Source organism: Paroedura picta, chromosome 4 (assembly GCF_049243985.1).
Source record: "Paroedura picta isolate Pp20150507F chromosome 4, Ppicta_v3.0, whole genome shotgun sequence".
NCBI classification, from domain to species: Eukaryota; Metazoa; Chordata; class Lepidosauria; order Squamata; family Gekkonidae; genus Paroedura; species Paroedura picta.
The window spans coordinates 11412445-11539972 of NC_135372.1; the positions used below are offsets into that span (position 1 = coordinate 11412445).

General features: G+C 51.5%; 5 protein-coding genes across 9 annotated transcripts; 2 read left to right on the top strand and 3 right to left on the bottom strand.

Moving 5' to 3' along the window:
• The first annotated feature begins 4611 nt into the window (after positions 1 to 4611).
• On the top strand, positions 4612 to 11418 carry DDA1 (DET1 and DDB1 associated 1). Of its 2 annotated transcripts, none has more exons than XM_077331894.1 (5): positions 4612 to 4727; positions 6585 to 6665; positions 7090 to 7141; positions 9811 to 9872; positions 10501 to 11418. In XM_077331894.1, exons 1-5 carry the CDS (start codon positions 4725 to 4727, stop codon positions 10609 to 10611), a joined length of 309 nt encoding a protein of 102 aa, XP_077188009.1. In that variant the 5' UTR covers positions 4612 to 4724; the 3' UTR covers positions 10612 to 11418. The 2 variants fall into 2 exon arrangements, with proteins under 2 accessions (XP_077188009.1, XP_077188008.1); XM_077331893.1 differs by lacking the exon at positions 4612 to 4727 and adding an exon at positions 5328 to 6187.
• A 1894-nt stretch (positions 11419 to 13312) lies between these two features.
• Positions 13313 to 67735, bottom strand: ANO8 (anoctamin 8). Of its 2 annotated transcripts, none has more exons than XM_077331890.1 (17): positions 67369 to 67735; positions 52917 to 53027; positions 46584 to 46716; positions 45883 to 46021; positions 45227 to 45323; positions 44082 to 44198; positions 41004 to 41131; positions 35675 to 35869; positions 35327 to 35479; positions 34000 to 34126; positions 32275 to 32330; positions 30984 to 31058; positions 24657 to 25418; positions 22534 to 22725; positions 21344 to 21475; positions 18435 to 18545; positions 13313 to 17129 (listed from the first exon to the last, which is right to left on the bottom strand). In XM_077331890.1, the coding sequence occupies exons 1-17, from the start codon at positions 67463 to 67465 to the stop codon at positions 16452 to 16454; spliced, it is 3303 nt and encodes a 1100-aa protein (XP_077188005.1). In that variant the 5' UTR covers positions 67466 to 67735; the 3' UTR covers positions 13313 to 16451. The 2 variants fall into 2 exon arrangements, with proteins under 2 accessions (XP_077188005.1, XP_077188006.1); XM_077331891.1 differs by having other exon boundaries at positions 35675 to 35836; positions 67369 to 67734.
• A 9110-nt stretch (positions 67736 to 76845) lies between these two features.
• On the top strand, positions 76846 to 93022 carry GTPBP3 (GTP binding protein 3, mitochondrial). Of its 2 annotated transcripts, XM_077331900.1 has the most exons (9): positions 76846 to 76968; positions 78354 to 78580; positions 78920 to 79006; positions 79490 to 79692; positions 82857 to 82929; positions 83483 to 83626; positions 86276 to 86441; positions 87922 to 88212; positions 89698 to 93022. In XM_077331900.1, the coding sequence occupies exons 1-9, from the start codon at positions 76910 to 76912 to the stop codon at positions 89927 to 89929; spliced, it is 1482 nt and encodes a 493-aa protein (XP_077188015.1). In that variant the 5' UTR covers positions 76846 to 76909; the 3' UTR covers positions 89930 to 93022. The 2 variants fall into 2 exon arrangements, with proteins under 2 accessions (XP_077188015.1, XP_077188016.1); XM_077331901.1 differs by lacking the exon at positions 78920 to 79006.
• A 4042-nt stretch (positions 93023 to 97064) lies between these two features.
• On the bottom strand, positions 97065 to 109257 carry PLVAP (plasmalemma vesicle associated protein). 2 transcript variants are annotated; one of them, XM_077331902.1, is made up of 6 exons: positions 108826 to 109255; positions 107319 to 107415; positions 104775 to 105391; positions 99809 to 100070; positions 98351 to 98441; positions 97065 to 97589 (listed from the first exon to the last, which is right to left on the bottom strand). In XM_077331902.1, exons 1-6 carry the CDS (start codon positions 109183 to 109185, stop codon positions 97583 to 97585), a joined length of 1434 nt encoding a protein of 477 aa, XP_077188017.1. In that variant the 5' UTR covers positions 109186 to 109255; the 3' UTR covers positions 97065 to 97582. The 2 variants fall into 2 exon arrangements, with proteins under 2 accessions (XP_077188017.1, XP_077188018.1); XM_077331903.1 differs by lacking the exon at positions 98351 to 98441 and having other exon boundaries at positions 108826 to 109257.
• A 5871-nt stretch (positions 109258 to 115128) lies between these two features.
• Positions 115129 to 121795, bottom strand: LOC143836712 (maestro heat-like repeat-containing protein family member 7). The gene is made up of 10 exons (XM_077336255.1): positions 121728 to 121795; positions 121229 to 121334; positions 120874 to 120969; positions 120250 to 120354; positions 119810 to 119942; positions 119453 to 119532; positions 118930 to 119088; positions 118724 to 118820; positions 118114 to 118474; positions 115129 to 117751 (listed from the first exon to the last, which is right to left on the bottom strand). The coding sequence occupies exons 1-9, from the start codon at positions 121793 to 121795 to the stop codon at positions 118467 to 118469; spliced, it is 852 nt and encodes a 283-aa protein (XP_077192370.1). The 3' UTR covers positions 115129 to 117751; positions 118114 to 118466.
• Positions 121796 to 127528: the final 5733 nt, after the last annotated feature.

Here is a 127528-nt window from a genome sequence, read left to right on the forward strand (position 1 = left end):
GTTGGACTAGGATATGGGAGACCCCACTGTATCATGAAGCTTGCTGGGTGACAGTAGGCAGTCACAGACACTCAGCCTAGCCTGCCTCAGAGGGTTGTTGTGAGGATAGAATGGAGGAGAGGAGAATGATATAGGTTGCTCTGGGTGTCCTCAGTGGAGAATGGCATGGTACAAATTACATTTTAAAAAGAATTTGAACCTTACAAACTTTTATTTCACTCTGTTTTTTATAAACAGCCTGACTGTTTGCAGAAAGATCCACATGGAAGTCTGGTTAGGGGGTAGCTGATAATGTTTTGCCCTGATTCTGAAGGATTCTGTGTGTAAAATTAAAAGGCACATAATCATAGAGTTGGAAAGGGCCATACAGGCCATCTAGTCCAACCCCCTGCTCAACGCAGGATCAGCCCTAAGCATCCTAAAGCATCCAAGAAAAGTGTGTATCCAACCTTTGCTTGAAGACTTCCAGTGAGGGGGAGCTCACCACCTCCTTAGGCAGCCCCTTCCACTGCTGAACTACTCTGACTGTGAAATTTCCCCCCCTGATATCTAGCCTATATTGTTGTAGTTTAAACCCATTACTGCATGTCCTTTGCAGCCAGTGGGAACAGCATCCTGCCCTCCTCCAAGTGACAACGTTTCAAATACTTAAGGAGGGCTATCATGTCCCCTCTCAACCTCCTTTTCTCTAGGCTGAACATTCCCAAGTCCTTCAACCTACCTTCATAGGGCTTGGTCCCTTGGCCCCAGATCATCCTCGTGGCTCTCCTTTGTACCCTTTCAATTTTATCTACGTCCTTCTTGAAGTGAGACCTCCAGAACTGCACACAGTACTCCAGGTATGGTCTGACCAGTGCCGTATACAGTGGGACTATGGCATCTTGTGATTTTTATGTGATGCCCCTATTGATGCAGCCCAAAATGGCATTTGCCTTTTTTACCGCTGCATCACACTGCCTGCTCATGTTTAGTTTACAATCCACAAGTACCCCAAGGTCTCGTTCACACACAGTGCTACCTAGAAGCGTATCCCCCATCCAGTAGGCATGCTTTTCATTTTTCTGACCCAGATGCAGAACTTTACACTTATCTTTATTAAATTGCATCTTGTTCTCATTTGCCCATTTTTCCACTGTGTTCAGATCTCGTTGAACTCTATCTTCTGGAGCAGTGGTCCCCAACCTTTTTCAGGCTGGGGACCGGCGGCAGCAGGGAGGGCGATTGCCGAAATGCGCATGTGCGGCACTTTCATGCATGCACATTTTGGCTGCGCATGCGCGGCCTGGGCGTGCATGCATATGCACGGTCCTGCTTCCCTCTCCCCCCCCCCCCACAGTAAGAAGCTTGCCGGGCCGCAAGCTTGCGGCCTGGGAAGTGTCTTACTGTGGGGGGTGGGGGGAGCTGCGGACCGGTGCCAGGGCCTCCGTGGCCCGGCACTGGGCCACAGCCTGGTGGTTGGGGACCACCATTCTGGAGTATTTGCCAGTCCTCCCAATTTGATGTTATCTGCAAACCTGATGAGTAGTCCCTTCACTCCCTCATCTAGATCATTAATAAATATGTTAAAAAGTACCGGGCTGAGCCCTGAGGTACCCCACTGCTCACCTCCCTCCAGTCTGATGAAACACCATTGACAACAACTCTGAGTGTGGTTCTCTAACCAATTCCCTATCCACCTAACTATCTGAGAAATGTCCAAGATTTGCTTTAATCCATCAGAGAAGCTCTAGATGGGTGGCCAAAGTGTGGCTCTCCAAATATCCATGGACTACAATTCCTATGGGCCCCTCCCAGCATACATCTACACTTTTTTACAGAGGCAAATTATCTTATTAGCAGCTGTGGGTCCATAAAGAAATTCGTGCTTTCCTGTGTGAAATAGCTGGGCTAGAATTTATCAGCAAGTTGTTTTTGTCTATACTTAACTGTGACAAAACATTCCCCACTACCAGTGATGTGAAGGCCTGGAAAACAACTGGGGGGAATACCTTTTGTTCCTCAAGATCTTTAAAAAAATTTCCAACAGAAAAATTGAGAATTATGGGGAAAACTGATGGAGAAAAAACTATGCAATGCTTTCTCTTTTAGAATGAGTGAAATACTTTTAAACCAAAGATGGGTATGCTGTAGGCATAGTTGTTAAATCCAGGAGGCGTTTCTGCACCCAGAAGGAAACATAATCTTAATGAGGACTTTCATTGCTTTCCTGACTTGCTTACTTTCTGTTGCCCTTTTGGCATGACTTGTGGTTAACCTTTTCACCTTTCCATCCACTGTGACACACATACCATAGACTGAGCAACAGGGGGCTTATTGCCTTCAAGTGGGGGGGGGGACACAATATTTTTTCTCCAATCAGTTTTTCTGAAGTAAAAATTAGAAATTTTAGAAGTACTGGGGGCGGGGGGGGGGGAACCACTTATGAAATATTTTCTCTTTTAGAATAAATTAAATGCTTTTAAAGACATATAAAGCTTTTCAGTCCAAGATGCATTTCTGTACCCAAAAGAATTCTAATCTTCATGAGGGAAGTATGCAGAGCTTTTATTTTTGAACAGATGTATACTTTCTGTTCTCTTTTTTGACCTGATGTGGTTGACCTTCTCTCCCTCAAACCTCTGTGATACATTTACTCACAGAATGCGTTAAAATTAATTGTCTGAATCTTGCTCTTACCTGCCCTGACACTGGGAAAGGCAGGCTATAAAATTAAATTATTATTTAAAAGTAGCTCATTACTGTACCTTGCAGGAAAGAGAAAAAAAGTCAGGCAGAAACGACATCAATGCTTCGGAGGAAAATGATTTTTTGAGAATGTAGCTGTTTCTAATAGCAAAAATTAAGGCACATGTGCTAAGACATCACAGTGACTCAGCCTGCAGTTCTTTCTCAGATACTGGGTATATTTGCAATTTGGCTTGTACAAAATTAAGAAATAAAGTCCATAAATATGTCAAATGTGAGAGAATTATGACTGGCCCAAGATCAACCAGCTGGCTGTATGTGGAGGAGTGGGGAATCATCTGGCTTGCCAGATCAGAATCTGATCTTAACCACTACCCCAGTTGGCTGTAAGTGGTCCCCCCCAATTCCCTAGACATAGCTTTAACTGGGAGAAGATTGGCTTACATTTGTAGTTAGTCTGTGGAAGAGTGCTTACACTCGTACGCTCACACCTTGAATAAATCTTTGTTGGTGCTACTGAAGTCTGATTTTATTGTTGTAGTTATAGTTACTGAGTTAGCTGTAGAAATAGTGTTTAGGAGAGGGGAGACATATCTTATGGCTATGTCTGATCATCTTCCAACTCATGGTCTGCATAGCTGGATCAAAGTTATTCCTGAAGTAAATCAAGCAATAATTGTAGTTTACATGTCCTTTTCCCTTGTCTGACATGGACGTTCCTGTAATTGGGTCCATTGGGCCTTTGATTTCAGGTCAATCCGCAGTCTGGTTTGCAAACCACAAGAAAGGTGATACAACAAGAAAGGTCACCAGGATCCAATTGTAGCTAGGCTCCAATCTTGCCTTGAAGGGTAGAGTCACTACTTTGTTGCTTTCCATAAAGATAAGATTCAAGTGGGTAGCCATGTTGGTCTGAAGTTGCACAACAAAATTTGAGTCCAGCGGAACCTTTAAGACCATTGAAGACTTTTATATATAATCACCAAGGATCGGACACGACTGAACGGATAACATCACCATCATTTCACAACTGGAAAAGTGTCAGTCATTAATCACTAACCTTGACGTTTTTATTCCCCCAACGTTTGTGTGAACAACAACTGAACCCACGGGACAGATTGGCTTTTCTAGCAAAGAATGATCATACTTCATATTTGGATTTAAAGGTAAAGGTAAAGGTATCCCCTGTGCAAGCACCGAGTCATGTCTGACCCTTGGGGTGACGCCCTCTAGCGTTTTCATGGCAGACTCAATACGGGGTGTTTTGCCAGTGCCTTCCCCAGTCATTACCGTTTACCCCCCAGCAAGCAAGCTGGTACTCATTTTACCGACCTCGGAAGGATGGAAGGCTGAGTCAACCTTGAGCCGGCTACTGGGATTGAACTCCCAGCCTCATGGGCAAAGCTTTCAGACGGCTGCCTTACCACTCTGCGCCACAAGAGGCTCTTTTTGGATTTATGAACCTGTTTATGAAATTTATTTGGATTTATGAACCTGTTTACTCATTTGCTACTAATTTACACTCTCCTTATATCCGTACTCTTACGATCCCGGTTCCATTGCCTGAGAAAGTATGCGCACGAAAGCTCATGCCTTGAATACATCTTTGTTGGTCTTAAAGGTGCCTGACTGGACTCAATAATAATAAAGGTCATTTCCTCCTCCCTATTATTTCGTGCGCAGCAACTGCAGAGTCGCCTCGCACGGGCCAAAGTGACCGTAAGAACTACACTTCCCATGATGCCGCAGCGGAGGGTCTATTTCCCCCCCCCCCCGCGCGCGCCCTTCCCGGCGTCCTCTTCCTTCCTGCGTCTCCTTTTCCTGTTCCGCTGCTGCCTGAGCACAGAAGGCCGATTGGAAGGGACGGGAGCGTTTCCCGGAGCGGCGGCTCTCTCGGCCAATGGGGAGCTCGCTTTCCTCCACGACAGGCCAATGGGAGGCCGGAGGGGGGCGCGGCCCGGCAGCCAGACCGAAGGAGGAGGGGGCAGCGGCAGGAGGAGGGGATGCGAAGTTGTTGAGGAGGCGCCTGGGGGGGGACGATGGTAGGTGGGCGCCCCCCAAATAGAGGGTACGCGGGCGCCAGGGCTTCGGCATGCCCCCCCGCGGCGGAGGGTGGGGGTCGTGGAGGCAAGACAGGCCGCAGGGGGGGGGTCTTGGTAGGGGGGGGTCTTGGTAGGGGGCCGCCTCTGCTGTGCTGCCCCCTCCCCCACTGTCAGAAGCCGTGCCAGGCGTTGGCCCTCATAGTTTGTAGGGCGGGGGCTGGTGACGGCTGCGGGGGGAGGGATGTCAGTGTGGCCTATGGGGTGGGGGGGGGCAGTGATGCAAAAGGGTCCAGCAAGTTGCTTTCTGCTAGGTGGCGGGTTGAGCATGCAGGTGAACCCTGCAAGTTGGCTGAATGATAGGTGGATTGGGGTGGGGGGGGGGTCTTGGGAGGAAAGCTGCAGGGGGATTGGGGGGGGGGCTCTTGAGAGTGCCTGTTTCAGAGGCCGGCTTTGCTTCTGGGGTGTGCGGAAGAGGGCTTGCAGGATGTGGGGGCTGCTGGCTGCAAGGTGGAAGCTTGTTTTCTGGGCTCCACTTTTTGAGACAGGGGTCTACATGGAAAGGTTTCCACCAAAGGGAAGGTGTGTAGTCTTGGTTTGTTGTGGTTCTCTCCATCTGCATCCTCTTTATTACTTCCTTTGCCTGCCTGTTACTTTTGATGGCCTCCTGTTTGGCTCAAGTGGTAATTACTTCACGTTTTATTCAATTGTGAGAGGTGCTTGGCTAAAAGCCTCTCGTATGATTGGCAAATATGCGCTTAATTTATCGGGAAGAAGTAGGCAGGGATGGAGGGAGTTGCTAACAGGTTCACAGTAGGTATTAATATTTTTAAACTGACGTTTTTTAGAATAGTACTAGAATCGATTTCTAAAACACAAACATTAAACACCAAATAGTTCAAACACAGACTGTAAGTGGGAACCTGAACTCCCATTGAATTCCCATTGTAAGGTTCATGACATTTGATGAATACAGTTCATTCAAAAATTGAAATCAGTTAAACCAATTTAAAATACCAGCAATTAGTTGATGTTCCTCTTATGGGGATGTTCCTCTTCTGGGGATAACCACTTGCAGCAGGGGGAGGCCCTTTATGTTGGTGGATTCATTTGTCCGTACAGGCATCAACCACATGCCTGGTGGAAGAGTTCTGTCTTACTACTTCCATTAGGGCCCTGATGTTCTCTGGGAGCTCATTCCACCAGGCAGGGGCCAGGACCGACAAAGCCCTGGCCCTGGTCGAGGCTAGTTGGTCTTCTTTAGTGCCGGGGACTACCAGACGGTTTGTAGAGGTCTTGAACCAAGAGCCTGCCTTAGCTGTGTTTGCAGCGTTGTATCCAGCACAGTCCTGCCTCAGAGGGATATCGTAGAGATTACTGGGACTGTACCGCCAAGCGCTTTGAATTGTCTTGCATTCGGCAGCGGCTTCATGATGTTACTGGCTGGAGCCCTCTCTTTTGAGGTGAGCGCCCTCAGTACAGAGCCACATGAACATTTCTCTGATGCTTATGTCACCAGAAGCTGCTGTTTGAGGCAAACAGTGGTGGAAGTTGTAGTGGGGATGGAGATCCTGACAGGAAAAAGTCATGGGCAGTGTGAACTTGATTTCCCCCAAAACTTCAAATTACTGGCTTACTTGCTTAACTTCTGCCCCCCCTCTCTGCTGCATTTGGAGGAACTTCACTTACAAGCCCTTCCTAATGGTTGCTTGATGCTCCACTTAGCTGACCCCAGTGGTTTGTATGGTTTCCTGGGACCATCACCTCTGGCTCAGCCTTCTCTGCCCCAGGGAACTTGACACGTGGCCATCTACAAGCACATATGTCACTTGTATTTTTTTTTTAAATAATTTTTCCTAGGCGGACTTTCTGAAAGGCTTGCCAGTTTACAACAAAAGCAACTTCAGCCGATTCCATGCAGATTCTGTGTGTAAAGCATCAGTAAGTATCTGTTCTGGGCTATATTTTACCTTAGGACCTGAAGATAACTGGAGAAAGACAAGCTGCTGCCTCCTCTTCCTCCCCCCTCCTTATTACTTCATTGTTGCATTTTTTGTTTGTTTTAGGTGCTTTTTAAGTGGTATCTGGTGCTTTTTAAGTGGTGTCTTACCAGGGCTTGTGCTGTTGAGGTGATGAGGTCTACAGTCCGATCCCAGACCATCCCAGTAATTGGGAACTTGCATGGAAAGGCATCTGTGCATTGCAGTTTTATGGGAGTGGATTGGGTTTGCTTCTTTGGAAGGATGGTTTTGGCATTCCTTTTTGTCTCCCCAATAACCTGACACAGTTTGTGTGTTGTCTCTTTCCACTAAAATGAAACTTTGCTCTCTCCCTTCATGCATATCACTTTTCTTAAATTTCACAGAATAGAAGACCGTCAGTGTATCTTCCCACGCGGGAATATCCATCCGAACAAAGTAAGTTTTTCTCCCCTGCTTCTTAGCTTTGTTGAGCTGAACAATCAGCAGATAACTTTCTTTGTGTTCAGCAGACAGCGGTTACGTTTGTTTACACAGAAATGTAAAGGAGTGTTGGCAGCTTTGAGGCCACCCCAATTGCCTGCGTTCCCCAGACTGTCTGTGTGACTCAGAAAGCTCACAACGAGAGGTACACCTTTTGCTGCCTCCCACAGATTGGTGCCTCTGAACATGGAGGCTCTCTTTAGTCATTATAGCTAATAATTTATTTTTTAAGAAATCATTTATAACCCGCTTTTCTTCTCCACATGGACCCAAAGTGGCTTACATCCTCTTCCTCCTTTCCTCTTCGTAAACGCCTGTGTGGTGGTTTATGTTGACTGGACCAATGTTACCCAACAAGCCTCCATAGCAGAGTAGTGACTTGAACGGGGTCTCCCACATCCCAGTCGGATGCTCCACCTCAGTGGCTGTCCGAGAGTCCTCTTCCATGAATTTTCTACTCTCATGTGCATTAAACTTGATGGGATGCCCCTTTTGCAAGCTAGCAAGCTTTAAAGCGCTTCCCCCAGAGTGTTTGTTCAACTTTTTCTATGCCTGAGAGACCGACCCTCGTGTCAGTAGAAGTGAGTGAGCCAGCTAAGTGAAAGTGGTTGGGACTCCTAAGAGAGACTCCATAGGGTTCTTCAGCATGTCCAGAAAGAAAGATTCTACAAAAGGTTACAGAAGTAATTGCTAATCCACATCCAAGTAGTGCCTAGCGATTGGTTGCTTGCTTGCAAAGTGCACGAATGCACAAAGCCATATGTGGAATCAGACTCCTGGTCCACGGAGGTCAGTCTCTCCAGGTCTCAGGCAGAGAAAGGGCTTTCCCTGCTGCCTGTAGCCTTTTAACTGGAGATGCTAGGGGCTGAACCTGGGATCCTCTACATCAGGGATAGTCAACCTGTGGTCCTCCAGATGTCCATGGACTACAATTCCCAGGAGCCCCTGCCAGCATTTGCTGGCAGGGGCTCCTGGGAATTGTAGTCCATGGACATCTGGAGGACCACAGGTTGACTACCCCTGCTCTACATGCTTTGCCCCTGAGTTGTGTCCTCTTCCCAAGCCCTGTGAAGGATCAGACCAAGGCTCACCACTTCTGCTAGTAAAGGTAAAGGTATCCCCTGTGCAAGCACCGAGTCATGTCTGACCCTTGGAGTGACGCCCTCTAGCGTTTTCGTGGCAGACTCAATACGGGGTGGTTTGCCAGTGCCTTCCCCAGTCATGACCGTTTACCCCCCAGCAAGCTGGGTACTCATTTTACCGACCTCGGAAGGATGGAAGGCTGAGTCAACGTTGAGCCAGCTGCTGGGATCAAACTCCCAACCTCATGGGCAGACAGCTTCAGACAGCATATCGCTGCCTTACCACTCTGCGCCACAAGAGGCTCACCACTTCTGCTACTCTTTGGTACAAACTAGGCCCCCTCTACCAGGAAACTGGCAGCCAAATTACCTGTGGGCCCCCACCTGCACCCGCTCCAAAGGGATATCAATCCACCCACCTTGTTTTCCTCCCTGCAGTCTGTCAGCGTGATGGGGTATAAGTTTGCATATGTGTAATTCCTTCATAGACTCCCACGATGGCTAGAAACACAGCACCCTGCTGCTGCGGCTGATGAAAGGAATAAATTTTCTTGGCCTAGTGGTGTTGTGTGTTGCCAGTAAAGAAGCAGGAAGTCATTGCCCCCTTCATTGAAGTCAGTGCCGGGGTTTAGCCGAGGGCCGGGTGGCTTCTCTCAGCAAAGCACTTTCAGGCTATAGAGAGCTGACAGGCCTTGGAAGTACATAGAACAGTGGTATATAGGGTGGGACTGGACTGTCTGTCCCCAGGATTCAAGGGGTGTGTGTTGGGGGCTCAGGTGTGAGTGGCTTCTGGTTCCCACCTTGGATGGTACAAGGAATCCTGGTGACTCCCCCCTTCTGAACAGGGATCTCTTGGAAGGAGCTTCAATTGGCTGCAGCTGAGAGGGGCCCCCAGTTTGCCCACCCCTGCTCTAGGGAGCTGCCTTATGCACAGCCAGATCCCTGGATAGCCTAGGCAAGCCCAGTCCCATCAGACCTTGGAAGCTAAGCCAGGTTGATCGTGACTAGCAGTTGGATGGGTGTCTTCCAAGGAAAGGCAGGGGTCATGAGAAGGAGGCAGGCAAGGGCAAACCTCCTCTGCACATCCCTTGCCTGGCTGCCGGATCTGGCTACAGGACATGGCCCTCCTCTGGCTGACAGTGGCTCTCCAGGGTCTCAGGAACAGAGGGGCAGCATCTATAGCCCAAGACCCTTTAGCAGGACTGGGCTGTGGTTCCAGGGGATTTCTGCCCATAGGTGTCTAGTTCAAAGGTAAGATGTCCAAGGCCTCCTTCCCGAGTCCCTGGGGAGTAGTGGCCAGTCAGACTCCAGGTACCTTCTGCCTCTCTCCTTGACTTGGCAAAAAGCAGCTTGTGACCCTGTGTGTTTTCTTGTGTGCTGGGTGGGGGGATCTCACTCCTCCCAGTGCACAGGCCCAAGGACGCTGGGAGACACAGCTGGGTGCTTGCAGTGTGTTCTGGGAAACCCTGACTGCCTGCAACTGCCATCCTGATGTTTTCTTGTTTTAAGTGTTCTCATGAGTTCTGTTTCTTCCTTTGGCAGTCATTGTGACAGAAAAAACGAACATACTTTTGCGTTACCTACATCAGCAGTGGGACAAAAAGGTATGGATTCAAGGCCACGTGTGTGTTTAGCTACCAGTTGTGTATATCAAAAGGAGATGGGATGGGGGAGATGACAAAACAGATGCCCATTCCGAAGCAGCTTGCCTCTCTAGGAGCTGGAGTTTCCGTGTACTCAGCACTGGGGGAGAGTCATAGAGCTGGAAGGGGGCAGACAAGACCACCTAGTCCCACTCCCTGCTCAAGGCAGGATCAACCTAAAGTAGGGGTGGCCAAGCTGTGGCCGCCAGCAGCATGGCAGGGGCTCTTGGGAGTTGTAGCCCATGGACATCTGGAGAGCCAGTTTGGCCACCCCCAGTCTAAAGCTTCCTTGATAAGGATCTGGCCAGCCACTGCTTGAAGACCTTCAGTGTGTGTGTGTGTGTGTGGGGGGGGGCACTACTTCATTAGGCAGCCCATTCCACTGCTGAGATACTCTGACTGTAAAAAAAAGATCTTCTAATGTCCGGCTGGTACCTTTCTGCCTTAAAACCCATTATTGTGAGTCCTACTCTCTGTTGGCAACAGGAACATTGCTCTGCCCCCAAATAATTCAGCTCTCCAGCCCATACCTGTTTTCCTTTCTCAGCAAAACTAAGTCTTTAATACGTTTTTTTTTTCTCCTTATCAGAATGCAGCAAAAAAAAGAGACCCAGAGCAAGTGGAAATAGAGGGTGAAAATTCTGCCCCACCCCGCAAAATAGCCCGGACAGACAGCCAAGATATGAATGAGGACACTTAAAGCTCTTGCTCTACTTCTGCACTGTTGATGCAGGCGCTTCCTGTGTGGTTTTTTTTTTGGTCTTTCACTGTGTAAAAAAAAAAGGCAAATGAAATAATTCCACCTGCCCCCACCCCAACCTATATAGCCCCAAACCACTTTTGATTTCTGAAGAGCCAATGTATTTATTTTTGTTTGTGTGCGGGAGGGGAGGGGAAGGTCTCTTCTTCCAGTTTTGTAGTATTATTTATGTTCTCTCCTCCCCCCACGCTTGTGGAGTAAGTCAGGATAAAATGATGTTTAAACTGTGATCATTGCCTTTAAAAAGAATAAATTCCACTTTTTGTGGCTTGTTCCCCCAAGTTCAACTAGCTGGGTGCAGGAGAGGGAGCCCAATTCCAGCCAGTGCCATCCCCCCGCCCCCGCCACCAGTCTTTCCTGGGGTTGTGTCAACTTTGCCCACTGTACAATTAGTAATATGTGTTGAAAATTTATTTTCTCGAGGGTGCTAAAAGCTCCCCCCATTCCTGTATCTACCATCAAAATCAAATCTACCTTGTACTGCAGTTAATTGTGAGGGTCCCTCTCTCTCTGAGTGATCCTATCAGCCATGACTTAATACTTTGTTAATAACCGTCGCATTCACCTTCTTTGGTCTCTCCCCCCACTCCCCACTGGGGACTTTGTTTGCACGCCGGCCGTATAACTCCGAGGAAAGCACACCTCTGCTCTCTCTCTCTCTCTCTCTTTCTCTCTCTCTCTCCACTCTTTGAACGGACCAGTTCTGTGCAACTTCTCCAGTAGAATAAAAAATGGGTATTTCTCATCTCTTGCCGTGTATTGGTGAAAAGTCTGTGATGTGAATAATTGGGAAGGGGGCTGAATTACAATCAGTGATCCCTTTAACTCAATTAATGCAGGGTGGGTGTGTGTGTGCCAGGGGCAGACAGGGTGGAGGTCCCTAAAGTGATCCCTCTTGTAGAGAAAGTAAGGGAACTTTGTGGCATCTGTTGAAGGCGTTTCAGAAGAAGAGTTGGTGCTTATATGCCGCTTTTCTCAACTCGGAGTCTCAAAGCGCCTTCCCTTCCTCTCCCCACAACACACCCCTGAGGGGTAGGTGGGGCTGAGAGAGCTCTGACAGGAGTGCGTGGCCAGAACAGCACTATCAGGCTGGGAGGAGTCCCAGGTCTCCCAGCTGGCTTTGTGTGGGGAAGGAGCAGGGAATCAAGCCCAGCTGGCCAGATGAGAAGCAGCTGCTCTGAGCCACTACACCATGCTGGCTCTCAGGGCTGACAGCCCTTCCCATTGAACCTTTGGGGCTGGAGGCAACACAGCCCTGGGCGGACACTTGTGGCTTTTCACTAGCATGGGGGGGAGGGAATGGTCCTGGTGGGTTCCTTGCGTGATTTGGGGAGACTGTTTTCCTTCAGATGCTCCCATCACCCTCCTCCAGAAGGCTAGGACTAGGGAGACTGGAACATCTGCAGAAGGCAAAGGGCTGCTTCAGAAGGTAGCCCCCCATGTTCAGAGGGTCTGGTTATCAGGTACCAAGGGACAAGCCAAATGCTTATTTGCTATCAGTTGGGAATAGCACACCAGAACATTGGGTCCAATCCAGTGGGCCCAACAAAGTAGCTTTAATCCTTAATGCAGTCTCCAGAGTCAGGAGTAGTTTGTCTCAGAATAGCAACTGCTGGAGGAGTGTTCTTGACCATGCCCTGCTTAACCTGCTCTGGTTCGGCCTCACTTGGAGTGTTCAGTTTGGGGTACCCCAGTTTAAGAGGGATGTAGACAAACTGGAGGGTGTCCAGAGGAGGGCAACAAAGATGGTGAGGGGTTTGGAGACCAAGACCTATGAGGAAAGGTTGGGGGAGCTTGGTCTGTTTAGCCTGGAGAGGAGATGACTGAGAGGGGATCTGATAACCATCTTCAAGTATTTAAAAGGGTGCCATATGGAGGATGGAGCAGAGTTGTTCTCTCTTGCCCCAGAGGGACAGACCAGATCCAATAGGATGAAATTAGTTCAAAAGAAATTCTGTCTCAACATCCGGAAGAAGTTCCTGACAGTTAGAGTGGTTCCTCAGTGGAACAGGCTTCCTCGGGAGGTGGTGGGTTTTCCATCTTTGGAAATTTTTAAACAGAGGCTGGATAGCCATCTGACGGAGAGACTGATTCTGTGAAGGCAAAGGGGTGGCAGGTTACAGTGGATGAGCGATGGGGTTGTGAGTGTCCTACATAGTGCAGAGGGTTGGACTAGTTGGCCAACTCTATGATTCTGAGTCTGATTCTAGGTGCCCTGGAAGCCTCCAGCTTGCCTGAACAATGAGGCTACTTTGGTAGCTTCAAAGTTAAGGCTCGGAGGGAGTGTGGCTTGGAGCAGTGGGGTTTCCCCACTGGCAGTGTTGGACTGAGAGCAGTACCTGTTAATTCTTATCCATCCCTCCCAATTTCTCAGGTGCATAACATTTTTAGAAGATTTTATTCGACTAAAAGGAGCTCTTAGGGGAAGAAGTACCCCCCCTTCCTTGTCCAGCACTCTGGGCTTCCGGGCCTGCTGGCTTAGCTCTTTGGTCTCTGATGGGCCCTTCAGAGGTTGCCCCATACCACAGCAACACAGGCCAGGTGCATCCTGCCCCATGCCCAGGTGTTTTTGTTTGGGGGGGGGAGCTACTGTGTCCATCCACCTTCCACCTGGGGAAAAGAAAAGCCTCATTCCTTCCCCTTTTGTTGAAATATAGTTTTTATTGCATTTCTGCCAGTTTTACAAAAATATGACAAAAATAACTTAAAGAAAAAGTCCTGCTACTTCCCCCTTCTGTTTCCTTATTCAAGGCAAAATAAATAAATGCAGCAAATAAATAAAGTTAAAAAATAACATTCCCGCCCCTTCCCAAAAAGGAATTTCCTCTCTTGTACGGTCGCCATTGCTCCGAGGAGTGAGACCACAAACAGACGGCATTGCCTTCAGTGGTGGAGGGCACCAGGAGGCTGCCCCCATCCCCCTGGACTCCGCAGAGTTGTCCTGTGTTTGACTGCTGGAGGAGGCACCTCTTCATTTTACATGGACCTCCTTCCTTCCCCTGCCGGCTTGCAGCCCCTGCTCTGCCTTCCTTTGGCATGCCTCATGTCTCCTGGACTTCCCAGATGACAGAGCAACCTCATGGGTGGCTGCTTGGGACCAGGGTGGTGGTGGTATTGGGGAGCCCACTCTTACACAGAGTTTTGTCCTCCGGGCATGGGGGGGGCTGGAAAAGAATAGTTCCTCCATCACACCATCTCTGCACGGCTAAAGGCCAGGCATCCACTGGAGGAACTACCCCTTTCCTGAGCCTGGCAGTTGAGTTCACTGCTGCTGCTGCTGCTTTTTTGCACCCGTGTTTCTACCACCACCAAGCACTGGAGGAACCCATGGGGAGTCGAGGCCTGCAGCCAGCCGTCAGAGCTGTGTTATTGCTGTCGCGAAATGGCTTGGATGTGACACGAAAGGATGTCAGACGTGGAAGAACATGATAAGCAAAACACTAACTGGTCCACCCGTTAAGATCCGGGCCAGGAGGGCCGTGGCTTCTGCCAGGGCTTTAGGATGGTTGAGCAGCTTGGGTGAAACGGCTTTTTGGCCTTTGGGGAGGCTTGGACAAAAGCCAACGCAAAGAGGATCCCAGTACCCCCCAGTTTCCCACCACCCACCTCCCAGTCATGGCTTGGGGGAGTCACCTGTGAAGGAAAGCAGGGCGGGGGCACCTCCCTTCATTTTTACAGGGACCTCCTTCCTTCCCCTGCCGGCTTGCAGCCCCTTAAAACACAAACGCAGCCCCACAAGGCCGTTTTTTGCGAGAGGTCAGAACCTGAGATGCGCCTGTCAAATTGTGCCTCTGAAATGGAGGGTGTTCCATCAAGGACCCTCCCGCTACAGCACCCGCTGATCTGCAAAATTAAGTAAAAACTTTCCCTTTTTAAACTTGGACCCTGCAAGAGAGACGGGTACAGTGAAAGTCGCAGGAAGATGAAGAGGGGACTTTTTGAGCAATAACCCAATTGGGGAAGACGGCGAGGGTAGCATGAAACCACACAAAGCCTGCCAGCCATGCTCCCTCCCCCTCCCCCATTTCCAAGGGGTTAAAATCTGCTACAGCTAACTGGGCCCCCCCACCCCACCCCAGCTACCATAACTATTTCCCAGTTTGCAACAAACGGACTGGTAGAGATCCCTCCCTACACACCCGGAAACCAATTCTGAATATTTCCTTGAAGTCAAAGCATATCTCCCCCCCCCACATTACCAAACCACAGGATCAAACCCCTATCCTTGGCATAAAAGTCAAGGGGGTCCTTATTGCGCAAGAACAACAGAACACAGATTATTTAAATGGCCCCCGGCCCCCCCAATCGCTTGGGAGGGCCGGCCTCCTTGTAGGTTTTCCCTGCCAGTGAAAGTTTCCAACAATTGATCAATTCATGGAGTAGATCTTTGTTGCCAAATCTGCTGATGCCTGCCTGTCTCTGTCCCCCCCCCCCCCCCCACACAGCCTGCTTTTTCAAATGCCAAGGCAGTGGCTCCCAGCCATCAGCAGGAAAGGCAAAAGAAATTTCAGTTTTGTTTATAGTGCAAAAAAATGCCAACCATGCACAAACTTCGGCTCAAAAATGTCTCTCTTTCCCAAAACGACTTGGGCCCATGGCGATCCTGTCCTGCAGGGCTGTTGTTCAAGCAAAAAAGGGGGCAGGCAGTATGCTAGAGGAATTCTCCAGGAAGGGAGATGAGAGAGTTGTGGGCTAGGAATCTTTCTCAAAGGCAGGTTGGCAGGCATTGCATCCGGAAAGCCCTCCAGGCTTCCCCGTGACCAGGCTTGTTTTGGGTGTAAAATACAGTAGCTCTGGGCAAATCTGCCCCCCCCTGATTCCTGCTGCTGAGCCTGAAATGCAAAAAGGGCTGCTAGGGTATATCTATGCAAATTCTAAATCGGGAAAATTTCAGATGTTGCTCCTGCACGTTTTAAGAATGTGGTGCTGTTGAGGGCGCCCTGCCGAAGCATTTGTGAGTCCTCATTGGCTAAGTGGGATCGTTTTGAACTGCACGAAATTCAGCAGCGTCCATAACTTGTACTGCTGGACAGAGACGGGTACCTATGGGTGGGTGGGTTAAATGAGAATATCAATATTTGGAAGTAAATCTGAGCTCTGACTTCCTCTCAAGTGGTTCTAAGGTGGAAGGCATTCTAAATGTGTATGTGCGGGGAGTGTGTCTGCAACAGCTTCCCTAAACTGGGCTCTCATAATGGCTCCAAACCTCACAAAAGGATATTTCTCCCCCCACCCCCCAATTTTTTTCTGTCCTCAACAGATGAGCTCCATTTGTCCGCTCTGCTGCAGATTCCCAAAAGCTAGTCCAGAAGGGGATTCTGGCCAGGCCCTAGTGGCAGGTCTCCGCCCCAGGCACACAAAGAGGGAGGACGCACAACCAAACTGCTAAAGCCCTTCAGACTGAGCCTGTTGACTCAGGTCTGAGGAGCGAAGAGGGACTCCTAACGGGCAGTTCCTTGCGTGTCCCCAGCCCTTCAGGTGAGCTGCAGGCAGAGACAGGTGATCACCTACAGTGGCGTGCTGAAGTCACAGCCCCCCCCTCCCCTCCCGCTTACCCACTTTGGCCCTTCCTTCTCCTCCTTCTCCTTTCTCAGCCGGAAGCCTGGCCCTCTCAGTGGCTCTCCAAAACCAAGTGACCTGGACTTTGCCAAATCCACGTGGAGTTCTGCTCCCAGCTTCAAGATTGAGGGTGCCCCAGTTTTGCCTGAAGAACCAGCCACCTGCTCCTCCTCCCCCCTCCCCCCATCACAGCGGCTTCCCTTCCTGCCCCCAGCCGCGGGTTAGAGTTTATGGCTCGGGCCCTCCTCCGCCGCCATCGTTCGGATATCGGCTTCGTCTGCCGTCTCCTCGGCCATCATCCCGTTGAGGTGGGACCTGCCTGTGGCCGGGAGCCTCTCGCCAGGGTCCGCCGCGTGGCCGGCCCTCGGGGCCTGCGGCAGTGGGGGGGCTCCGTTCCCCCCCTCTGACTTGCTGAAATTGAAGAGTTTGCTCGGGTTGAAAGGCTTGGTGGGGGACTGCCCCTTCTCCGTGCTGGCCTCCCGCTTTGTCTCCGGGGACTTGAGGAACTTGAAGCTCAGGAAGCCGGGCAGCTTGTTGTCCGTGCTGGTGGGGGACTGTGGGGAGCGGGCCGTCCCCGGGGCTGTTGCTCCGGCGCCCCCTGACAAAAACTTGCCCTGCAGCGGGATGATCTGCTTGAGCTTCATCACATTGTTGGTGGCCAGGAGGGAGCTGGGGCGTTTGGGCTTCTCCGAGCTGTGGCCTGAACCGCTGGCGGCCTTGCCTTTGGGCTGGCTCTTCTCATGGGCCGGCTCCGGCCCTCCCCCGTCGGCCTTGCCTTCCTCCCGGCCGCTCTCCCGCTCCTTCCGGGCGTGGTACTCAGCGTGGCGCTGGCGCTCCTCCTCTTCCCGCTTGCGGCGCTGCTGCTGCTGGAAATGGTGCTGGGCCTGCCGCTCGTGTTTCTGTGGGGGGGGGGGTTAGAAATCCCATGGCTGGCTGGAAGGGGCCCCATTCCCGCCCACCCCGGGTGGCACAGGGGAGACCTGCCCCAGGTCACCCAGCCACCTTTCACGGCCCAATTCCACACTGAGTCCACTTCAGTCTATCTTTGGATAGAGTAAAAAGGCAGCCCCAGTTAATCTGGTAGTTGATTCATTTCCATGCTGCCTCCCCCCCCCCCCCCCAGCGGCTTCCGTCATTCTCCTTTCCACAATCCTGAGAGGAGGGCCATGGTCGTCCATGGCCAGTTTCAGGTTGGGAAATGCCTGGATGTGGGGGTGGGGGGTAAAGCCTGGAGAGACAGGATTGGGGAAGGGGATATTTCAGCAGGGTATAATATAACGCCAGAGAGTCTACCCTCCCAAGGCTGATCCTGCCCCTCCCCAAATTGCACCCTACCCAGGCCCAACCTCCCAAATATCCAGGCATTTCCCGTCCTGATACTGGCCATGGTGATACTGAACAGGTGACCCTGGGCCAACCTCACCCACCTCTCAGGGTTGTGGAGAGGAGAACGACGGAAGCCAGTGGGGAGAATGGCAGCATGGAAATCTGTGGGGGAGCTGCAACCCACTTTTGGATCCAAACTAAATTCTGAGCTGCACTGGATGAATTAATCAACGAAAGCTCCTATGATTAAAACACCTTACGTAAGGTTGGAGACCTAATTATTACTATTACCCCTTTATTACTAATTATTACTACTACCCCTTTATGACAAAAGGAGGCAAGATCACTAGGACTGGAAGATACTGTCCAAAGAACTCTTCTGAGCTTCTGTCAGAAGTGGGATGTGAACCACAACTTTCTAATTTACAGATCTAATACTACAAATCATTTTCCTGTATTAATGCACCCATGCCCCTAGTTTATTCTTCCTTCCCTGCACACAGTAAAGAAAGATGCAGCTTATTTCTCTTTCTGGTGGATGAAATTTTAGCCCCCTCCCCTGGTTTACTGACTGGCAGCTGCAGGGCAGGTTTGTCTCTGGCTCTTCTCTGTCGTCTGCAAATCAGGTGTAATTCTGGGGGACCTCCAGTTGGGGTCTGGAGGTCCCCCAGAATTACACTTGATTGGCAGACGACAGAGATCAGTCCTCCTGAAGAAAACGGATGCTTTCGAGAGGGCAGACTTTATGGAATTACATCCCTGCTGGTGTCTGTCCCCCCACCAAATCCTTCTCTCCCCAGTCAGTACCCCCAAAATCTTTCCCAAAATCTTTCCCAACCCAGAGGGCAGAGTGTGCTCTAGAGGAAGGGGACACTGACCTTGAAGGCTTCACGACGCTGATATTCAAGTTTTGCCATTTCCTCCGCCACCCAGGCTGGGATGTCTGGAATCGCTACTTGGATGACATATTTGAGCAAGAAGGCAAAATGCTGAGGGGAAGAAAAGGGAAAGGGGCAAATGCATCAAATTGCTCTTATGCACACGCAGCCCCCCCCCCCCCAACCCTCCATCTCTTCAGCCGGTGTGGCGTTGGGGTGAAGAGTTACAGCTTCTAATCTGGAGAACCGGGTTTGATTCCCCACTCATCCTCTTTTCAGTGATCCTGGACCGGTCACAGTTCTCTCAGAGCTCTTTCAGCCTCTCATTCCTCACAGGGCAAGCCACTTTGAGGCTTCTTTGGGTAGTGAAAAGCGAGGTACAAACAACCAGCTTTTCTTCTCGTTTCCTTCTTCTGCATGCTTTGCTTCACAAGCACTATTTACGCACCGGGAACGTCACTGCCCCAGCTCCCGTGCAGGAGAAAAAATTGGGGGCAGATGAGGTGCACTAGGCCAAATTCTCCCCAGTGTGGGTGCAGGAAGAGGTGGGGCAACCAGCCATAACTAAAACTGCAGCCTGCAGCCTGGCATGAAACCTCCAGTGCATAAACGGTCAAAGAGGGTCAAACTGGGAGGGGGGCAGCCTCCAAAAGCAGAGTGCCCCCCCACGGCTACTGTGACCAAGGGAGGGCTTCACTTTTCACACACCCCACACGCGGCATTTCCCAAGACTGCATTGTGGGAGGGCAGGGCATGACTAGGGCAACCTTTTCCCCCCAATGGGGCTTTAAGTTCCGCAGGGCCTGCCAAACAGAGCTCTTCAGCCAGGCATTTGAGATCCGACAGAAGCAACACCCCCCAGGGGGCCCCCAGAACCCCTTCCCTCACACAGATGTGCCCTTGGAGCAAACAAAAGGGCAACCCTGCACTGACCAGCCGGTGGGATTCAGTCAGTGGTTAACGTGGCTGTTAATGTTTTAATGAAGTAAAATCACTTTCGCCAAACTCTACTGTTACTACTGTTATGCTGCTTTTATTATTGGGCCATGTTTTTACCTGTATCGTCGTCTCCCAATTTTCTGTAAACCACCCTGAGCCATGAGGGGAGGACAGTATACAAATATAATAAATATAAGTGGATGAGGAGGACAGTTTAGGTCAGCATGAAAAGGGGGAGATTTGCAAGTCTTCCCCACAATTATGGCCCCTATAGGGCGCCCTCATGGCTGCTTTGTGAGGTACAGGCCCCTTCCAGACTACACCGTGGCCAGACTGAGATGCCTGGATTCCACGGAGAAAACATAGAAGAAGAGTTGGTTCTTATATGCCGCTTTTCCCTACCCGAAGGAGGCTCAAAGCGGCTTACAGTCGCCTTCCCTCCCTCTCCCCACAACAGACACCCTGTGGGGTGGGTGAGGCTGAGAGAGCCCTGATATCACTGAAGAGGAAGATTTTGTTCTTATATGCCACTTTTCTCTACCCAAAGGAGGCTCAAAGCGGCTTACAGTCGCCTTCCAATTCCTCTACCCACAACAGACACCCTGTGAGGTGGGGGAGGCTGAGAGAGCCCCGATATCACTGAAGAAGAAGAGTTTGTTCTTATATGCCACTTTTCTCTACCCAAAGGAGGCTCAAAGCGGCTTACAGTTGCCTTCCCTTTCCATTCCCCACAACAGACACCCTGTGAGGTGGGGGAGGCTGAGAGAGCCCTGATATCACTGCTCGGTCAGAACAGCTTTCTCAGTGCCGTGATGAGCCCAAGGTCACCCAGCTGGTTGCATGTGGGGGAGCGCAGAATCGAACCCGGCATGCCAGATTAGAAGTCCGCACTCCTAACCACTACACCAAACTGGCTCTATTGCTTTAACACTATAGCGCTCAATTTGGAACATATGGGGGTTGATGGGGGATAGTGTGTGGTGGAAAGGGGTACCCTTATAATCATCTTCAGAGGCCCTGCTTTGAGGCCTCTGAGATTAGGCAAATGGCATCCAAGGAGAGGGCTTTCGCAGTGGCATCCCCAAAGCTTTGGAACTCTGCCCAGATTTGTCTGTTCGCTTTTTGTTGCTGGATGGAGCCATGTTGCTGTAGTGGTTAAGAGCAGGCCTTCTAATCTGGTGAGTTGGGTTTGATTCCCCATTCTTCCCTCACATGCAGCCAGCTGGGTGAGCTTGGGCCAGTCGCAGCCCTGATAGTGCTGTTCTCACAAAGGATCAGGGCTCTCTCAGCCTCACCTACCTCACAGGATGCCTGTTGTGGGAAGAGGAAGGGATGGAGATTGTAACTTGCTTTGAGACTCCGGGTAGAGAAAAGCGTGGTATAAAAACCAACTCTTCTTCTTTATTTTATTTTGAGTTCTGTCAGTGATCCCCTTCTTCCTGAACAACGTTTTAATGGCTGTTTTTACATCTTTGTACATATTTTAGCTCTATTTTGAATTTGTTTGAATGACATAGGGTTTTTTCTTGGTGGCGGGGCTGATTTTAATGGTTTTAAAATGTGACTATCATGCATGTTTTAAGGCAGGGGTAGTCAAATTGCGGCCCTCCAGATGTCCATGGACTACAATTCCCAGGAGCCCCCAGGGGGCTCCTGGGAATTGTAGTCCATGGACATCTGGAGGGCCGCAGTTTGACTACCCCTGTTTTAAGGTGTTCAGCACCTTGGTCCCTGTGAGGGCAGAATGATTCAATCAATGTGACCTTTCCTACCAGATTTCTATGACCAAAATGGGGATTTGAACCCGGGTCTCCCAGAGCTTAGACAAACACACTGGCCCCTAAACCCCTGCTGGCTGTCTTGAGACGGAAGGCCCCCCGCACTGATCTCCAAGAGCTTCAACCTGTCCCAACTGCAGTAGCCAAGACGAGGAGGAGGGAGGGAGGGAGGGCCCTTAAACAAGCAGTCACCTCTAGCACCACCACGGAGATGATTGCCCCCTCGGGACTCAGCCATGGGAAGAGGCGCTGCAGTTGCCCGCATTGACCGATCAGGTAGAAGTTCACCACGATTGCCAGGACCCCCATGGCCTCCATTACTTTCTGCAGGGAGAAAAGAGCTCTCAGTTTTGTCCAGCATCCCCAGAAGAGCGTGCTCCTAGACCTCACTGTTTCTGCATAGAGGATGCAAAGCCCCACGTCACGCACAGCCTGAAGAGCGACTGGAGGTCAGAAGCCCCTAGTTGGAATGCGTGGCCATGGTTCCTCCAGCAGATGGTTCTTGCAAAAATAAAAATAAAACCCCAAAGAGGAAAAAGCTACAGTTCCCAAGAGGCCGCGACCATGAACAGTTCCACAGTCCAGTCGGCAGTTAACAGGAAAGGAGATGAGCCCCATTTGCAGGTCAGCAGATCAGAGCTGTTTGGATGCCCCTAATGTCACTCAAACACAAAGGAAGCAGCTCAGTTGTGGGGGACTGAATTTGGCTCCTGAGTTTCTCACCCTGCCTGGGCTTCCTTCTGTGACAGGGCTGGAGCACATTCCCTGTGAGGAAGGTTCTGGCCATTTTGATTTAGGAAAACAGCTAAGTGGCCTCTAAAACGATGGACAACGGCCGATGAACGTTTTTTCTCCTTCCCTCATCAAACTTAGCCTTGAGAACCACCCAATACTGGATGGGCAACAGAGCCAGGGAAAACACTTCTTCCACATAATTAGCTTGTGAAACTCCCTGCCACAAGACCTGGCTATGGCCATGAACCTGGCTATGCTGCTCCCATCGGGTTTTCATGGCAAGAGATGGCTGGGGTGGTTTGCCCCTGCCTGCCTCTGCATAGTAACCCTGGATTTCCTTGGCAGCCTCCCATCCGAATGCTAAGCAGGACCAGGCCTGCTTGGCTTCTGAGTCCTGACAAGACCGGGCTAGCCTGGTCCATCCACTCAGGGCAGCTGCTCACTTAGATGGATGCTCACCAACTAGGACCTCCAGTGGTGGGCTGTTCCCATCAGGCCAGCTGCTTTGCTGAATGTTGGACTAGATGCACCCAGGTCCGCTACGTCCAGGCTCACCTTCTGCTTAGGTTCTTATTTTCCTTTGGCTAAGTGAAGGCAACCTGGACTGGGGCGGGGCGGAATGACAACATTGGTGTAACTCTCCTGACCTGCCACTCTCCAATGCTTTCCACCCGCTGCCCAAAAGGGCGTTGTAGCCCCGTGCAGAGCTTGAAGGCGTCACTGCGGATCTCGATGACGTTGTTGATTAAGGCGCACATGGCGGCCAGCGGGAAGGCCGAGGAGAAGAGAACCACGTAGCCAAACTGGATGAACATCTCCTGGTAGTCCTGGAATGTGTCCTATGGGGAGAGGGAGGGGTTGCAGGTAAGCAGAGAATCAGGATGTCGGTGAAAAGCCCCTCGCCTGAAACCTTCCTCTCTTCCTGGCTCTGAACGTACCTGGGTTTAGCAGAGATGGTTTGCTTACAGAACTCAAGGCCACAAGACACAGTTGTAAGCTTCTTAAATGGATGTTTAAAAACTTGTTCCAGGCAAATTCATGAAGGTGGATCGGTCTAGTCTTCCTGGCTAGTAGTCCTGACAGCTAATGGAACTCCCAGGATCAGTGGCAGGCAATGGGGATAAATCAGGCTTTGCTGGTGGAACTTCCCAGGGAATGCTTGGCTGGCCACTGATGGACACAGGATCCTAGCTGGGGCCACCTGCTCTCCGTTCTGGGGAAGCCTTGCTATCTCTCTCGCCATCCCATTCACGGCCACTCAGCCAGCTTAAGCCATTTTGCAAGCTGGGGCTGAAACAAGAGGGTAGCCGGGCTGATCTGCAGCAGAACGGGAGCTGTAGATCCTGGGGAAAGCCTCTGCACGGGGCCTTACGAGTTTCCCCCTTATCCAAAAGTTCCCCCTTATCCAAAAGTTCAACTGTACAGTAGCCATCACCATGCCCTTGGCAGCCAGGTAAGCTTCTAAAAAATTACCCTAAAAAATCAGTCTTTAAGGTACAGCAGGATTTGATTCGAGCTGAAGAAAGGTAAAGGAAGGATACTCAGAAATTTTCTCTAATTGTTCTCAATTCAGTGTTTAAATGTATGTCCTTATTAAGGGCTTCTGAGTGCAGCAATAGGTGGAAAATTGCTGACTCAGTACATCAATAGGTGGCAAAAGTCAACAGCATAAAAGTCTAAGAGGCTGGAAGAAAAAGGATAAGGAAATTTCAGACTTTGCCACTGGGGGGAGGGGGTCCTAAGGTTGCCAACTTCCAGGTGGGATAAGACAAGAAATGAGGAAACCATGTATGGAGGTTATCCAAAACAGGCCACATTTAACACTGTGTGAAGGCCATATCATATTGTTTAGGAGCCATTATCTTTAAGGCAAAAAGAGCCTCTTGTGGCGCAGAGTGGTAAGGCAGCCGTCTGAAAGCTTTGCCCATGAGGCTGGGAGTTCAATCCCAGCAGCTGGCTCAAGGTTGACTCAGCCTTCCATCCTTCTGGGGTCGGTAAAATGAGTACCCAGCTTGCTGGGGGGTAAACGGTAATGACTGGGGAAGGCACTGGCAAACCACCCCGTATTGAGTCTGCCATGAAAACGCTGGAGGGCGTCACCCCAAGGGTCAGACATGACCCAGTGCTTGCACAGGGGATACCTTTACCTTTACCTTTAAGATACAAGTTTGAACGTAATAAAACATTAATATGGTTGCTGAAACGCTCCAAATCTTACAAAGAATGATTCGACACGAAAGCAATCTTTGCTGTAGCCTCAATTGTGAAAAATGCCCAGATATGAAATCACAAGATGGAAACGCTGGATAAATATGTTGCCTCTTTAGTACTTCCTCAATTGTCAACATGGTTATTTCAACCAAAGTCCTTCAAATTCTCCTGTTGGGATTAAATTCTTAATTCTAAAACTGGAAGAATCCTTTGCTCTTTCACAGGCTAGCAATATCTCCATTATTTTTAACCAAAACCCTTCAAGCTTTCCACACTGGAATGAAGGCCTGAATTTTAAGCCAGCAAAAATCCTTTCCCCTCTCACTAGTCCATCTAGCTATTTCTTCTTGTAGTGTCTATTAAAGATAACTTCCACATGGGGCCCAGAGAGAGGCCAGAATTACAAGTGAACTGAATACCACAAAGATTAGTTCCCCTGGGGATAATGGCAGACAATTGGTGGGCTTTAGGGACCTCCTCTCTTCTAGACTTCCGCCCCAGCCCACCTCCACCTGTCTCTAGGCTCCACCCTCCAAGAGTTCCCCTATTTGCATCTGACCTCGTATTTCTTCATGCAGCTCTCCACTTCAGCCTGGGCCAGTTGCGTGGTGTAGTTCTCCTCTGGCGGGTCAATCCACGAGGTCCTGGTGGGCTTCCGCTCCTCCTCCTCCTCGTCTTCCTCCTCCTCACCTTCCTCTGGGTTCTTGGCGCCTCGAGGCCTCCGGGCTCGCATGACAACTACAGGTTCTTTAGCCTCTGGTGGACCCTTCACGGGGCTCCCCGATGCCCCATCGCACTCCTCATCATCTTCGCACAGTTCGAACACGGAGGCCGGGTCCATCCCCTTTTCCACCATGGTGGGGCTCCCTTCTTCCAGGAAGCTGACCTCCTCCAGGCCCCTGAGTTCCCCAGACTTCCGGTCGGCCTTCTCAATGAAGCTCACCTTCTTGAGCTTCAGCCCACAGTCCAGGATGCTCTCATCTTCCGAATCAGACTCCTTTTTGTCCTCTTCGTCCTCTTCTTCGGGAACCCCGCACCCGCCGTTCAGGCATTTCTTCTCCCCCTTGGGGACCCCGTCTGCTGCCTCGGGGGGCTCTGGCCCATGTCCCGCCTGCGGGTGGCCTCGTCGGGGCTGAGGGTCGGCCCCTGGAGGTCTAGCCAAGTTGTACTTCTGGGTGAGCAGCCGGAAAACAGTGTGGACGATGTCACGGAGGTTTTGGACACTGAAGTCCCCCCGCTTGAATTTGCTGTAGAGGTGCGGCTGAGAGACCTCCTTGATATTCTGTAGGAACTGGCGGGTGATGAGCAGGGTGGCCAGCATCTGCAGGAAGGGCAGGAGAGGAAGGGAGAAAGACAGGGCCACATGTGAGCCACTTGCATGGGAGGGAACGGAGCTGAGGGCCTTTCCACACTAAAACGGCTCCTTCACCCACCTGAACACCTGGGTACGTGCAATTTAAATACACGGCTGTGAACATATTGTGTAAATGAGGATAACTCTTATGTTCATTGGCATGACACAAGTGGATCCCAAAATTACATTTGTTATTAAGACTATCTTCAATGAAGAAGAAGAAGAAGAAGAAGAGTTGGTTCTTATATGCCGCTTTTCCCTACCCGAAGGAGGCTCAAAGCGGCTTATAGTCGCCTTCCCTTTCTTCTCCCCACAACAGACACCCTGTGAGGTGGGTGAGGCTGAGAAAGCGCTGATATCACTGCCCGGTCAGAACAGTTTTATCAGTGCCGTGGCGAGTCCAAGGTCACCCAGCTGGTTGCATGTGGGGGAGCGCAGAATCGAACCCGGCATGCCAGATTAGAAGTCCGCACTCCTAACCACTACACCAAACTGAAGGTAGGTCATTGAATTATATCAATAAGAGAACGTTTCGGTTTTTGTTCAACCAGCACCCCAGCGTTCCTGTTTTTCATGCTATTCCAAAAGCTCCTCCCAGTTCTGGGATATTTTTCCAAAATACAAAACCTTCCCATCATATCTACTCCCACTTACTAGCAAGGGCCCTTTTACTAGCAAGAGTCCATTCCTTTACCTCTAGTGTGACTTGGGGAAGGTTTCACCAAAAATCTGCATCTGACAGATACTGCCTACATGGCTGTGACACTCCTGGACACTCTTGTATTGGACTGCCCGGCTCTTTTGGCCTAACAAGCTGCTATTCATAGCTATTTGGTAGATCTACACTCCAAATGCAGTTCCAAATCCCTCATTATAAAATCATTGTTATCTGAACAAGATCCTTATAAACTTGCTAGGATTGTGGTTAAAGGTAAAGGTATCCCCTGTGCAAGCACCGGGTCATGTCTGACCCTTGGGGTGACGCCCTCTAGCGTTTTCATGGTAGACTCAATACGGGGTGGTTTGCCAGTGCCTTCCCCAGTCATTACCGTTTACCCCCTAGCAAGCTGGGTACTCATTTTACCGACCTCGGAAGGATGGAAGGCGGAGTCAACCTTGAGCCGGCTGCTGGGATCGAACTCCCAGCCTCATGGGCAGAGCTTTCAGACAGCATTTCTGCTGCCTTACCATTCTGTGGCACAAGAGGCTCTAGGGAATATGCTGAAAATAAACAACTGATGTTTGTTGAGGCAGGAACGTGTCCTTGTATAAGTTTTCTCTGATATTCGGGTTTTGTTCTCTCTGGATTATGGTTTGTTATGCCAATAAAGGATTCTAATTTCTCTCTCTCTCTCCAGTCCAAAAGTTCATAAGGTGAAGAAACCTGGTGAATTATCTCCTGTCAGACCTATAATTTCAGGGGTTAACGCCTCATTAGAATCACTAGTAAGATACCACATTAAATCATTTACGAAAGATGCTCCCTTGTATTTCAGAGGAAGCAAGGATTGTGGTTGATCAAGCTCTGGCATGCCACAGAATAGTTTTCCACCTGCCAATTTTATACTTGACCTGTTGGACATCTGCCTCAAACATATTTTTTTCAGATTTAGAAAGCCATTTTATCTGTTGGGGGGAGTACAATTGCACCCAGCATAGCCAATTTATACATGATGCGATCACCGAAGCCTGAAGCGGCCAGCGCCATGGCAGAGAGAGGAGGGCCACTGCCGCTGGCTGGCATGCTGCCAACCACCACCCCTCCTCTCTGTGCCATGGTGCTGCCCTCCTACGTGTCACTTCGGCCTTCGGAGATCACCGAGGTGGCTGAAGCGCACAACCCTAGAATATACCCTTCAGTCTTTTCACTAGGATTAAAAGGAACTCCATCACTAACCATCATTAAATATTTTAGCACGGGATCTTTCAGCTAAAAATAGTATAACGAAGCTCCAGCCTGGTATATTTTAAGGGAGACCCTGGGATGTGAGCAGAAACCACACATTGGCCTGAAAAGCATATTTCTAACAGGTTTAGATCTCTTCAGACCAATTTGTGGTTTCTGCCAGGGCCTCCCTTAAAATATACTATTTATTATGATTTTGAAGAGCCTCTTGTGGCACAGAGTGGTAAGGCAGCAGACATGCTGTCTGAAGCTCTGACCATGAGGCTGGGAGTTCGATCCCAGCAACTGGCTCAAGGTTGACTCAGCCTTCCATCCTTCCGAGGTCGGTAAAATGAGTACCCAGCTTGCTTGCTGGGGGGTAAACGGTCATGACTGTGGAAGGCACTGGCAAACCACCCCGTATTGAGTCTGCCAAGAAAACGCTAGAGGGCATCACCCCAAGGGTCAGACATGACCCAGTGCTTGCACAGGGGATACCTTTACCTTTACCTTTTATTATGATTTTCTTTAAATCAGTGGCAAGTAGAAAAAAAATTCAGAAGCCAATTTACTACTGGTTTAACAGGTTTCAGTTGTTTGGTCAAAAGTTTGGTTCTGGGAGCTTTAGAAATCCTATCTAAGGATTTGCATTTGGTAATTTTATTTTACATGCAGATTGTCAAGATGGCGACACAGACATGAGCGATTCGGTGTCCACTTTAAACATCACCACTGTATTGTGTGTAAATATGCATGGGAGACAAACATTATTTCTTTTGCAGAAAATAACTTTAGCTTGGAACTCACACATTTCTCTAATCGTAGCACTAAGAACTGGATTGGAAAATCAAACAGATGAATTAAATTAAGAATTGGTGATTATAGATCCAGAATTAGGAATCACGTGAAAGAGGCACTTTCAGTAGCTCATTAGATTCGGTAGCAGATGACACCTCTGATGAGTTTCAGTTTATAATTTCAGAGGTTGTTAATTCCAAAGCTTATGAAAAAGTTGACACTGAGCACCTAACAGTGCAGAAAAAAACTGCTTTCATTCACTTTTTAAATTCCCTAGCTCCTAATGAAATGGATTTTTCATAATCATATTCATCTGCATAAAATTTAATAGTCATCATTAAATATACATTGTAGCTTAAGGTTTACTGTAACAAGAATGTACCACTACGTATTGAATTCACCTGGTTGGAACTATTTAAGATCGCTTTCCAGTGAGATAATTAACATCTGAAGCTTGCAGTAACGAATTACTTTCCAAGAAGCCAGACGCTGGTCAAAAACTCCTTGTGTGTTTGTGGCTCACAGGAAAGCCACTAGGCGCAGGTAAAAAATGTTTTTTGTGTGTTTCATAAATGTACATTTTGTTTACTGGTGATCATGTAACTTTACTGGTGATTATGTATTTATTGTAGATATAGATGTGGATAGATATAGATATATGAAAATGCCAATTTTTACTTATTCAGAACGACATTAAATAATCAAGATTGAGCGCTTTCAGTATCTTTATTGCCCTTTTGAGAGTCAGTTTGGTGTAGTGGTTAGGAGTGCAGACTTCTAATCTGGCATGCTGGGTTCGATTCTGCACTCCTCCACATGCAACCAGCTGGGTGACCTTGGGCTCACCACGGCACTGATAAAACTGTTCTGACCGGGCAGTGATATCAGGGCTCTCTCAGCCTCATCTACCTCACAGGGTGTCTGTTGTGGGGAGAAGAAAGGGAAGGCGACTGTAAGCCACTTTGAGACTCCTTCGGGTAGGGAAAAGCGGCATCTAGGAACCAACTCTTCTTCTTCAGTAATATCAGGGCTCTCTCAGCCTCACCCACCTCACAGGGTGTCTGTTGTGGGGAGAGAAAAGGGAAGCCGCTTTGAGCCTCCTTCGGGTAGGGAAAAGCGGCATATAAGAACCAATTCTTCTTCTTCTTCTTTATGGTTTTCTGCATTACTTGCTACCTGCGCTGTTCGGCTCACTATATTTTTGTTTTTCCAAACCTCTGCTGCCATTACAGTTGATCTCCAGATTAACAAAGTCAGGGAGCCTGGAGAAAACGGCAGCCGAAAATGGCATCTGCGGAAGGTGGGCTCCATTCTGCCAGGGGCCCTGTCATCCCCTTAATCCCAGCCTCCTCAGGCTCCACCTCCAGGGATTTCCGAACCCATAGTTGGCAACCCTACCTGCTTGGACAGACCAACCCAACATTCTGTTTCCAACAGTGGGCAGCTCCATGGCCCTCAGATACAGGAGAGGAAAGTGCCTGTCCCTCCACTTCCTCCACATCACACCTGCATTTCCTAATCCCCTAGCATGCCCACCCAGCCCTTCAGCAGACCAGCGTGCATATGTATTTTAAGAAATCCAGGCTGAAAGCCCTCGGGAGCCCACAACGTGTGTGCTGCATCTTGCCTTTCCTCAAAGGGGCTCAGAGAGGCTCAGGTGGTTCTCTCTACCCCGAACTTATTCTCACAACAAGCCTGCAAAGGTAGGCTAGATGGAAAGAGGGGTGCTGGCTCCAAGGTCACCCAGGTAGCTTCATGGCCAAGCAAGGACGTGCACCCATGTCTCCCAAATGCTGGCCCAGTGCTCTAACTCCATACTTTTCATGCTCCATATTTTCCATGCCATTATTCCTCAAGGGATTCCTTTTCACCCAAAGACAAATCCCAGCGGCCCAGCTATGCAGATGCAACCTACCTGGCCAACAGCATTACCAACCTGCAGGTAGTGCCGAGAGATCTGGAACGGCCACTGAACTCCGGACTACGCAGAACCGTCCCGGGGGAGGAGAAGGTCAGTTTTGGAGGGTGGAAACTACAGCGTCGCAAACCTGATGAACTCCCTCCCCTTCCCAAACTCTGCCTGCCTCAATTTCTGTCTCCAAACCTCCAGCTATTTCCTGCCCTGGTGCTGAACTGTTGGGGTGGGGGAGTCCTGCAACACAGAGAGATTTGGACCCATCCAGCTTCCCCCGCCCTGGCCCACTTGGTCTTGCACCCGGCTCCTACTTTGGAGGCGCCCGACTGCCAGCCAAAACTCAGCAGGTTCTTAAAGGAGATGAGGGAGAGGTGGAGCTGCAGGAGGACAGAAGGGAGGAGAGCGTCTTTGAGCTGACGCACCAGACTTTGGAAGAGAGAAAAGATGAGCAGGAGCTGTGCATGATGGGATTGGGGGGGTGGGAGAAAGAGAGAGAAGGAGGGAGGGAGGGAGACGGGGATGGAAATCAAAATTAAATTTTAAAATAAAGTCAGAATCAGCCCAAACTGGAAGATGGACACAAGAAGGCTGGCCATTCAAGATGTGGCTTTCAGGCCAGGATTCTTCCGTTCAAAACTAAACATTCTATAAATTATAAATCCACACATAAAACATGCTGCAGAAACCAAGAAATGAACGGTATTCTGTTTGGAAAAGGTGGGAGCAGATTAGGAAGACGTTTTTGCCCACAAGTCCGAGGGGGAAGCAGGACCACATGGCCATTCCCACTCCGGTGCCCGTCCGGAAGCCCAGCGTGGTCTCAGTCTGCTGTGACTGCCCCAGGTGAGAGCTGAGAGTCTTTGGCACCTGGAGCTCTCCCCGTCCCGCTGCCCCCGTTTGATGCCTCTGAGTTCCAGGCCTAGGATGGTCATACCTCTTTGAGGCGCTCCATATCCTTGAGGTAGAATCCGATGTAAAAAAGACTTAGGTATGAATTTACAAACTGAAACTGTGGAAAAAATAGAGGGGGGGGGTGGGAAAGAAGAGAAACAGAGTTGCAGGACTGTTGGAGGAAATCTTGTTTATTTAAATCCTTCGTAAATGGCCTTTCTTCCTAAGGGGAACTCAAACTGGCTTACACTATCCTGACAACAGCCCTGTGAGTAGTTGTTGCAGAAAGAATGTGACAGGCTAAGGCAGGGGTAGTCAAACTGCGGCCCTCCAGATGTCCATGGACCACAATTCCCATGAGCCCCTGCCAGCGAATGCTGGCAGGGGGCTCCTGGGAATTGTAGTCCATGGACATCTGGAGGGCCGCAGTTTGACTACCCCTGGGCTAAGGCAAGACTGGCCAAAAGGCGGCTCTCCAGATGTTCATGAACTACCCCTGCACAGGGGCTGATGGGAATTGCAGTCCATGGACATCTGGAGAGCCGCAATTTGGCCACTTCTAGCCTAGGGTCATCCAGTGAGCTTTTGTGGCAGATCTAGAATTCAAACCCAGATCTCTCAGAGCCTAGCCTGACAATTAACCACCGCAATCCAGGCCCCTGGCTGAACTTGCTCCCTGCAGCTCCACCCCTCCCCCCCGGCCCACTCTGTGCACTCTCCCTTGAACCCTGACCTGGCTAGATACAGGCCCTGAATGTGGGCTCCACAGGGTTCACCTGCATGCCAGCTAGGGTTGTCTAGGGTGTGCATGAGGAGTACTCAAGATTAACACAATGTGTCGACACATCAGCACATTGGCAACTTCAGGGGTGACACTCTGGCTTTTGGGCAAGAACTCTATGGTAGAATTGACTTCTTACCATAGAGTTTTGCCCCAAACTCAGTCCATCACCCCCCCCCCCGACATCACCATTGTGGCTACATTGCTTCCGGAAGTGCCACCACATCACGTTTACTTCCTGCTTCTGCTCTTCCTGTCCCAGGTAAGTTCCAGAGAACCCAAAAACAGGGGGAGAGGCTCCAAACTGGGGGATCCCTAAGCCCAAATTGGGGACTGGCAATCCTAATGCTGACCCGCTGAAGCCTCAGCTCACCGGCCCTCTTAAAGAGCCCACAAATCAGGGAGAAAGAGCAATGTCCTGCCTCAGAAAATGGAGGTTTAATTTAGCTCTCATGGCAAGCCATCCCCTGTCAAGTTTCTTAAAGCTGGCTAAGCTAGCATGTGGGGTGGGGGACTAGATTTACCCCAAGCCCTGCAAAGCAGCCCAACTTACCAAGACCATTTTAATGATGAGGTGTTTTTCATAGGCACTCTGCAAGCGATAATTTTCTGCCGGAAGAAAAAGAAAAGCAGCGGGTGAGGAAGAAGCAGAATAGAAGCAGGGCCTCTTAAGTCCTGCTCAAGGGGTGAATTCCTGGCATGCAAACAACTTGGGACACAAAATGATCCAGACCGATCAATCTCCTCACACGCCACCCCTACCCCCTGAGTTTCTCTTCCAGTATATTCCTGGCCACCAGTGATTTGACATTGGTTAGTGCTTGCCTGTGAACCTGTCAAATGTTCTGCACCAGGGGTGGGAAATCTGTGGCCCTCCAGGTGTCCATGGACTACAATCCCCATGAGCCCTTGCCAGCACTCCCTGAGGCTCATGGGAATTGTAGTCCATGGACATCTGGAGGGCCACAGACTGCCCACCCCTGTTCTACACGATTTAAATCAGGGGTAGTCAAACTGCGGCCCTCCAGATGTCCATGGACTACAATCCCCATGAGCCCTTGCCAGCACTCCCTGAGGCTCCTGGGAATTGTAGTCCATGGATATCTGGAGGGCCACAGACTGCCCACCCCTGTTCTACACGATTTAAATCAGGGGTAGTCAAACTGTGGCCCTCCAGATGTCCATGGACTACAATCCCCATGAGCCCTTGCCAGCACTCCCTGAGGCTCCTGGGAATTGTAGTCCACGGACATCTGGAGGGCCGCAGTTTGACTACCCCTGATTTAAAATCTAGCAAACAGTATCCTTCTAAAATTTAAGTAACGATCAAAGCTCAATCTCATCCACGGGGCCCTAAGCTTTTTCAGCCTGTGGGCACTTTTTGGAATTCTGACATAGCATAGTGGGAGGAGCCTGCCACAAAATGGCCGCTGCAGGAGACGGAGGCTGCCACAAAATGGCTTCAGTTATGTAGTAAAGACCCTTGTGTTGGGGTGACATCTGTTGCCAAAGCAACAATTTTAAATAATCTGAATTAGATCTCCAACGGCCAATCGGAAGACTCTCGAGGAAAAAGCCCTACGTGGCCCCAGGAAGGAGGGGCTGTGGCACCAATAAGCACTGTGCTGGGGACCCCTGATCAAATCTATCTACATGGCTTGGGACCAGGGTATTGGAAGGACCGTCTTCTCCCACACATTTCTACCGAGGAATAAAGAGTTCAGGGAGTTTCCTGACCGACCCCACCATCAAAGATACCACACGATCATGGGACCACCTCCCCAGGGAGGGACCCCTGGCCCCCTCTAATTTTAGGAAGAAGCTGAAGTTGGTTTTATTTAGGGCAGCATTTAATTAAAGCAGTCTTGAGCTCTGTAAGGAAGAAAGATAACTAGCCGTTCAATATATATTTTAAATAAAGAAATAAAACAATCCAGCACTCCTGTCGCCCAAGGGAGATACTTCTTGAGATAAACATCCTCCCATGCTTTATGTGCCTAGGATTTGGTTCCGCAGGGTACACTACCTCTGGATCTGGAGGCTCCATTTAGCTGCATCGATCCAGACACCCTCACTTAGAGAATCTCGAGGGCAAACCTTTCGCCTGAGTGGTTCACTTGCACAACAATGACTCCTGCCAAGAGACGCTAACAGGCCTCCACGGCAAAATCCCTGCATTCAGAACGTGAATACTCAAGCATGCAATTTAGCCGAGGGAAAGATAATTCAGTGTAAGTGGGGAGGGCCGGAAAAGCTGGGTCTGTTTGTGAGCAATCACCCATGTCATTGAGCCAGTAGGCAATTTTCTTGTAAACTTCGTCGCAGGCAGTGACAATGACGGCAAGCATGATCTTCGGCAAGAAGCGCACAATACGGGGAAGCTCTTTGATGCTCAGCACAAACTCCTGGATGGGGAAAGAAGAAGACACAATGGGCAGCAGGCGGGGGTGATGGGAAGCCCTCTGCCCCATCCATGAGGCTTGGAGGTCACGCTGCCTATGGAAGCTCAGGCTTAGAACGCCAGAAGCCACATCAATGGTGAGCTTTTTATGCTCCACATCTGTCAGAGGTCAAGAAAGTCAAAACGATTCTGGATTTCCCTTCCAGGCTCTTTTGGGTTGAAAATCCTCACTGCAATCCCCCCATCCCACCCCTTTCCCTTGTGCACAATTAAGGTTGCCAGTTCAGGGTTGGGAAACTTGGAGATCCAAGGCTGGAGACTGAGGAGGATCAGGCTGGGAAGGGATCTCACCAAGGTGTAATGCCTTGGAGATTCAAACGAATGGCAGATTCAACCCAGTTTGAGACCAGTTTGAAACCTGATTTGCTGTTTCCTGCTAAGGAGCCCTGGGGGGTTCCCTTCTAAGTCTGCTCCCTTCCAAGGCTGTTGGTTTCAAAGAACTCAGTGACTCTGCTAGTTATCCAGAGTCGGCCTCCGAGGAGCCTCTAAAGCAGGGGTAGTCAAACTGTGGCCCTCCAGATGTCCATGGACTACAATTCCCATGAGCCCCTGCCAGACGCCTCCAGCACAGCCATCAGGGGAACGACATCACAGGAGCGAAGCCTCTGTCCTCTCATATCCCCAAACGTATCTGTTTTTGCCCCACCTTTCCCTAAAAAGGGCTCAAGGCAGCTGACAAAAGGAATGCTGCACTTTCATCCCAGAACAGGGGAAATCAATGTTAAATCTGAAAGTGCTTAAAAACAAACAATAGGCCAACAATGACCCTGAGAGTCACTGAAAAGCTCTCGAAAGAGAACAGCTTTCTAACTCTTTCTAGAAACCAGGGGTGAAGAGTCTCTCCTTGCTTTGACCTGATGCTTTGAAGAATCCAACAAACTAGGTGCAAAAGGCTTCACTGTAATTGGCTCCCTCCCACTCAGAGGTATACTGTCTCTGATTATGGAGGCTCCATTTAGCTGTCATGGCTAATTTACTGATCCGTGTGTTTGTCTAACCTTTTTGATTTCAGGTCATCTGAGCCAGGGCACACTGCAGTGTCTTGTGCGGGAGCCTGGAAAGCTAACAACCTAAACACCCTCCCACCTCTGAATTGTGCCGTGTTTCTTTCTGCTGCTCTCCCGGAGGAGCTGGGCACCCTCACCTGCAGCTCGAAGCAGCCCAGCATGGCGAGGAAGACAAAAGAGAGGCAAAAGAGGCAGACGGGGAGGCTGACCAGGCACTGGAACAGCAGTCGCTTCCACGGAGGGTAATAAAACTCCTCGGCGTTGGTCACTGGGCTGATGCGCTTCACGCCCTGCAAGGGAAGCCGGGCGTGACGGAGAGTAGACAAGTTGTGGCCAGAGAGCATTCAAGTACAGAGACTCTCAAACGCAGGATTCTGGGGGCCAGGGCCCAGGGTTTTCCTTCCTGCTCCAGGCCCCAGGCCACCAACTGAAGACCTCCCCCCACCCTGGGTCTCCAGTCCCTTGCTCTGTGGCCCCCAACTGACCCGGAATTGCGGCCGAGGCTCTTCAATGGACTCTGCGGGTGTGTCCAGGGTCCCCCACTTGTAGGCGAACTCGGCCCCCCGGCGCTTCCACTCTTCTAGGAACAGCGTGGACCAGATGACGTTGAAGATGGCGAAGACCACGCAGCAAACGTCCCGGCTGGTCTGGGTGGGGGGAGGGCACGGAAGCAAAGGAGGCTGAGAGGCAGGAGGGGAGCCCCGAGAGCCCGGCCAGTCAGCCCCCATCCCCCCAGCAGGGCTGCAATCGTTGTGCATTTCCAGGGCCGGGCACAAAATCCACACGAGCAGCCCTGGATGGATAAGACCAGATCTGGTACAGCCCAGCAGGCAGAGGCCAGAGGGCAGCTCAAAAGCTGCAGGAAGGCAGGAGGCCTCTGCTAGTCCCCCTCTCCCAAGTGACACATGCAGAGGTACACTGCCTCTGCCTATGGAGGCTCCGATTAGCCCTCCAAATCTACCTCCAAAAACAAGTGGATCTGGACCAGTGTGGAGCACTATGCAGAAGCAGCTGGTGGCACTCAATGACACAAGACCCAGTGGTTGTGATAAACGCAGGTCCTTGTCTTTTTTTTAAAAAAGGAAGACTGGGCAAATTCATAGATAAGTCAGTCCATGGTTATTAGCCTCAATAACTCCTCCATGAAGTGAAGCAGCCCAGCTCAGTGTTCCAGCTGGAGACTCTGGGCTTCTCACAGGTCACTGCTTGAATCCAGGTTCGTGCCAACTCCAGACAACAGAGATCAGTTTTGTGGGAGAAAACAGCAGCCTTTCCTTGCCCCAGGCTCCTCCCCCCAAATCTCCCAAAATTTCCCAACCCAGACTTGGGAGCCTAGCTAGATCCCCTGGAGTAGGACTCAGCAAAACAGTTTTTACATCCTCAGAGCAAACTGGATGCTCAAGCCAGCCCCATATTTAGGCCTCATGTTTAGGCAAGAGAAGAGCCTCGTGTGGCTCAGAATGGTAAGGCAGCAGAAATGCTGTCTGAAGCTGTCTGCCCATGAGGCTGGGGGTTCGATCCCAGCAGCCGGCTCAAGGTTGACTCAGCCTTCCATCCTTCCGAGGTCGGTAAAATGAGTACCCAGCTTGCTGGGGGGTAAACGGTAATGACTGGGGAAGGCACTGGCAAACCACCCCATATTGAGTCTGCCATGAAAACGCTAGAGGGCGTCACCCCAAGGGTCAGACATGACCCGGTGCTTGCACAGGCGATACCTTTACCTTTATCTTAGGCAAGAGAAGGGCCTATGGGCTGCTGGACTCACCCTGCAGTGCCCCTGCGGTCACACCCCCTGCCACTAGATCCCTGCCACAGATTCTCTTTTTCAGCCAGCTCTCCCCTGAAATCCTTCTCTGCTCCCCTCCTTGCTGTTTGCCTGCTCCTTCTAAGGACTCCTCCCTTCCCCTCTTTCCTTCCCATGCCTCCCCTGCCGGCAACTGTTGTGAGGCCACCTGACTTTATTTCTGTTTAATTTAGCATCCGTCCTCTTTCCTCCATTCTATTCTCAAATCACCCTGCAAAGTAGGTTAGGCGGAAAGTGTGTGACGGCCCAAGGTCACCTGGCCACCTTCCAGGGCAGAGTGGAGGTTTGAATTTGGGTCTCTCAGGCTGTAACTGGACACTCTGACCACAGTGCAACACTGGCTTTTAAGACCACCTGGTTCCCCATCCAAAACATACACGTCCTTGAGAGAAGAAGCCCTTGGACTCAGGAGGAATTACTTCTGAGTAAGCATGCATCAGATCAAAGTTTGAGTCCAGGGGCACCGTTAAGGCCAGGTAAAGGTAAAGGTATCCCCTGTGCAAGCACCGGGTCATGCCTGACCCTTGGGGTGACGCCCTCCAGCGTTTTCATGGCAGACTCAATACGGGGTGGTTTGCCAGTGCCTTCCCCAGTCATTACCGTTTACCCCCCAGCAGCAAGCTGGGTACTCATTTTACCGACCTCGGAAGGATGGAAGGCTGAATCAACCTTGAGCTGGCTGCTGGGATTGAACTGCCAGCCTCATGGACAGACAGCTTCAGACAACATTTCTGCTGCCTTACCACCCTGCGCCACAAGAGGCTCTATTTAAGGCCAACAAAGTTTAATTCTGGAAATAAGCTTTTGTGGCCCCAGGAATGTGCACATGGAACACTCCAACTGGGTTGGTCTTCAAGGTGCCCCTGGACTCAAACTTTGTTCTGCCGCTTCAGACTGACACAGCAACTCCCCCGGAATCATGCATCAATTCAGGTTGACAGGATGCGTGAAGCAGTACCACCATGACCCATCGCCCTTCCCTCCTCCCCACACCTTCAGCCATCTGCCCTATGCTTCCACTGCTACCTCCCTGGGGCAGAGAGCTGACTAATTTCTGCATCTGGCCAAGCAGGCTCTCCCTCACAACTGCTGATGCTAGGGCAACTGTTCCACTCAGATACTACGAGGAACAAATAGCCCTGTTATGCATGCATAATGAGCAAATCTGTTATCAAAAAGCATAACAATTGACATCTACCATGCATAACGATCATCATAAAAGCAATTATGTATTTATTTGACTTCTATACCACCCTATATAGGCCAGTGAGCTGGCTCAGGGGGTGCACGATAAAAATAATACAATAAGTTAAAGCAAAGTAAAATTTGGGCTTAGAATTAATTTTAAAAGTTGTTGACACAAATAGGTTAAAATCAGCAATGGTCTCTCACCCCTCAGAGCAGGCAGCCTGGCAGTAATTTGGGGCTTCTTCTACTCAATGTTGGTAACTAGTAGGTGGGTGGGTAGAATAGGTAAATGTTATTTAGCTTTGGCCCCAGCCAAAGGCCTGGCAGAAGAGCTCCATTGTGTTTCAGGAGCTCATTCCACCAGGCAGGAGGCTGGGAAATTTCCGTCCAGGTTGAGGCCAAACGTACCTGAACTGGGACCACCAGTTGGTTGGTATTAGCGGAGTGTAACGCTCTACAGGGGGGTGAAGACAGAAAGGCGGTCTCTCCGGTACGCAGGACCCGGACTGCCAAGGGCCTTATGGGCAAGCACCAATGTCCAAATTACATGTTGCAGGAGGGGAATGGCTGTTTATTTATTTATTTAGATTTCTATACCGCCCTTCCCTATGGCTCTGGGCAGCTTACATTAAACATTGTGGAATGCTCACATGGAATATTATAACAATGCAATAAATAACTGTCATAACATAACATGGCATAACATAACATAATCATGACAGCCAGAACAGTGACAATCCCTGGGCAGAGCAGGTTGGTCAGTCATGGAAGGGCGTCTGAAAACCAGCAGATGTTTGCGTCAGTTGGCCTCATGGAGGAGCTCCCTCTTGCAAACCCTGCGGAATTGTGGAAGTTCGGGCAGGGCCCTGATCTCTTCAGGGAGCTCATTCCATCAAGTGGAGGGCTGGGCCTTCTTGGTCCGATGTGTTTCTTTGGGGTCAGGGATCTGCAGCCGGTTGGAGGTGGCAGAGCGTAAGGCTCTTTTGGGGGTATAGACTGCGTATGGCCTTAAAACTGATTACCAAAACCTTAAGCTTAATCCGGAATTCAATGGGGAGCCAGCCAAGTTTCTGGAGTGCCGGCCGGATGTGGGATCTCCATGATGTCTGAGTGAGAATCCTGGCCGCAGCATTCTGCACCAGTTGTAGTTTCCAGAACAAGGATAAGGGTTGGCCTGCATAGAGTGAGTTGCAGAAGTCCAGCCTAGAGGTGACTGTCACATAGATCACTGTGGCTAGGTGCTCTGGAACCAGGTAGGGTTCTAGTAGCTTGGCTTGGCAGAGGTGGTAAAATGTCAGCCGTGCTACCTTTGTGACCTGGGCTTCCATTGTATATATTTCAAAACTCTGCTTTAGACATTCCACTTTAGGTCCCTTTCAGGCAGTCTTCATCACCCATTTTAGTATCAGGTTGCTAATGGGTTTTTATGCCAGTGCAAACACAACTCTTTTAGCAACCGGCTGCTAATGGATTTTAATTCCCTGTTCATACAAAGCCACTTGCATCCTGTTAGCAAAGCTGGGCCATGCCATTTTAGAAAACTAGAAGAAGAAGAAGAGTTGGTTCTTATATGCCGCTTTTCTCTACCCGAAGGAGGCTCAAAGCGGCTTACAATCACCTTCCCTTTCCTTTCCCCACAACAGACACCCTGTGAGGGAGGGGAGGCTGAGAGAGCCCTGAGATTACTGAAGAAGAAGAAGGGTTGGTTCTTATATGCCACTTTTCTCTACCCGAAGGAGTCTCAAAGTGGCTTACAATCGCCTTCCCTTTCCTCTTCCCACCACTGACACCCTGTGGGGTGGGTGAGGCTGAAAGAGCCCTGGTATCGCTGCTCGGTCAGAACAGTTTTATCAGTGCCGTGGCGAGCCCAAGGTCACCCAGCTGGTTGTATGTTGGGGAGTGCAGAATCAAACCCAGCATGCCAGATTAGAAGTCTGCACTCCTAACCACTCCACTACTTTCTTCCATTGTCACCTCTTCACAAGCTTCTGAATAGCTGTGGTGTGCTGTTTAAAACATCTAGCACTTCCTACGTTGCTATAGCGCTAAACCAGTTTAATGCTACAGTGCTAAACCAGCATAGCAGCACTCCAGTGTTACAGCAGCACTGTTTAGATGCCTTGACTCCATGGGAGACTGTATCGCTTTAGCACTATAGCACTCAAATTAGAACATCCAGGGAATGGTAAGAAAGACTGCAAGGCAAAAAAAGAGCGCGGAAGCAACCCACATTGAAATGGCCGTGGTGCTTCAGAGACAGGATGAAGTTTCTTGTATGAAATGCCAGTCCCTGCACTGCTTTACTCGGAATCAGAAAATAAAAGGGCCACACCAGTCACAGGAGATAAAAAAAATAGGGCCAATGGTGCAAAAGAAAGTAAAAATAGAATTTATTACTCAGTCAAGTTTCCAAAAAGATCTTTTATTTATTTTGGCTGCAAGATGAACAATTGGCAAAGCCTGCTAGCAGAATGCACAAGCCATTTTTGAAAATGTAATTGAGTAATAAAAATATTATCACCTGCTTTTGTACCATCAGACTTGGGCCTTATTTTTGGCTTTTCTCCGAACCAAGCCAACTACAGACAACACCTGGTGACGTGTGCTTGTAGTCATTAACCATTAGGGTACTGATGAAACAAGGACTCCAAACGTCCTGAAAGGAGCACACCAGATCAGTTGTGAGAATGGTGAAGATTCCATCCTTTTGGAAGAGACCAGCGTGTGGGAGGCAGTAGGTGCCTGGCTCCGGGCTGTTCAACTCCCCCTTCCCCCCCCTGCTGCCACTGAGGGGACCCTCCTCCCCAGGGCCAGGCTCTCACCTGGTCGTTCTCTGTGAAGGTATAAAGAAGCGAACCGAAGACCGCAGGGTACACCATGGCTGATGTGTAGAAGCCCAGCCACGCAAAGTACATGGCAATCTTGACACCAAAGTACTCGCAGATTTCATCTGGGGAGGTGGGAGAAGAAAGCGGCAACATCAGCAGGGCAAGAGTTCAGGGGCCAACCCCCCTCCCCCCGCCTTGGCCCAAGCAGACTGGACTTCATGAGCGCAACTCCTTAAAGGATTCCCATTTGGGAAGCACAGACCCCTTTGCAAGCGGGCCAGGCCAGGCCAGACCTTGGATAGAGTGATTCCTGCTGAAAGCTACAAGAGTCTGAGGATCAGCTGTATATAATAGAGCAGGGGTAGTCAAACTGCGGCCCTCCAGGTATCCATGGACTACAATTCCCAGGAGCCCCCTGCCAGCGTACGCTGGCAGGGGGCTCCTGGGAATCGTAGTCCATGGACATCTAGAGGGCCGCAGTTTGACTACCCCTGTAATAGAGCATCTGGGAAAGAAACTAAGCAAAGAAAACGTGCAAAACAAAAAGAATACCAATAACAATCCGCAAGAGAACAAGAAACAAAAAAGCATCAGCTCCTCAGCTCATGCATCTGACCCCCACCTGATACGGATGATTTGGACCTCGGGCCAGTATCATTCCCGTGTCCCCCCCCCTCCCCCCTAATTGCTCCAAGGATTTTGGACAGGGCCAAACTGGTGCTAGCCCTCTGCTTCAATATGCACCTGCCAGGAGAGTCATTTTGAGGGATAAAATACATTTCGCCTCTTTTAGGGTTTATAATTGGGGGATTCTTTCTCCATCCACCATAAAAAGAAATCCCCTTTGACACCTACTTTGAAAGGTGTGGGGTGGATCACACCTGTTCCTGTGTCCTTATCATTCAGGATCTTGCCATTATTTTTTTTTAATGAACCACAGACTCACACCCTCCATCTCAGCACAAAGAAAACTGATGCACACAGCCTGCTCTCTAATGCCTCTCTTGGCCACCCTTCTTCCTTCCCAATGTATGATCAGGCGTCTAGCAGATCTTAGTGGATGCCCCACAGCCCATGAGCTTTGCAGAGCAGTAGAATGGAAGCCCCTCAAGGCCCCTTCCTCAGAGCTCAGTGAGAACTTCCTCTGCTTGGCTTTTTGTTGTTTGTGTGTGTCATTAGAGATTTGATTCCATGGGCTACGACGGAGGGGAAACATGGCTGCTTTTTCAACCTGGCTTGAAGTAAAACTCCAGGCACTGTACCCCTCCCTCCTCAAGGGACACCCCCTGCCATGTTTTATACGGAGAGAAAGGGAATGGCATTCTTGAGGAAATTAAAGGCGGCACATTGTACTGTGACCATTAGAGGCAAAACAGGCATGTTCTTTCTCCTGCAAGTTTCAGTTACGCCCACAAAAGGTCTTTTTAAGTTTGCTTTTGTATTCATTTAGAAATGAACCTTTAAAACTGCGAGTGCTTCACCTCCCAGCAGGAGGTGTGACTGTCACCCACAGCTCCCTCAGTGCTGAGGTCTCTGACCCCCATAACTCCCCTAGAAATGGAAGGGGTATTTATGTCCAGGGCAACCCGCAGGCCAGCCAAACTCCTGATGAACAATCCAGGGCTCCCGGGGGGAAAGCCCAGCACATGGCATATTGGAGTCTCCCTCCAATGGCTCTCTGCACAGGCCACAGCAAACAACTGAGGTGTGGAGGGCAAGAATGCCCCATGGTGCGCCACTTAAGCACATCTCCCCACACAGCACCTGGCCTGGAAGATTATCAAATCCTCATTCGAGAGGACAACTTCATCTCTTAGCATCTCCCTCACAGATACATCCATACCCCGAGTTCTGTTTCCTAGCTGCTGACAGAAAAGGTGCAAATCTTAGGTTTTCCCTAAAGACTTTTGTCCACCAACACTGACCTGTCAAGGCAGGCCCCATAAAACTTGCCCTCTCCCAGACTTCACCTCCCATCTTTGTATTCTCTCCCCTGCACTATCTGGAAACACAAGTCCCTGGCTCCCTCACCTGGCAGCCCCCACCTTCCTTCACTGCCCAACCCCCATCCCGAACTTGGATCCCCTAGGGAAGTCCGATCTCATTGGAACCCTGGCTGGTATTTGGGTGGGAGACCTCCAAGTATTTGGATGTCATGAGCACTAGGGTCAAGAAGCAGAGGCAGGCCATGGCAAACCACCTACAAATGTCTCTGCTTGGAGGCCAGGCAGCCCCAGGATCTCCTGCTACACTCCAGACTTGCCATAAATAGACATGCCTCTTCCCCCGCTCAGGACACATGCACTCCACCGTCCTTCCCCTGGGTTTTTCCAAGACTAGCTGCACATTTTGGGGCCAAATTAAACTAGGGGTTTGCAACTGAATACTGCCCCTGCATGTTGGAACTGCCTTGGATATATTGCTCTTGTTGGAATGCAGTCTAGCTGCCTTTCCAAGCTGTGTCTGGTGAGAAGTGCTGCAAACACAACCTTGACAGTTCCAGCTGAGTTTTAGAAGAAGAAGAAGAAGAAGAGTTGGTTCTTATATGCCGCTTTTCCCTACCCGAAGGAGGCTCAAAGCGGCTTACAGTCGCCTTCCCTTTCCTCTCCCCACAAGAGACAACCTGTGAAGGAGGTGAAGCTGAGAGAGCCCTGATATCACTGCCCGGTCAGAACAGTTTTATCAGTGCCGTGGCGAGCCCAAGGTCACCCAGCTGGCAGCATGTGGGGGAGCACAGAATCGAACCTGGCATGCCAGATTAGAAGTCCGCACTCCTAACCACTACACCAAACTGGCTCTCCATTTACTCTCCATTCGTGCCCCATGCTTGTCATCCAGGCAATGCAGTTACAAATGTGTATCACATCTGCCTCCCTCTCTCTCTGCCTCTCTGTCTCTTTCTCTGTCTCTGTCTCTCTCTCTCTCTCTCTCTCTCTCTGTCTGTCTGTCTGTCTATCTCTCTCTGTTAGCAAGGAGGTGAAACCTGAGATGTGCCACTGTGCAGACGACATGAGCTCTGGGACTTTGGGTGAGTGAACACCTGGCCCCAGGTCTCCTCGACTGGCCACGTACCCAAGGGCTGCGGCTCGCAGATGGCTTGCACCCAGGACTTCATCAGTCGGTTGAGGATCCGTTGCTCATGGATGGGGAAGACCTGCCGGAGGATGCCGCGGGCAGTCAATTCCGGGACTGCAAAAAAATCAGGGAAAAGATGAAGGGCAAAGCAGAGCAGGAGCTCAGCTCCCCTGCGGGCCACAGTGGATCACTCCCAACAAGACCAACAAAGCCCCCAAGGAGATCCAGGGCCAGGTCAGGCACCAGTTCAAGGGGGATGGTTCTCCCTGGACCAAACCATTATGGTGTCAGGGTGCATATCAGAATCCTACTCCTGTGGACGGAAAAAGCACTTGCCCCCTTCCTCGTCAGGCTCCCTTTTCTATGCACAGTTATTTTGAGGGGTGGGGTGGAGAATTCAGACATACACTCCCCTTCCAGCCCAGCCTTTTCCAACCTTTAACCATGCAGGTACCACTAAAATATTTTTCAGGCTTTGAGGTACCAGGAAGAAAATAAGTAAGTAAATAAGTAAGTAATTTATATATATATATTTCAAATTCTATACCGCCACTCCCAAGTGGCTCACCCCACAATAAAACAAAAACAAAAAAAACAATAATTTATCACCCATTACAAGATGGCAACAAACTCCCTCCCCCCTCCCAGTCTTTCCAAAAACTAGTGTTTTGGGGGGAACCATCTCAGGGGGAGCTTGATCCTCTGAGGGGGCCCAGGTCTCTTGTGCTCCGGCTTCAACCAAAAACCTGGTAGAAGAGCTCCATTCTGCAGGCCCTGAGGAAAGTTCCAACAGGGCCCGCAGCTCTCCTGGGAGCTCATTCCACCAGGTAGGGGCCAGGACCAAAATGCCCTGGCCCCGGTCAAAGCCAGGTGAACATCTCTCGGGTCAGGAACCTCCAACAGATTCATACCTGCAGAGCACAAAGCCCTTGTGGGGGCATAAGAAGATAGGCAGTCCCACAGATATGACGGGCCCAGACCACAGATGGCCTTAAAGGTCAAGACCAAAACCTTGAACTTGATCAGGCTGCAACCGGCAATCAATGCAGCTGCCTCAGCACAGGTTGGATATGGGCCCTCCAAGGTGTTCCAAGGTGTTCCATCCCCAACCCCCTCCCCTTCGGGTCCCCGTTCTCACTCACTGATTGGCTGCCCCTCCAGGAAGTGGATGTTATGCAGCACCTCGCCTTGTTTGGCTCGCAGGTTCTCCAACCAATACCTGATGATGGTCTGCCGTTCCTGCAGATGACACGGGGCAGGATCAGCGGTGAGCTGCCTGGGATCACCAGCTTCCCGTTCCGCCTCCCCCACACCACAGAGGACCCCCGGGCCAGACTCTGCGCCTGAGGGCTGCTGATATCCACACCCCCAGCATGCCGGACTGGCCAAGAAACAGGAAAAGCACACAACCCTCAGGGCCAAGGGAAGGCGGGGTGGATTGTTCCCGAATGGAGGGAGCCAAACCACCTGCCTCAGCAAGTTCAGGAATGACTCCTCGCCCATGCAGATTTGTGGCAACAACCACACTGCTGAGGTTTTTAGAAGGAGGAGGAGGAGGAGGCAGAATCAGGGTGGGAGAAAGGTCTAAAATCTGCTCTGGGGAGCTAAATGGAACCTCTAGGGCGGCATCAGCCCCGAAAAGCCTGATTCTGATAGGCCATTGTCCTCCTTCAGAAGAACTTATCAAGAAATCCATTCTGCCTCAGCTGTAGGGAGCTGCTCGCCCTCCATGAAGTGGCTCTTCTTGACCAGCAGCCTGGCTGGAGGGGGTTGCGGGGGGGGGGGGGGGAAGACTCACCTGAGAAGTGAAAAAATGCAGCTCATTCTCAATGTTCTCGTAGATGTAATCCTCCTCACAAGAGAAGCTGCGTGTGCCTCCCCCAAATTCTGCCTTCACTGGCTTCCGCAGGCCAATCTCGTCTGCACCTCGTAACAAGCTGCCAAGGAAAGGAGTGGGGGGAACTCCAGTTCCCATCAGGTGCTCTCTTCAGAGTGGCGACAGACATGTATTCCCCATCCCCCAACAGTCTTTGAGGTAGGTCATGCTGAGAAAAGCCCAAGATCAGCCCATGAGCTCTGCGGTCAAAGGAGGCATTTCGGTGCATGTCTCCTTGGTCTGAGTCCAACCACAGCAGTGTGACAGCCTCAAAGACTGAGTGTTTACTGTTTCAGGGGTGACTGAAGTGTAGAAATTTTTGTTTTCCTGTCTCTAATGATAACTTGCCAAGGGTTTCTGCTTGTCGGCCACTTCCTGAGAGGTCTCCTTGGGTTATGTGGCTTCCCCAGGATGCTTCCCCTCCCTGGCAGAGGAAGGTATCCTGGGGGACTATTGTGACGTTGGAGTCCCCTTAAATCTTCCGGAAGGTCTTCTTCCCCCATCCGAACGGCACGGATGCACAGAAGGCTGCCCACCCATCCCTTTCTCCCTCGACCTCTGAAGCTCACCTCCTCAGCCTGCGCCTCCCCCCTCCCGCCCCCACCCCTCGCGGTGGGACCTGCCTCTCATAAGTAGCCGTGACGAAGAGGGCGTAGACTCGCGTGTGCTTGTGGTGTCGGATCTGGACAATGAGCTCAGGGATTCCCAGCCGAATGTGGTTCAGCAGCCACAGGAGAGTGTGGTCATCCGTCGTGTCTGGTGGGGGGCAGTTGGGGGAAGGGAAACAGGAAGAAAACACCCCAAGGGGGCAAGTCGTCAAATGAACATGGTAGGTTAGGAATACTTGGATTAGGAATGCTTTGGATTAGAAAAATGTGTCAAAGGCATCCATTTTTAAAAGAAACCTGTTAGTTATTTTTAATGCAGACAGATCCAGATGGGTGGTCGGGTTGGTCTGTCTGGAGCAGGAGAAATAAATGAGAATTCAGCAGCACTTGCAAGTCTAGCCACATTTGGGGCAAGGGAGGAGCTTTGGATCCAAAAAAGGGAGCAGGGACTCAAGAAAGCTCCTAGCTACAAATTGTGTTAGAGGTGAAGCTGGTCCTGGATTCTTACTCATTTCTATCGCAGATAGCCTGCTTGGCGTAGTGGTTAGGAGTGCGGACTTCTAATCTGGTGGGCCAGGTTTGATTGTTGCTCCTCTCTCACATGTATCCAGCTGGGTGACCTTGGGCTCATCACGGTTCCGATAAAGCTGTTCTGACTGAGCAGTAATATCAGGGCTCTCTCAACCTCACCCACCTCACAGGGTGTCTGTTGTGGGGAGAGGAAGGGAAGGCGACTGTAAGCCGCTTTGAGACTCCTTCGGGTGGAGAAAAGCGGCATATAAGAACCAACTCCTCTTCTTCTTCAGTAATATCAGGGCTCTCTCAGCCTCACCCACCTCACAGGGTGTCTGTTGTGGGGAGAGGAAAGGGAAGGCGACTGTAAGCCGCTTTGAGACTCCTTCGGGTGGAGAAAAGCGGCATATAAGAACCAACTCTTCTTCTTCAGTAATCTCAGGGCTCTCTGAGCCTCACCTCCCTCACAGGGTGTCTCTTGTGAGGAGAGGAAAGGGAAGGCGACTGTAAGGTGCTTTGAGACTCCTTCCAGCAGAGAAAAGTGGCACATAAGAGCCAAGTCTTCTAGTTTATTTATTACATTTTTATACCACCCTCCTTTACAGTTCAGAGCAGTTCACAAGAACTCAAGGTGTGGCTGGGAGCTTTCTAGTATGACATTTTAGTATGACAGTGAACACTCTTAATATTAAGCATGTGTAACTATAATAAATGGCCTAATGACCTTTTGGACCTCACAATGACCTTTTGGGCCTCACAATTTAAGGCCACCCAATCAGGCTGCCTTTCCCACCCCTAACTGTTGCATCCAACATCTTCCCTCACTTTGCCTCAGTTCACTGACTGAGCTGGCGGGTGCCTGGTGAGTGAGCTGCCAGGGCTGCATGGGGGCCCTTCAGGTTGGGCTGGTTTAATCTATTCTCCTCTCTCAGGGCTCCCCCGCTTCGGTTCTGCAAGCACAAACCAGGTCTCAGGGGCCATTAGGGATGCAAAAATGTTCTAACAAAGATGTCTGCAAGTTCTGTGAATACGTTAGCAAATATTCCCTGCACTTTTCCTGATAAAATAAGGACTTTTCATAATCCCCACCCCCTGTACTTCTGGCTTTTCATGTCCCCTTGAAATTCCTGGGGTCTAATTTTTTCATAAGAGCCTCTTGGTGGCGCAGAGTGGTAAGGCAGCAGAAATGCAGTCTGAAAACTCTGCCCACGGGGCTGGGAGTTCGATCCCAGCAGCCGGCTCAAGGTTGACTCAGCCTTCTATTCTTCCGAGGTCAGTAAAATGAGTACCCAGCTTGCTGATGGGGGGTAAACGGTAATGACTGGGGAAGGCACTGGCAAACCACCCCGTGTTGATTCAGCCATGAAAACGCTAGAGGGCGTCACCCCAAGGGTCAGACATGACCCGGTGCTTGCACAGGGGATACCTTTACCTTTACCTTTAATTTTTTCATGTCTCCTACACAGAAGGTCTGCCCAGCAAGGAGCCTCCCAAAGAAGTGGCCTCTACAGAATAAAAATGGTCAATCCTCAACGTGCTTCTAAGAAGCTTGAAGGGTCCTTTAAAAGTCTGGAATCTGGTCTCAGTGAGGCTGTTGCCTGGACCACTGTGGCCAGGTGCTCCGTGGTCAAATAGGGCACTAGTGGCTTGGCTTGGCTTGGCTTGGCAAAGGTGGAAAAACAGCAGCTGCACTGCTCTGGTGATCTGTGCCTCCATAGAGAGGGAAGCATCCAGGATCACACCTGGGTTCCTGGCGGAGTGAGTCACTGGAGTTGCACCCCATCCAGGCAGAGGAAGTGTTTTAAATCAGAAAATGGGTGGCACCTCTTTTCTGAAAAGGGGCACCTTCCCTTTCCCTCACACTCAGGAGCAAGTCCTTCTCTGAAGATGCAACAAATGCTGGTTCCTTCAGCCACAAGAAGAAATCCCTCTTGAGGATGAGGCAACCCCCTCTTCAGTGGGAGAGGATCCCTCTTTTAAGACAAGGCACTCCTCTTTTCCCTGTTCCACTGGAGAGAATCTCATCCCACAAAATGAGGCATTCCCTGCACTATTCCCTTGCAAGAGGGAATGCCTCTTCTAAGATGAGCCAAGGGACCATAGCCCATCGTGCAACTGCCAGTCAAAGCAGGCAATGGCAAATGGAGGACCTGATTCAGCACAAGGCAACTTCCCTTGCTCATTTGGCACACGTCTCAAGATTATCCTGATGTCTATTCTGCCAGAAGGCCGGCAGGGTCAGGGGGCATATTCCCGGCCAATGTAGCCACACAGAGTGGCTCCCTGCAACTGCACACACAGAAGAATACCTCTCTGGTGGATAAACTCAATTCCAGGCAGAGACAGACCCAATTACACCCCCCACACACAAAAAAACCCCCCACTCCCACCACGATTCAGTATCAGCTACAAAGATCTGCATAGAGGCAGGCACATGGGTGATGCAATTCCCAGGGAGGGTAGTTGGCCAGGAGCAGTGCTTCCTTGCAGGCAGCAGTTACGGGAGGATCTGAAGGCCTGGCACCCTGCCCAGACGGGTATCCCCTTACAAGCAACCAACCTGCTGCCCTGAGATGCTGCCAGAGAGGGGGAAAATCTGCACAAGGCTGCCCTGGAGGGTTCATCAGGAAAGCTGGGGAGAGGTTGGGGGCCCTGTTACGGTTCAGGGAGGTGGGACTCCTATGATGCCTATGAACATGGCAATCCCAGTCTAGGCAGTGCAGGCCTGTAACACTCTATCAACAGGCTGTCTGTTAGCATCAAAAATGGCAGAGCCAAAAGGTTGTTGGCAAACGCGCTAAGGCAGGCCAGCATTCTCTGTCCTGGCCCCCACCTGGTGGAACGAGCTCCCGGAGGAGATCAGGGCCCTGACGTAGCTAAAACAGTTCCGCAGGGCCTGAAAAAGGGAGCTCTTCCGCCAGGCATTTGGTCAAGACCAGGCATAACATCTGCAGGGCCCCTGCTCCCTCCCTCCCAGAACTTCATCAGTGCGCTCTGCTCCTGGACCTGTTTGCACTGTTTGCATTGTTTGCACTGTTACAATTATCAGTTATTAGTATTAATGTTACGGTTATTTATATGTTACGGATTGTTCATTGTATTGTTTATAAGTTTTATGTAAACCACCCTGAGCCCCCAGGTAGGGCGATATATCAGTAACCGCTCCTATGGAGCGGTAATAATAAAGCTCTAAGGGGTAGGAGGGAGGAGAAAGGGGCAGGGCCTGTCCATGATAGAAACTCGGAGGGGCCAATCAGGAGCCGCAAAGTGGCTCCTGATTGGCCCCTCCAGGTGCCACTTGCCCCGCCCTGGACTGGCCACTCTGGGGGTTCGCCGCAGGAAAAGGAGCAGGGCCGCCGCATCAGACGTGGCGGCCCTGCTCCTTTCCCGCCGGCGAACCAGGGACCTTGGCTGGGGAGGGGGGGGTGCCAGGAAAGGAGCAGGGCTGCAGTGTTGAAGATGCGTCGGCCATGCTCCTTTCCTGCCGCCGAAGCAGGGACCTTGGCTGGGGGGGGGGGTTGCCAGAAAAGGAGCAGGGCTGCCGTGTCGAAGATGCGTCGGCCATGCTCCTTTCCTGCAGCCGAAGCAGGGACCTTGGCTGGGGGGGGGGGGGTTGCCAGAAAAGGAGCAGGGCTGCCGTGTCGAAGATGCATCGGCCATGCTCCTTTCCTGCCGCCGAGGCAGGGACCTTGCTGGGGGGGGGGGGGGCTTCACGAGCCTCCCGACTAACTTTCCCCCCAGGCCGCCATTTCAACCCTGGCCGCCGCTACCGCGGCTAGCCGGCCACCTTTGGTGGCCTTCTGGAGACGGCAGGCCAGGGCAACGCTACCCGCAGAGGGGAACCTTGAGCCCCTGCCCAGTCAGTCAGGATGCCTGGCGCTACCACGATGGCCAAGGTAAGCCCCCCCCCTTCTCCCGCCTGCAGGGGTGGCCTCTGATCGCGGCCCAGATCGTGGCCAAGACCCCGCCCCCGGGGACTGGCCGCTAGCGCCCATTTTATTTTGCTATAAAATGGGTTTTATTCCTAGTATAAATATAAAGAAACAAACAAACTGTGACTCTTCTCTGTCTGGAAGGCCCACAGTTCTCATATCTTTGTTGCAGGATTAGCCAGACCCCCCCCCCATCTTCCAACTCTGCCACAGAGGAGCCGTGACTGAACCCAGACTATGCGCGCGGTAAAGTAAAGCCTGTTTCAGATGTGAGTTCAAGCGAAGAACTTGCTCACAAAACTACACTTCCCAGGATTCTTTGAGGGTGAGCAAGTGGAGAAGGATTGATGTTTCAAGATGGCATAAATCTTTAATGCCAATAGCTCTATTCCCCTCCAATTAATCTTTTGTTCAAAACATGAGCTTATCCCTGACTACATATCCTGAATTACCTTCTGGAATAATGAATTCTGTCCTTCCAGATTATTAACACTATTAGTATTAATATTAGTCCTAGTATTTCCTTGAGGGTTCAAAGCCCTTCCACATATGCCATCCAAACAAAACCAAAACAATGAGATGGAAGATGTCACGCCCTACCCCAGATACTGGCAAGAGTGCCTGGCACTGCCTGCTTAGTCCCAGGAATTGCCACAGTTGAAGGGCATTCCCCAGCAGGCCTACTCAGAAGTAAGTCTCATTTTAGTGAATCGGACTTACTCCCTGGAAGGTGTTCAGGTTGCAGCTTTTGTCAATTAACTAGTTGGATTAATCATTAAAAAAACAACAACAACTGATGCCTTAAAAAGTTGTCCACTGCCTTCAGTAACCAGAAAGACATTAAAGATTTGGTTTTTAAACCCCGCTTTTCACTACCCAAAGGAGTCTCAAAGCAGCTGACAATTGCCTTCCCTTTCCTCTCCCCACAACAGACACCCGGTGAGGGAGGGGAGGCTGAGAGAGCCCTGACAGGACTGCTCTGTGAGAACAGCACTATCAGGGCTGTGATGAACCCAAGGTTACTCAGCTGTCTGCATGGGGAGGAACCCGAGATTAGAAGCCAGATTAGAAGGCACCGTTCTTAACCACTACACCAAGCTTTCCTATAAAAAGAAAAGCAAACCTCTGTTAACTACCAGTGTAAATGCATTTACAAAACAGTACATACAAGGAGGCCCCATCTTTCCTACAATAGTTCTTTCAAAAACAGTTTCAGAACTCTTTTTTTAATCTGCATATGCTGATTTGTCCAAATAATTTAATTAAAAATACCAGGGGTGGCCAAACTCTGGCTCTCCTGATGTTTATGGATCATGTGTTGGCAGAATTGTAGTCCATGGACATCTAGAAAGCCACAGGTCGGCCACCCCTGAAATAGACCAATGCTAACACCGTGGATTAGCGGAGACCGCTTTCCCCAACAGGAATCCCACCTTATCCTTCCTGCCCAGGCTGTGTTAACAGTGCCAAGAACAGAAGGCATTCAGCCAATGAAGCCCCGGCCTAGCCTAGAGATGAACTGATGAGGGCAGGCTCAACCAATTGAATTTCTGCCTCATAGGCCTACTTTGAAAGGCACAGTTAATTTGGCAAATTCATAGAATCCTAGAGTTGGAAGGGGCCATACAGGCCATCTAGTCCAACCCCCTGCTCAACGCAGGATCAGCCCTAAGCATCCTAAAGCAAATTCAATGCATGAGGATGACAGATGCCTCTCCAAAAGAGTTGCCAGCCTCCAGGCGAGGTCTGGTGATCTTGTGAAATTACAACCAATCTCCAGAAGTTCCTCTGGAGAAAATGGTCAGTTCCTCTGGAGAAAATGGTCATTTTGGAGGGTACCCATTTTGGAGGGTGCCTCTGCTGCCGAATCCCTGGAATTCTGGAAAACTCTGGCCACACATACCTGGCAGCGTCATGAGCACGTCGCAGTTCTCCGTGGGCACAGTTTTCATCCAGGACTTGTGCGACATGACGTACCGCCCGGCCTGCAGCAGTCTCCTGCCAAACAGCTTGTCTGTAGGGAGAGCAAAGAGCATGGTTGGGAGCTGGAGGGACAGAAGAGGTGAGAGGGCGGCCAGCTCCCCACACAGAGCCTGCTCCTCAGGAGCCAAGAAGTCACAGCTCCTTTGCCACCCCCCCCTGCCCCACTTTCTTTGCCAGCCTCCAGTTGTTGCACGGTTAATGATCAGGGCAAGCAAACAAAAAATGGGAATTCCTTATGCCAAAAGGACACCCCATGATGCACTCATGGGATGGTTTTATTAGAGGGCATCCAACAAAATGAGTTTGGTTAATCTGTCTGGATTCCAAACCCTCATTCAGCAACCATTTGCTATGCTAGATCAAGTCAGTCTACTGTTCCATCAGTAACGAACCAGAAACTGGTAGGCAGCGATACACTCCCCCTGTATCTGGAGGTTCCAGTCAGTAACCAGCAAAAACATCCACCCACAGACCCAGTTATGAATGCAAACTAGTGCAAACTGTTGCAGTACCTGGTATTTGGAGGAAGACTGCTTCAGTTTTCATTTAGCTGGGGGGGAATTGCACTTTACCCCAGGCAACTTTGAAAAGATGAGTGCTTTTCTCAAACGTGCACTCTGGGAACATCCAGAGGCTAAACTAACACTGCCTTGACGGGTAGCCCAAAGGTTTCCCCTCCCTGCTTTCAGGCAGGCAAGTTCATACGCCGAGGAAGTTGCCTGGAAAACAAGACACCTGCTCCCAAGGCCTGAATTAAATTTGTGTGTGTGTGTGTGTGTTTTTTTTAAGCTGATGACTTTCCACTAGGTACAGCTGGGGAGGGTCTTTGTAGGAGAATGTGTCTTGCCCACAGGATCAGACCACTGCACACAGTCCAAAAAGAGAGAATGCCAACAAGGTGGCAGAGAAAAGTAGGGTTGCAAACAAGAAAATCAGGAAACTTTAAAGCAGGGGTATCCAGCCTGTGGCTGTCCAGATGCCTAGAGACTACAACTCCCATGAGACCCTTCTCCCAAGAGTTGTGGTCCATGGACATGTGGAGAGCCACAGTTTGGCTACCCTTGCTTTAAAGGTTATTCTGCCTCCTACTTGCCACATCATCCCTGGGGTCTGTTTTAGATTCACAGTAAAAGGATGCAGGCCTCATGGGAGGGCGGTATAGAAATATAATGGATGGATGGATGGATGGATGGATGGGTAGGTAGGTAGGTAGGTAGGTAGATGATAGATATCCTTTGCCAGGTGCCAATAGTTAATGACTGCCTGACTGTATAGATTTTCTCTTGGTAACCATGGACTACTTACACAATGGAATGCACCTTTTCCTTGTTCTTAGGTAGCTAGCCCCTGCCCTCATTGAGGCTCACCCTGCTCAAGGAAACCAAGGGGAGGCAGAGAGGGCCATGCCAGGGTGTGAATCGCTCAGGATTCCCAAGCTTTCCCCTGACATTCATGGTGGTTTAGAGAAGGAGGGTGACTCTTGATAAGGAGAAGGGTCTCCAACGATGGAGACCTAGAGCCTCTGGGTTACAGGTCACCATATGAGGCAACCTCTAACTCCAACTGATGGCTGGTGGTAAAAATTAATCCTTTAAGACCCAGTGGGTGACTGAATGGGCCTGGAGAGGAGATCTCCTCCATGAGGCCTGGTAGCTTGGAACCTTCCTGACCTTGCTTCACTGGCTGGGCACGCCTCCTGTCGTTTTGGGGCAGCATCTTGTGCTGGTATCACATCCAGGAGGAATGAGAAAATCTGTTGGGAGCCTTCTCAGTACACAAAGATACCCCGAGAACGCGTGGACATAGCCAGAAAGCCATGAATTGGCAGGAAATGCATTTCTTTGCTTGAATACATACACTGATTGGGTGTCTATGTGTCCAGGGTTACCAGCTGCTTGCTTGGGGCAAAGCATTCCCCCATCACCGCTCCCTGTCAGTGCCCAATTGTGCGGGAGAGGATGGTGTTGTCATGTCATATGACACTCTAGGAATTTCCCGATCTCTGTGGTTTTTACCAGAGAGTTTCAGGGGAAATCCTAACACACTGCGTGAGGTAATGATGTCCCTTCCAGTCATGAAGAGGGATGTGACACCATGGCATGGCATGGTGCCATTTCTCTAGTTCTCTCCCCAATCAACCCCATGCACCAGCAACCATATGTGGTTCAGCTGTTTTGCCAGGGAAAAGCTGACCACTGCTTGAGCAGGACAAGCCTCCCAATGTCCACTGGGTGAGCCCCCTTTCCCACCTCCCTGGAGAGGCTATGGTTCTAGGGGCAAGACTGGGTAGCCATGGCCCACCCCCCCCCCCGGCAAATTTTCCCCCGGCCTGGATCCCAGAGCCCCTGCAACTGTGGGGTCATGCTCAGTATTTGGGGCCTTTGGCAGGTCTTGCTCCCAGGCACAGCAACAGGGGGCAGGAACACCCCTCCCCAATGGCATTCCTTGCCTACCAGGCCGAGGAAGAACAGGGGAAGGGGCTGTGCATGCTGAGGAAGGAGGAATGGGCAGGCCCAGCTCTGACCCCACCCTCCTCAGGAGCTGCAGACCCTCCCAAGGCGTGGGACCTCGGCAGCAGCCTGACCAAGCCCACCCCCTCGCCAGGCCGGCCTGCCTGCCATTCCTGGCACAGGAAGACGCTGCAGCTGCCAGCACAATGCTTCCCGCTAGCCCTCCCTGGCTCTGAGCCCAGTCAGTTCCCTACCTGGTTGCCCCACCCCGTCCTCCAAGGTCTGCCACGCCCCCCTCCCCACCCTGAGACCTACCACTCCTCTTGCAGCCAAGAAGGCAATTCAAAAGCCAGCTGTCTCTATGGTAACCTCCTCCGGGAGAGGGCCAATGAAGGGTTCAGCCATCCTACTGGATCTGCCAGTCTAGCCCATGTGCCCTCCCCCCTCCCATACACACCCTGGTTTCTTTAGCACAAAATTAAAGGCAAAGCTTTGAGGTTCATCCCAGAATTTGGCCTGCCTTCCCCCCTCCCGAAATCCCACCCTCCCTAGGCTCCACCCCAAAAATCTGCAGGAATTTCGCAAGCAAGGTTGGGCAACCTGAGGTAGCAAACTGCTGAGAATGGGGGTCCCTCCACACTGGAACCGTGTTTGTTGGTTTTCTGCCTGTACAGCTGGCATCATGCCCTTCATCTCCCCCCTAGTCCTGGAATGATGCCAGTTGCAAAGAATTCCCCGTGATTGTCCCGGGGCAGATGGAATGAGGGTCTCTGTCTGGGGCTCAGGCCCAGCTGCGGGGTGGGGGGAGCTCTGACTTGGCAGCCCCTCTCCAGGGTCTCAGCCAGAAAAAGGTTTCTTCCCGACACAGTGAATCTCTTCACCGGTGCAGTTGAGGACTGGATGTGGGACATTCGGCACACAAGTGGAGCTGGACCCCAGAAACAGACCGCTGGTCCATGAACGCCCATGAGAACAGCTAATGCTGATCCATCAAGTGGTTCTCCAGGGTCTTAAGCAGAAGAACAGAAAGAGGAAGAAGAAGAGCTGGTTTCTGGACCCCCAAGGAGTCCCAACTCAGCTTACAGCTGCCAATCCTTCCTCTCTGCACAACGATCCTGCGAGGTAGGTGGGGTTGAGGGAGCTCTGAGAGAACTGACAGGCCCAAGGTCACCCAACTGGCTGCAAGTGGAGGAGAAGCAGGGAATTTAACCTGGGTATCCATAGCTGGAGTGAGAGTCAAGGGAGAACAAGAAATAATAAAATACAAAGTACTTTCCCCTGGGCTCCAAGATCACTGCAGATGGGGACTGCAGCAGAGAAATTAAAAGACGCTTGCTCCTGGGGAGGAAAGCTATGGCAAATCTAGACAGCATCCTGAAAAGCAGAGACATCACCCTGCCAACAAAAGTGTGTTTAGTCAAGGCTATGGTATTCCCAGTGGCAATGTATGGCTGTGAAAGTTGGACCATAAGGAAGGCCGAGGGTCAAAGAATTGAGGCTTTTCAACTCTGGTGCTGGAGAAGACTCTTGCGAGTCCCTTGGACTGCAAGGCGAACAAACCGGTCAGTCCTAGAGGAGATCAGCCCTGACTGCTCCTTAGAAGGCCAGATCCTGAAGATGAAACTCAAATACTTTGGCCACCTCATGAGAAGGAAGGTCTCCCTGGAGAAGAGCCTAATGCTGGGAGCGATCGAGGGCCAAAGAAGAAGGGGACGGCAGAGAATGAGGTGGCTGGATGGAGTCACTGAAGCAGTAGGTGCAAACTTAAATGGACTCCGGGGAATGGTAGAGGACAGGAAGGCCTGGAGGATCATTGTCCATGGGGTCGCGATGGGTCGGACACGACTTCGCACATAACAACAACAACAACAACATCCAGATTAGAAGAAGAGTTGGTTCTTATTTGCCGCTTTTCTCTACCCAAAGGAGTCTCAAAGCGGCTTACATTCACCTTCCCTTTCCTCTCCCCACAACCGGTACCCTGTGAGGTGGGTGAGGCTGAGAGCCCTGAGATCACTGCTCAGTCAGAACAGCTGTGACTAGCTGAAGGCCACCCAGATGGCTGCACGTGGAAGGGGAGTGGGGAATCAAACACAGCTCGCCAGATTAGAATCCACAACACCACAGCTGGCTTAATGTTGGCTTTCAAAGGTCTTCCACATGACCTACAGCCTGACTCCTTCGACTGCAGATGGCAGGGACTGAACGGGGAAACTTCCCCATGCCAAGCGGATGCTCTACCACAGCACCCCCCCCAATCCAATGGTTCATGGGGCGGAAGGGTACCTCAGAAATTTCACCTGCTCGGATCTGAGGCATCTCCTGCTGGAAGTGTCGCCAGGGGCAGGCGAGCAGGCTCTCCGGCATTACGCCCTCAGAGGCACCCCTTCCGAAACAGCCACAGGATCGGAATCCTCGCTGGGTGCAGGAGCACAGAGGCCCGGGCCTTCCCGCCTTGGCCACCCAGCAAACCAGCCCGACCGGAATAGGTGTCAGACAGGAAATGGGCAGGAGCTGCTGGATCCAGCCAGGGATCAAACAACAACACGCTGCCTGCAACTGGTTTTAAGAACAACGGGGCTCACACACCCCTCCCTCCCCTGAGGAAAGACTGCTGGGAGAGGGGGATCCCCTGGCAGGTGGGAGGTCCCTGTCTCAAAAGCTTCCTTAAGAGCTGAGGCACACCCGGTTCCTGAGCAAAGATCTGTTCTTGCTGCATTCCTATCCTCAAAGAACTGCTGGATCCGACTGGTCGCCCAGCATCTTGTTTCCTGCAGCAGACAGGCAGAAGCCTCGGTGGAGGCCTGAAAAGCCAAGCATGAAACGGCTTTGCCACCAGAATCACAGATAGACTGCTTCTGAACTGGGAGGCTCTATTAAGCTACTGTGGCTGATAGACTTCTGCATAATAGGGGGAAACTTATTTATTTATTTATTCATAGATTAGATTTTATATCCCATTGCAATCGAAATTCATCTTGTGGTGGGTTACAATTATAAAAATAGAAAACCCCGCAAAAATGAAAAGTTAAAACGTTAAAAACCAAGCTGTAACCGGCAGTACCAGAGAGAGAGGAATGATCAAAATGAACCCACCCCTCCATCTCTTCGCCTTCCCTCTGGCACCCCCTCCCAGTGCATCAGGAAAGAATCTTGGGGGGGGGGGGCTGACTGTTCCAATGCAGACTGTAGCACTTTAGGAGTACAGGAGACCTAGGTCTCTCACACCCTGGCTTCAACCAAAGAGCCTGGCAGAAGAGCTCTGTCTTACAGGCCCTGTGGAACCACAAAAGCTCCTGTGGGGCCCTCAGCTCTTCTGGGAGCTCATTCCACCAGGTGGGGACCAGGACCAAAAAGGCCCTGCTCCTGGTCGAGGCCAGGCGCCCCTCACGTGGGCCAGAAGCCAAAAACAAATTCATGCCCGCAGAACGTGAGACCCTGCAGGGGGCAAAAGGTGAAAGGCAGTCCCTCAGGTATGCGGGTCCCAGACCACAAAGGGCCTTAAACCCAAAACTTGATCCTGATCCAGGCTGCAACTGGCAACCAATGCAGCTGCCTCCAAGGTGTCCTTGTGAGCACCCTTGCAGCCGCATTCTGCAATGTTCAGGTTAAGGAAAGCCCACATAACGAGCTGCAGAAGACAATTCTGGAGGTGACCGTTGCTTGAATCACTGCAGTCAAGTGTTCTAGGGACAGGTAGGGTGCTAGCAGCCTCACCTGGCGAAGATGGAAAAATGCCAGCTGGGCTACTCTCATGACCCACAGAAAGGGAGGCATCAAGGATCACACCCAGGTTCCTGGCGCCTGGGGAGATGTTAAGTTGCCCCCCCCCCCCCCCCCCGGCCAGATCGGGCAGAAACCGAAGCCCAACTGGTATGGGTCGAGTGCCGAAGCCTCCTCCAAGAATGTCAGGGGCTGATCCATGGTGGCCTTTTCGTGGTGGCCCCCCTGGCAGGGGCTCATGGGAATTGTAGTCCATGAACATCTGGAGGACCACAGATTGACTACCACTGATCTAGAACAGGGGTAGTCAAACTGCGGCCCTCCAGATGTCCATGGACTACAATTCCCAGAAGCCCCGGCCAGCGAATGCTGGCAGGGGCTTCTGGGAATTGTAGTCCATGGACATCTGGAAGGCCGCAGTTTGACTACCCCTGATCTAGAAGGTACCACAATATCTTCCCTGCAGCCTTTTCGAGCTCTGGGATTGGCCTTTTCACTTGGACTAATAATTCATCTTTAAAACCATCTTTTAAAACTTCAGCCCCCTCAGATTACCAATCCAAAATCACACCCCCTACTGCTGGGAAATCGCCGGGAAAACAGGCAGCATTTAAAAAACCACCCAGTTCCCCGGGCATCCATGGGCTTAACAAAGGATGCCTCTCTCTGCCCGTTGTGGGCTGCCAGCCCCTGCTCAGGGAGAAGAAAGAGAGCATTTCTCCCAGCCACGAAGGAAACAGGCCGGGCATTGTGGGTGCCAAAGAACTCCTTGGTACAAAGTTAGAGAGGGCACAGAGTGGCATTACTATCATGGGATGCACTCTGACTGCAAGCAAGTCTCTCCCACGGCAGAGGGGAGGCTGGGCACCAGGCAAGCACTTTTGGGGCCAGTGGAACATTCATACATGCAGGGTCTGACCTGCAATCTGAAATCACGTGGTCCTCAGAATGAGGCTCTGTCAGATAGCTGTGTCCTATTTGAAGGCTTAAAATAGTCGAGGGATTTTTTAAAAAAATAATCTGTTGCAACTAAGTCCCCAAAGGTTATTTTGCCTACATTGACAAGCTTAGCTGATTTATATTTAAATGAACCTAACAGATAAGCTCTTGCAAGGGCGCCTGTTTCAGTTTAGCAGCACAGCTCTTGCAAAGTTTATCTTTGTTATTTGAATTGCCAATCTCACTGCAATTCCAAATATAGTACCAGAGTCTATATAAGCAGTCTGCTTCTATTTATAAAGCCTAAGATTCCCACTGGATCAGACCAGTGGTCCATCTAGTCCCGCAACCTGTATCATGCAGTGGCCAACCAGTTCTTCTGGAGGGCAAACAAAGAGGGCATAGGAGGCCTTCAGAAGAACATCAGAAGAACTTCAGAAGAACCCTGCTGGATCAGATCAGTGGTCCACCTAGTCCATCATCCTGTCTCACACAAGAGCCAAACAGTTGTCTCACAGAGACAACAGAAGGAGCACAGAGGCCAAAGCCTTTCCCTGACATTGCCTCCTTGCCATGGGATTCAGAGATCTTTGAAAATAAAGGTTTCCTGTAGCCATTGTAGCTCATAGTCATCCATGGACTTTGATAACCAGTATGGGGTAGTGGTTAAAAAGTGACAGCCTCTAATCTGGAGAACTAGGTTTGATTACCCACATTCACACAGCTGGTTTACCCTGGGCCACACAGTTCTCTTAGAGCTGTTCTCCCAGAGCCGTTTTGTTAGAGCTCTCTCAGCCCCAACTACCTCACAAGGTGCCTGTTGCGGGGAGATGAAAGGTGTCTGCAAGCTGATTTGGAGTTCCTTTTGGTACCAAAAAGTGAGGTATAAAAAACCAGCTCTTCCTCCATCAATCTGTCCAATCCCCTTTAAAGCCATCCATGTTTATGGCCATCCAGACACCCACAGGTGTGGGGAACACACACCCTCACCTGTGGGGAACAAGCTTTCCACCCAAGTTTTCTTTCTCTCTCAGTCTCAATCAATCCAGGCTCCATCTGCATGTATTAAAAACGTGCGTTTGTTTCACAGTGCATCACTTTACCCTGGCATACATTGAAATTCACCCGGTACAGATGTTAGCACAACTGGGCTGCAATTTCCTGGATACCATTTTAAAAACTGGTGCAACATTTGCTAGTTTTCAGTCCTCCACTACGGGGGCTGATTTTCACAGCTAGCTACATATACTGGTGGTTGGTAGAGCAACAATTTTCGCCCGTGAGGTCCTTGAGAACCCTCGGGGGTATGCCAACTGGCCCTAGGGGCCAATTTGTTTTCCGCTTACCTAGGACTTCCAGGACTTCATCTCTAGCCACCTCAACTGGACTTGGTTTTTCTGACACACTCCCCCAAACCTTGGTGTGGGTTTGTGCCCCACATTTTCTGCAGTAATACCAGATATACGGAAGCCACGCACCTCCCCTGCCATCTCCCCATCTCCCATTAAGTACGTATGTATGTATATGTGTACACATATATGTGCATGCGTATGCTGCCGTTCCCCAAAAGGTCAGGCTGGCTCACACAGGTTAAATACAATATAATTATATATAATATAGCACAGAGCAGATTTAAAATTTAAAACCATTCCATTTAAAATACAGTTCTTGTTATAACAACTTAAGTCTCCTATTCCGAGGAATGGGAAGCAGAGGCCCTGAGAGCAACCTTCAGTGTTAGGGTGGGTTCAGGCAGGGAGGCCAGCAGTACTTTTGACGCCATCCTTAGGTCTCAACCACAGGCCCAGCAGAACAGCTCTAGTTTGCAAGGCCTGCGGAACAACGTAATGGCCCACAGAGCTCTGATCTCACTAGACAGAGTGTTCATCAGGCTGCAACCAGGACTGAAAAGGCCCTGGCCCTGGGTGAGGCCAGTTTTAAAAGAAGAAGAAGAAGAGTTGGTTCTTATATGCCTCTTTTCCCTACCCGAAGGAGGCTCAAAGCGGCTTACAGTCGCTTTCCCTTTCCTCTCCCCACAACAGACACCCTGTGGGGTGGGTGAGGCTGAGAGAGCCCTGATATCACTGCCCGGTCAGAACAGCTTTATCAGCGCCGTGGCGAGCCCAAGGTCACCCAGCTGGCTGCATGTGGGGGAGTGCAGAATCGAACCCGGCATGCCAGATTAGAAGTCCGCACTCCTAACCCCTACACCAAACTGGCTCTCTATAGGGCTGGGGACCCTAAGCAGATCTTGGTTGCTGGATCTTAATGCTCTCAGGATGGCATAACGAGAGAAGCAGTCCCGTAGGTATGTTGGTCCCAGACTGTTTAGAGCAGGGGTAGTCAAACTGCGGCCCTCCAGACGTCCATGGACTACAATTCCCAGGAGCCCCTGCCAGCATTCGCTGACATCTGGAGGGCCGCAATTTGACTACCCCTGGTTTAGAGCTTTGAAGATGGAAACCAAAACCTTAAACTTGATTCGGCTTCCAACCTGGAGCCAGTGTACCTGGGAGAGCGTCTCCACTGGGTTGCAGCTAGGATTGGTGCTCTGTCAAATGCCTCTCTAGCCAGTTTCCCACTCCTAATACATTTGGGGAAAATGTTTATCGTGTTAATGTTTCTAACAATGCACCCCTCAAATTCTGTTTTAGTTTGCTTTAGAGGTAATTTTTGCACTCTTCTCTGTTCACCTTACTTCATAGCCTTGTGTGTGTGTGGGGGGGGGGGGCGATGACAGCTATATCTAGCCCCACCCCCCTCGAACCAAGTCTAGGGCCACTGTGCCTCTGGGGTCTACCTGACCCACTCTTTTGACACGCAGTTCTTCACGAGCCCCATTTCTACAGCATAATTCAAGTACATATTTGACCCATCCATATGAGGCTAGTTGAAGCCGCACAGTCTTAAGACATTTTGCAGTTTAATCACCCCCTTATTTTCCTGCCCATTTCCAGATCTGCCGCATGGTTTTGATCCATGTGGCAATAGTACACTCCACCTTAAAGCAAATATACTAAGGCTCAGTATCTCCACCCACTGTGATTCTGCATGGGAGTTTCTTCCGTATATCTCTTCCAGCTTCTTTGACAGACAAATGCCACCCCCAATCCCTGTCCATTCTACAGAATCTGCAACCTGGGATAGCAGTTTCCTGCAGCCCATTGTTTTCCCAGTGTCATTCTGTTTCTGAAATGCCTGCTACGTCTGCCTCGTACTGAGCTCTCTGATCTTAGCTTGCAGACTTCTAGATCTTGACATCCAGGCACCTATACTTTATTTCCCATCCTCAGGATACCCGTCACCCTGAGGTTTCCTCACAGGGCCATCCTTGACTGCTTTGCTCTCCTTCTCAGGTTCTAGCACGACCCTGTCCATCTTACTCCAAGCATGTGCTGCATCATCTCTTCCAGAGGACTTGACTAAAAGGGGAGGCTCTCCACAGACCGAGAGGGCTTTCCCTCAGATGTTACACAATAAAATCAGAGTTCAGTAGCACCTTTAAGACCAGCAGATTAATTCCAGGTGTGAGTTTTCAAACTCACACCTGGAATAAATCTTTGTTGGTCTTAAAGGTGCTACAGGACTCTGATTTTATAGTGCTACTTCAGACCAACATGGCGACCCGTTTGACCTTAGATGTTAGTTTAGAGCCAGCTCTATCACCTTCTCAGGACTCGGTGCCGGCATTCTGGTTCCCTTCTGGTTTGAGTGAACGTGACACTTTTGTACAGGTTTGGCTGGTTGCAGTTCCTGACAAATCCAACCCTTCCCCCCCTGGCAACTCCCTTCCTTATCCACTCACTGGGACCCCTAATCTGTGCCTGTCCAGCTGGCTCTGCAAGCAGAACAGGCGGCACCACTAACCTCACTATCTTGGAGGTCCTGGCCTTTTGCCTTCTGCCTGTTTATCCCATGGGTGTTTCCCTCAGTCACCGGTGCCAATGTGCACCGTAACTGCTGACTCCTCCCCGGCACCATTGATCAACCTATCCAGACGCTATGTGCCTTCTGCAACATGCAAGAGAGCCAGCTTGGTGTAGTGGTTAGGAGTGTGGACTTCTAATCTGGTGAGCTGGGTTTGATTCCCTGCTCCCCCACATGCAGCCAACTGGGCTCCCCACAGCACTGATAAGGCTGTTCTGACTGAGCAGGAATATCAGGGCTTTCTCAACCCCAGCTGCCTCACAGGTTGTGGGGAGAGGAAAGGGAAGGGGACTGTAAGCCGCTTTGAGACTCCTTCAGGTAGAGAAAAGCGGCATGTAAGAACCAACTCTTCTTCTCCTTCTTGTGTAGTCACACATTCCTCATCATCAAAGCACCTCTCCCTCCCATGCTCCATAGAAGGGGACATGGATTCCTCATCTAAGAGAAGGGTCCTGTGCCATCTAAGAGACTGTCTTTCTTCTCTTTTGTTTAAGACGGCTGAGATGGGACCTAACACTGAGCCGCTGGTGCCTTGCAGAGGAAGAGAAGGCTGAGCTGAGAGAGGAATCACCACAGAAAGGGGTTCAATATTGTATGTGGGGGAAGCTGAAAGAGGCACTGAAATTCCACAGGAAATGTGGATGTCTCTGAGAACCTCTCCAGTGACTTCAATCATCAGAAAGGCCAAAACTGAGAGTGAGCTAAGATTGGCCAGGGAAGCCCATTGTAACAAGAAAAGATTTTTCAGTTATTTGAGGAGCAAATGTAAAGTAAAGGAGGCAATAGGCCCACTGTTGGGTGCAGGTGGACAAACTCTAACGGAGGAAGAGAAAGCAGAAAGGCTCAGCGCCTATTTTACACCTGTTTTTTCCCACACGTCAAAGGGTTTAGGCACATCTAGAGATGGCAGTAACCAAGGGATAGTGTCTGGGTGGCAGGTTAACATGGATAGAGAGGTTGTCGAGAGGCATTTAGCTGCACTGGATGAGTTCAAATCCCCTGGGCCTGATGAAATGCACCCAAGAGTGCTCAAAGAACTTTCCAGAGAACTTGCACAACCCTTGTCCATCATCTTCGGGACCTCTTTAAGGACTGGAGATGTCCCGGAGGACTGGAAGAGAGTAAACATTATTCCGATCTTCAAAAAAGGGAGGAAGGATGACCCGGGAAACTACAGACCAGTGAGTCTGACCTCTGTTGTGGGGAAGATAATGGAGCAGATATTAAAGGGAGAGATCTGCAAACATCTGGAGGACAATTTGGTGATCCAGGGAAGTCAGCATGGATTTGTCTCCAACAGGTCCTGTCAGACCAACCTGGTTTCCTTCTTTGACCAAGTAACAGGTTTGCTGGATTGTGGAAACTCGGTTGATGTCATTTACTTGGATTTTAGTAAAGCTTTTGATAAGGTTCCTCATGATGTTCTGATAGATAAATTGAAGGACTACAATCTGGATTTTCGGATAGTTAGGTGGATAGGGAATTGGTTAGAGAACCGCACTCAAAAAGTTGTTGTCAGTGGTGTTTCATCAGACTGGAGAGAGGTGAGTAGTGGGGTACTTTAGGGCTCGGTGCTCAGTCCGGTACTTTTTAACATATCTAGATGAGGGGGTAGAGGGACTACTCATTAAGTCTGCAGATGACAGCAAATTGGGAGGACTGGCAAATACTCCGGAAGATAGAGACAGAGTTCAACGAGATCTGAACACAATGGAAAAATGGGCAAATGAGAACAAGGTGCAATTTAATAAAGATAAGTGTAAAGTTCTGCATCTGGGTCAGAAAAATGAAAAGCATGCCTACTGGATGGGGGATACGCTTCTAGGTAACACTGTGTGTGAACCTTGGGGTACTTGTGGATTGTAAGCTAAACATGAGCAGGCAGTGTGATGCAGCGGTAAAAAAGGCAAATGCCAAAATCACAAAATGTCATAGTCCCATTGTATACGGCACTGGTCAGACCACACCTGGAGTACTGTGTGCAGTTCTGGAGGCCTCACTTGAAGAAGGACGTAGATAAAACTGAAAGGGTACAGAGGAGAGCGATGAGGATGATCTGGGGCCAAGCCCTATGAAGATAGGTTGAGGGACTAGGGAATGTTCAGCCTGGAGAAAAGGAGGTTGAGAGGAGACATGATAGCCCTCTTTAAGTATTTGAAAGGTTGTCACGTGGAGGAGGGTGTTCCTGTTGGATGCTGTTCCTGTTGGCTGCAGAGGAAAGGACGCGCAGTAATGGGTTTAAACTACAAGTACAATGATATAGGCTAGATATCAGGAAAAAATTCACAGAGTAGTTCAGCAGTGGAATAGGCTGCCTAAGGAGGTGGTGAGCTCCCCCTCACTGGCAGTCTTCAAGCAAAGGTTGGATACACACTTTTCTTGGATGCTTTAGGATGCTTTGGGCTGATCCTGCGTTGAGCAGGGCGTTGGACTAGATGGCCTGTGTGGCCCCTTCCAACTCTATGATTCTATGCAGGTTTACTTGGGGAAAGGTGCTGCTGAACACAATGGGATTTTCTTGGCACAAGATTTTATTGCAAAGTTTACTTTTCTCCCACAAGCAAAGGAAACTGCTTAGCTGGCAGGAGGCATCCAAGAGCGCAGATGGAAACTGATCAGCCTGGCCAGGACAGCTCCCTTGGGGAGGATGCCTTTGGCTCCCATCCCTGCTGGGTTTCCACCCAGACCATAGGCCCAAGGGGGGTGGGGGTTTCGGACTAGGGACCAGCCTTGGGGGGGGGGGGGTCGCCTGTTCTCTGCTGTTTTGCCCAAGTATATCGCGCCCCCCCCCCAATTCCGGGCTGGATTCTCTCCAGCTAACCTTGGAGTTGGCCGGTTAAGGTCATGTTTGCTGCAGACACGGCATGTCTCCGCGGCTTTGGCCGGCTCTGCAGAGCATCCCGGCCGAACAGAAGGGGCTCCAGGGCCTGCCCCCCCCCGCCCCGGGAAGACCCTCCCTCCTTTGGGGGGCTTCCAAGAGGCCCTTTGCTCTCCCTTCCCCGCGCCGAAGGGCCCCAGCAGAGCCAGAAAGGAGCTCCGCAAAGCGCCCCAGCGAGGAGGCTCCCCCCCCCCCCCGGCGGCTTCCTCGGTCTGCGGCCGGGATCCGTCGTCGCGCCGGCCCCGGGACCCCCCTCCCTTCCCGTCCCGGCAATCCAGGCGTGCCCGCATCCGCAGAGGCCCGCAGGACCGATGCTCCTCGCGCGTAAAAATTGTGCGTGGGCCTCGTCGGCGGATGCCGCCAGAGCCAGGGAGACCCCGGCCGCCGAGCGCCTCCCGCCCGCCCTGCCTGCCTGCCGTCGCTCCCCGGGGACACGCGCGCCCTCCCGCACTCACCCAGCACGCCGGGGGCCGCCTCGCCCTCCGCCGCCGCCGCCGCCGCGCCCCGCTTGTGCCGCTCGCCCTCCGCCGGCCCCGGCCCGCTCTCGGGCATCGTGCGCCGCCGCCGCCGCCGCCGCCGCCTTCACGCGCGCCCCGCGCCGGCCCGCGCCCCGGGCAGCATTGCAGGCACCACCGCGACGCCCGCCCGCCCTCAGCAGCAGCAGTGGCGGCGGCGCACGGACGGCGGGCGCGCAGGGCAGCCGCAGCAGCAGCGGCTGCGGAGCATCGACAGCCGGAGCGCCATCAGGGCAGCCGGGCCGGGGAGACCTGCGCCGGCCGCTCCTCCCGCAGCCTCCGCCGGCAGACAGAGCAGGCAGCAGGGACAAAGCGCCGCGGCGGCGGAGGGGAGGGAGGGAGGAGGAGGGGAGGGAGGGGAGGGAGGGGAGGCGCCGCCGCCGCGCTTGCCTGCTTGGCGTCGGTCCGCCGCCCCAGCGCCCTCTGCCAGCCGGCCGGCCAGCCGCACGCCCGGGCCAGGCAGGGGAGACCCGGGAGCAGCCCGAGACGCACGTGGGCCTCTCTCTGCGCCGCCGGCCTACCTCGAAGGGCTGTGGCTGCCATGGCCGCGACGATTGTGGGGGGAGCCATGCCTACTGATCAGGAGTTGGTCTTCAAAGGGTCGCAAGAAAGGAAGGAGCCCGCCCGGAGCCAAGGCCCACGAGCCTCCAACTTTGCCCTGCTGCTTCAGGCCCACCCGGGAACCCACCTGAATCTGACCCCGGAGCCCAGTCTGTGCAGATAACTGCATATCCCGCCCGCCCGCTCTTCCCCGGAGCCCTGCACGCCAGGAGAGCCCGGTACTCCCTCACTGGAAAAAAAAAGGAGCCCTGAACGTCTCCAACGCCCTGCAAATGGACCCATTAATGCCGCTGCAACGTTTTGGGAATGCAAAGCACAGATATTTAAATGGAGCAGTAGAGCAATACAGACAGTACTGTGCTGTTTATTAGAAATGAATGTGCTTCAGTTCATTAGAAGCTGAATATTATTTTGCAGTGTAGTGGCTAAGACATGACTTTCAAATTTATAGTTTCTAAAATGGGCTCAAGGGTAGCTTGCTCCTGAAGATGGAGGTTCCAAGGGTCCTGGGTCACCACCTAGTGGATGGCTCCAGGGTGAATGGCTCTCATTTTTTAAAAAGGCAGAAAGAAATTAGTACCAGCACCTGGTGACAAAGTGAGAGGTTTGGGGAACCTTGGGGGAATTTTATGCCAGTTTTCAGACTGGGGGGCCTCCTCAAACCAGCAATCTGCTTTGCCACTTACCCCTGCCAAAGCCACCCCTTCCTTCCTGGCAGGGTTTCTTTGGCCCTCTGCTTGGCGGATCTCTGGCTGTGCTGACCGCTGGTACCCAGTATGGCTGGCTCCTCCATCCTCGCCCTCTCCTGTCTTGACCTCAAATTACTCCTTGGCCCCAAAGGTCAACTTGTTATTTCTAGACCCAGGATGGGTGCAGAGATATCAGCCAGGTAATCTGAGCTGGAGACTCTCAAGTTCTTTGCTGGGGAAGGGCTTCCGGACCTCCAAGAAGACAGGGTCAGTTGAGGGTATGTGGGAAGTGGGGATTGCCAACTCTGACTTCGGAGATCCCTGGAGATTTGGGGGGGACACAACCTTAGGCAGATGGCATATGGGGTTCAGCTCCCATTTCTGCAAGGGAAAAGGCTGTTCTGACCGAGCAGTAATATCGGGGCTCTCTCAGCTTCACCTCCCTCACAGGGTGTCTGTTGTGGGGAGAGGAAAGGGAAGGCGACTGTAAGCCGCTTTGAGACTCCTTCGGGTAGAGAAAAGCAGCATCTAAGAACCAGCTCTTCTTCTTCAGTAATATCAGGGCTCCCTCAGCCTCACCTCCCTCACAGGGTGTCTGTTGTGGGGAGAGGAAAGGGAAGGCGACTGTAAGCCGCTTTGAGACTCCTTTGGGTAGGGAAAAGCGGCATCTAAGAACCAACTCTTCTTCTTCAGTAATATCAGGGCTCTCTCAGCCTCACCTCCCTCACAGGGTGTCTGTTATGAGTAGTAAAGGGATACACATATTATAATGAGCATAACCACGCCCACCACCTTGCATACTAATTAACCTAGTTGCATAACTACACCCCTGACATCACCGGAAGTGGCATCATCATCATCCCCCCCCCGGTGCCCCCTGCCCTGGAAGTGCCGCCATGTCATCACGCCCCTTGACGTCACCAGAAGCGCCGTCATCATGCCCCACCCCATGCGCCCCCTGACCCGGATGTGTCGCCATTACATCACACACCCCCTGACAACACCGGAAGCGGCACCATCCTGCCCACTGGACCCTGCCCCCGAAGTGTTGCCACCCCCCACCCCCTGGAAGTGATGATGTCATGCCCCCACCTTCTGCCCCCTTTGCCCCCAGGAACAATTTCCACAGACCATGCTCCCACCGGAAACGCAGCCATCTTTTTACATTCAGTGACATGCAGCATTAGACCAACCCTCCCTACTGCGTCACAACCAATGGGAATGACCATGTGTTCCCTCTAGCAACATGCCCTATCACCTCTGACCAATAGCAAAGAGGCTGGGACAGCCCCCCAAAGAAGTGATTTTAGGAAAGAAGCCACTTGTGCTAGCAGACACTCACCACTGCTCTTGTTGAAACCATACACAACACGGCTCTTGCTGAAAACATGGAGACTCCTAGCAGGCTCCTAATACCTGCTACCCCACCACCCATGCTGAGACCTAATGCTGCCATGAGGTGCCTGGTATTTAACCTCCCTACAGCAACTACAGGTAGCTTTGATGGGCATGTTCCCACTCATTTTGTTTACTGGCCCCTCAGTGAGGGGGTCAAGATGGCCAAATGCCCTACAACTGCAGAGGTAAATGGCCTTGCAAACATAAAAAGTACGCTACCATCTTGGGGAACCCATCCTGTGGCAGGCCATCTTACAGATGAGGTGGACTTGGGGATACCCAATCCTCTGCATTGCATTTACCAGAATCCTGTTGAGGAATCTGAAGATGAGGAAACTCAAAAGGACACAGAAAATGACGAGGCTTTTAATGAATCCATGGAAATGGAAGTCAAAGCATTCAATGCTCAGGTAAACAGGTAAAAAAAAGTGTTTTTGTTTGTGGGTGTATAATGAAACCAGGGAGTCTATTGAGGAGTTCCATTACTTACCAGTTGTTTCTTATTGTTTTATTTGGACAGCTTGATGAGCGCTTTATCCAGGCTTTTGGCAATCTGCACATGTTAATGTGAACCTCTCTTGACATCATTTAACAGGTCTCATAGCATAGCAACCACTATGGTAACAATGGAAACCCTGAGTCGCAACCAAGGATTATTGGGTTTGACATAGGGAAGGCTGCTGCCTCTCATTTTTAAAAATTATATTATCAATGTAATACAAATATCATTATTAGTGCAGCCATCATACAACATACTGTCTTGGGTAAACCATTTATCACCCTAGGGTTGTCTATAATAACTGCAAAGGAACTTGTTTTTAAAGAACTCTTTATTAAGTATTTGCCATACACATAAAGAAAAAGAAAGCCAAAGAAGAAAAATAAAAGGAGGGGGAGAGAATGAAATAAAAATGGATTAAGTAAGACGGGAGAGAGAAAAATCCAAAATAAAAAATAGAAGAAAAAAAGGGGAAACAAGAATCATTTCTTATTATCATTATATATCCTCAAGTGAATGAGATCAATCTTGATGATCTTATTCCAATAAATTCTTTGGTTCACAATGATGACTGTTCTTTCTAAAGACAGACGCATGCTTGTAGATGTTCAGAGCAAACTGTCTATTCTGTTAGCTTGCTTATATTTCAGAGGTGTGTTTTTAATAACATTTAATATTAACAAAAGTGAAACATTACTATAATTGTGGCAATAGTTGTAAAAACAGATTGTTCGTTCACTCTCATCATCATCTTCAACCTCCTCCTAATCTTCCTCCCCAATTTCAGGCACTTCACTTGTACCCTCTGTTCCAGTGGGGTTCTCAGATCCTGTTGGTTTTGAACTGCTGGTCTTGGAAGTTCCTTTTCCTGCATCTGAACACTTTTCCATAATGGACTTTTGAGAAGAAGTAGAAGGTGGTGCTGGTGGAGCAGGAGCGGTAGAAGGAGCAGGAGAATGAGAAGGTGGTGGAGGAATAGGAGGCACCAGTAGTTCTAGTGTTGGTACAGATTATGGTTTATCAGGAGTGGATTCTGTTAAGGATGGTCTTGCACTGGTGAAGCTGCGTATTTTCTCGTCTTCATAGTGCAATTTGTCCACCTTGTTCTTTACTGTTTCACATAAAGGCTGGTCCTTGAGTTCTCCTTCTCCGTCGACACAGAGCTTGATCTGGAATGCTCTTCATCTGGGGTGGATTTCTTAAATCTTCCCAGAAAGCTCCTATCTTTGGGAGCAGAACACTGAGAGCAGATCTTAATCAGGCAGATAACAATGATAGCCATGAGTATAACAGTCAGGGAAACAGACAGGACCATTTTATTTCTGTACCCATGTTCTGTACCCATGTTCCTTGCCTTGCTGGCAAAGACTTCTCCAAGTCTCTTGAACTTGCCGTAGTCATATCGGATACATTCTTGGAAGGCCAGAAATACGACTTCCACAGAGATGAGGTCTCACTGACATTTTCACTGAAAGGTTTCATGAGAAGGCCTGTTCTCTGATATTTCCAGGATGTCCCACAGGACAACCAAATATCCGGTGAGAGCTCATTTAAAGAGAGTTCTGAGTTTATGGTTAGATTTTTCTTCTCCTGTAAGAATGCTACTTCTGCTTAGCAGCTTGTCCCATAATTCCTTTTTAGTCATAAACTGCACTCTGTGTCCATTTCCCAAGACTGCCACAGTGTTTCCCTTACTAGAGAGGCTACTCAAATCATTGTTGTTCTTGTCCTCTGTGATGGAGCCTGTTGGGTTGAGAGCATTAAGCAAGGAGTCTGAAATAGACCATTTCCTCGAAGACTGAAGTGCTTCTCAACAAAACCTGAGAAAGGAAAGGGCCTGCTGAGAGTCTACGCCTTCCATGAGTTTCCTCTGGCTTTCAACCTTGTTGTGTGACTCAAAGATGCTGGGCTGGGCTTCAGACTGCGTGGTGGCCTTTGCAAACTCTTGTCCATCCCTCACATGTCTGAATAGTGCGGCCTGGCTTCTTTGGTTTATTCAAAGCCAGTTTTCTCTCATTATTTTTCTCAGAAGTCTTTCCTGATTGGATGCCTTATCTGGAGATTCCTGGAAGCCTTGGGCAGAAAGTTCATTTTGAATAGTTCCTTCTGGAGTCCCTTGGAGTAGTTCCACGATTTTTCCTTTGAGTGCGCCCTCCAACACACAGGCCAACAGATAAAGTATTTTCAACTGCTTTTTGTCAGCCCATTTTATATCCAAGGGCTCATCTCCTTTCATCTGCATGACCTGTTTGACCGATTTTAACAAGTTAAACTTGAGAGCAATGTTGGAGTAGTTTTGGGCTGGTGCCAGCATGTCACTGTTGGGTTCAGCACTCTCCAGCAAGTAATTGTGCCGTTCAGGTATGATGCTAAGCAGGTTGTTACTGTTCAGCTTCCTAGCTTCTAATATTGTCATGATGCCATTCGAAAGTTCTTCCTTTTCACACAGAGTTCCATCTATGGCACATGACTTGGAGCAATCCAACTTGATAGTCTCAAATGAAAGTTCAACGTTCTCCTTAATGGAGCAAAGGCAGCAGGACATCTTTCTGGGCAATATAAGCGTTTGCAACTGCAGCGAGGTCTGCAGCAGGTTCTCCAATGTCTTCGGTGTCACTTGGGTGGCACCAAGGTCTAGGAAATTCAGCGAAGGCAGACACACAAAGCTTGCCCACAGTGATAGCTGTGCAGTCTGCAAAGACCTGCTCAGTGGTGTAGACCTTGCTGATATGGTTTATGTTGTTGTTAGATGCGAAGTCGTGTCCGACCCATCGTGACCCCATGGACAACAATCCTCCAGGCCTTCCTGTCCTCTACCATTCCCCAGAGTCCATTTAAACTCACACCAACTGCTTCAGTGACTCCATCCAGCCACCTCATTCTCTGTCGTCCCCATCTTTTGCCCTCGATCGCTCCCAGCATTAGGCTCTTCTCCAGGGAGTCCTTCCTTCTCATGAGGTGGCCAAAATATTGGAGTTTCATCTTCAGGATCTGGCCTTCTAAGGAGCAGTCCGGGCTGATCTCCTCTAGGACTGACCGGTTTGTTTGCCTTGCAGTCCAAGGGACTCACAAGAGTTTTCTCCAGCACCTGATTTCAAAAGCCTCAATTCTTTGACGCTCGGCCTTCCTTATGGTCCAACTTTCACAGCCATACATTGCAATTGGGAATACCATAGCCTTGACTAGATGCACTTTTGTTGGCAGGGTGATGTCTCTGCTTTTTAGGATGCGGTCTAGATTTGCCATAGCTTTCCTCCCCAGGAGCAAGCGTCTTTTAATTTATTTACTGCAGTCCCCATCTGCAGTGATCTTGGAGCCCAGGAAAATAAAATCTGTCACTAGTTATGGTTTATACCCATCTCTTATTTTGGATACTACTGGTGCCCCTTATGGGGCTGGATGGCTAGATGGCGCTCAAGGGCCTTGCCCTACCCTCTGCCGCAACACCTTGGAAATCCTCCACTGCAGCAGGATCACCTCCTGGGTTCCACCTAATTCCTCTTCCCAAGCCAGGAGTTCCTTCTCATCCTTTCACATACTTGGACTTTACTGGGAATGCAATTTTGTCTATCAGAAAAGAAGTATGGGATTCCTATCCATGGGCTGAATACTTGATCGTCAGGGCCAACAGCCATCTCTGGAAGGCTTGCATTCCCTTACCTACTTGGACTTATCACACAATAAAATCCATATTATCGAGAGGAATGCATTTGAGGTCATCACGTTCCCGGAGATTATAAACCTCAGCGGTAATATAATCGACCAGATCGCAAACTTTCGAAGTCTGGCATGGCATGCAGTTTTTGCTCACAGTAGATCTCAGCCACAATCCCCTGACAGTCATTCAGGATTCTAGTTTTTACAGTCTGCCTTCGCTGAATTTCCTAGACCTGGCAGGGGCCAGAGGGCACAATGGCGCCGCTTCCGGTGTTGTCAGGGTGTGTGTGGCGTAATGGCGACAGATCCGGGTCCCTTTACTACTACTGTTGTGGGGAAAGGGAAGGCAAATGTAAGCCGCTTTGAGCCTCCTTCGGGTAGAAAAAAGCAGCATATAAGCACCAACTCTTCTTCTTCAGTAATATCAGGGTTCTCTCAGCCTCACCTCCCTCACAGGGTGTGGGGAGAGGAAAGGGAAGGCAAATGTAAGCCGCTTTGAGCCTCCTTCGGGTAGAAAAAAGCAGCATATAAGAACCAACTCTTCTTCTTCTGACATGACCATATGTCCCTAGTCATAACACCCGAGAAATGTTTAAAATCTCCGAAGCAGGGCTGATTTGGCAGTCTGGCCAGCCCTCTTCCACATGATCTTCCTCTTGTGCCCTCCAACAAGCGTCCAGAACGAGCCGGCATTTTCCCACATGGGTGACATTGTCTACGTGCTTCGCTCCCACCTGGCACCCGAAAGAGTCCAGGAGTTAGTCTTTCTCAAGATCAACTTGCTGGCTTTTGACTTTCCAGAAATGGGCTATGAGGAGGACTGAGGTGAGCACAGAATTGCTGTGACTGCATCTCCTCTGTTCTGGGCTGCAGGGTTGAAAAACTCTCCCCAGGCTTAAAATCCTGTAGACAGAAGCGGCAGGGCTTACTCCCCCCCCCCATCCCCACCGCTAATCTGGAAATGTCTCACTGCAGACAGAGTACCAAATGTAGCCCCCCCTCCCCAGTCACCAGAAGCCGCCCCCAAATGGGAAAATGCCTCCCAAATCAACTGCAAGCCTTAGAGCTCATGTAAACACAAAAGAAACCATCCGTTCTCAGGGGGTGCCCAGGAGTTTATATGCATGTTATAGGAGCCAGGGGTGAAGACAGTGGTTGCATGATGAGCACTTGTTGTAGTGGAGATCTGGAGATCTGGGTTTGATTCCCCATCTGAGCGTTCAATGTGTGCACATTGGGAGGGTTTGTTTAACTCACAGAGCAGTTCTGTCATCTCTCTCACGGTGTCTGGCGTGAGGCGAGGAAGGGAAAGCTGCTTTGAGACTCCTTTGGGTAGTAAAGAGCTGGGTATAAAAACCAGCAGCTAGTCTTCCTCTTGAGTGTTTTTGTTTTGTATGTTGGGGTGAGGCTGGAACGGAGAGCCTGGGGTGATGGCAGCATGGATTCAGTGCTTAGGCCACTCTGAGCTTCTTGGTGCACCTGCTGATCCTGTGGAGGAGGAGGAGGAAGGTGTCCATGTGACGCTACCGCCCTCCCCACTTACCAGTAGCAGGCATTCCCCCCCCCATGTGGTATTTTGTGGGCCTCCAGGTCTTCCATGGAGGCTGGCATCCCTAGGCTACTAGTGGTGCTGTGAGATACCCCCCCCCACAAACACCTTGGCAGGCATCTCCCCCCCAGGGGAATTCAGATGAGCTCTGTGTGGATTTCAGTGGGTTTCCAGTTCTGATGTGGAAGTTGGCATCCAGGTATTGCTTGGACAGCCAGCCATGGCCATCCCCTGCAGCTTTGGCATGCAGTATCCCTTTCCCCCCAGGTGAGGTGATGGGAATGAGAACTGCTCTCTGTATGAAGATGGACGACAATTCCTGTTTATACCAATCATCTCCTGCCTGGAGGGTGGCATCCATGTGAGTGAGTCTCCCCTCTCTGCGTTGGCATATTTCAGGTTCCTGCCATCTCCGTGGGGTGGGGGGGTTTGAGCAAGAGGCTCCAAACGTCCAGGGTAGCTGCAGAAACCTTCTTTACCACTGCATCACAGAGTCTGTTCATATTTCACTTCCAGACCACAAGCACCCCAAGACCACGTTCACACCACAACTAGTTCACACCACAAGTGCATCTCCCACCCAGCATGCGACCCAGATGTAGAACTCCGCACTCCCCCTTATTGTCCTCATTTGCCCACTTTCCCAGCTTGTTCAGATCTTGTGCAACTCTTTCTCTATATTAGAGCTCGTTGAACTCTGGGCTGTTTGCTACTCCTCCCAATCGGGTGCGATCTGTAAACTTAATCTGCAAACCACGCATACCGATAAAATACCAAGACCGCCCGGGGGGGGGGTTACCAGCTCTGGGGTGGGAAACTCCCGGGGATTTAGGGGGCGTAGAGCCCCCACCCCCCCTCCGGAGCAGCCCGATCTCTGCGGCGGGGAAGCGAGCTGCCATTCCGGGGGATCTCCAGGCCCCACCTGGAGGCTGGCACCTGATTCGGGCGGCTTTCCGTCTTGCAGGCGGCGCAGTCCCGCCGTGGTCCAAGCGCCGAAGGGAACTAAGCCCCGCCCCGCCCTCGCCCAAGCCAATCACGTTGCAGAATAGCACGCTGCCCGCCGTGAAGCCACACGGCGACGTCACGCAGGCCTGGCGGGGACCTGAGCTGGGGGTCCTTGCGGGGACCATGTGGCTCCCGGGTGTTTCCCGGCTCTGCTTGGGAAGAAGAGGCCGCGTCCTTGGCAGGTGCGCCTTCAAGCTGGCGGCGAGGGGAGGGGGGGGTCTTGGCTGAGTCCCTTGGCGTGAACTCCCCCCGCCAGCCTGCCACCATGCAGGAATCGAGCCGGGTTTCTCCATCTTCCTTTGATCCCAGGGGGGGGGGGGGCGGCGTTCTTTGCATCGAGGCGGGGTGGGTGGGGGCCTTGGAGCAGCCCGGGCTGCACGGAGGAATTTTCGTTAGGTAATACAGGGGTAGTCAACCTGTGGTCCTTCAGAGGTCCATGGACTACAATTCCCATGAGCCCCTGCCAGCGTTCGCTGGCAGGGTCTCATGGGAATTGTAGTCCATGGACATCTGGAGGACCACAGGTTGACTACCCCTGAGGTAATAGGCTTAGGTGAGTGGCTGTGTTGGGCTGCAGTAGCAGAACCTCGGAGCCTGAGTCCAGGGGCACCTGGAAGACCAGCACAGTTTCATTCCAGGTAGAAGCTTTTCGCATGCACAAGAAAGCGTATACTCCGAATTAAACTTTAGGCTATTCCGCACATGTAGGATAATGCACTTTCAACATGCTTTTGCTGCTGGATTTTCCAGTGCAAGACCTGCTTCTGAAGTTTATTGAAAGTTCATTACTTGTTGAGCGCGGAATGCGCACTAGTTGGTTTTAAAGGTGCCACTAGACCCAGACTTTAATCTTTGAATACACATTTTGTAAGAGCTGCCTAAATAGCTATTTTTGAAAACACCTTAATTTTTAACTTTTTTTAAATTTATATTTCACTTTTCTCCTTGATCAGGTATGCAGAGTGGCTTTTCACATAGTTCTCCTTCCGTCTACTTAACCCCCCATAGAAGTAACCTTGTGAAGGCGGGTAAAGCTGAGAGACCGCAACAGACGCAGGGCCGCTGGTTGAGCAAGTGAGGGATTTGAACCCAGGTCCTAGACCAGGGGAGCCAAACTGTGGCTCTCCAGATGTCCACAGACTACAATTCCCATGAATCCTGGTCCTACACGGACATAACCCCCTCCACCACATCAGTCAAGAAAGCCATTTAAGCAGCCTGGCACAGCATTATCCTGCCTATGACTCTGTCCCATCATGCTTTTGTCCTCACGACAACTCTGTGGGGTGGGGTGGGAGCCCGGAGCTTCCTGCCTGAGAGGGGCTTTCAGTCTGCATTGCCCAAGTCCCGGTCTGGCACTGACACAACACCCCCCTGGGTCTGGATAAAGCGAGCAGTTTCTAATTGCCTGGACAGATACAGGAAGTCCGTGAGCGGCAGTTGTCTGGGCCGTCTCTCGCACACAAGCCCCTTGGCGTTTGGCAGGCTTCTTGGGGGGCCGGAGGGTTTGGGGCAGTCCCCCAGGTGTCCTGTGATATGTTCTCTCTCTTTGCTGTGCCCGTTGCAGGTGGTGCAGCCAGGCTGCCGAGAGGGACACCATTTTCGCCTTGTCTTCTGGCCGAGGGAAGTGTGGCGTGGCTGTGATCCGAACCAGCGGCCCTTCCAGCCGCCTGGCCTTGCTCCGCCTGACGGGGACAGAGGAGCTGCCGCTTTCGCGATCCGCTGCCTTGCGCCGGATCTATGACCCCCAATCCTCGGAAATGCTGGACCGTGGACTTGTTGTGTGGTTCCCAGGTTAGGAAACAAAAATGAAACCTCCACGCTCTTGAGGCTGGTCTCAGGTGGTCGGGGCAACACATCCTGTTGGGGAGGGGCCGTTGCTCACTGGCATGCTGAAGGTCCCAGGTTTGATCCCTGGTGGCATCTGCAGTGAAAAGGACCAGGCAGGAGGGGATGGGAAAGACCTCTGCCTGAGACACTGGAGAGGCCTGTGGCTTAATGGTAGAACCTCCACTTGGCCTGCAGAAGGATCATGGGCCTGACTCAGTATAAGGCAGCTTCTCCTTTTAAAATTCTCCTTTTGCTGCTGGACTAAATACAGCAAATTCTCAGGACTGTCGTGCTGCTTTTCAGGGCCGGGCAGTTTCACGGGGGAGGACGTGGCAGAATTCCATGTCCACGGTGGCCTAGCTGTGGTGAGCGGAGTTCTGAACGCGTTGGGTAGGTTTTATTTTCCATACGACAACTTTTTAAAAAGAAGAAGTGGCGCTTGTACCCAGAATTAAGCTTTGCTGGTCTTCAAGGGCCCCCTGGATTCAGACTTTGCTCTGCTGCCTCAGACCAGCATGGCGACCGGCCTGACTATTTAAAAAAAAACTATACAGAATCCACACTTAAATGGTGGGCTTTGCTGCCCCAGCATCCAGTGATAGCCACTGAGTTGGCTTTGAAAGGGGAGTGGCCAAACCCACGGAGGGTGAAGCTCTCCCTGGCTGCTGGTCATGACAGAGGCCTCCTCCCTCCCACCCCAGAGGCCGCCCTGGTGTTGGGGGGCACGGGCAGGATGGTGCCGTTGCTGCTTCTGGCTTCTGGGGACAGGAGAAGGTGGAGCTTGGTGGGCCGTTGGCGCAGTCCAGAAGGGCTCTTCTTATGGCCTCATGTTCTCGTTCTTCCCCTTGAGAGAAGCTTTCTTTCTCGTTTCAGGAGCCCTCCCTCACCTGCGCCAGGCAGACCCTGGAGAGTTTACCAAGCGGGCCTTCCAGAACGGGAAACTCGACCTGACGGAGGTTGAGGGGCTGGGGGACCTGATCCATGCAGAGACAGAAGGCCAGCGTCGGCAGGCCTTGCGCCAGATGGAGGGTGACCTGGGCAGGCTCTATCAGCACTGGAGTGATGCTCTCACCAAGGCAAGGCGGGCGGGTGGCAGACAGGGTTCCCCCTAATTCCTCCCTCCCTCCCTTTCTCCCTCCTTTCCTCTTTCTTTCTTTCTGAGCGGAGCAGTTCACATTCTGAGTGGAAGTGAACTCCTGGGTTCCGGCCCTGGGTCATGGGCATTAGCAAGACCCTGCATGGCCCTCTAGTGCTCTTGAGTGGGGCTCCCTGTGCCAATGAGCAGCTGTGCCCCCACATAGCTGAGTGGGAGCTCCGGTTTCAAGGGCAGAACACCCCCAGAATGCCCGTGGTCCAGTCCTGACCATTCCGGAGGGAGCTTGTTTAGAATAGCAAGGCAGAAATAGATGCTCTATCTTTGCAGTTCCATCAACCCCCAACAGTATCTCCTGCTGGAGGAGGAGGAGTGGGGAATCGAACCCAGCTCTCCAGATTAGAGGCTGCCGCTCCTAACCCCTGCAGACATCCACTTTGGCAACAGAGTCCATGCAAAAAATTTTCCCTGCTCTTTCCTGGCCCCATTATCTGATGTCTGCTTTCACCATTCTCGTCACAATATCTCGGTGAGGTATTATTATTATTATTATTATTATTTTTTTTTCAATTTATTTCCCACCACTCCCTAAGCGGTTCGTGGCAGGTCACGATGTCATAAAACCCCATTGAAACTCCCATTAAAAGACTTAAAATCCATCATAGAATCATAGAATCATAGAGTTGGAAGGGGCCATACAGGCCATCTAGTCCAACCCCGTGCTCAGCGCAGGATTAGCCCTAAGCATCCTAAAGCAACATGGCGGAAGCAAAAAATCCCCTTCCTACCCCCATTGCTAAGGGGAGGCAGAGAAGAAGGAGGTCAACGATGTTTAAGAAGCCTAGGGGGGGAGCCATTGATGTACCTCGCTGACCCCAGCCTCAACCAGGGACCTGGTGGAAGAGCTCCGTTTTACAGGCCGCACAGAACGCTGACAGCTCCCGCAGGGCCTGCAGCTCACCCGGGAGCTCATTCCACCAGGTAGGGGTCAGAACAGAGAAAGTCCTGGGCCCAGTTGAGGCTAGGCACGTTTCTCTGGGGCCGTGAACAACCAATAGATTTCCCCCCGTAGAGCGTAAGGCCCTGCGAGGGGCATAGGGCGAAAGGCGGTCCCTCAGGTATGTGGGTCCCAACCCGCGTAAAGCCTTGAAGGTTAGAACCAAAACCTTGAACCGGATCCGGACAGCAATTGGCAACCAATGCAGCTGCCTCTGCACAAGCTGGATGTGGGCCCTCCAAGGTGTGCCAGTGAGGACCCTAGCAGCTGCATTTTGCACTAGCTGAAGTTTCCGGATCAAGGACAAGGGTAGGCCAGTGTAGAGCAAGTTACAGAAATCTAATCTGGAGGTGACTGTCGCATGGATCACTGTGGCCAAGTGGTCGGGGGACAGGTAGGGCGCTAGTAGCCGGGCTTGGCAGAGATGTAGGTTAGTCTGAGAGTTGGGGGATTTTAAAAATTCCGTTCTAGAGTGCAATAATAACCTTTCTACTACGTCTTCAGATCCCCAGTTGTTTAATTCTCTAATACATTTTGTTGCAGAGAGACTTCCTTTATTTAATCAAAACATTTCCATGATGCCTTTCCATCCGAATAAGTTTCTCAAGGCCACAAGTATAAAACCATTTCAGTATTTTAGAAAGTATTTATAAAGTAATTCAGCAAAGATATATTTATTTTTCCGTTTATTACCCACCACTCCCAGTTACAACGCTTAAAAACCCCACTATAAAGTGCATAAAGGATCCCTGAGAGGGGATCTGATAACCATCTTCAAGTATTTAAAAGGCTGCCATATGATGGAGCAGAGTTCTTTTTTTTTTGCCCCGGAGGAAAGGACCAGGACATTAATTCAAAAGAAATTCCATCTATACATCCGGAAGAAGTTCCTGACAGTTAGAGCGGTTCCTCAGTGGAATAGGCTTCCTTGGGAAATAGTGGGTTCTCCATTTTGGAGACTTTTAAACAGAGGCTGGATAGCCATCTGGCGGAGAGGCTGATTCTGTGAAGGTTCAAGGGGGTGGCAGGTGACAGTGGATGAGCAATAGGGTTGTGGGTGTCCTGCACAGGGTCGTCCTGCAACTCTGTTATTCCATGATTCTATAATTCTGTGGTGATAGCCCAGCCCATAACGATGAACTTGCTGGGCCAGAGGGTGCATGTAGATTTTAAAAAGCAAAAGGGAGAGCACCTTGTGGGCCTCCATAAGGGAGCCGAAAGGGGTGTGACATCTCCCTCCCACTACAGCCTTCTGTGTCCGGTACTGGAGAAAGGAAATCCACCACTGCAGGGCTGTCCCGACCTTTTGCGAGAGAGAAGTTGAGTCGCTGGCGGAAAGCTTAGGATGAGGTCTCTCAGGAGCTCTCTCTTGTGAATGCCCTGGAAAACCTTGGATACTTCCTGGAAGGAAGTCTCCGTGGGGATGCAACTGACCTCTCCCCCCCCCCCACACACACATGTGTTGGAACAGCATTTTGAGCAGGTTCTTGTGGCTCAGGCACAAACCGTCCAGCCACAGCAGATCTGCCCATCAGGAGACGTGGGTGAGGGTATGCTCCTGTGTACAAGTTCACAGCTTTGGACTAAGATGGTGAAGCTTTGGTGGGGAAGTTCATATCCCCAGTCCACGACAGATGTTTGCTGAGTGACCACGAGCCAGGCACCCTGCGTTAGCCTGCCTCGCCTACATCACAGGGCTGTTGTGAGGATGAGGAGATGCGAAGGCTAGGTTTGCTGCCCATGCCTATAAAAACGTGCTAAGTTTTAGGGAGCTTGAGATCCAACTTTTGCTGCCACAGAGTAATACAGCCACGGACAATATTGAAAGCCTCTCCTGGAATCCTGTCTTCCTGTTACCCCCTGGTGCGACTGAATATTCCTGGGTGGGTTTTTGCAAAGTCACAGCTGATTCACTTTGTGGTGGCTTCCATCTTCCGCTGGGTTTGGTCAGCCATCAGAATGTGGGTCACAGTGGGGAGGAGTGGCCCGGATTGCCCATCCAATACTACCTCCCCATCTGTGAATCCTTGATGCAAAGAGCTGTGTTTGTGTGTGTGTGTGTGTGTGTGAGAAAGAGAGAGGCAGAGAGTGAGATGGTGTGTCTCTCCCCCCTTGCAGAAGTAATTGTGTTAACCCTTCCCTCCCTGCAGGCCCTCGCCCACATAGAAGCCTACATCGACTTCAGCGAAGACGACAACATTGAAGAGGGGGTTCTTTCCCAAGGTGAGCCCCTTCCTTCCTCCCCTTTCCTTCTTCCTCCCCCTCACACACCCCATATGAGCCAGTGTGCTGTGTTGGCTGAAGAGCAGCAGACTCTATTCTGGAGAACAGGGTTTGATTCTCCACTCCTCCACACGCAGCCATCTGTGTGACCTTGGGGCAGTCCCAGTTCTCTTAGAGCTGTTCTTGCAGATCAGTTCTCACAGAGGCCTCTCAGCCCCACCTATCTCACAGGTGTGAGAAAGGGAACGGTGTTTGTAAGCGGACTCCTTTGGGTAGTGAAAAGCGGGGTATAAAAACCAAATTTTCTTCTTATCCACCAATTACAGCAGGGGTAGTCAAACTGCGGCCCTCCAGATGTCCATGGACTACAATTCCCAGGAGCCCCTGCCAGCGAATGGCCACTCCTCCTTATATATTTTTTAAGTTGGCTGAACAAAAACAGCCCCACAGTCCGAATCATGGCACTGCAGTGGCCTTTCTGCTGTTTGCTGCGGAGGCAGAATGGGGGAGCCGATGGAGGAGGGCAAAAGTCATCAGCCAAGTTTCGTTGCAGTGGAGGCCACAGTGGCGCTTCTGGAGAAGGAGCTGACGGTGCATCTGCAGGACGGCCGGCGTGGGGAGAGGCTGCGGGATGGAGTCCGCGTCACGATCGCTGGGCCAACCAATGCCGGCAAAAGCAGCCTTCTCAACCACCTATGTGAGTGGGGAACAGCGTCCAGCTGTGAGGTCGATGTTGCCACCAGCTGTTTTAACGCTCCGTTTTACTTGGGGGGTGGGTGGGAGGGAGCGGAAGCCGTTCAGCCTTACCGCAGGGCACGCTCCTCTATCAGCTTGCAATGGTCGACAGCCATTTCAGCCGTGCCTAAGAAGCTGATGGAGGTGAACAAACTGACCCAAACTCGTTTCAGGGCTGCTGGTTTGGTTCGGGAACACCGCAAACTCCGAAGCTAGATATCAGGAAAAATATTTTTCACAGTCAGAGTAGTTCAGCAGTGGAATAGGCTGCCTAAGGAGGTGGTGAGCTCCCCCTCACTGGCAGTCTTCAAGCAAAGGTTGGATGCACACTTTTCTTGGATGCTTTAGGATGCTTAGGGCTGATCCTGCGTTGAGCAGGGGGTTGGACTAGATGGCCTGTATGGCCCCTTCCAACTCTAGGATTCTAGGATTCTATGAAACGAGCCGGTTTGTGACCATCCCTTTCTGCCCTGAAGGTTCATTTTGCTTGTTATCACCTTGCATGGCCTCTGGGTGGCAGCATGAGGCTGTCGATGTTGGCTGTTCCATCGTGTTGGGCGCTGCCTTTCCCCCCCAGCATGGGCCAGCCCTGGGGCCCCCCAGCTCAGCCTTGCCTCCTCCTGCTGGGGCCGTGGCTCTGCGGCAGAGAAGCAGCTTTCCCAGCTGACTGAGGCCTTGACCTGGAGATGCCCAAAGTTATGCCCGAGCTGGCTGAAGTTGGGGTGGCCAGGGTACCAGCCTTGGGGTTCCCTTCCTTAGACTCTGCCAGCATTTCCCTCCCACTTTGGGGAAGAGAGTTAAGCCTGGTGCCAGCCTGAGACTGGAAGGGGGGCAATTTAAGAGGGGGGGGGAAATACATCCTTTCCTGTCATATTAGCTATTTATGAATTCCTGGTTCATGACACGAGGGCAACATTTGAGTCTGGTGGCCCCTTTGAGAACAACATTATGTTCCACCCCTGCTCCTTTCCTGAAATGAAGGAGTTTTCTGACCCTTCACATTTGAAATTTCCTGTTTAAAGTTGGCATCAACAGAACAGCACAGAATCCAGCTGTGAAATCCCAAGGAGGGGAAGAGGGAGGCTTTTCTCATTTCTCTAGAAGCAAGACTGGAAATTCTGCAGATCAGTGGGAAGAGATCAGGGAATGCTTTTTAAAGCAAGCTTCCAGTCACTGAGCAAGTATAAAACAAAGGTTATCTGTATGTAATAATCTACAGCTTTAGAGAACCACAATTCTTTTGAAAAAGATGTTGCTTGTGTCTGCACAGTAAACAAATATGTTTGTTGTCAAGAATAATTTTTCCACCATCAATATGCTGTAGAGCAGGGATAGTCAAACTGCGGCCCTCCAGATGCCCGTGGACTACAATTCCCATGAGCCTGGCAGGGGCTCATGGGAATTGTAGTTCATGGACATCTGGAGGGCCACAGTGACTACCCCTGCTGTAGAGCATTCAGTGCTAGAAAATAGAACTAGATAACTGATTTAGTTCTGTTACGCATGTACGAGACTGTTCCTGTTCAACTCGTACACTTCCTTTGGCTTTCTGCTAAAGTAAATGTTTTCTGTGGTGCAATTAAGCTTTTTCCTGCTTCCCCAGAGGAGAAAAGTGAAGATACATATGCTAAGGTAGCATAGATCCAGATGGGAGGCTATGTTAATCGGCCTGAAACAGGAGAAAAGAGCCAGAATCCAGCAGCACCTGCAAGACTAACACAAAATGTGACCGGGGGGGGGCATTTTATTTATTTTATATTTATAGACACCAATCCTGACACAGCTGTCGATTTAGGAGTCCCTGCTGACTTCTTCCGATAGGTCAAGATGGAGGAGGGGGGGGGGACATCTGTCTGGAGCAGACGAAAAAATCCAGTGGCACCTTCAAGATGAAAACAATATGGAGGGGTGGGGGAGCTTTTGTGTTCTTTTCTACTGTTCGGATGCAACATTTTCCATTTCTCTTTCTCTAACATCAGGTACATTTGCGATTCATCTGGTAGGAAGTTACAGCCGTTATAAATTGTCCTCAGCATGCCAAATGTTACTATTTTGCATGCTAATCATGTTATAAATTATACACTTAACAGGGAAGCTGCACTATAAACGTAGGCTCGATTAGGAAGGCGTATGTTGAAATTCCTTCCGGATGGCTGTTTGTTTTCCCCTATGCCTTAAAAAAGAGCCTCTTGTGGCGCAGAGTGGTAAGGCAGCCGTCTGAAACCTTTGCCCATGAGGCTGGGAGTTCGATCCCAGCAGCCGGCTCAAGGTTGACTCAGCCTTCCATCCTTCCGAGGTCGGTAAAATGAGTACCCAGCTTGCTTGCTGGGGGGTAAACGGTCATGACTGGGGAAGGCACTGGCAAACCACCCCGTATTGAGTCTGCCATGAAAACGCTAGAGGGCGTCACCCCAAGGCTCAGATATGACTCGGTGCTTGCACAGGGGATACCTTTACCTTTAAGCCTTAAAAATTCTGGGAGAGGGCCGTCTGAGCCCTGGCCTACCTGTGAGCGTGCTGGTCTCCCCCGCTCTGCTTCCTGCCAGGGCAGGGGTGTGGTGGTCTCTCTCCCATTCCCCAGGATCCTTCTGACTCTGTCCTTTTCCTCTAGGCCAGAAGCCGGCAGCCATTGTCTCCCCTGTGGCAGGGACCACCCGGGACGTGGTGGAGGCGGCACTGAACATTGGGGGGTTCCCGGTGGTGCTGAGCGACACGGCGGGTCTGCGGGAGACTGACAGCGACATTGAGAAGGAGGGCATGATCCGAGCTCGTGAGAGGTGAAGGGCATGGAGGGATCTCCGGTTGCTGAATGGGCCAAACCAGGGGTAGTCAAACTGCAGCCCTCCAGATGTCCATGGACTGCAATTCCCATGAGCCCCTGCCAGCATTCGCTGGCAGGGGGCTCATGGGAATTGCAGTCCATGGACATCTGGAGGGCCGCAGTTTGACTACCCCTGGGCCAAACTCTCTGTGCCGAGCATTTGCTGAAAGCCAGGATTTGAAAACCTTCCAGCTGGGCCCCTCGGTCTTCTTCTGCATTTGAAGCAAGGGCCAGATGTTGAGCGGCATCTGCCTCTAGGCTTGGGATCTACATTTGTTTTTTTGAGCCTGCAGGCACCTTTGGAATTCTGACAACGTGTGTGGCGGGGGCAGACACAAAATGGCTGCTACAGGAGATGAAGCCAATCACAAAATGGCTGCCGCAGCTTCCCTCCAGTCATATAGGAGCTCCCACCAGCGCAACATTTTGAAAACTTGCACAAGCCATCAAATCTCCAGTGGCCGGTCGGAACCCTTGCTGGACACAACCCCTCCCAGGCCTCTCCAGTTTTCTAAAAATACTTGGTGGGCTCTAGCAAAGGCCATGGCTACCGTGGGGGGCCCTGCACTGGATGCTGACTAGCTTCAGTGTGTTCCCAGGTCTGGTAAAGGTCCTGGGAGATCCAGGCCAGGCTTCCCACTTTTGGTCACTGGCCTCTAGAACAGGGGTAGTCAAACTGCGGCCCTCCAGATGTCCATGGACTACAATTCCCAGGAGCCCCTGCCAGCATTCGCCGCAGTTTGACTACCCCTGCTCTAGAATGTATGTATCTCCTTAATAACATTTTGATAAGCCAACCTTTTCCAGTCATCTGCTGGTGGTGGCTCACAAAACAACGCAAGATAAATTCCAGCTGTTAAAAACCCAAAGTCTGCCTGGCTCTGACCAGGGCCTTTTGGGTCATGGTCCCCAACCATGGTCCAACTCTTAGATCCCATTCAGTTCCAGGCCTTCTGATCAATGCTGTTGAAACCAGAGTAGGTGGACAAAAAGAGCAGTAAAAGGAAGGGGAGGAGGAAGTGTGTGTGTGGGGGGTGCAGGGCTGATGGAATTATCCATCTTTCTATGCCTTGAGTTGGGTCCATGAGGAAGAGCTCAGTTGGGGCAGTGGGTTCGTCTGGAGGTAGCTGCCAGCAGAATGCCAATATTGGCTCCAGTTGTGTAAATAGAACCTCCAGTTTAAGATGTAGTCTACCTTTGAATGTTAGGTGCTGACGGGCAATGATGAGGTGGGCTGCTGCCTTCCTGGGGCATCCATTTGGGGCACTGTGGGGCATGAGAAGTTGGGTTTGGTCAACATTTGAGGCAACTCTTTTGGACTTCTGCAAGCTTTGGAAATGAGCTGCAGCCATAATCCCACCTTTGTTGGTCTCCGATTGGGGAGCATAGTGGTGGTGGGGGACAAAGCCCTGACTTGTCTTTCTGCGTATCCACAGGGTTTGTAGCGCTGACCTCATCCTAGCTGTGCTGGATGCCGCAGAAATGGCCCCACAGCCTGACCAGCTGCTGACCGCTCTGCAGGGCATCTTGTTGCCTGCCCAGCCGGACGGGGCTCAGCCGACCCTGCTGGTGCTGAACAAATCCGATCTGCTCAGTGAGCAGGACCGAGCCAGACTCCTGGGAGCCTGTGGCCAAGCGGACCTCCCTCCTGTTTGCCTGCTGTCCTGCAAAACCAGAGAAGGACTCCCCCGGTTCCTGGACACATTCAGCCAACAGCTGAGCCGCATGTGAGGAAGGGGCAGGAAAGGGGTGGGTGTGTGGGGAAAAGGCCCTCCAAAGCCTACAGCACGTACAGTTTACTTTGTATTTTATTAAATCTTTATTCTCCTCCTTTTCCTTGGGAGTTCAAGACGGCTTACATCAATAGTTTAAAAGATTGAAGTTTGAGTCCAGAATTTGAGTCCAGAGGCACCTGTAAGACTGAGGGAGTTTAATTTCAGTCTTTTTAAACTATTATTGCATTTTGAGTATAAGCTTTTGTGCGATTAGATTTATTTGTAATACAACTCCAAGTCAGCTATAAAACTGACAACTTTTAAAATTATAATCAAATAAATTACCCCAATGAATAGATGCTCAACAAAAATAAATACTTACAAAACAGATGTACCAAACAGACTAAAAATACAGTAAGGTTGGTTTGCTTATAGCAGGGGTAGTCAAACTGCGGCCCTCCAGATGTCCATGGATTACAATACCCAGGAGCCCCTGCCAGCGAATGCTGGCAGGGGCTTGTGGGAATTGTAGTCCATGGACATCTGGAGGGCCTCAGTTTGACTACCTCTGGCTTATAGCATGACACATTTCCCTTAAGGGAGAGGATGATCTTGTAATAAACTCCTGCCTAAAGTGGTCGCCTGAAAAGCACATACCTAAAAGGTAAAGGTAAAGGTATCCCCCTGTGCAAGCACCAGGTCATGTCTGACCCTTGGGGTGACGCCCTCCAGCGTTTTCATGGCAGACTCAATACGGGGTGGTTTGCCAGTGCCTTCCCCAGTCGTTACCGTTTACCCCCCAGCAAGCAAGCTGGGTACTCATTTTACCGACCTCGGAAGGAGGGAAGGCTGAGTCAACCTTGAGCCGGCTGCTGGGATTGAACTCCCAGCCTCATGGGCAGAGCTTTCAGACTGCATGTCTGCTGCCTTACCACTCTGCGCCACAAGAGCGCATACCTGGTGGGCTCCAATTCCCCAGCTTTTGTGTGCCTGTACAGAGCATGCAGAGGTTGAGTCAAGGGGCACCTTTTATAAGCTCATAGCATTCAACTCTGTTGGACTTCAGCATGCTCCTGGACTCAAGCTTTGTAATGCTGCTTTAGGACAACATGGCGGTCCCCCTGAATCCAAGTAAAAAATATTTTCGGTTTAAAGATGCCCGCCATTTGGACCCCCTCCAAAGACCTGGCAAACAGGCCGGCCTTGCAAGGCCTCCTGAAGATCTCCAGAGAGACGTCCCCCCTCCCCTCTTCAGGAGAGGTCTAGAAGGTTCCCCCAGCATGGGGGGATGGCCAAAGCAGACCTGTGTGAGGTCCCTGGTTGGGACACAGGGAGATGTGGAAGGAAACGGCCCTTCTCCACTATTTAATAAAATGTATGTGCCTTTTGCATTCATAGCCCTGTGTCGTTTAGCGATGCCTGGTCCTAAGGACGAGTTCTCCTACAGTGACATCCTTTGGATCCCTGGACAACTCTCTCTCTCTCCTTTCTCTCTAGGTGTGGTGACCCCCTGCTGGGCTCCCCCAGCCCCACACAGGCACGCCACCGGCTCAGCCTAACCAAGTGCTTGGGGGCCTTGGGCTGCTTTGGCCGGCACCGGAACCTGGATCTGGCCCTAGCCGCTGAGGACCTGCGCCAGGCCCGCCGATTCCTCGGGCAACTGACCGGGCAGGTGGGGGCCGAGGAGATCCTGACTCTCATCTTCAAGGACTTCTGCATTGGAAAGTGAGGGGGCCAGCCGGTCAGACAGCGGCTCTTGAGGCCATCGCCTGGCAGGCAGTGCCAGGGACTCAGCCGGGGGCTGCCTTCCGAGGCCTCAGCACCTGCAGGATCTGAAGAACTTGCAAATGAGGAATTGGACGGGGGCTGAAGTTGCATCCTGCAGCAAGAAAGAGGGGCTCCCTGACACCACTGAGGTGGTCCAAAGCACCTTTGAGATGTCGAACGCCCAGGATCTCTGCGGGGGGGCTTTTTGGTTTAGGGTAGAAGAGAAGAGGGGCAGATGCGGTGCTCAGCTGCCTGGCACTTGGCTCAGGACAGATAATGAGAGGGGACACTCATGCCAGGCCTCACAAGCGGGGGCAGGGTCTTAAGGCTTCGTTCCTTTTTTCAAAGCGGTAGTATGCATGGAGGACAGTGGCTCAGTGGAGACTCCATGTTGAGAAGCAGTCTACCGGTTGTTGAGTAGCAGAGGTCTGTGGCCTCAGTACTTTACTTCTGGGCTTCTTGGCGTCTGCTCATGTTTGCAGTCATAACGCCTTCCCTAAAACCTTCTAACCTAGTGGTTGGCAGTCCCACAAGCACTGCGCCCTTGACTGCTGCAGAGCCTGGGTGAGACTTTCGGCCTTGGGGCCTGGCGGGCTCAGAGCAGGGCTCTGCAAATGGGTGTCCCCCCCCCCCCCCCAGTCCCATGTTGCTGGCCACGGAGGTAAGGCGGGAGCCGTCTTTGAAAGCCTCTTTTTCCTGCCTGTCGAGAGGTGAGGAGCTTTTCCTCTGCAGGCGCTGAGAGGGAGCCAAGGGCAGGAACTGGGGTGGGGTGGGGGCTTCCTCTTGCAGGCGTCTCCCAGCCCATCCATCAATGGGAAGCAGACGTTTCCTTGGGGGGGGGGGAGAGGCAAGTGGATGCCCCCTCCCCCTCCTCTGTTCCAGTTAATGAGAACAGAGCCAGGAAGACTTGAGCCCTGGATGAGAGAGGGTCAGATTGGGAGGGGTGGTGGTGGGGAGCGCTTGGGTTCAAGTTAAGGTTGCCAGCTCTGCCTTGGGAAATTACCGGAGATTCGGGTAATGGTGCTGGGGGGTGGGGTGGTGTGGGGGGGGCTTCACCCTCTCCTGGACTCTGTGGTCTGCTGTAGAGTCCACCCTGTGAAGACGCCATCTCCTACAGTGGAAGATATATTGTTACTTCAGGAGATCTCCAGGCCCCACCTGGTGTTTGGTAACCCTAGTTCATTAGACAATCTCAGTGGCCTTGAGCATTACTTACCTTGCAGTGCTGGTCTGAGGAATCAGCAGACAGGAGCAGGCCTGCTCCCTGAAGCACCTAAGAAAAGCAGGGCGTGACCTCTGTGTTTTGAAGGGCAGAGTCTAGAGCAGGGGTAGTCAAACTGCGGCCCTCCAGATGTCCATGGACTACAATTTCCAGGAGCCCCCTGCCAGCGAATGCTGGCAGGGGGTTCTGGGAATTGTAGTCCATGGACATCTGGAGGGCCGCAGTTTGACTACCCCTGGTCTAGAGGCCCAGCAAAGGATTCTCAGTTTCTTCTGATGTTTAATTTAATACTTTCAGTTAGGTTTGCTTCCACAGCACCCCCCCCCAAAAAAAAAAAAACCAGAATTTCTGAACTGCCTTTAAACGGTGTGGTTTCCTTGCAACTCTTGATAGACTCGCTGGCCAGGCACCCTTCCCTGGGAGTCAGCTCATTGAGTAAAATGGGACTTCTGCGTAAAGCTCTTGAGGATGGCGCCCTGGGCCCAGGTTACAGATTTGGATATTCTTCATTTCGATCAGACTTTTATCCCCAATGGTGACCCAATGCATCAGTCACCTCTTCCTCCATTTTATCCTTGCAACCGCCCCTGGGAGGCCTGAGTCGGTGGGGTGGGCATCTGAATCTGGGCCTCCAAGATCCAAGCCTGGCGTTCTAACCACTAGGCAGCTGTGGCTGTAGCAAGGAGGACGTTGCTTTGCTTTGAGCCGAAATCTGAGAGGCCTTGGATGTCAGCAGGCCTTCTGGCACTCCACGTAGGCCTTGAACCCGGTGTGGCCCTTCAAAAAGACTTGCTGTGTTTCCCCAGAAGGAGCGAGAAGCAGTCTCTGGTGTCCCCAGTTGCGGAAAACAAGCTTGTAAAAATGATTTAAAGTGACAGAGAAGGAAATCTGCCAACCCTGAGAAGCAACCCCCCCCCCCTTTAAAAATAAAGTCTTGCGTGTCTGTGTGTCCGTGTCCCATTAAATACATCCTGGCCTTGGAGATTTGTTTGTTCAACCCAAGCCAAGAAGGAAGGTCTGGAAATCTGACAGCCGTTTTAGGGAGGGAGGGGCACTCTGTGGAATATACCGAAAATGTGAAAGCAAGTATTCAGAAGGGAAAATACAGTCTGTACGTCGCTCAGAAGGGCCATGGCTGATTTGGATGTTTGGAAGGTGAAAATGCTGAATCTTTGCCAAGAGCAAAATAGTTCATGACACACGTTGTGCAGCGGGGGTTGCGCATGTGTTTTGTGCTCCTTAAGAACGTCAGAATTGTGGGGCTTGGATTTGCCAAAAATTCCATCCAGCATCCTGTTTGCGGCTGGGGACAGCTAGGTGGTTTTGGCAAGCCCAGCCCAGCGGGACAGGAAAGCCCCTCCTGACGTCTGTTTGCGTAAGCCGAGGTAGGCTGCGTGTGAACATGGAGATATCGATGGGACTCCTGAATGGGGTCAGATTTGACATTTGTTTGGGTCCCTAAACTTCCCCGCTCGTCCCCCCGGAGAGCCCTGTGGAGCGCTCGAAACAGTCTGTGCCAGCAAACTCTTGCTTCTATGCCCCACTTGGATGACCCAGGCTAGCCAGATCTCGGAAGCAGGGTTGGTTAGGATAGCGATCCCCAACCTGTGGGCGATGGACCACATGCGGTCCGTCGACTAATTGGAGGTGGGCCCCGAAGGTCACCTTCTCCCCCCCCCAGCCCTTTACAACACACCTTGGGTGTCCTTGTCTCCCATCACTCCCAGATGGGACTATCTCGTTGCAGAGAAACAAGCTCAGGGTTCCCATTGATTTGTCATTGTCATAAGTTAAAATTTCCATGAAAATAAAATGTTCCTTCTGTTCCTTGTTGTGGCGTGTCTGTATCTTATTTTTGAAGGGATGTTTAAACATTACCATAGCGATCAGAGAGCGTTAGGGCAGTGGTTGAGAGTAGAGGAGTTGAGTGGTCACCGTTGATAAAAAGGTTGGGGACCACTGGGTTAGGAGACTGAGGAAGTCCCAGGTGGCTCAGCAGAGGCAGGCAAGGGCAAACCTCTGCTATCTTTGTGCCTTGAAAACATGGCAGGGCTGCCCTCCATTTTCATCCACCCCATCTCTTCCAGGGTAGCCCAAGCCCCGAGATCTAGCTGGAGGTCCTGGGGGGAGAGGCTGGGGGCTGGAGGGCAGCAGGGATGGTGGTCTGGAGTGTCTTTTGGTCATCTTATGGAGAATTTTCCCCCTTCTAAAAAAAAGGAAGGGTTGTGTGGATGAGCCATCAGAAGGGTGTGGTTGGTCTCACCTTTGGTTCTTTCCCCCCACATTTAACATTTGGCATCAGCCCTAGTCTGGCTGGCACAGGCTGACCTGATCTTATCAGTTTCCAGAAGCCAAGCAGGGTCAGCGCTGGTTGGTGGGGGGAGAGGAAGACCAGGCTGGCTCAGCAGACGTAGGCTCATCTCCTGCCTTGAAACCCCCCATGAGCGGTCTGCAACTCAACGGCACGTTTGGCCAACACAAGGGAGTGCTAGGAAGTCAAGGCAGAGCTCACTCAGCATCACGGTTGCATGTGGGGACTTTTGGAGGGGTGGGGGTTGGGGGGAACTTGCTTATCTGTTTGTCACATCAGGTCCTTTTCTAAAGAAGGAACAATGTGTGTCACCTTTCCTGGCCAGCCTGTTCTTCTGCCGGGATTGAGTTCTCACACATGGCTTGACCTTCCCAAGTGAGTTGAAAAGTCAATTATTCCTGTGTGACTAACGCCAGCTGCCTGGCGTGCCAAGGCTGAATTGCAGAATTGAAATTCCTATTTCTCCAATGCCAACCTCCCTCAGCCTTTTTACCATTAAGGAAGCCCTGAAACTTTCTCCAGGCATCAAGAAACCCCAGAAGTGGCACAACCATGCGGAATATGATTTGAAAGTACAGCTGTGGACATGCCCACCTGGGCCTCTCTGCCTTGTTGTTGACGGGGAACCTGGTTAGTGCCTGTGTTAGTCCCGTTAGAGCCGTCAATTCCTTGTATATCAAATATGATTCAAAATGGAATTCCTCAGGCACGTAAAGCCAAACCAAATATTCATTTATTCTTCTAGTAGTCAATTCTCATTTGAACACAATCAGAACGGGATCCCGGGTTACTCAATTCCCCGTTTTCTCAGTGATTGTGAGACTTCCAATATTTCCGAGTTACAGCGTACTGGTTATCACCTTGGCTCTCAGCTCATCAAATTCCGGACTCCACTTCTGCTTAGGCCAACAGAGGAGTCAGCGTGAAGCCTCTCTTATTTAAATAATTTTGGAGGGAAGCCATGTAGGTCTGCAGAAGAATTGCCAGGCGCATCTTCGTGACTAACACGGTTTGGGAGGTGGGAGGTTTTGAGAGTCAAAACTCCCTTTGTTGATATCTGATGAAGGGAACATGGACTTACTAAAGGTTTTAACCCCCCCCCCCTTCCATGTTGACTTGGGGTCAACCTTCCATGTTGACTTGAGAATCATGCAGGCGTTGCAAAGATTCAAGCCTGAAATCTCCAGTGCTCCAAAGGGAGAACATTCTACAACTGTCCCTGGAGTTTCTCAGCACATGGCGGGAGGATTTCTATTTGGGGGGATGCCAGCCTCCAGTTGGGGGCTGGAGATCTCTCAGAATTGCAGCTGATCGCCAGATGAGATCATCCCACAGGAGAAAATGGCTGCTTGGGAGGGGGGTCTCTATGGAGCTATACCCTGTGGAGGTCTCTTCCCTTCCCAAACCCTTCTTCTCCGGGCTCCACCCCCCAAGTCTCCAGGAATTTCCCAATTCTGAATTGGCAACTCTACCTAGAAGAGAAACTGAGTTGGCAGAGGGTGGTGCCCCTGCAGTCTCTTTCTGTGGGGTCCGATGTGCTCTCCAATGACCACTCACCCCAGAAGTTTGCTTTCGAGTCCAGTGGCACCTTTAAGACCAACATTGCTTAATTCTAGGTATAAGCTTTCGTGTGCAGGAGTGGCTGCCTGCGTTCCTCCTTATGAGTAAGCCTATTTGCAAAGAGTTTAAACAACAATAAATTGGGGGTTTTAAAACCTGGTCTTACATAGATCTATACGTAAAGGTGTACATTATGCATATGCAACCAATGCATACATTATATATAATGACCATTTCCGTATGGAGGGGCAAAACACAAGTGGCTTCCTGCTTGCAAACGCAGGATGGTAAATCTTGCGTTTGCAGCCCTCCTCACGGGGAGACCCCTCCCGTCTTTTCCCTTTGCCCCATTGCAGCTTTTTGCCTCCTGAGGAGGCTGCAAGGGAAAACAAGGCAAACTTCTCTCTCCACTCCTTGGCTTGTCAATCACAGCAAACCACCAATCACAGCACAGCAGTTCTCTGGACTGAAACTCCCCCCCCCAAATTCTTATTTTTAAAAAAACACTTCTGCATTGCTATGCAGTAATGCCACAACACAGATGCTTTTTAAATAAAAATCAAGACTTCTGCGTTGCTACTGAGAAACGCCAGAATGATATGGCATTCTCCTCCCCTTTTGGAATTCGTGTTCTTTTGCAGTTTATTTCTGTCTGGGTGGATTCCTGAGACACTGAACGTGGTCCCTGTAGCCCCGTCCCCCCAAAAAACATTTTGTGCTAATGGTTGGCTTTAAAACAGAGCACTCAGACCCCTGTATGATCGGAAGGAGGCAGCCCTATCACCCTCCCCCTTTTCCAGATCATTCCCCACCTCCAGAAACCAGGGGGTTGTGTTTTGCCTGCTTGATCCCCAAAATGTGGGAGGTCCCACATTCTGCCCATCCTTCAACAGCTGTGCTAGCTTACGGTTGAACTCTGGATTTCTGGTTATCACCTTCAAGGCCATACGCGGTCTGGGCCCAGTGTACCTGAGGGATCGCCTTTCTGCCCAAACCCCTCAAAGAGCCTTACACTCCACTACCTCCAACTACTTAGTGATCCCTGGCCCCAAGGAAGTCTGCTTGACCTCAACCAGGGCCAGAGCCTTCTCTGTCCTCGCCCCCAACTGGTGGAATGAGCTCCCTGAGGACAGCAGAACCCTAATGGAACTCGAACAGTTCTGCATGGCCTGCAAAAGGGATCTCCTCTACCAGGCATTTGGTTGAGGTTGACCTGAACCACTGCTTCCCATTGGTCCCCCCCCCTTGAGCCTCCCTCCCATGAAAGCCACTGCCAATCCATCCAATCCGCGGGGCCATCAGTAAGCAATAGTTGTTAATGTTCTCTCCATGTTCAACCATTCAATTGTATTATCTAATTGTTACTACTGTATTATTGTTACAACTAATGAGTTACCTGTATTGTCCCCCATTTTATGTAAACTGCCTTGAGCCTTAGGGGAGGGCAGTGTATAAATATAATAAACAAACAAACAAATTATTTTTTAAAACCCATGGACACGTTAAAGAAGATTTTATTTCATCTTTGACTATGTAGGTTTGCGGTTGCGCTGCAACATGGACCGCAGCATTAAAAAAAAGATTACTCAGAGCAAGAAATGGAGAGGGGAGGGCGTGTGCGAGGGCGGGACAAAGCTGCCAAGACTCTTGCACTTTCCCCCTTCCTTATTGTCTTATCCCTGGTTGCTCACTGATTGCCCACTGATGGTACGTGCAGTTTAGGGTGGTGAATCCAGTTTTTGGCGATTCCCCTAATTGCGAGTTAAAGATGGCCAAATCTCGGTCCATCTACTGGACAGCTTCAGGATGCAGGCAACGTCGTGTGGAGGGGGCTCTAAAAGCCACCAACATTCGAAGGCTGTTCAGGAGCAGATTCCTTGTGCGGAAATGGTCAATATATTGTGTCTGAAACATGTGGGAGCCAGAATTCCTTTCTTATGGAAGCCTCAGACTGGATTCACGTTCCTGTCTCAAATTCTGAAAACATCAAAAAATGGACTTGGATTCATTTCTTCCCTGAGTGGATTGCAGCCACAGGAATTTTAATATATATATATATATACATACATATGCATTCCCGATGTTTTATTGCATCTCTTCTCCATAGAGTCCAGGGCTCTTGATGTGGCGGACATCTAGCCTCCCAACAACCCTGCAGTGTAGGTCAGGCTGCAGGATGATGAGTGCCCCAGTACTGTGGCTCCTGGAGATGGGAAGGGGGCGGGCTCCTCAAGAGGGGAGGGGTATCCAAACAGAGCAGGTTTGCTTTGAGAAATACCTACGTACATGAGTTGTGCTCAAGGTAGGGGAAGCCAATGGCAAGCAGATGAGGCCAAGAGATGCCAACTTGGCACTGCCGTTCAAGAGCACTGCCAGTCTGAAGCACCTCTCTCTTGCCAGTCTGAAGCACTTGTCTAGGACAGAGGCTTTCCGATCACGGCCCCTTGCAGGCTTTTCCCACGCTGTTTCACAATCCACTCAGCCGGGAGCTCCTTCTGGTCGGCGTTTATCATCGGACCCCCTTAGCCGCTGGAATGGGAAAGCAAATTTGATTTATTTATTTGTTATGCTTCTATACCGCCCTCCCTTGCGGCTCAGGGTGGCTTACAATGAAAAATGTGGCTCATGGTTCACTGTGATGCTGGCATAGTACAGGGAACACAGTAACAGTTTTGGAGTTATGACATGTGAATAACATTTGGACACAACAGTGTAACAATTTAAACAAGATAAACACTTTTAACCGTTCTCCACTTGGCTTTTGTTTGTTTAGCCGGCCCGGAGTTGCCTTGGGTTGTTCTCTGCTGGTGCTACTGGTCGTGAGGAGGGGCTATAGTTGGGAGGGGGCTATTGTGGTGTTGTTGCTCCAACTGGCAGGGCCCTGATGTTTAAATGTTTTGCACAGAATTCTCACTCCTTCATTTCCCCTGCCTTTTCCTACAGGACTTTGGTCTCAGACAGCTGCCATTCTTCCCCCTCCCCACAGGGCTTGCCCCCTGGGAGCCTGGGAAGACCATTGGTGGCGTGTAGGAGGCCAGGCGGCACCAGCCAGGCTGAGGATGTCTGAAAATGCTTTCCAAGCATCCGGCACAGTCTGAACAGGCTCCTGTGAGTCGGGGGGGGGGGGGGAGAGGAGGGAGCGCTGGATGTGTCTTGATGGAAAGCCCCATCCAATGCTGAACACCCAGCTAGATCTGCCCCCAAACTGAAGCCTCCCCATGGCCAGCCAAGGCCACCCCCCCCCCGCCCCGCTGAGCTAGCCTTCTACAAGCGCAAGTTAGCAAGAGCACCTGGGCTGTCCGGCGGGCTTCAGCAGGGGCTGGTTGAGGGGAATGGCTCCGGCCCCAGTGGGCTTCCTGCTCTCTTCCAGCTTGTTGTAGCCTAGGCAAGAAGCAAGTGTATTTAATTCTGGATACCTGAGCACCTCCCCCCCCCACCGCCCCCCCGTGCTTGCCGTTCATCTGTGCCTCCTAGCCTCAGCCATGTGCCTGGCGGAAGAGCAGTGTTCTGCAGGTCCTGTGGAACTTTGGTCACTCCTCTCTGACAGCAACATATCCCACCAGGCTGGGGGCAGGACTGAAAAGGCCCAGGCCTTGGTGGAGGCCAGTGGCACTTCTAGAGGGACATGGACCATCAGCACTTTTGCATAGACTGGGAGAGGGGGTCCCTTAGAAATGCAGGGTCCAGACCGTGCAAGATCTTAATGGTTAGAACCAGCACCGTCAATCTGATCTGGAGTTCCGTCAGCAGCTAATGCAGATGCTGGTTCGAACGAGCGCAAAAGTAAGACCCATAGTCTCCCCAGCACCCTGGGACACAAGGGCCCTTGACATATGCTCTATCTCTACAGACTGGACGCACAGGTTTCTGACACACACTGCACTCCTGATCCAGCTGCCCCTGCCCCCCCCCCATGCTCTATCCTTGACCCACACTCTACTGTGACATAAAGATCCATGTGGCCTACACCTGGCTCAGAGGGGTTAGGAAGGCTCATCTTGGGAAACAGAGATATCAGGGATCCTCCCCTCCCCCCACAATTTGGGACTTGGGTTCCAGACTAGTGTGTCCAGCCTGAGGGATTCTGGGGAGTTTGGGGGTGCTGCCAGTGCAAGGAAATATTTGGGGAGGGTTTTTACCCAGAATCTACGGTATATAGTAGAGCTTAAACAGTTGTTGTTGTTGTTTTGCAGGGCCTGCAAAAGAGAGCTCTTCCGCCAGGCTTTTGGTTGAGGTTGACCTGAATTCAGTCAGTTCCCATCGGCCCCTGAGCCCAACTCCCAAGAAAACCACCACTGACATGTCCATCCTATGGGGCCATCAGTATGTTACAGTTAAAATTGGATGTTCTCACCATGTTTGTTCCATCATGTCACTGTTCTCCTGTTATGACTCTTTCACTACTGTTCAATTTATCGTGTTATCTGTACTGTTTTTATTCCAGTTCCATGTAAACTGCCCTGAGCCTCAGGGGAGGTCGGTATATAAATATAATAAATAAGTAAAATAAATAAACATCACAGCATCCGCCTTCAGAGCTGCTGGTTTCTGCAGGGGGACTGATCTCCATAGCCTGGAGAACTGCTGTGGGAGGTTGGCAGCCTCATTAATCCAGGCCCTCCCAAAGGCTGCCGTCTGGTCTCCATGCCTCTCCCCAGCCTCCCACCAGCCTTGATCATCCCAGGGGTCTGGGGTGGGCTTCTCAGGGCCTCTCCGGGACGTCCACTAGCCCAGAGAGGCAGACTCACCACTGCGGCTGGAGGGCCTGTGGGAGCCGATGTTCCCTGGCGGGGCGAGGCCTCGCAGCATGGGCATGCTTCCTTGTGGCCCCTGGTCACCCACAGCGCTGGGAAGGACGGACAGGGCTCCACTCCGTGGCCAAGGTGGGTTGAAGGTGTTTGGTGCTCCCACTGGGGCGCTGGGGTTGAAATGCCCGGGCAAGTTGGCCAGGAGGTTTGTGCCACCCGAGATGCCAGGCACTCTCATGGCTGGGTTGGGCTGAGGGGCACTCTGGCGCATAAGAGACAAAAACAGCAGGGACAGAAATATTACAAACTTCATTAACAGATAGATTCAAGTGGGTCGCTGTGTTGGTCTGAAGCAACAGAACAAATTTTGAGCCTGGGGGCACCTGGAAAGTTTCATTCTGGGTAGAAAATTTTGTGCGCACACCCCTTTTGTGTAGTGTTCCTCTTAAAGGTGCGACTGGATTCCTGCTTCCTTTGGCCCAACAGACAACACCCCCCGGCTCCCCCGCCCAAAGACGGAGTTTTTGTGACTTGGGCTTTCTAGCCAGAGCGCTGTGGGTTTTCTAGAGGGGTTGGGGGAGCCTGTTGCCTCCCTTCAGGAGTCTGTGTACCTTTGCTCATATTTGCATATTTCGAAGCCAAGGGATCTTGTAGAATTCTCCTTGTGCTGCTCCACTCAAATACAAAAGGGTTGCTAGTTCTGGGTTGGGAAATAGCTGGATAATTTAGGGGTGGAGCCTGGGGAGGGCAGGACTTGGGAAGGGGAGGGGCCTCAGCAGAGAGTAAGGCCATTGAGCCCATCCTCCAAAGCAGCCATTTTCTCCAGGGGAACTGATCTTGGATGTCTGGAGATCAATTGTAATACTGGTAGATCTTCAGGTTGGCCATCCTTAAGACCAAACAAGGCTACGCCTTCCAGCTCAGGAAGAGGCAGCAGGAAATCGAGGCTGTCTGCTGCCAAAGGCATCCGTCCGCCTGCCTGCCTGCCTGCCTGCCTTCCTTCCTTCCTTCCTTCCTTCCTTCCTTCCTTCCTTCCCTCCCTCCTTCCTTCCTGCCTGCCTTCCTTCCTGCCTGCGTGCCTTCCTTCCTTCCTTCCTTCCTTCCTTCCTTCCTTCCTTCCTTCCTTCCTTCCTTCCTTCCTTCCTTCCTTCCTTCCTTCCTTCCTGCCTTCCTTCCTTCCTGCCTTCCTTCCTTCCTTCCTTCCTTCCTGCCTTCCTTCCTTCCTTCCGTACATTTCTGGTCCTTTTTATAGTGGAGATAAAAGAGGAAATGGGCATCCCTTATATCTGCAACAAAAATGGCTGATAGTCTTGTTTGAATGAATGCTGGAAATTCAGAGCAATAGATTGTGCCAGTAATTATAATGTTATAAAAGTATAGCAAAATACCAGAATATTAAAAAAGCACCCTGAAAATGCTCTTCTGCAGGGGTTGAAGCAAAGGAAATGGTGCCCATTCAGAAGTGCTCGCTTCCTTATGCATATGAAGTGCCAAGGTAGTTCACAAACTATGTGGACTGCTTTGGATGGATGCCCCTCCCACCCCAATGCACTGTCAAGGTGACAGATTGCAGCAAACCCTCCATGTCAAAATAACCAAGATCTGACAAAATGCCTGATTGCAGTGGTATATATGAAGCAAGGCAGACAATACTTGACTCTGAGCTGCAGGCACACATGAGAGTTTGAGGAACTAGCCTTCCCAAGTACAGGAATGTGACACAAAAGAAGGAGGGGTCTAGGGTTGCCAACTCTGAGTCCTGAGTTCCTGGAGATTTGGGGGGGGGAACTTTGGAGGGCAGCGTTTGGAGGGGTGTGCAGCCTCAGCAGGGCATACAGCCATAGGCTCCACCCTCCTAAGCAGCCATGTTCTCCTGTGGTCTGGGGACCAGTTGAAATTCCAGGAGACCTCCAGGGTTGGCCATTTCTTGTGCTCTTTTCCTGAGCTGAAAGAGCTATAAGGGGGCCCTGTATGTAGACTTGCCTACTCTGGATTGTTTCAAACGGGCAGCCGTGTTGGTCTGAATTAGCACAATAAAATCAGAGTCCAATAGCACCTTTAAGACCAACAAAGATTGATTCAACGAAGATTTATTCAAGGTGTTGGTCTTAAAGGTGCAGCTGGACTCTGGTTTTATTGTGCTACTCTGGATTGTGAAATTCCTGGAGGTTTTCTGAGTGGATCCTGTGGAGGGTGATGTGCAGGAAGGGAGGAAGCCTCACTAACACCACAGAGCCCCCCTACCAAAGCAGACATCTTCTCCAGAGGAACTGATTGATTTTATCTGGACATTAACTGTAATTCTGAGAGATTTCCAGTCAACACCTGGAGAATGGTAACCCTACTTGTATCCCCTGCTGGGGGATCCCCATTTTGGCCCAGGAAAACAGCATGAGTGGAAAGGAAGAAGTCCCTTCATGCTACACCCCAGAGTCAATTCAGCCTCTGAAGCATGCAGGGAGTGTCCTGAACACACTCCCATGTAACTGCAAATTAAGTTGGTGACCCCCAACGTGATGCACATCTGGGGTGGCCAATAGGGCTGCTTCTAGGGTTCCCAGATCCAGGTTGGGAAACTCCTGGGAAGGACACGGATCACAGTGGGGGACAAGGCAATCGAGTTCAACCTCTAAAGCAGGGGTAGACAAACTGCGGCCTTCGCGAATGCTGGCAGGGGCTCATGGGAATTGTAGTCCATGGACATCTGGAGGGCTGCAGTTTGACTACCCCTGCCCTAAAGCGTCCTTTGTCTCCAAGGGAACTGATTATCATCTTGAGATGAGCTGTTGAGGATGAGCCTATGAAGATAGGTTGAGGGACTTGGGAATGTTCAGCCTGGAGAAAAGGAGGCTGAGAGGGGACATGATAGCCCTCTTTAAGTATTTGAAAGGTTGTCACTTGGAGGAGGGCAGGATGCTGTTTCCATTGGCTGCAGAGGAGAGGACACGTAGTAATGGGTTTAAACTACAAGTACAACGATATAGGCTAGAGATCAGGGGGGAAATTTTCATCATCAGAATAGTTCAGCAGTGGAATAGGCTGCCTAAGGAGGTGGTGAGCTCCCCCTCACTGGCAGTCTTCAACCAAAGGTTGGATACACACTTTTCTTGGATGCTTTAGGATGCTTTGGGCTGATCCTGCGTTGAGCAGGGGGGTGGACTAGATGGCCTGTATGGCCCCTTCCAACTCTATGATTCTGTGATTCTGTTATTCCAGGAGATCCCTTGTAGCCAATCTCTAGGTGTGGCCTGGATATCTCCCACAATAACAACTGACCCCAGGTGACACAGCTTAGTTGTCCTGGAGAAAAATCGCTACTTTGAGGAGTCAGGGGGTATACTCTGATAGGGCATTCTATCCCTCTGAGGCCCTTGTCTTCCTCAGAGAGGCCCCCATCCCCTGCATCTCTCCAGCAGTTTCCTGTGAGTTGGCAAGCCTTTGTCTGTCGCTTCAGACATCGTGCAGCAGCCTGCATCTAACCAGGTTTTGAAATACATTTAGGTGGGCGGCCACATCAGTCTGGAGCAACAGAACAAAGTTTCAGGCCAGGAGCAAGCCTTTTAAATTTTCTGTGTGTGCACACGGACGCTTATGGCCAGAATAATCTCCTTAGTCTGAAGGTCAACTGTAATTCAAGGAGATCTGCAGGCCCTCCCTGGAGGCTGGCAACCTTACCCATCGGGCCTCATCCCTGCTAACCGCTGCAACTTTGAGTACCACTGATCAGCTCCTACCTTCGCGGCCTACAGAACATTCACGATGTGCCTCTGTTTCCCTTCCTGTTGCAAACTTCCAAATAGCCTGGAGATGAGCTGTAATTTCAGAGGGATCCTCAGGTCCCACCTGGAGGTTGGCACCCTGAGAGGTAGGAGCCCAGTAGCTGTGCAGCCCAGTGGATCTAGAACCCTACCCAGGAATTAATTTTTTCTTGAATATTTAAAGTACAGATTTCGGGTTTTTTTGTTTTTGTTTGTTTGTTTAAACCTCGGTGAGTCCCCCGCAGGGAGAAAAGTAGCACAGGAATTCCTCCAGAAAGAAATGCCTCCAGAAAGAAATGTTGCAAGAGTTGGTTGGAAATGTTGGGCAAGCTTATCTGGTGTTAATTCCGGCGGGCAGCCATGTTGGTCTGAAGAAGCAGAGCAAAGTTTGAGTCCGGGGACACCTTGGAGGCCCACAGAGTTTGACTCGACGTATACAGGATTCAAATGTTGTTCTGCTCTTGTTGACCTTCTCATCAAGGAAGCTCAGAGAAGCTTCTAAGCTTGAAAGACGGTTTAGACACATTCATGAAGGAAGGCCTCTGTCAGCCTGACTAGCTGTGATCGCTCAGTGGAGATTCCAGGGCCCATTCTGCACACATGGGATAATGCACTTTCAATGTGCTTTGGCAGCTGGATTTTCCTGTGCGGAAAAGGAAAATCTACTTCTAAAGTGCATTGAAAGTGCATTATCTATTGTGTGCAGACTAGGCCCAGGTCTAGCCATTGCCTCCCTCTGAGTGTCGGTAGGTTAGCCAGCTGCAGTTGGGAAACACCTGGCCTTAATGCCATCGAGTCAGGGGTGGCCAAACTGTGGCTCTCCAGATGCTCGTAGACTACGATTCCCATGCTGGCAGGGGCTCGTGGGAATTGTAGTCCATGGACACCTGGAAAGACACAGTTTGGCCACCCCTGATTGGAATGAACCTTCCAAAGCAGCCGTTTTCTCTGGGGAGACCAGTTGTAATCCCAGGAGATCTCCAGCCACCACCTGGAGGTTCAGCACGAAAAAAGTGGACGATTCCACCTGGAGGTTGGCAGCCCTAGGAGACATCAAGGCCCCCCAAACAAGGTGCTGCTTTCCTTCCCTATTGTGGCTGTCCAGAATTCCCCCTCCCCGGTTACAGGCAGGTTCAGCCCCCCCCCCTTCAGCCTGAGTGCCCACCCAAGAAGAGACCCTAATATTTGAAACCGGTTCCCGTCAATACCCAGCACTTCTGCTTCATCCGGTCCAGCTCCTGCCGCAAGCTTTCCTTTTCGCCAAAGAGCTTCTGCTGCTCGCTGTAGATCCTCGTCTTCTCCTTGCTGCAGGCCAGCTGGAGCTTGTCCTTCTCCTCAGTGGCTTGCTGCTCTTGCACTGTGAGCCTGTTGCTTAGCTCCTGCCGGTCCTGGGAGCAGGCCTCCTTCTCTTTCTGCAGTGCGGCGTTCTCCCTGGCCATGGCGTTGACACTCTCCTCCAAACGGCGGCCCAGGGAGGCCACGTAGCCTTCCAGCTGCTTGGACAGGTTCTGGCAGGTGGTCTTCAGGTTCTGGACCTCCTCCGTGTTGCAGTTCCAGATGGCCTGGCTGGGCAGGGCCTTCTCCACAGCGACCCTCACATTCTGGCTGGCCGTCTGCATCTCTCTCATCACCTGGCTCTCCAGCTCCCCGACCTTCCGCACCTGCATCCGGAGCTGGAGCACGTCCCGTTGGCAGGTCGCATCCTCGCGCTCCGCTTTCTTGACTTGGGCCTGCAGGCGCTGGTTCTCCAGCTCCAATTCCTTCTTCTCCAGGTCAGCGGACAAGGCCTGGGCTTTCAGCCGCGCTTCAAGAGATTTCACTTTGTCTGTGGAAGGTCAGAGAGGGATGAGCTTCTTTATTCATTTTAGAGCTGCCAGCTCTCTCTTGGCCCTTGGCATGGGGTGTGGGGGGGAACTCCTGGGACCTGAGCAGGGTGCTATGCCGTAATCTGGAGATGACCTGTAATTCTGGGGGGATCCCAGGTCCCACCTGGAGGCTGGCAACCTACTTTGTATTTATTTCATTTAGACCTTGCCTTCCTCCCCATTGGTGACCCACAGTGGCTTATGACATTCCCCTCACCCCCACTTTATCTTCACAACAACCCTCTGAGGTAGATTAGGCTGAGAATGTGTGACTGGCCAAAGTCACGCAGTGAGATTCCACAGCATGAGTGGGGATTCGAACCTGGATTTCCCAAATCCTAGTCTAGGGGTGGCCACACTGCGGCCCTCCAGATGTCCATGGACTACAATTCCCAGGAGCCCCTACCAGGATCGCTACCAGGGCTCCTGGGAATTGTAGTCCACGGACATCTGGAGAGTCACAGTTTGGCCACCTGTGCTCTATTCTTTCCTTACAAGGAGGAAATTGCAGCTAAAGAGTAGAAATGTGAACCATTGAAGGGCCGGGGGAGGGCTGACCCAGAGGCTTTTGAAGCCTCTGCAAACTACGACTCAGTTTCCCACCTGCTACCACTGAACAAAAACATAGTGAAATATCAACAGCCTGATTCCGCAGGCTGAAATCCTAAGCTTGCTTATCCTGGGAGTCCCATTGAACGTAGAGGGACTTCCTTCTGAGAAAGGACGGTGGAAGGCCTGGCCTGGCCTGACCATTCTCTGCCCTGCCCCCCGGAATGCCTCCAGCCCTGTAGGGGTGATTGGCCCTGACCTGCCTCCATGTCACAACGACCTCGGACCCCCCTGAGGGTCTCCCATCCAAGTACTAATCTGGGCACGAAGGTGCACTAGCCTGGGTTATCCAGGTCCGTTTCTTAAGTCTGCTTAACAGACAGGTCATTCTTGGGAGGAGGGGGGCAGCCTGAAATGACCCTCTTGTCGCAGTTCCTCACAGGCTGCTTAAAAAACCTACGAGAGAGAGAGAGACCCCAGCCACAGATTCCTGGTCCTTGTCCTTCACATTGCAAACAACACAATCTCAGCCTAGTTGTGGGGAAAGCTGCCACCAGATTCCTTATGCGACTGGTGTTCTACTCACGTCCACCCCTGGGCTTGGTGCAATGGTAACAGGAGGCCCCAAAAGACTTGCAATTCAATCCACGTTGCTTGTTATGTGCAATGGTAGGGGTGGGGAGGTGGGTCCTGGGGATCCCCTGCAATTCTAGCTCATTTTCAGGGGTTTCCTATTCCGTTCCCCTGGAGAAAAGGCCTGCTTCAGTGGGCGGACTCTATGGCAGTGAACCCCCTTGAGGCCCCTCCCCACCCCAACTCCTGCCCACTCCTGGTTCCACCCTCAAAGTTTTCTGCTGTTTCCCACTCCAGAGTTAGCAACTTACACAGCATTGGGGAAAACACATCAAGCTTGGGAAATACAAAAATGGAACAGATTCAAGTGGACGGCCATGTTGGTGTGCATGCCCACAAAAGCTCACGCCTTGAATAAATCTTTGTTGGTCTTAAAGGCGCCTGGTTGGATTCGCAAAACGGAACAGAACAACAGAGAATTTCTGGTCTGTGCAGACACTCTGACATACAAGGAGGAATGTGGGTCTGAATTCCAGAGGCGGCCCTGCACAGTGGTCTGCTGCTGGCCTCTTGGTGGTCCCCGCCCCACAGCACTCCCTCCCCACAGCCCATTCTTGCTCACAAACCTTTCTTTACTCCCAAAACATTTGGTCACTGTAGCCCTCCAGGGTGACCCTGCATTGTCAACAGTTCCTCGGTCAGAGAGACTAGGGGGGGAGAAAGAAACAGACTGCTTGGATGCCCCCTTGGGGTGTGGTTTCTTACCTGGAAAGGTAGCATTGAAGTAATTCAGATTTTCGTAGCACACCCGAGAGTTGTGGATCGCAGTTTCTGCTTGACGGAGTTGTCCTTGAAGCCTCACCTGGAGAAAGATCAGGAAAGGCTTATTCCTGACGGCTGATCTGGGGAAGGAGGGGGCTGTAGATACTGACTTTGAGTAACCAGGGCAGCCTTCTGAAGAGCTGCTGGAACCTCAAGACCTGCAGGTCGGGATGCCAGCTTCCAGGAGGAACCTGAGGATCCCCTGAAATTACATCTCATCTCCAGGTTACAGAGACCCGTCCTCCTAGAGATGATGGCTGCTTGGGAGGGAGGCCACCACGTCATTGTGCCCCATTGATGAGCCTGTTCTCCCCAAGCTCCAGTGCCGCTGATCAGAGGGGAACTGGCCAACCCCCTCGACAGTGCCCCAGATCTCCCTGAGGTTCGGGCAACGAGAAGAATCTCTCCAGGCAGAACTTCTCTGCCTCTGGTGAGATTCTTTGTAAAGTTTCTTGATCTCACTCTAGCTGCCTATTGATTTACATGCCCGTTCACGTGCATTGACTCAGCACGCAGGTGGGTGCTGGATCAGGCCCTGTCCTAGCAGCCAGAGTGGAAAGTTTAGAATCATAGAATCACAGGGTTGGAAGGAGCCCTACGGGCCATCTAGTCCAACCCCCTGCTCAATGCAGGATCAGCCTAAACGTGAGGGGTGGCCAAATTGTAGTTCTCCAGATTTCCGTGGACTACAATTCCCATGAGAATTGTAGTCCATGAACATCTGGAGAGTCACAGTTTGGCCACCCCTGGCGTGAAGCATCCTTGTGACCCTTGGCACCTTTAAGACCAATGAAGTTTTATTCAGTGCATCAGTTTTCAGGTGCATGCATCCCACGTTGATCTTAAAGGTGCCCCTGGACTCAGACTTCAACCCATTTGACAGTCCCTCAGCCTTGACGTGGAATCCCTTGCAGATCAGGGCTGTTTTAAGGACAACCATGATTTCCAAAATGGGCGTCCTGCTTTTCCGGCCTTACAAGGGCCACCCTGGCAGCTAACGATTTAAAACAGAGCCAATCAAATCATGTTTCGAAACCAGTACAGTTGCCCCCTCCCCAAATACACATTGTTAAAACGATTCAAAGCCCAGAGAGAAAAAACAAACCAAACTTTAAAAATGGGAATTAAAAAATAGGAAGGAAGGATCACTGAGGTATGCCTGATGTGACCCAAAAAAGGGTCTTTGCCCTCCGGTGGAAGACGGCAACCGAAGAGAAACCTCCCTTGGGGAGAGGGGTCTGATGCTTTTGTGTCATGCCCAAGAAGACCGCTTCCCCCCCCCCCTGCCCACTCTCCATGAAGCTCCAAACAGGTCTCAGACCCCAACCTGAATCCAGATAGAGAGGTTTTGGCAAGGGGGGAGCAGCTCAGCTGGCAAAGGTGGCTTCTCTCATGGTGGGGCAGCCCAGAGCCCACCGCAGCCTGAGAGCGCCTCGACACCGGCCCGTACCTTCTCTATGGTGCAGGCCCTGCCGGTGGCATTGAGCCGGATCAGCTGGCCCGTGATCTGACGGCTCTCGGCACGGCTGGCGTTCAGCAGGCTGGTGAGGTTGGCTTTCTCCTTGGTGAGGGCGCTGGTCTGGATGCGGCACTCCTGAAGCCAGACGTTCATTCCCTGCAGGTGTTTCTCAGTGGTGGCCCGGTTGTTGCCGTAGACCATGAAGAGGACCAGGCCCAGGATGATCAGGAACTGGATGAGGGAGAGGAAGAGGAAGACGTACTTGGCGTAGAAGCCGCAGTCGCGCTGCGGGCGCAGCAGGGTGCTGTTCTCCAGGCCCAGCTTGGCCATGGCGTAGGGGCTCTTCTCCATGGCTGCCTCTGCTGACTGGCCGGGCCCCTCGGCGGCTCAGCCTTTCCCTCGTCGGGGTGGGGCCGGGCTCTGGCCACTGTTTGGATTGCGGTGATGAATACTTCCTTTCTCCTGGCTCCTTCCTGCCCTGCCGGAACGGCCGCCACTTGGGGGTTAGCACAACAGGGCCCCATTGTTCTCGGGAAGAGGGAAAGCATCCCCCCTGTTTGTTTTGCTCTCAGGCCTGGCCGGGGGGAAGGCCAAGGCAGGCCAAGCCGCCCGCTCGGTCTCTGAGGACCTGGGGGAGACGTCGGCCAGCTGGGAGAGTGGCGGCTGAGGCTTTGGCAAGGCGCCCGGCTAACGAGGGTCAGTCTGCACGAGCACAGAAGCCGCTTCTGTCCCCTCCATCTGTGTCTGTCTGCTGGGGGTCACAGCCCCCGATTTAGGGTCACTGGCAGTGTTGCCAGATCCAGGTTGGGAACTCCTGGAGATTTGGGGACGGAGTCTGAGGAGGGAAAGAGATTCCAGCAGGGTGTAATTTCTATAGGCCCCACCCTCCAAAGTGCCCATTCTCCCAAGGGGATGTCATCTTTGTGGTCTAGAGCAGGGGTAGTCAACCTGTGGTCCTCTGGATGTCCATGGACTACAATTCCCATGAGCCCCTGCCAGCGTTTGCTGGCAGGGGCTCATGGGAATTGTAGTCCATGGACATCCTGAGGACCACAGGTTGACTACCCCTACTCTAGAGAAGAGCTGTAATTCCAGTGTGTGTGTGTGTGTGTGTGTGTGTGTGTGTGTGTGTCCCAACCTCCAAGTCTTGTTTTGTCTCAACAAGGGGCACTTGCGCTGCAGCAGAACCTTTGGGGAGCTTGCTGTCACGTCAGCGTCTATCTGGCTTGCCAGAACCCAGAAGCGGCCTGGAGATCTCCCAGGGCAGCTCCTGGAGAGGGCGGGGTCAGGGGAGGGGAGGGGCATCAGCAGGGGCAACGCCACAGAGTCCCCCCCCCCCCAAAAGCATCCCTTTGCTCTCTGTTGCTGCTCTCTGTCATCTGGAGAGCAGTTGGGAAAGCAGATCTCCAGGCCCTGTTTGGAGGCTACAAAAGAGAGAGAGAGAGAGAGAGAGAGAGAGAGAGAGAGAGAGAGAGAGAGAGAGAGAGAGAGAGAGAGAGAACTGTGTAATTGTGCCTCTGAAACTGTAGTAAATAATGCTTCCTAAAGCGCAAAATAGTCATTTATAAAGTATATAAAGTAGGGTTGTGCGATCCAGCAGGCTTCAGCCACTTTAAAGGTAAAGGTAAAGGTATCCCCTGTGCAGCACCGAGTCATGTCTGACCCTTGGGGTGATGCCCTCTAGCGTTTTCATGGCAGACTCAATACGGGGTGGTTTGCCAGTGCCTTCCCCAGTCATTACCGTTTACCCCCCAGCAAGCAAGCTGGGTACTCATTTTACTGACCTCAGAAGGATGGAAGGCTGAGTCAACCTTGAGCTGGCTGCTGGGATTGAACTTCCAGCCTCATGGGCAGAGCTTCAGACTGCATGTCTGCTGCCTTACCACTCTGCGCTACAAGAGGCTCACAGCCCCTTTGGCTGTGGCGATGGCCAAAGCATCTGAAGCGCTGGAGTGCGCAAACAGTGGCAATAATCAAACAACATTGTAAATGTGCGTATAATACAAATCGTGCATAATACAAACAATGCAAAAAGTAATTCAGGCAACAATTCAGCAGGTTAGTTCCAACGGAAGTCCAAATGAGGGTTCAACAGTCCTCCGTTTCACAAGGCGGTTTCTACAGTGGACCTCACAGAAGTAAAAATATTCACAAGTGCTTCAAGGGAATAAATAAAAAAACGACTTTCTCCAAAAAACGAACTAATTATCAGTGGTGCATTTTTCAAGCTGCACATAACCTGCTCTATGACGCAGGGAAGGCTGCCTGGAGGCTGCTAACGCTGGCCACAGCGAATCCTCAGACGCCAGTCGCTCTGGAGGAAATGGCAGCTTTGGAGAGCATCATAGCCCACTGAGCCCCCCCCCCCTTCCCTAGGCTTCAGGCATTTCTCTCCAGGCATTTCCCAGCATGGGCCTGGCAGCCCTTGGCTAGGTGTGAGGACCATTCTCTGCTGGTGATGGATAGGTACAGAAGGATGGATCGGAATAGGGCCTCTGCAAGAGGAACGGTTATTCTCTAGAAATTTCTGCACATTAGCTGAAATAGCGTTATGCCCGTGGAATGATAAAGGGCAAAATAATATCGTGCCTCCCAGCCCCTCCTCACCTTTTTGCTGTCTTGTCTTTGTCTGCCGTCTTTTCATGCATCTTACCCTCCTCATCTGCTGCTGAAAAAGGCGGAAGAGAGCAACGTGCCTCATACACATCACACTTCCACCTCTCCATCAATCTAGGCAACCAATCCCCTCCCGCCATATTTTGAAGCAGTTTAAAGGTCCCGCAATGCTCGCTAATTAAAAAAACATTCAGACTTATCTGTAGCAATCATAGACGCATAGTGCTTTTGAATGCCACTTTCAAGAGACACACTTTGTGCCACAAAGAAATCTTTGTCTTTATTCATCACTCGGGGGGACCCGCCACCTTCTCTCCCCCTGCTGCGTCTGTCTCTGAAGTTCTTTTATTTCTGGCATTACCTACACACATGTCCACCTATTCGTTGCTCCAGGCACTTCACCATTTAAAAAAAGAAATTCTTTTCCCTGGGAGAGGGAGGGGGGTGCGAGGGCAGGGTGATACAGAGACAACTCTACCGTGTTTAGGGTTGGGTGCTTTGGTGCCCGAAGCGGCCGGTCTCTCCCAGCACAGCGAGCGCCGCACGATGGAAGGGGGAGGCGTGGGCGTCAGCACGCCGACGGGTGCACACACGCAGGTGCGGACCTCTGTGCCTGCATGTGTCTGCACTCCTAACCACTACACCAAACTGGCTCTATATTATATTATACTAGAAATCAAGCCCGCTGTAAGCCAAATACAGCGGGCGCTAGCATGGTTTGATGGTAGAGTGTATTGCTTAGTGTATTGCTTATTGCCTGGGTTTGAAGGAAGGGAGGGAGGGAGGAGGAAGATGCAGTGGGCAGAACAAAGGAAGGAGGGGAGGGGGAGGGGGAGGGGGAGGGGAGGAAGGAGCCAGATCTGGACACCCCGAGGAAGCTTCCCAAGGAGCGCTGCATGGAAAGAGCTTACCACATCGGGTGGATTCTGCCTTGGAGTCCCCCTTAGCCGAAGGCAGGCGGATTGGATGACAGGACCCTTCTGGATCCCCCCCCCCCGAAACCTCTCCCCACCAGCCGGCCCCCTTCCGACTCCGGGGCTTTGGAGCTGGCCTGTCCCATTGGCCCCCGTCTGATTCCGAGGCTTTGGGGCAAGCCTGTCCCTTTGGCCGGGCCGAGGTCTTCCCACCCGCCCGGCTCCCGCTGGACGCTGGGGCCTCGAGGCCTACCTTGCCTCTGGGCGGCCAGCGCGGGAATTGCGGCCGTGGAGCGAAGATGGGCCCCAGAAGGTCATAAAGAACTATTAACACTTTTGGTTCAATTCCTGCCAAATTCATGAGACATTTCACAGATCATTATCTACCTGTGGAGATCCCATCATATTATTGTTTTGGGAGCAAACACACCAGACTTCCCTGGGGAACATTGATCTTGTATCAAAAATATCCACCCACCAGTACTCTGTGTATGTGCTCTTATATATTTTATTAGGCTTGTTGGTCGCTCCTCTCTGGCAAGATGGTTGACAACGTTAAAAGCCCATTCATGCGTGGGTTTAAAGCTCAGTAAACAATTTAAAATTAATTTCATATGGAAATATACAGTGCCTCAACAATTCCTCTAAATTGTGTTTCTGCTTTGAGTTCCAAATGTGGTCTCCGGGGAGGAGGATAGGGGAGGATCGAGTCTTTTTTTGATGTTTCTGTGTACTTACAGCAGGGGTAGTCTAACTGCACCCCTCCAGATGCCCATGGACTACAATTCCCATCTGCCCCTGCCAGCATTCGCTGGTCCTACCTTGGCTTCCCCACAATCCTGTCCTGCTCCAACCATCTCCCTTACACAAATTTTTCACCCCCCCCCACCTGCTCTAGCTCTACCTTCCCACAATAGCCAATACAGTACACAAATTTAATTTCTGTAAAGTCCCTCCCTCCTGTACCACCTCCCCCCCTCAGCTTCAGCTCTTCTCACACACCCACCTGAGGGTGGGCCTGCCTTCTCTTCCTGTGAAATGGTGGTCATTTTGCTGCTGTCTTCATGGACTAGTTCTCATCTACTTTGGTAGATATTGCCTTATCCAAAAATACTGCCTCCACTTTCCTCCCTTGCATAGAATCATAGAATCTTAGAGTTGGAAGGGACCTCATGGGTCATCTAGTCCAACCCCTGCACAGTGCAGGACGCTCACAACCCTATTGCTCACCCACCTTAACCTGCCACCCCCTTGAACCTTCATAGAATCAGCCTCTCCGTCAGATGGCTCTCCAGCCTCTGTTTAAAAATCTCCAAAGATGGAGAACCCACCACCTCCCGAGGAAGCCTGTTCTTTCCAGTAGGTGTTGGTTGGCCATGCATCTTAACACTTTATGGCCTTAACATGTAAAATGAGGAACACTTACCCATGTGCGGTCGCTGCTCCAGTGGGGGCTTGCCTGATGCTTCCCAAATCAGCATCGTTTTATTGTGAAAGGTTATTGTGCGCCCACTCTCCAGGGCCACCCCGCCCCACTGCTCAATGCTATTTAAAAAGTCCAATTTTATTCTTTTCAATGTTGTTTTCACCTCTTCCCAAGTTTGCCTGTAGCCCTTGGCCTGCGTTTCTTTGGCGAGGGCAATCTATGCCCGCCGCGTGTTGCTGTTATTAGCCATTAGCTTCCCCACGCTTTCTGAAGCCAGCACCAAGTCCAAGAGGGCCTCTGCCAGAAGGCACCCTTCCTGCAGAATGACGTTTGACCAATCAGGGCTAGTCAACCTGTGGTCCTCCAGATGTCCATGGACTACAATCCCCATGACCCTCTGCCAGCATTTGCCGGCAGGGGCTCATGGGGATTGTAGTCCATGGACATCTGGAGGACCACAGGTTGACTTCCCCTGTGCCCAATGAAAGAACATTAATCCGTTCCGCCCCTCGACTTTTAACAGTAACCATTTGACCTCCAATGAGAAACTCTAAGGACAAGGGGGGGTTGACCTCCAGCACTACAGGGGGCGCCCTCCCTTCCTGCTCTGCTTGCCTCCTTCTCAGTAGCCCAGGGAACTTCCTGCCACCCAAATCCTCCATTGTAAAGAGACAGAATGGATTTCTGGCTATGAGCCTCTTCCCTCAGCGGGCTTTTCCCCATCTCCCATGAATACAACCCCCCTGGATTAGCCTTGTGTAAAAAGCCATTTTTTGGTGGGAGTTACTGCGAAATCCAGTTCCATGTGAAGCAAAGAAGCAACCATAGAATCACAGAATCATAGAGTTGGAAGGGGCCATACAGGCCATAGAATCATCGAATCATAGAGTTGGAAGGGGCCATGCAGGCCATAGAATCATAGAATCATAGAGTTGGAAGGGGCCATGCAGGCCATAGAATCATAGAATCATAGAGTTGGAAGGGGCCATGCAGGGCATCTAGTCCAACCCCCTGCTCAACGCAGGATCAGCCCTAAGCATCCTAAAGCATCCGAGAAAAGTGTGTATCCAACCTGTGCTTGAAGACTGCCAGTGAGCGGGAGCTCACCACCTCCTTAGGCAGCCTGTTCCACTGCTGAACTACTCTGACTGTGAATTTTTTTTCCTGATATCTAGCCTATATCGTTGTACTTGAAGTTTAAACCCATTACTGCGTGTCCTCTCCTCTGCAGCCAATGGGAACAGCATCCTGCCCTCCTCCAAATGACAGCCTGGGTAAGTAAGACATGGACATGCACACGCTGTATTTTAGGATTAGGAGAAAAGGATTTATTTAAGGAACGACCATCCATTGATAGTATAGAGGAGAGGTAGAGATAGAGCCTGTCTACATGGCTGCCTAAGAGAGAGGAGCTCCGGAGAGGAAGGAGGAAATTGCCCCTAAGAGTAGCAATCTAGAGACAGACAAGAAGCAACCCTTAGAAGGAGAGGAAGGCCCTGACTATCCTGTCTAATAATCTTCATGTGCCCCCTTCAGGCTCTGCTTCTCTTCTTCTCTGTGGACACCAGGCATTGCCTGTTCCAACACCCCTTCTTCTCAAGGTCTAGTGTTCAAAGTCCACAGGGCTCATCTTCTCACGTAGACTGTGAAACTTCTCCCTGGAGAGTGGCTTGTTGAGCACATCTGCAATCCTCCATTCGTAGGACAGTGGTCCAGCTCATCAAGCCCACCTTCCTTCATGTTTCGTACAAAGTGATGCTTCACATCAATGTAATTAGTTCTGGAGTGGATTTTCTCCGTTGGTGCAAGCTTGATGCATCCTTGGTTGTCTTCATAAAGCTGCACTGGCTTGGGCCCTTCTATCCCAAAGTCTTGCATGAGTTGCAGTCTCCATTTCAGTTGTCTGCATGCTTCTGCTGCGGACACATATTCCGCTTCAGTTGTGAGGACAGCTACACTTTCTTGCTTCCTGTTGCTCCAGCTGATCACTCTGCCGCCATAGGAGATAGAACAGGTGTCCATTGGTTGACTTTCTGTCCATGGAGTCTCCTGCCCAATCAGCATCCATGTATCCCACCAGTCTGGGATTGTCACATGTGGGTAACTTTAGTTTCAGGTGTGCAGTACCAGTCAGGCACTTTGTAAATTGCTTGAGTACGTTCCAGTCACTTTCGGCTGCTGATTCCAGCTTCCTGCATGAAAAGCCAACAACTGCCGCGATATCTGGACACATCAATGTGCTGATGTACAGAAGCTTTCCAATTGCTTCTCTGCACTGCTTGTTGTGAAGGAAAGGTTCACTGATTCCTCTGTGCTCCAAGAAGTTTGTCTTCATAGCAATTGGTGCTGGCTTAAGTTCCTTCATACTCATAAAGTTCAGAAATTCTTGGGGTTTCTGCTTCTGCTTGAGATGAGAGCCTCCATCTTCTCTACGTTCTGTTTGTATTCCAAGATACTACTGGATGCCTCCAAGTCTCTTCCCTTCCACTTCTCGATTCAGGTTCTGGACTATTTCATCACGGTCCTTCTTGGCTTCATAGTATAAAAGCAGCTCATCTACCTAAATCAGTCCAGAAGTCCATCGGTTGTCTGTATATCTTGAGTAGGGACAGAGCTCTGCTGTGGCTGGCTCAAACCCTTCCTTGGGTAGCAATGGATGCATTTTCTTATCCCAGCACCTTGCAGCGTGTTTCAGTCCATAGATGTTCTTTTTCTGTTGGCATGCAAGCTTCTTGTCTCTGTGCCTTTCAAATCCAGGTGGCTGTTCCAGGTAGACTTCTTCCTTCATTTCTCCACGAGGAAATGCTGTCTTTCTCTCCACATGCATCTTTCTTGCTGCCACTATGCCCAAGAGCAGGGGTAGTCAAACTGTGGCCCTCCAGATGTCCATGAACTACAATTCCCATGAGCCCCTGCTAGCATTCATGGGCAGGGGCTCATGGGAATTGTAGTCCATGGAAATCTGAAGGGCCGCAGTTTGACGTCCCCTGCCCAAGAGCATTCTAGTTGAAGTGTGTCCACCACTGGTGCGAAGGTTTCATCATTGTCTTCTCCGTCCTTCTGGGAGTCTCCTTTGGCAACCAATGGGGCTCTGTGCCTCTGTCCTTCCCCTTCGGCACCAAGATCCACTTGCCTCCCACTGTCCTCTTCCCTGGAGGCAGATCTGTGAGTGTCCAGGTTTTTTTTCTCTCTCTCTCCCTGTGAAAGGCTCAGGTGCTGCTGCTGCCGCCTTGACCACATGAGAAAATCCGTCTGGTGGGACTCCTTTGTTTGCTCTGGGCGATTGTCTGACACTTGGCCCGGGAGCCCCTTCTGGTTCCTGAGGATCTGCAGTTGTGTCTTGTTCTGTGTTGTCCTCAACACTGAGAAACATTGTTTCTGGTTGCGAGGAAGCTCGCTTTGTGTTGCCCACAGCTCTGAGGAACACTGTCTCTATTTGCGAGGCTCTACCCCCCTCTGAAACTCCTTCTGCTTCCTGAGGTTCAGCAGTTGTGTCTTCCTCTGTGTTGTCCACAGCACTGAGAAACACTGTTTCTAACTGCGGTGCCCCAGGAGGGTACAGTTCTACTGGAATGAGCAAGTGTTTCGGGTCCAGCGCCAGATGGGAGCACCTTGGGGTTGAGAGTTTCACAGCCACCCCGTCCCGGGGCTCCAGCTGTGGAGTTGGCCGCTTAGCTGCTTTGTCCTTCAGCAGGCTTCCAAGGAAGCTGGCCCTGGTCTGATCTCAGCCTCGTTCAAATGTGCACTGGGACAGGAACACAGGCGAGTCTTCTGGCTTCTCAGGAGGAGTGACCAGACCCGTCCCAAGAGGAGGGGGAGCCACTGGGGACCGCTGCAATAGCTGCCAACGACAAATGCCTGAAATGGGTTTGGGAGGCTTGGTTTTGCTCCAGAGTCCCAGCATGAGGAAGGCAGGAGGAGGAGGGGGGAGGAAGGGCACTCCTGCAGGGTCTTCTCTCATCTGTATGGGAGAGAAGAAAAGCAGGGAGGCCCCTGCGTCAGCTCACTGGCCCCGATCAATGAAATGTGCCAGAGATCGCTGACTCGCTTCGAGGTTGGGGTCCCAAAGGGGGCGGGTCAACCTGCCAGTTGTCCGAAGGCCCCTCCTCAGAAGGAGCCCTGGCTGCCCCGAGGCAAAGGGATCTCGAGAAACAGCGACCATCGACAGGAGGATGCACAGGGGGGTAGCAGATCTGCGGGCCACACCTGCAGCGACAGCAGGGCTCCCGGGGTGGAGCTGGGTGCATCGGCCTCTTTCACGAAGGCGAGCATGGGGTCGGCAGGCGAAAGAACAGGGGCAGGAGGAAAGCGAGTCTTCATTACCTGGAAGCCCTCTGAAGTGGCTGAGACGAACTGGAATGGTCCCCAAGGTCCAGGAATCTTGGTCAACCCAACAGGCAAAGAGGTGTCGTGGGGGGCAGATGGGCGGAAACATTTTGGAATCCAGACAAATCCCTGAAGGCCCTTGTGGTTGTTCCCATTGGAGGGAGGTCTGAATCTTGGATATCATGTGGAGGTACGGGATTATCTAAAAAGTCTCTGGGGGTCTGTTGGGGGGCACATGACGCTGACCTGGCATGTAACCCGTGTATGGGAATGGGTGGTGGGAGGAGGACGAGGAGGAGGAGGAGGAGGAGGAGGAGGAGGAGGAGGAAGGGCACTCCTGCAGGGTCCTTTTACTCATCTGTAGGGGAGAAAAGAAAAGCTGGCAGGCCCAGGGTCAGCTCTCTTGCATTGGTCCATAAAATAGGCAAGAGATGGCAGACTTGCTTCTGAGCTGGGGAAAAGCAGCCAGGGATTTCCTCCGAGGAGCCTTCATTGCCCGGAGGCCAAAGAGGGGCCTTGGTGTGGAGCAGCCAGAGCCCTGGCCCCTCATGCAGTCCCAAAGCCACGGCTCCTTCCCCACCCCTGATTCCCCGGAGAGGAACATTACCTGAACTTGGCAGGAGTGCCGCAATTTCGGGGGGGACCTCTCTGCCCCGCCACATATTATAGAGCAGGGCAGAGAGGTTGCTCCGGAGGTCTTCGATCTGGGGAGATGGAGAAATGCCCCCCGTGATTCCTGCCCTCTTCACAGCCCAGGCAAGAGGGTGGGACGTTTGCCTCCCCCCTCTACGTGTGATCTCCCCCTCTACGCACCTCCTCCTCCTCCAGCAGGGCCCTGGCCTGGCCCAGGAGGGAGAGGAGGACCAAGAGGCCTCCCTCCCTCACCCACCGCCCGTCCAGGCTCAGGGCGTCCTCCAGAGCGGCCTCCTGGAGAGAGAGCCTCTGCCTCGCGCTGAGGTAACCTCCGAACACCTGAAACCAGGAAGAGACCCTGTCAGTCCTCTCCCAACGGAAGCCCTGGTGCCTCTTCCCCAGAGGGGTTGGCTCCTGCCCTCCCTCCCTCCCTCCCTCCCTCCCTCCCTCCCTCGCCCCTCTCCAACTCCCCTGCGAGGAAATGGGATTCCCACAATGAATCAGGGCATGCTCCAGAGCTGTAGCATGCCGAAGGGAAAGGAGGACTCCCAGTCCCTCTGCACACCACTGCCAGAAGTATCGCCCAAGGGGGATCTCCTGTGTCCCTCCCGGGGGTTAATAAACAAAGCCCCCCTTGACCCTGGCCCAAGAGGTGAGGCCTTTCCAAGAATGCCTGGCCAGCACCACAGACGGGCCTCCGTACCTCAGCTGCCGTGATGAGGTGGGCGTAGCTCTCCCTCCAGGGCCGTTCTGGGTCCTCCTCCCAGGTGAACTGGCTCCGGCCTGAAAGGCAGAAATCGGGAAGAGCTCTAGTGGACAGGCCCTGCACAGAAAAGCTGTGCTTCCTCCTGGCCTGGGGGTGTCTCTTCCCCCTCCCCCAGGGCCTCGCTGGTCTCCCCCTCTGGCATCGGAGGAGGGCTGGGGTCATGGGGAAAGAGCACCAGGAAAGGCAGCTGAATCGGAACAGATGTCTGGAGGCTGTGGTGGGGAAGGCACAGAAGGAACCCCGTTGCTCTGAAGGGAGGGGGTGCCCTATCCCGGAAAAGGGACCGTAACTCACCCCGCTTCTTCTGCTGCAATTGCATCAGCTGTCCAAAGACCTCCCTGGCCTTCTCCCGGACTTCCGCTTCCGGGTCGGCCAGGGAGACGGACAGCTTCGCCACCACGTGCCCGAATGTGTCCTGGCTGAAGATCTAGATTGGAAGCAGAAGAAGAGGCCTCGCTTGTCCATCCAGAGACGGCCCCGGAGCCCTGAACCACTGGGGTCTTCCCCCTCCTGACCCTCCCCACTGATCCTGGGGGGACCTTAGAGGAGAAGGAACAATGTCCCAGGGGTGGACACTCTGGCACTTGGGGGAAGAGTCAGGCAGGGAGGGAGGGAGGGTGGGCACTTTGGAGGCCCAAGGGCCAGTCCTCATCTTCCCCCTCCCAGAGATGGGACAGCCCCTCCTCTCTTGCTGGGCTCCATGGGCCAGATCCTGCTGGGGGTGGAGGACTTACGTTCAAGCCAGGCATTTTGCAGGCATCCAGGAGGACGTCCCTCAACAGAGCAGCTGCCCGGGCTCTGGGGGCAGGCCAGCTGACACGGAGCCAGTATAAGAGTTGCTGTGGAAGGAAGGAAGGAAGAGGAAGGAAGGAAGCAGGCCCTCAGCCCACACCCTCGGACCAGGGCATGGTCCTCAGCACACCCTCCCCCTGCAGATCTGCCCACCAAGGACTGTGCTGCTCTTCAGGAAGATCCCCAGAGGGGGTGGGCCCCAGGCTCTGGAAAGGGCTCTGTTCCTGTGGGAGAGCTGCCTGCCCCCAACCTGCCCCCTGAGGGGCCCGTCGTCTCCCAGCCTGGAGCCGGGGTGCCCAGTGACCCTTCCAGTTGGCGTGCTGCCACGGCTCACGGACGGCAGCTCCTTGGGAGTTCTTCCCCCAGGAGAGAGGCAAGCCACTCTGCTGCCGCCACAGAAAGCCCAATTCCAGGAATGGGGTTCTAGAGCAGCCAGGTGGGAGGGCCCCCCCATGCGGCAGGAGGGTGGGGGGGATTGTGTTGCGCCAGAGGTGACCCTTTCCTCCCGCTGGGCTCCCTTGGGATCCCCTTTGCCCATCTCCCTCCCACCTTCTCCAGCTACTTACGTCCAGCAGGGTGTCCAGGTGGCCTGCGGAGGGATCCTCCCGGATCAGGCCCTGCAGCATCCTGCGCAGGGCCTCCTCTGCCTTCTGCTGCAGGGCCTGATGGGAAGAGCGATCTGGCATGAAAAGGCTGACCCCCCCTCGCCCCAGGGCTGGCCAGGAAGCCTTGAAGACCACCACTCCATCCTCCAGGGAAGGAGGCCTCTGGATTCGGGATCCAAAGAGGGACCCTGCGTCTTTCGCCTCTTCCGGAGGAGGGACACAGCTCTCCCCACAGCAGGACCTCGTCCTCCAGAGAAGACGGGACCGCCAGGTGTGTCTGCCACCCTCTTGAGAAATCAGGTGTCGCTCAAGGTACCTGGCCTGCGGGGTCTGCCTGTATCGGGGGGCCTCCGAGGACCATCCCCAGAGCCCAGGCTACAATCGACTGCCGGAGATCTGTCCTCAGGGGCGGATGGAACTTGCTGGCAGGACAGAAGGGCCGGGATTAGACTCTGTGCTGGAAGGGAGGGCAATCCCCCAGCCCTGCCGGGGCTCCGTCTGAGGCTCCCCACTTCCCCCTGAGCAGCGTGAGGGTGAGGGTGGAGGAGAGGATGGCAGTGCAGCGCCTGAGAGTCAGGGAGAGCCTCGGGGAGGGAGGCACGGCTCCCAGCTGGAGAACAGGTGCTGCCCTCAGGCACTCTGCCCGCATCGCCCTGAGGCCGGGCAGGAAGCAGCCATGGCCTCCCGCCGCCTCCTGCTCCTGCCGTCTCTCCCTTGGGCTGGCTCTGTTGACCATCCTGCAGCCCCAGAACGGTCTCCCTCCATCCCTCCCCACTGAGGGCCTGGCACCAAGGTTCCCTCAGGAAGAAAAGTACCTCAGCTCTGCCACAGCCTCCATACATCCAACCATTCTCGCCTCTAGGGCAAGGAATGACTTGTGCATGATGTCCTTGGGGAGACAAAGGTTTCAAAAAGGAAACATCAGAGCTCCTTGGGCTGGGGCAGGTCTGCTCCTGCCCCCCACTCCCTTTCCTCCCCCCCCCCACAGTCCTGAGTCTCACTCACTCGTATTTTCTCTGCAATTCTTTGCTTGCAAGAAGGCAGAGAACGCTCCCGGCCGTGGCAGAACCCCCGGACCGCCTGTAAGAATGCCCGGTCCTGTCTGGGGCCCTGCAAGTGGCGAGAGGCAGGCTGTGAGCCTGGCCATGGAGGGCCAGGGAGAGAAGCAGCATCCCCAGTCAGGGGCAGTCCATCTGGTGGGACACGAGCCGCTGCTTCTCCTGCTCCCGAGGAGGCTCCCTCCTGAAAGTCTCCATGGCTGCCCTGGCCCTCAGGGCACATGGCTGGACCTCGAGGAGACGGCATCCTTTGCAGAAGGAGGCAGGGTAGAGGGTCCTGTCCCTCCAAGAGGTGCTCGTGGGACAGCTGTGGGGCTTCCTAAACCAGGGGCCTGGGAGGATGGGGACCCCGGTCCCTTTTCTGCAAGCACCCCTCTCGGGGGCGGCTGCAAGTCAGTGCGGGATCCGTGTGCTGGGCCCCCCTTGCTCCTGAGACTGCCATCCCTCTGCTACTGGAGCCAGCGAAATCCGAGAGGAAGGGGAACGGAAGGGGAACAGCCTCGCAAGGGAACGGACCCTGCGCTTCTCCTGGTGCCTCCTGGGGCTTACCGTATCCTTGGCGGCCAGGAAGTGGGCGATGCATTCCGCCGCTCCCCTCTTGGGGCGCCTCCTGCAGGCAGCGGCAGCTGGGGAGGAAGGGCCCGGTTAATACGCGGAGAGATCCCGCTTGCCTTGCGCCTTCCATGGGGGCTTCCCTCAGAGCCCTTCCCAGCTGGCTCCCAGGGGCGAAGAGTCCGCTTCCGTGCCCCTGCGGGCTGATCCCCACCCAGTGGTCGGCAGAGGGAACACGTTCTGGGCTGGGTCCAATCCTGCCCTGGGGGGGCTTCCTTCCCTCTCGCCCCTCAGGGGTCCTCTGGATCATCGCTTCAGCAACAGGTTCAGTGGCTCCCCGGTTTGAGGGTGGGGCTCCATCCACAGCAGGAGAGAGAGCCTCCCCCCATTGTCTTCTCTGCCTGTAGTCCGTGGCAGCCCCCCTCGGTGTCCCCCCAGCACCCCCAAGGGGCTCTGATGGCCACACAGCTCAGCCCGGACTGTGGAGCCCTCCTGTGTGGGGGGAGCCCGATTTGGCCTTCAGGCACAATTCTTCAGGGCCCCTACCGTGGGCACTGCTGTCGGGCACCTTCACAGAAACCATCAGGGGAGCCGTTTCGTCTCCGAGCCTCCCTCCGACTCCAGTGGGAGAATCGGCAAATTCTGTCACTCTAGGAGGAGACTCTCCCCCCACACACACCTTCTCCACATCTTGTCCCTTTCCCCCCTTCTTCGAAAGAATGGGGTCCATTAGGGCTACCCTTTTCTCCTCCCCACAGGAGCCCTCCACGAATGCCCCGTTGTCGTCTGTCATCACAGATCCGACTGGCGAAAGGGGCCATGAGACACCGACAACGTACCCTAATCAATGGGGTCGCTCTTGAAGGTGCCACGAGATTTCCAAGCCCTGTCGGCCTGGTTCCAAAAGCACTCCTTGTGCTGGGAGCCACAGGGGGCCTGAGCCCCGGGGGTGTCACTGTCCTCAACAGCTCTGCTGCTTCCGCCCCCCTCCCTGCCCTCCGTTCCCCTCCTCACCTGCAGGCTGCACCTCTCCTCCGGCCCGGGGGGCGACCTTGTCCCGTTTGAAGAGGGCCCTTAAGCGCTGGAGGCTAGAAGGGAGGGAAGAGAAGGGGCGTTACTGGCCTGGCGGCACCCTGTGTCTGCAGTCCCACCTAACCACCCGCCCTGATAGGAAAGAACACTTGAGGGAGTCTCTCTGGGATGATGGCAGGTCCCTCCGTCTCCGCATCGTGACTCTGAGGGCATCGGAGGTCTGGAGAGAATCTCTTCTGCGCTGTCCCCTGGCACTCGGTGGGGGGCTCTTGGCCGCTCTTGCCTGCGAGGGTGGAGGGACCGGAGAAGACCTGACACACCCTTTCCCTCCCCTGACACGGAGCTGAGCATTCGGACAGCCTCGTCGCTTGGAGAAGATGAGGTGTCTACAGGTTACTAGGCAGATACTAACCAGTGCCTACAGGTTACTAGGCACTGTAGATCAATATCAGAAAGGCCAAAGCTGAGAGTGAGCTAAAATTGGCCAGGGAAGCCCATTGTAACAAGAAATGATTTTTCAGTTATGTGAGGAGCAAACGTAAAGTAAAGGAGGCAATAGGCCCACTGTTGGGTGCGGATGGATAATCTCTAACAGAAGATGCAGAGAAAGCAGAAAGGCTTAGTGCCTATTTTACATCTGTTTTTTCCCACAGGTCAAAGTGTTTAGGCACATCTAGAGATGGCCGTAGACAAAGGATAGTGTCTGGGTGGCAGGTTAACATGGATAGAGAGGTTGTCGAGAGGCATTTAGCTGCACTGGATGAGTTCAAATCCCCTGGTCCGGATGAAGTGCACCCGAGAGTGCTCAAAGAACTTTCCAGAGAACTTGCACAGCCCTTGTCCATCATTTTCGGAACCTCTTTAAGGACTGGACATGTCCCGGAGGACTGGAAGAGAGCAAACGTTATTCCGATCTTCAAAAAAGGGAGGAAGGATGACCCAGGAAACTACAGACCAGTGAGTCTGACCTCTGTTGTGGGGAAGATAATGGAGCAGATATTAAAGGGAGTGATCTGCAAACATCTGGAGGGCAATTTCGTGATCCAAGGAAGTCAGCATGGATTTGTCTCCAACAGCTCCTGCCAGACCAACCTGGTTTCCTTTTTTGACCAAGTAACAGGTTTGCTGGATCGTGGAAATTCGGTTGATGTCATTTACTTGGATTTTAGTAAAGCTTTTGACAAGGTTCCCCATGATGTTCTGATGGATAAGTTGAAGGACTGCAATCTGGATTTTCAGATAGTTACGGAATAGGGAATTGGTTAGAGAACCGCACTCAAAGCGTTCTTGTCAATGGTGTTTCATCAGACTGGAGAGAGGTGAGTAGCGGGGTACCTCAGGGCTCGGTGCTCGGCCCGGTACATTTTAACATATTTATTAATGATCTAGATGAGGGGGTGGAGGGACTACTCATCAAGTTTGCAGCTGACACCAAATTGGGAGGACTGGCAAATACTCCGGAAGATAGGGACAGGGTTCAACGAGATATGAACACAATGGAAAAATGGGCAAATGAGAACAAGATGCAATTTAATAAAGATAAGTGTAAAGTTCTGCATCTGGGTCAGAAAAATGCAAAGCATGCCTACTGGATGGGGGATACGCTTCTAGGTAACACTGTGTGTGAACAAGACGTTGGAGTACTTGTGGATTGTAAACTAAACATGAGCAGGCAGTGTGATGCAGCGGTAAAAAAGGCGAATGCCATTTTGGGCTGTATCAACAGGGGCATCACATCAAAATCACAAGATGTCATAGTCCCATTGTATACGGCACTGGTCAGACCACACCTGGAGTACTGTGTGCAGTTCTGGAGGCCTCACTTCAAGAAGGACGTAGATAAAATTGAAAGGGTACAGAGGAGAGCGACGCAGATGATCTGGGGCCAAGGGACCAAACCCTATGAAGATAGGTTGAGGGACTTGGGAATGTTCAGCCTGGAGAAAAGGAGGTTTAGAGGGGACATGATAGCCCTCTTTAAGTATTTGAAAGGTTGTCACTTGGAGGAGGGCAGGATGCTGTTTCTGTTGGATGCAGAGGAGAGGACACGCAGTAATGGGTTTAAACTTCAAGTACAACGATATAGGCTAGATATCAGGAAAAGATATCATGGCAAATAGATGGGGAAGAAATGGAGATATTGACAGATTTTATTTTCCTGGGCTCCAAGATCACTGCAGATGGGGACTGCAGCAAAGAAATTAAAAGACGCTTGCTCCTGGGAAGGAAAGCTGTGGCAAATCTAGACAGCATCCTAAAAAGCAGAGACATCACCCTGCCAACAAAAGTGCTTTTAGTCAAGGCTATGGTATTCCCAGTTGCAATGTATGGCTGCGAAAGTTGGACCATAAGGAAGGCCGAGCGTCAAAGAATTGAGGCTTTTGAACTGTGGTGCTGGAGAAGGCTCTTGCGAGTCCCTTGGACTGCAAGGCGAACAAACCGGTCAGTCCTAGAGGAGATCAGCCTTGACTGCTCCTTAGAAGGCCAGATCCTGAAGATGAAACTCAAATACTTTGACCACCTCATGAGAAGGAAGGACTCCCTTGAGAAGAGCCTAATGCTGGGAGCGATCGAGGGCAAAAGAAGAAGGGGACGACAGAGAATGAGGTGGCTGGATGGAGTCACTGAAGCAGTAGGTGCAAACTTAAATGGAATGGTAGAGGACAGGAAGGCCTGGAGGATCATTGTCCATGGGATCGCGATGGGTCGGACACGACTTCGCACATAACAACAACAATCAGGAAAAGATTTTTCACAGTCAGAGTAGTTCAGCAGTGGAATAGGCTGCCTAAGGAGGTGGTGAGCTCCCCCTCACTGGCAGTCTTCAAGCAAAGGTTGGATACACACTTTTCTTGGATGCTTTAGGATGCTTAGGGCTGATCCTGCGTTGAACAGGGGGTTGGACTAGATGGCCTGTATGGCCCCTTCCAACTCTAGGATTCTAGGATTCTATGATTCTAAGTGCAACCCGTCCCGCTTCCCAACCAGGATCGCTTGGGAGATCGTGAGATAAAAATTGCATAGGAAAAGAATACAGGTGCCCCACTTACATTTTTAGATGTTTTTCAGCCATGGTCTCAAAAATATATACAAAGAATATATACAAATGTACAAATAAATGAATATACAAATAAATATACAAATAAATAAATATATACAAATATATACAAATATATATATATATATATATATATATATATATATATATATATATATATATATATATATATATATATATATATAAAGAAATATACAAATATATACAGATATATACAGAAATATACAAATAAATATAAAGGTAAAATTAAATAAATAAAAAACGAATAATATAAATGAATAAAAAAGAATAAATAAATGAATTAATAAAATAAAATAATTAAAATAAATAAATAAGTGAAATAAAATAAATAAAATAATTTAGTTAAATAAATGGATAAAGTGAAATCAAAAAGAAATAAACCAATAAACCAACAAAACACGACTTTTCTCCACCAATCTCTTTCAACTCCAACTCCAACGCTCCTTCAACAACCCACAAAGGCCCACCCCGGGTGTGGCAGCCCAGGGCACCAGCAGGGGGTGATGTCACAAAGGAGGCCCCGTCCCCGCCCGTCCCTCGGGTTACAGTGGCCCAGGGGGCTGTTTCCTGGCCTTCCCTCCCACTCCAGCATTGGATGAGTCACTCCCAGGGGGGGACAACAAAATCAGAGTCCAGTGGCACCTTTAAGACCAACAAAGATGTATTCAAGGCGTGAGCTTTGGAGTGCAAGCACTCTTCGTCAAACTAAGAACTGACCATTATAACTGTGGGCATATATAAGCACATGTTGATCTTGTTGCATTAATAAACTGTCTCACAGCAACCAAACACAGCCACATGAGAACTCTCTGCCAAACCAGCCAATCAAACCCCTCAAACCCATTTGTAGTTCACAAGGACATATCTTTAAACCCCACCTGCAGTGCGGGGCCCC

Bases quoted from the DNA above. Each gene is read 5' to 3' on its own strand.
- DDA1 (XM_077331893.1), top strand. From the start codon at position 6,155: ATGATGTTACTGGCTGGAGCCCTCTCTTTTGAG. The intron at 6,666-7,089 runs GTAAGTATCTGT...TAAATTTCACAG, and splicing joins ATTCTGTGTGTAAAGCATCA to AATAGAAGACCGTCAGTGTA. The intron at 7,142-9,810 runs GTAAGTTTTTCT...TTCCTTTGGCAG, and splicing joins GGAATATCCATCCGAACAAA to TCATTGTGACAGAAAAAACG.
- ANO8 (XM_077331890.1), bottom strand. From the start codon at position 67,465: ATGCCCGAGAGCGGGCCGGGGCCGGCGGAGGGCGAGCGGCACAAGCGG. The intron at 25,419-30,983 runs GTATGACCATCC...CCCTTCCTGCAG, and splicing joins ATATGGAGCGCCTCAAAGAG to ATGCTGGCCACCCTGCTCAT. The intron at 22,726-24,656 runs GTCAGATGCAAA...CTCTCCCCATAG, and splicing joins GCTGCATGAAGAAATACGAG to GACACATTCCAGGACTACCA.
- GTPBP3 (XM_077331900.1), top strand. From the start codon at position 76,910: ATGTGGCTCCCGGGTGTTTCCCGGCTCTGCTTGGGAAGAAGAGGCCGC. The intron at 76,969-78,353 runs GTGCGCCTTCAA...TGCCCGTTGCAG, and splicing joins AGAGGCCGCGTCCTTGGCAG to GTGGTGCAGCCAGGCTGCCG. The intron at 83,627-86,275 runs GTGAGTGGGGAA...CTTTTCCTCTAG, and splicing joins CAGCCTTCTCAACCACCTAT to GCCAGAAGCCGGCAGCCATT.
- PLVAP (XM_077331902.1), bottom strand. From the start codon at position 109,185: ATGGAGAAGAGCCCCTACGCCATGGCCAAGCTGGGCCTGGAGAACAGC. The intron at 107,416-108,825 runs GTACGGGCCGGT...ATCTTTCTCCAG, and splicing joins GGGCCTGCACCATAGAGAAG to GTGAGGCTTCAAGGACAACT. The intron at 98,442-99,808 runs GTGAGTCTGCCT...CTTCTTGCCTAG, and splicing joins CAGGCCCTCCAGCCGCAGTG to GCTACAACAAGCTGGAAGAG.
- LOC143836712 (XM_077336255.1), bottom strand. From the start codon at position 121,795: ATGCACAAGTCATTCCTTGCCCTAGAGGCGAGAATGGTTGGATGTATG. The intron at 120,355-120,873 runs GTAAGTAGCTGG...TTCCTTCCACAG, and splicing joins ACCTGGACACCCTGCTGGAC to CAACTCTTATACTGGCTCCG. The intron at 118,821-118,929 runs GTGCGTAGAGGG...CCATCTCCCCAG, and splicing joins CCCTGCTGGAGGAGGAGGAG to ATCGAAGACCTCCGGAGCAA.